General features: G+C 39.6%; 2 long non-coding RNA genes across 4 annotated transcripts; one reads left to right on the top strand and one right to left on the bottom strand.

The window, feature by feature from the left end:
- Positions 1-38,517: 38,517 nt before the first annotated feature.
- On the top strand, positions 38,518-133,465 carry LOC130077493 (uncharacterized). Its single transcript, XR_008805775.1, has 3 exons — positions 38,518-38,622; positions 133,001-133,198; positions 133,284-133,465. It is a non-coding gene; the product is annotated as an uncharacterized LOC130077493 (long non-coding RNA).
- On the bottom strand, positions 66,267-90,343 carry LOC130077492 (uncharacterized). 3 transcript variants are annotated; one of them, XR_008805773.1, is made up of 3 exons: positions 90,059-90,343; positions 89,475-89,800; positions 66,267-66,883 (listed from the first exon to the last, which is right to left on the bottom strand). It is a non-coding gene; the product is annotated as an uncharacterized LOC130077492 (long non-coding RNA). The 3 variants fall into 3 exon arrangements; XR_008805774.1 differs by lacking the exon at positions 90,059-90,343 and having other exon boundaries at positions 89,475-89,534; positions 89,718-89,975; XR_008805772.1 differs by lacking the exon at positions 90,059-90,343 and having other exon boundaries at positions 89,475-89,975.
- Positions 133,466-144,179: the final 10,714 nt, after the last annotated feature.

Here is a 144,179-nt window from a genome sequence, read left to right as displayed (position 1 = left end):
TTAGTACACCTTAGTTAAATTACAGGCAAAATATGTATTTTAACCCTATAACTAGAAAAAGGTAAGGGATTTAATTGGACATAGACCTGAAAATTTTTTTTTTATTGTGCCATTGTTTTTCTCAAAAACTGCAAACGTGCAACAGGGGGTAGGCCTGAATTCACTTGCTATCTCTTTCCACTTTTTATTTTGCGAGGGTCAAAATAATTCCTTTGTTAATTTCGTAAGATGAGTAACACTGGAGTTTGGTTTATTGAATACGTTATATTCCATTTATAGAACTTCCATACCTCTTATATAATAATTATATATTACTATGTATCAATTTACTAATGCTTGAACACACTCGCTGTCGCTCGCGGAGTTCGCTTCGCTTTTGTCCAATCCGGCGCCTCATAGACAGACGCTGTGTGTGTGTGTGTGTGTGTGTGTGTGCGAGAGACGCGTTAGTGACAGAGACGGAGTGACAGAGAACTAATACACTGCGTGTTTTAAATAGCGTAAAAAAAAAAAATTTAATAACGAAACGCATTATGTGGCGGCCGGTGTGGCGCACCCGCCACGAATTAGTCTATGGCCGTTTCTCAATATGCATTCTTGTCTGTACTTGTGTTCTTGTGGACTTGTGAAACGTCATCAGTCACTGCCCAAGTACTGTTCCAATTCAAAGTTCACATCTAGCCAAGTCCAGTCCAAATCCCCGGATGTGTTCTTGATCCGCCCCGTTTTTCGAGGATGCATCGAGAGGTGACTTGGGCTGCGTTCCAGTCCACTTTTAGACACGCACTTGCAAACTTCCCTAAGCACTTCCCCTCGGGGGAATCCCTGCCGCCATTTTGAAGTGCGTTCCACTTCGTGAAGTGGACGAGGGAAGTTTATATGGACAGACACTTGTTCCCTTGATTTTGACAGAGGGAGCGAGTCTACTTCATATGTACACTTCAGGCAGCTCCATATACCACAATGCAACACAATTGTGTGACCGATCACGGAAACTAGGGACACAAGTCGGTTCTTCGGCATTTTGAGTTATTCATAGATTCTGAAAGTGTAGTCTCCAAGCTTTCCAACGATGTGTAACACGTGGAAATCTGATAATATTTGGAGAAGTTGTGGCCATTTGAAGGTAGGAACTCAAAAAAGCTAAAATGGGAGAAAACGGCCTCAAAAGATTGCGCATTCTCACCTCTCTCTCCTGCTGGGAGTGACAATAGGGCTCATTTACATCTCATTTAGATAAGCCATACCCCCTGTAAAGCTCCCCCTGTGCTTTACAGCTTTTTTTTCTTTCCTGAGCTAGCTAATAACAATAGGTAGGTATGGGAAGGTCTAAACAGACTAAACATGAGATAACATGTACGTGTTCTTAGAATTAAAACAAAACGACAAACTTTAATGTTTAATGCAAACTCACCCCCAGGACCGGCGAATGCACTTCTGCCGCTCTAGGCGAAAAACAATTGTACTGCCCCTCTATTTGCAACGTTTACCAGCAACAACACACAAAGACCAATATGCCATATACATATAACGCAAAACCAGCAACAACACACAAAGACCAATAAGCCATAGGCCTACATATAACGCAAATAGTGCGCAACGCGCGTGTGCCCAAAATGTCAACAATATTAAAGTTTATGCAGGAGGTAAATGCCTGCTGGCATTTTTCTTTAAGCAGTCATGACAGGAATTTTCCAAATAATCATATTTCCTCCTCAGATTACTGTTGCAAATCTCTTTACACCACTTTCTTATGTGCGTATACACACACAAATGAAATGTCCGCAAGCACATTATATCATCAGCAGGTTCAGCATCTTACATAATGACTAAGGAGCAAATAAAGCTTAACTTACGTTTCAGAAACGCACACGGCAGGCCTTCATCGCAGCAAAGGTCTTAACTGCATCCTCTATTTCGATTCTCTGTGCCAGTTCATGTTCTATGGAGATTGTTGCCAGTCCATTAAGTCTGTTCCCTGTTCACAAAACGTTCCCCATTCAAAGCAATCGGGACGTCACATATGAAACAGTTAGCCACCACTGTCAGCGAGCCGAGCCGCCGTATTCAAGCACCGAGGGCGCGCACGCCGCGCCCATACCTCCGGTTCAGTTTCCCGAGCCCACAAAGTGCGGCGAAAACATTTTCGGTGTAACTGCCACGGTTCAGCTCGTCTGCGACAATCTTTGCGGCATCGATCTTCATTGAATTTTGATATCAGATAGAGCTGGCCAGAGCGCTGCATAATAAGTAGCCACGCTGTTGGGGGGCGGGGGCAAAAGCGCCGGCGGCTATTCAGTATGGAAATACACACAGACAATGACACGCCCCTACTGCATGCTAGAATCTCCGAAAAACAAGCCGATTTCAACCTCAAAATGTACGCTTTTAAATATACCAATACTGTTATCTCAAACATGGAGAGGCTTCTTCATGATCTCAACTAACAGATTCTCCAAAAAAGCGGAAATCACCAATTTTGGAAAAAAACGCTTCTTTCTCATTTTGCTCGCAAGTTGTGCTGCCGACTTGTGTCCCTGGTTTCCGTGACGGGTCACAATTGTGACGTCACCGCAGATCTCGTCTAATCACCACCACCACAAACAACTCTGATATATTAATTATATATATTTTTAATTTAAAACAACCCAAACACACCTATATACATTTGGATGCTGCATTAAACAAATTCTTAAAAAAATAAAAAAATAAAAAAAAATCAACTCCATGGCTGTTTCCAAGTGATCAAGGGCTTAGGACGTTCCAATTTAGCCAATTGCAGTTTCCGCCAGTAGTGGGCACTCGTGCAACGTAAGCAATGACGTACATCCGAGTGAACAAGACGGAGGGAAGTTAGCGAGTGAAGGGCATGACAATTTTGGACTGGAACGCAGCCTTGTGCGGACTTGAGACAGCCAGGTATCCCAGAATGCATCTCGCACCAACCAGCATGCGTCAATAGCAGAGGAGAAAACCTGCGTAATATCAAAATACTACTGTTATTGTGTCATGAAATGTAATTTTAAGAGTGTTTCAGGCGAGAATGTAATTGTTTAAAGCACAAATCTGTGGTTTATTTATAAAGATAGCGCCTATTTGAAAAATGTATCTGACGTTTTCGGAGTTGTGAGATCCAGGCGGTCACCGGGTGTTCAACGCTCATTAAACCCGACTGGAACAGCTTTTCCTCAGCAAGTGCTTCTGACGTTTGCCGCTGGCTCTGATGTCTCTAGTCTAGTGGATAAACATGACGTATAATTCGTCTTGTGTATAAGTCGATCTTTGGTCTCATTAAACTATTTTCATTTCATTCATTTCATTTATTATTTCACCCACACATAAAATCAAGACAAAATGGCACAGGCTAAATGGCACATATGGTCATGTGTGAATCAGGTCTCCCAGAGAAGCTATCCAAAGCTTATAATAGGGAGCCTGGGACATAATATAATAATACATTACGAACAGATACTTAAACTAAACACCAGTCACACAACAATAATATCATACGAAAATATACAATGAACATAAGACACACAAAAAATAAATCAGGACAATGCTTTTATGATCAACTGCAGTCTAGGTAAGCTACTGGAAAGGTTATAGATATAAACGTAAAAGTTCCTTTTTTAGTGTTTTCTTAAAGATGGATACAGATTTCAACACCTTCAGCCTGCCATCAAGCTCATTCCAAATCTTTGGGCCTCTACTTGTAATGCTCAAATTTGCACATTTAAGTCTTCTAGTTTTACCAGTGATCAGATGTTTGTTCCTGGTGGCATGAGCATGAAGCGGACTACTAATTGGAATGAGCTGTGATAGCCTACTGTTTGTAACATTAACCACTTGGTGCATAATGCACGCATTGTGGTATATGTTCAACTCAGTAAGCCGGAGGAGACCTAAGCGGTGAAAGAGGGGTCTTGTAGGGGTGTTGTACCAAGACCACTATATAGCTCGTATTATCTTCTTTTGTAGACTTATTAATTTATTTAAGTGACTCGGGTAGGTATTACACCAAATTACGTTACAATAACTAATGTGAGGCTCGAACAAGGTTTTGTACAGGGTAAGAAGAGCAGGTAATGTGAGATAATGCCGTATTCTGAAGAACAGACCAACATATTTTGAAAGCTTCTGTGTCAAGTGATCAATGTGGCATTTAAAGTTTAGACATTTATCAATGTAGACCCCCAAGAACTTTGTAGAAGTGGTTGGTAGTATCTCCTCATCATCTACATTGAGGCAAAACTGTTTTGTAGCTGATGCCCTTATATTTGATTGAAACACTATATAGTTTGTTTTTTTAATGTTGAGGGATAATTTATTGCACTTGAACCAGATAACAATTTTTTCTAGTTCTTCATTTAAAATAATTTGTAAATCACTAGAATTTTTATGTGACAAAAACAAATTGGTGTCATCTGCAAACATGACCTTTTGAAATACTTGAGAGGAATTCACAAAGTCATTTATATATATATTAAAAAGTAATGGACCCAATATCGAACCTTGAGGAACCCCATATTTAAGTTCTTTCATTTGAGATATATGGTTATTAATCATCACATATTGTTTCCGACCATGTAGGTAACTTTTAAACCAGTCAAGTGCTACTCCTCTAACACCATAATGATGTAATTTCCCTAGAAGAATATTAAAATCAATAGTGTCAAATGCCTTAGATAGATCAAGGAAAATACCAACACCACAATCACCCTGGTCTAGAGAATCATTGATTTTTTCAATAAGATCTAAAACAGCCATAAAGGTAGAGTTCTCTTTCCTGAAACCATACTGTGGTCTTACTAGAATATGAAGCTTATCCAAATAATGACTTAACCTAATATGTACCACTCTCTCCAATACCTTAGACAGAGATGGTAGAACAGAAATTGGACGATAATTGCCCATATTATTTTTGTCACCTGACTTGTAAATTGGAGTAATTCTGGCTATTTTTGTCATGCTTGGCACTATACCATACAGAAGAGATAGGTTAATGCAATGTGTAAGTGGCTGTGCTAATATATCTGCAACAGCTATCAGAATTTTACTACACATTCCATCAACCCCTCCCGTATGAGAACTCTTCAAATCTGTAATAATTTTATGAATTTCAATTTTGTCAGTAGGTTTCATAAAGAAAGATTGCATGTAATTTCCATAGAGATAATGTCTAAAGGAAGATTCATTAGAAGGTCTGATTTTTTTTGCAAGATCTTCACCTAATGAAACAAAGTAATCGTTAAAACTATCGGCTAATAAGGGTGAATTGTCATTTGGACATTCGGGTAACACAGCTGACTTCTGGCCCCTGTTTAGAACTTTATTCAAGACAGCCCAGGTCCTTTTGGAGTCACCTTGGGCTGCATTTATATGTTCAGTATAGTAAATTTGTTTACTCTTCCTCATAATATGAGTGAGTCTATTTCTAAACTTAAAATATTTGCTTTTGTTGTCATCATTGGGATTTTTCCTGTAGAGCTTATAAAGTTTATTTTTACGTTTGATAGAGTTGAGAATCCCTTTAGTAAGCCAAGGGTGATGATCATCATTTCTGCATATGACAGTCTTCACTGGAATAGTATTGTGGATGGACTCCATTAATTCTTGAGTTAGACTGTCATAGGCAGTCTCAGGATCACGAGTTTCATACACACTAGTCCAAACCTTACTCTCCAAGTTATCACGGAGCTGCTGTAATGTTCTCTCATTCAGGACACTGATCTTTATCTTACGGCGGTTAAATGAAGGTTTGGATGCCAGGTTTAAGGATAACACGATTGGGTAGTGATCAGTTATATCAGTCACAACCACACCTGACTCCAACCTCGAATTTTGAATGTTTGTGATAATATTATCAATAATGGACTTGGATGAGTGAGTTTCTCTAGTATATCTATTAATGGTTGGTATAAAGGAGGAGGAGTGAAGGATATTCATGAAATCATTTTTAATAGGACCATCCCTAGAGATGTCAATATTAAAATCTCCAAGGATTATACAGTTGTGATTTTTCCTATTGATATCGAAAAGAGTTTCCTCAAATTTACTAGTAAAAGTAATAGGGTTCACATCAGGGGGGCGATACACTATGCCAACAATGAGATTACTAGTTGCATTAATACTTATATCAACAAACAATGAATCTGTTTGTTCATCATCCAAGGCCAAATTATCACAAACATTGGCCTGGAATATTGATTTAACATAAAGACACACTCCTCCACCCATTCTACCTAATCTGTTCTTGTAATAAAGTTTATAGCCATTAAGGTTAAAAGAATCACAGTATGACCTATCATTTAACCAGGTTTCACTGCAAGCAATTACATCAAAACTACAACCTGATGCAGACAGCATTGACACTAATTGATCATAATGTTTTGCTAGGCTTCTGATATTAATATGGACCACCGAAAAGTTATTATTCATACTTAAGTATTTAAGATTTTCTAGGTCATATTTCTTACAAGTGATAGATGCACCAATGTCACTGCAGTGCCGAACCTCCCCATCAAGATCATCTAAATCATCCAAACCCATCCAAAAGCAATAGACCTAATCCTCCATCTAACATCCATGATAAAGCATATACACATAAAGCATTCAATCCTAAGTACAACAAAAAATCAAAAGAAATACATACACACTTGCCTAGGTGCACTCTCTTTTGCACCTTGCTCCATCTACACCCGCGCCCACACCCACACCCACTCACAACCACAATTAGATTTATGTAGGGCACAAACTGACACATTTGTACCATTTAATGGTAATCTCAACACCCACATTTATAAGTATAATTAATTAGTCAATCATTGGGTATGCATGAATAATTTTTGTTCATCAAGAAAAAAATATATATATATATAAATAAAAAAATCAAGAAGTTAGTCTCAATGAACATATAAAGTCTTTTCACCTATTTAAATAAAAAAAAAAAAAAAAAAAAAAAAAAATGCACAGGTACAAATTATAAGAATCAACCAGACCCACCGATTAAAGATCGAATCCCACAGTGAGAAATACCGTTAACAGTTCTCAAAGCCTATTCGAATAACCACACAGGTCACCAACCAGCCAGTTTAAGGCAATGTCTTGACATATTGCTTTGCTTCTAGAACCGAAGAAAAGTGCATCCTACCTCCCTCCTTAGGTTTAATGAAAAGTTTGGCAGGGAATAGAAGCGTTGGTCTGAGTCCGCGTTTGTACAGCTCCGACATCACCTCTCTATATTCCTTCCGTTGCGCCACAATTTCAGGTGGATAATCCTCGTAAACTGAGATAGGATGGGATTGGAACTTCAACTGGCCTCTTTTGGCCCGAGCTTCACGGATAATTTTCTCCTTTACGAGGTACTTGTGAAGCCGGATAATGACCGACCGCGGTCTCTGACCTAATTGTGGTTTGGTAGATGGAGTTCGATAAGCCCATTCGCACTCAGGCGGGGAATCCAGGATGTGTCCAAACACCTCAGTTAGCATTTTGGAGTAGAAGGCTGTCGGCTGTTGCTGTGTTTCAATGGATTCAGGTAGACCAACCACCCTAATATGATGTCGACGATGCCGGGATTCCAAGTCACTTACTTTCGCAAGTAGCTTGGTATTGCTGTCACTTAATTTGACACAGTTTGCTTCCAGTGTTGCCAAACGTGAATCTTGTTGAGTTGCATTTTTCTCGAGTTCGCCGATCGTCACTGAATGCACTGCAACAGTATCATGAATTCGATCCAGTTTATGCTCAAGCTTTGCAAGCGTTTCTTTAAAGTCATGTGTTAATGCTTCTCGGTTTTCTTCGAGTAGTTTGGCGATGGACGCCAGAGTGAGAGCCCCGCAATCTTCAACAGATGCTGGGTCAGGAACATCTGGTTTACTTTTAGAGGGTCTAGGCATGTTTGAGCGTTTGGTATAACGGTCTGGTAATTTAGGTCGTAGATAGTAATGTTCACATCAAATTATATGTTCGTACATGTTCTTAGAAGAAATTTGACTGCATAATTGCTGGTGGTATTGAGACACCAAGTATAGCGTGCAACTACACGTCGGCCATTTTGGCTATAGTTTGTTCCATGGCAAAAAATCGTTTTGGCTGAGGGCAAAGTGAAGTTTCATAACTTTATATATTTAGGCTATTTAACTTTAACTTTGTAGCCTATTAGAGAGCTTGCTTATGTTTGACTGAATTGTTTGCTTTATTTCTCATTGTAGCTTCTATACCTTTTAGGCTAGATATTATTGATCATTAAAACTGACATTTAACAAAAAGAGACAGGGTTGCGTAATTTTATTTTATATTCTTTAATATATATATATTTTTATATTTATTTTAACATTCTCTTCCCTATATGTACAATAAAATAAAATGACACAACCCTGTCTCTGTTTGTTAAATGTCAATAAAAATCAATAATGTTTCATATTTTTAAAATGAAAACAAAAAGATCATGTTCATGTTGTTATAAATATATGCAGTGAAGATAATCAATGTATGCGTTGCCTGAACCACATGGCCTGTTAGGCCATGTTTAAGATAATTTTTTTTAAATGAAAAGAGGCAGAGTGGTGTTTTATAACATATTTCGTTTTATTGTTGAGATAACCGGAGTAGCCAGAGTGTGCTGAGTGACGCGATCAAGAACGCGCTGTTCCATTTGCAGAATAACCGGACTAGCGTCCTCTCGTCCTCTGGAGTTCGTTCTCCTGAGTCGAACTTGGCAAGTTCGAACTACCAAGGACGCAAGTCCGAAGTCTGTGTACTTGGTATTGAGAAACGGCCTATGTGTGGGAAACACTGGACTGTTACCATGCTCTCTGTGTTTGATTATTAATGCATGTGCTTCACGCGAGTTGGACACAGAGGAAAAGGTTAAACGTTCAGTTCAGCCTCGATTTTGTATCGTCATTAGTAGGCCTAGTGTTAAAAGTTGTAAAGAGTACCAAATTTAACAAAACAATATAACTGAAAAATTAGAATTTATGAATATCTAACGGTATTCTCGGTATCGCAAAATCCATATCATGGTACAACATAATACCGGTAGTCACGTTGATACCGGTATAGCGCCCACCCCTACCTGAAAGCAGCCGACCGTTCAACGTATATTCTTAGCGCCCTGACCGGGCAAATAAGATTTACGTCGCTCTCACTATCAGATCCTGGGAGGGCTGACAGGGAAATGACTTGCGCTCTGAACGGAGTGGAGAGCACTTTGGGGACATAGTCGTGTCTTGGTTTGAGAATGACTTTAGAGTTGTTAGGCCCAAACTCAATACACGTAGCGCTCACAGAGAGCGCGTACAGGTCACCCACTCGCTTGACTGCAGTGAGAGCCATGAGGAAAGCGGTTTTGAACAAGAGACACCGCAGATCCACAGACTGTAGTGGTTCAAAGGGGTCGCCCTTCATAGCGTCCAGGACCGTGGAAAGGTCCCAGACCAAAACCAGAGGGGGTCGAGGAGGGTTTAGTCTCCTAGCCCCTCTAAGGAAGCGGATGATGAGATCGTTCCTTCCCAATGACTGGCCATGCAAGGGTTTTGTAAACGCTGCTATGGCTGCGATATACACTTTGAGCGTGGAGGGGAACCTGCCCTCGTCCAGAAGCTCTTGTAGGAAGGAGAGAATCTTCGTAACTCCACAGCGTTGTGGATCTAGGTTTTGAGCCGAGCACCAGCCGGAAAACACTGACCACTTAGAAGCGTAGAGCCGTCTAGTAGATGGCGCTCTAGCCTCTGTAATCGTATTCAGCACACCTACTGGGAAATCAGCGGGTACCCGTTGATGGCCCATACATGCAGGGCCCATAAGTCGGGGTGCGGGTGCCAAATTGCGCCCTTGGCCTGAGAAAGGAGATCCTTCCTCACTGGGATAGGCCACGAGGCCGTGCTCACTAACTGCATCAGCTCCGGGAACCAACCTTGGTTCCTCCAGTGCGGCGCCACGAGGAGCACAGATCATTTGTTCTCTCTGATTCGCTTGATCACCTGTGGTAATAGCGCGATCGGGGGAAACACATAGAGCGGGCGGCTGGGCCTGTTGTGGGCCAGCGTGTCCCTGTCCTTTGCGAAAAATACTGGGCAGTGCCCGTTCTCTGATGACGCGCAGAGATCGATTGCCGCTCTGCCGAAAGTGTCCTATAGTAACTGGACTACCTGAGGGTGCAGGGACCATTCCCCTGGGGGAACGTTGTCTTTGGACAGTATGACCGGACCCACGTTCGGCACGTGCGACGCAATTAGCGAGCACAGGTTGTGCTGAGACCACACAAGGAGGCGTTCTGCCAGTGCGTGGAGGCTCCGTGATCTGAGACCGCCCTGGCGGTTTATGTAGGACACCACCGCCATGTTGTCTGTGCAGACTAGGACATTGTGGACCTTTAAGAAGGGGAGAAAATGCCCCAAGGCGTTCTCGACCGCTTTCATCTCTAGACAGTTTATGTGTAAGCGCCCTTCCTGGGCTGCCCACAGGCCGAATACCGGCCTGCCCTCGTAGAGGGCGCACCAACCTGAGTTGAAGTCGTCTGTCGAGATTACTTTTCATTTCGAGATCGTTCCCAGATCCACGCCTAACTGGTACCAGTCTGACACCTTCCAGGGCTCCAGTGCTGTAACACAGTTCTGGGTCACCTTGAGGCGAACACGACCAGATGTTCATGCTCGAAGTGGGACCCGCATTTTCAGCCAGTGCTGGAGAGGGCGCATGGAAAGTAAGCCCAGCCGAAGCACTGCCGAGGCCGAAGCCATAAGGCCTAGCATCCTCTGAAAACTTTTGAGAGGGAGAATACTGCCGACCTTGAAAGACGCTGCAGAGCAAAGCCACGCTGTCATTGATACAGAGTCTAAGTCTGTTCCCAGAAAGGAAATTTACTGGCTGGGAGACAGCGAGCTCTTGGTCCAGTTGACTTGGAGACCAAAAACTTGCTAATGGCTGAGTAATAAAGCCCTGTGTGCTATCAGCTCTGTCTCTGACTGGGCTAGAATTAGCCAGTCATCCAAATAGTACAGTATTCGCATCCCCCGTAGTCTCAGGGGGGCAAGCGCCGTGTACATGCACTTCGTGAATGTACAGGTTGCTAAAGATAGACCGAACGGCAGGACGGTGTACTGATAGCTCTGGCCCTCGAAGGCGAATCGCAAGAAAGGCCTGTGATGGGGCGTTATTTGAATCTGAAAATAGGCATCCTTCAGATCCACTGAGATAAACCAGTCCTTCGGGCGAATTTGCGCGAGGATTTGTCTGGTCGTGAGCATTTTGAGCGATCTCTGCATGAGGGCTTTGTTCAAGCGTCTGAGATCTAGGATGGGTCTGAGACCGCCATCTTTTTTGGGGACAAGGAAATATCTGCTGTAGAAACCTGATTCGCTCTGCATCAGAGGGACGGTTTCTATAGCCCCTTTTTTCAGCAGTTTCGCCATCTCGGCACGAAGTAGATGTGCTACTTCGTCTTTCACCGTAGTTTCAACCCTGGCTCGAAAGCGCGGGGGTCTGCGGGCGAACTGCAGCGAATAGCCTCGCTATATAGTGTTCAGTACCCATTCTGACACGCCCGGGATCATTTCCCATGCTTTCATACTTAAAGCTAGAGGGAGAATTGTATCTGGCCGCTGCGTGTGTGTGACACACAGCATGCAGTGTTTTCTCTCTACACACAGAACACATTTCGTGTTTATTGATAAGAGCTCTGAGTGAGTGTGTGTCACAAGGCAATCCGTGTTTGTGAGTAGGGGTGAGCACTGCACAGTGGGCACATTTCCTACGTTTAGAACACACACGGCGTGAGCCGGTTTTATTGATGTGGGCCGTGAATGAGTGTGTGTCATTGAACGGGTCGTGCTTATGTGTAGGGGTGAACACTGGGAAGTGGGCACATTTCCTACATTTATAACACCTTCGGCGTGAGCCAGACAAATGCTCTTTTTGAGATTTATCTGGGTGGCCGTGAAAACGGCCTTTGGGTACAGGCGAGCGGGTCGTGTAACGGGCTCGTTGGCTCTAAAATACAGCCGCCTCTGTTGAGGGAACTGAGAGAGCGAAGCGTGCTGTCTTTGATGGCGGTCCGGCCGCGGCGGGACTCAACCATCTTTGTCTTCTCTGGCTGGTCAGGAAGACTTTGAGGGCTCAGGCCTCAGTGATATCTTGGGCCTCGGTCCCCGGGGGGAGGCGGCCTATGGCGGCTCGAATAGCGTGAGTGCTGCTGAGGACCCCCGGATGACGGCACTATGAAGCTGGCGGCGGAGACTGTGTTCCGGTTAGGCGGCTGCTGTTTCGAGCGACCTGTCGCGGAACTGGAGCGCCTGGGGATGAAATGTCGCATGGCTTGCGACGTTTTCTGCACTTCCGAGTAGCGCTCAGTGAAGCCTTTAACCACCGGGCCGAAGAGACCGGATGGAGACACAGGCGCGTCGAGGAAAGTGGCTCTATCGGACTCTTTCATGTCGGACAAGGTTAGCCAAAAGTGTCTCTCGGTGACAGTGTCTCGGTTTCTCCCGATAGCCTGTGCAGCGGACTTGGTGGCTCGTAGAGCTAAGTCTGTGGCGCCTCTGAGGTCCGTGAAATTCTCAGGATTCGGGCCCACCTCGTCCATAGTGCGGAGAAGGTTGGCCTGATAAATTTGAAGCACAGCCATAGAGTGAAGCGCTGAAGCGGCCTGACCGGCGGCGGCATATGCGCGACCGATGAGAGCCGAAGTAGTCCTGCAGGCTTTCGAGGGTAGAGCGGTCTTGGACTGCCATCCAGTGGGGGGCGGGCATAGGTGTGTGGCTACCGCTAGCACTTGTCTTTCGCGCCGTCAACAACAGAGAGTGTCGAAGAGACAGTAGTCCACAGCCTGGCAGAAAATGCCGCCTTCCAGCTCTTAGATAGCTCCTCATGTAGTTCCGGCAGGAAGGGAGCGTGCCTCGTGTGAGGCGTCGAGCGTCGTCCGGGCAGGAAACAGCCGTCAAGCCTGCTGGGCGCGGGTTCCTCGGGCAGCGACCAATCGAGGCCGAGGTCCTCCACGGCCTTAGTGATGAGGTGGAGAAGTTTGGCGTCGAAGCTAGCCCGCACACCGCTTGACTCTTGCAGGGAAGGGGCGGGGTCCGGAATGGAGCCCGACCATCCTCCACTCTCTGAGGCGATAAGAGAACAGCTGTCCTCTTCCGCATTGTCCCCGTTGAACTCGTGATGCACGGCGGGAGTGGTAGGGCGCTGGCCGGCCGTGATCGAGGTGGGGGACTCAGAAAGCGATGCACACGGGGAGTTAGCCGGCGTGCATTTGCTCACAGGGATGACCTCCGGAGCTCTCTGTGAACGGCGCTTCTTACCCAGACGAGAGAAGCGGAGGGGCGGGGTCCACGTAGAAGGTGGCTAGTCAAGCCCGCAGGGTCGACACAGCCATGGCGTCGCATTCCAGGCAGCCGCCCTTGGAAAGCGCGTGGTCTGCGTGGTTCTGTCCCAGGCAGAAAACACACAGGATGTGGCGGTCCCCATCGCTGAGGGTGGCTCGGCAAGAGCCACACTTAGAAAATCGAGGCATTTGAAACAACACCTCAGCTCTTTTAGGAGAAGTGTGTCGCGGGGCGAACACACAATGCAAAGAGGAAAAGGATATGGGCGCCGGATAGCGCAGCAGGAACGGCGGTTGAAGTGGCGAGGAGATGGCCGGCTTCTGGTCTGTGAAGCAGATGGCTCGTCCCGCTGTAGAGCTCGTCGACGGCGCAGGCTTCTCCGGAGAACCAGCGATGTGTATACTTCGCTGAAGAGGTGAAAAATCAAGGAACACCCTATCTTGAATCAGCTTATATAGACATAAGCCACGCCCATTCTGGCGGGACATGACGTGCCCTCATTGATGCTTACGTCACGAACAGTCCCTCGATAGGTTGCAGCAGTTGCTGCAGAGCAACCAATAGGCGCGCGAGCCGCCTTGCCTAGGTCTGCTCTGTGCAGCAATGCGTTTTAAATTAATGCAAAATTAAGGATAATTTTTTGGCTTCAATATTCTCGAGAAAAGGGATTTTCCCGTAGCGTAAGCTAGCTTACGCAACACGAGAGTACTCTCGTAAGAGAACTTCAGGATGTGTTACAGCACTAAATAACCTGTAGATTGACCATTACTGTGTGACACATGAAACAAAAAACACAACTTGTAATAAAAAAAAAGTACTGTCTGCTTCAGTAATTTACTTATCGTACTCGAAAACCGCCTTCCGGACCTAACCGCGGGAAACGATGATGAAATCACGTGATATTTGGCAGCTCCGTCAAGGGTGGCGTACTGAACGTGCTGTCATAGCTTGAAATGCTAATATAGTCAGGGCTCTGAGAAAATCGCTTTGTTACTTTCGTCCTGCGTTACTTTCGCCCTGGTTCTCCCCTAGAATAGCTATTATTGACTGCTGTCAGTGCACGGATCTTATAGGCCGACTGTTCACTTAAGACAAAACCGACTGTGTTTACGGGGATATTTAGACATAATTGTGTGTATTTGTCTGTGCACTATACGAGGCTCTTTGCACGCTTTGGGTGTGTGCGCAGCTCAGAAAACAGCGCACATGCAGAAGTGTTCTCTTAAAATAAAATAATGGCACTGACATATTTTAGGAAATGTCAGTGCAAGTTGCTTTCAGTTAAAATAGCTAAAAAACGCATTTTAGTCTGCGACTAGACTTAAGCCTTGTCTGTGAAACCGGGCCTTAAAGTTTAAAAATCTAATTTAAGACTTTTTAAGGATCCGCGGGAACCCTGCGAGAGAAGCGTCTTTCATGTGTGTCAGTGATAAGGTTTCAGGTAGTAGTGTGTCATTTGAATTTTCTTACCTACAGCTTCATCCTTCAAGCCAGGAAGTAAACTATGACAGGCACTGGAACACAGAAACAGATGAGACCGTAATAAGCATCAATTGTTAGGTTGTGTTCTCTAAACAATTTCCCCATGAACTATGCATACACAGAACAACAGCCTCAACCTCTCCATCTCCTATATAATAAAATAAAACAAACACAACAAAAACTACCCCGAATGGGAAAAACTGAACCGAACAGACTTGACTGGAAGCAGGGAAACCATGAAGGGACGCACAAGTCAACGATTTGGCGACATACAAAGACATACCATGACCAACAATGACGATCCAGCACAGGACAGAAAACACAAGGAGAAGAAATAGGGATGCAGCATGGCAGGTAACAAGGGAGAGCAGTTGGGACAAAGGATTAAATCAGAAGCAAACGAGGGAGAGCAGGTGGGAAAAACTACCCAATAACCAGATAACAAGATGGGTGGGGCTACACAATAGACAGCCGAGCACATGGTACAGGGAAACATGCAGGAAGCCACGTGCTTGCACCAAACAGACAAAACACACCTAAACAGAAGGGCACATGGTTGCGCTCACAACAAGACAAGACACAAGCAGTGTCAGAGCTCTGTCACCAAACCAAGAATAAACAGACCGAAGTGACAGAACCCTGACAGAGATTCCATGTCCAGTGGAATAACTAATGGAATATTGTTAAATTCGCTGATAATCGGGTGACCACGTCTCAAACCAGAATACAAAGCCAACAAAGCTTAAATTTATGGGCTCACGCACGACTCTCTCATTCGCCATGAATCCAAATAATGGCTGCGATGCAACATTTAATTGCTAACCTTTTTTTTTTTTTTTTTTAAAGATTTGTGCTTCACTCCTGTCATAATATTCATATAAAACAGCATTCACATACAAAAAAAGTGTTTTGGTACACATACAAAAAACCCTGCGGTTGTCAAGTTTACCAGCACAGCCCGTTTATACCGTGATATATCATCATACCGGTATACCTTTACAACCCTAACCGTGTCAGGGCATTATAACATGCAGGTGATTTATAGCTTGTGAAGGATGTCTGGATTGGAAAAGGATGAGAGACATTAAAGGGGATCCATTGTCCAGCTGAAGCAAGATGGATGCTGCCTCACCACTAGAAAATAAACCCTAACCTGCATTTGAGTCCTTGCTCCTACCACCGTATCGTGACAATCTCTTGTTTCTTTTCCCAAATCTTCACTCAAGTCTCTTTCACAGGGGATTATAAACGTTTCTTCCTTTGGTTCGCTTTTAATTAGGCCAATTATATTCACATTCTTTACTGTGGTAAAGTAGAAAAACGCTGTAGGAAAGATAGCCTACCTTTTTACTTGCACGTCAAATTCTTTTACAGTAAAGCGCGTTTCACACACGCGGGTGATCTTAGTTTCGCTTTCTCTGGCAGCGCAAAATCAAACATAGCTTAAATGTCTTGCCCTTGTGGAAGATAAAATTCGCTCTTCAAACCTTTTACAGCACGTAGACACGAAAACATTAAGATATTAGAAAAGAGATGGGCCCGTATGTATAAAACTTCTAAGAAATGATCTTAAGAATAGTCTTAAGCTTTGACTTAAGTGTAAAAAAATACTTAGTAAAGAGTAGGACTTTTCTAAGAGTAGGAGACATTTATAAAGCAGCTAAAAGCAACTTTCAGTAAAGTATAAGACTGATTTTTAAGTGCTGACTGAAGTGGGACTTAAGTGCTGCAAACTAAGGACTACAATGATGTGAACCCAAAATGGCCGCCCTCACCCTCTGAATCAGCCAATAGTGAGCCTGCAAGGGTGAGGTCACAGCAGCATGACACCAATTATTTAATGTAATTATAATAAAATAATTTAATTAAGACACTGAAACTTTAATATTTAAATGTATTTTTTTTAAATGGCTTTGCATTGTGCAAAATTATCACAAATTAGTATTGAAGGAAAATTGTCAGATTCACCCTTTATTCAAATAGTATTAAAAATGTGTTCAATATTTTGTAAGCGTATTGTGTAGTTGTGCCTGGAGTCAATTGTTTATTTGTGATAACACAATGAAACATTTCAAATTGACATAATTTTTAGCCAAGCTGTCATACAAATAAGTTATGAACAGGTGAAAAAACAAGAGAGGAAAATCAAATATTAATAAATGATTATGTTGCAGACAATATATGATTTTTTTTTCTCCTGTGAGCTTTTTAATTGTAATATCTTTATTGTCCACCAAGGTGGAAAATTGTCTTTGGCTCACCAGCCATTAAAATAAATATACAGACCATAATAGAAGACAAAGACATAAAACAGACAGATCACAATTCATAAAAAATAAATACATAATAATCACATTTCATACTATAGTCATTTGGATTATCATTTGCTTGCCGAGTTGAGAATTTTAACAGCATTTGGAATAAAAGACCTCTTAAACACATTTTTATTTTGTTAGAGGGGTTCTGTAGCGTCTTCCCGATTTCATGGGCTCAAATTGACTGAAGAGAGGATGAGAACTATCTGCAAGAATAGTCCTTGCCTTCTTCGCCCTTTCAGCATAGAGCTGTACTAGTAGCCTCTGTTGTCTGCCAACTATTCTGCTTGCAATTGTCACAATTCTGGCAAGTTTGTTCTTAGATCTGCAATTTAAATGATCATACCAGGCTGTGAGATGAAAAGTTATTACACTCTCCACCATGGATTTGTACACAAGTTCTAAAATATGCTGACTAACTCCAAGGCCACTAAGTTGTCTAAGAAGAAATAAACGTTGCGAACACTTTTTAAAAAGGTAGTCTGAATTGTCAGCAAAATTCATGTGTGAATCAAGAATTGAACTAAACTTCTTCACAATTTCAACTTGTTGACCCACAAGTGAAATTGGCTGGATTGACATATCTGCTTTTGGGCAGATAACCAATTATTTTGTCTTTGCCACGTTAATTTCTAGTTGGCTAAAATGACACCACTTCTCCACGGCCTTAATTGTAACGTAAGAACTACGGAAGCAATTGCAAGTAACAATATTTATTGGAAAACTCAGAACACAGTCCACAGACAGGCAAGGTTGAAAACTCAGTACACGATCCACAGACAGGCAGGTAAGTGGCACAGGGACTCGATGGTCAGATGGATACAGTGCAGGTGAAGTGAGGTGACGATCAACAAGACGAATCCAGAACATCCACAGGGAACAGACAGGAACAACGAAGGATACTGGAACGTAGAGGGATCAAACACCGGACATCACAAACAACGATCTGACAATGGAGATGAGAAATGGGTGAGATTAAATAGACCGGGATGATAGACTGCAGCTGGTGATGAGTGATTACTGAATGAGCTCTGATGAGCAGCCACGCCCCTCTAATCAGCACACACACACATGTAACAACAGAAACACGAGACATGAATGAGACATAGGATTTACCCACCGTGACAGTACCCCCTTCCCTAGGAACGCCTCCTGGCGTTCCCAGACTCCCTTACCTGTCGATTGTAATCATCGATAAGGGAGTGATCCAGAATGTCTCTAGCTGGCACCCAACTTCTCTCCTCCGGACCGTAACCTTCCCAGTCCACCAAGTACTGTAATCCGCGTCCCCTCCGTCTCGAGTCCAGAATACGATTAACCGAATATGTGGATTCCCCATCTACGAGGCGCGGCGGGAACCGGGACTGGCGGATTAATGCGAGCATAAAAGACAGGCTTAATTTTGGAAACATGAAAGACGGGATGGATTCTCCTGTACACTGGAGAAAGATTCAGGCGGACTGTCACCGGGCTAATGATTTTGGTGACAGCAAACGGGCCAATGAATTTAGGTGCAAGTTTATTCGAAACGGAACGGAGAGGAATATCCTTGGTAGAAAGCCACACTTTAGAACCGACGACGTATACGGGAGGCTTCCGCCGGTGGCGATCGGCTTTGGCCTTGGTGCGCGCCCCCACTTGGAGTAGAGTCTCACGGGCTCTCGTCCAAGTGCGATGACACCTCTGGACGAAGGCGTGGGCGGAGGGGACCGCGACTTCGGATTCCAGACTAGGAAAAATTGGTGGCTGGTAACCTACACTACACTCAAATGGTGATAGGCCCGTGGATGACACTGGCAACGTATTGTGGGCGTACTCCACCATAGAAAGTTGCTGACTCCACGAGGAAGGATTCTTGGACACTAAACATCGCAACGTTCGTTCCAAATCCTGGTTGGCTCGCTCAGTTTGACCATTGCTCTGGGGATGGAACCCAGAGGACAGACTCACAGTCGCCCCCAGAAGTTTACAAAACTCTCTCCAAAATTTGGATACAAATTGGGGTCCTCTGTCAGAAACCACGTCTGTCGGGAGGCCATGAATCCGAAAGACGTGGTCAACGACAATGACCGCTGTCTCCTTGGCTGAGGGTAATTTGGGCAAGGGAATGAAATGGGCCACCTTCGAGAACCGGTCCACCACGGTCAAAACTACCGTGTGACCCTGGGAGGGTGGGAATAAAATCTAGTGCGATATGGGACCAGGGTCTCGAAGGCACCGGCAGCGGTTGGAGTAACCCGTCCGGAGATCGATTGGAAGTTTTACCTGTGGCACAAACTGAGCAAGCCAATACAAAACTGCGAACATCACAAGCCATGAGAGGCCACCAGAATCGTTGCTTGACTAAAAACATAGTACGATTGACTCCTGGGTGACAAGCCACATTGGAACAGTGACCCCACTGAATAACGCTGGACCGTAAACTCTCCGGCACAAACAACCGGTTCGGTGGGCAACGAGTCGGAGGCGTTACCCCTTCTAAGGCCTTCTTGACCTTCGATTCGACCTCCCATGTGAGTGTAGAGATGAATAGATTCTCAGGTAAAATGCACTCGGGAGTAGACGGGCGATCGGAACGGTCAAAAATGCGCGATAAAGAATCGGGTTTGATGTTTTTGGAACCCGGGCGGTACGAGAGAGTAAAGTCAAAACGTCCGAAAAAAAGAGCCCACCGAGCCTGCCTGGAATTGAGTCTTTTAGCCGTACGAATGTATTCCAAATTCTTGTGATCGGTCCAGACGATAAAAGGTACCCCCGACCCTTCTAACCAGTGGCGCCACTCTTCCAATGCTAACTTGACTGCCAACAACTCTCTGTTGCCAATGTCATAATTGCTTTCGGCAGGGGACAAACGATGGGAAAAAAACGCGCAAGGGTGCATCTTGTCGTCTGAAGGAGAGCGCTGGGATAACACTGCACCTACCCCCACCTCTGACGCATCGACCTCCACCACGAACTGACGTGATGGATCAGGGGTTATCAGGATGGGAGCTGAAACGAAGCAGCTCTTCAGTTTGGCAAACGCAGCTTCTGCTGCGTCTGACCACCTGAACGTCGTTCTGGGGGAGGTCAAGGCAGTCAGAGGCGCGGCTAGTCGGCTGAAATTGCGAATAAAACGCCGGTAAAAATTGGCGAACCCCAGAAACCTCAGTAGGGCCTTACGGGAATCAGGACTTGGCCAATTTACCACAGCCTTAACCTTGTCAGGATCCATGCGCATTCCCTCAACCGAGATGATGTGACCTAGGAAAGGAACAGACTGTGCATGAAACACGCATTTCTCCGCCTTGACAAAAAGCCCATTCTCTAACAACCTCTGAAGCACCTGTCGTACGTGTTGCACGTGTTCCTGGAGAGACGATGAAAAAATCAATATATCATCCAGGTAGACATATATGAATTGATCGATCATGTCTCGCAACACGTCATTGACAAGTGCTTGGAAGACCGCTGGGCTATTGGACAAGCCGAAAGGCATGACCAAATATTCAAAGTGCCCCCTAGGGGTGTTAAATGCGGTCTTCCATTCATCCCCCTCCCTAATGCGGACCAAATGATAAGCATTTCTTAAATCCAATTTCGTGAAGACGGATGCTCCTTGCAACCTCTCGAAAGCTGAAGACATCAATGGCAAAGGATATGTATTCTTTACCGTGATGTTGTTCAGCCCCCGGTAATCAATACAAGGTCGCAACGATCCATCCTTCTTCCCCACAAAAAAGAACCCCGCCCCCGCAGGAGAAGAGGAAGGGAGGATGAACCCTGTTGCTAGAGAATCAGAAATGTATTTCTCCATGACCTCTCTCTCTGGGACAGAGAGAGAATATAATTTGCCCTTAGGCGGAGACGTACCTGGCAATAATTCTATAGCACAGTCATAGGGACGATGTGGAGGGAGAGAATCAGCCCGAGACTTACTGAACACCTCCTTCAGATCCCGATACTCCGTGGGCACGTTAGATAAATCCACTGTCTCCTCCTGTAACACATGAACAGAAAGAGACGGACAAGCAGAGACAAGACAGGACTTATGACAAAAGCTACTCCAAGCCGCTACGGATTTGAGTTGCCAGTCTATTTTGGGATTGTGACGAGTGAGCCATGGGTGACCAAGAACTATGGGTGCAAGCTGAGTGTCCAGGATGTAGAATGAGATGGTTTCTGAGTGATTGCCTGATGTGGTGAGGATGATATCTTCAGTAACCAGAGATATGGTGGGGAGTTTCTGACCGTTGAGGGCGTGCACTGCAATCTGATGGGTGAGTGGTTTGAGGGGAACTTGGTGCTTGAGTGCAAAGTTGTGATCCATGAAGTTACCTTCGGCGCCCGAGTCCAGAAGTGCATGACAATCGTGACGGTGGTTGGACCATTGGAGTCTAACCGGAAGGAGAGTCGATGTCGATGAGGTCTTCTCGGCGGAGATCCCACCCGATAGTAGCCTCATACTTACTACCGGGCTGGGCCTTTTAACGGGCAGTTGTAGGCAAAGTGTCCCGCTCCTCCACAGTACAAGCAAAGGCCCTGGGATCTCCGCCTTTCCCTCTCCTCCCGGGAAAGCCGGGCTCGACCTACCTGCATGGGCTCGGGATCGTAGACGGGGCTGACCGCGTCCCCACCTCCAGCACGGTGACCCTCCGATTCCACCGAAGAACGGTAGTTGGGTCCTCTTCGCTCGACACGAGACAGTCTGGCGTCCACTCTCAGTGCTAGCGCGATTAAATCGTTGAGTTTCGGTGGTAAGTCCATGGCATAAATCTCCTTTTGGACGCGGTCAGCCAACCCATGCAGGAACATATCCCACTGCGCCTCCTCGTTCCATTGGCTCTCCGCCGCCAGGGTCCGAAACTCGATCGAGTAGTCCGACACGGATCGATGTCCTTGACGTAACTCGGCCAGCAATCTGGCCGCTTCTCTGCCTCCCAAGGCACGGTCGAAGACCCGTTTCATTTCGTCGGAGAGCGCTTGGAACGAGGTGCAGCAGTCTTCCTGGTTTTCCCACACCGCCGTTCCCCATAGTGCCGCTCTCCCAGTCAGCAGCGTTAGCACGAAAGCCACTTTAGTTCTTTCCTCCCGGAAGGTTCTGGGCTGGAGAGAGAAATGCATGGAGCATCTAGTTAGGAAAGCTCGACAAAAATTGGGTTCACCTGAGTATGTCTCTGGGGCTGGTAATCGTGGTTCCGACTGGGAGGGGTCCACTGGTGGTATTTGGGGAATCGGCGGTGGGACCGGCGCAGCGGGAATACGCAGCTGTTGGACTTCCTGGGTGAGCCCGGACACCTGCGCCACTAACGCCTGAACAGCACGAGCGGTGTCGTTGATATTTCTCTCTTGATTCTCCATCCGCCGTCTGCTGTTATTGACGAAATCCTCCAACATCTCAGGATTGTCACTCGCTGCTTCCATTTCTGGTCAGATCGTTCTGTAACGTAAGAACTACGGAAGCAATTGCAAGTAACAATATTTATTGGAAAACTCAGAACACAGTCCACAGACAGGCAAGGTTGAAAACTCAGTACACGATCCACAGACAGGCAGGTAAGTGGCACAGGGACTCGATGGTCAGATGGATACAGTGCAGGTGAAGTGAGGTGACGATCAACAAGACGAATCCAGAACATCCACAGGGAACAGACAGGAACAACGAAGGATACTGGAACGTAGAGGGATCAAACACCGGACATCACAAACAACGATCTGACAATGGAGATGAGAAATGGGTGAGATTAAATAGACCGGGATGATAGACTGCAGCTGGTGATGAGTGATTACTGAATGAGCTCTGATGAGCAGCCACGCCCCTCTAATCAGCACACACACACATGTAACAACAGAAACACGAGACATGAATGAGACATAGGATTTACCCACCGTGACATTAATGTGAGCCAGATAGCCAGCGTCATATAACAGATTAGTTTTGTCCAATAGGCCCACTAAGGCCATATCATCAGCGTATTTGAACAATCTAAAATGTTCTTCTTTAATCGTAAACTTATTAGTAAAAAGAGAGAAGAACACAGGGGAAAGGACACAGCCTTGTGGGCAACCTGTACTTAAAGTTAGCATATCAGACACAGTCCCTCGAACACAGACCCTCTGTGTACGACAAGAAAGACAATTTCTAATCCAGCGGACTAAACCTGTATTCACATCTTGTTAAGAGAATATGAATCTTCATTGAATTAAAAGCCGAGCTAAAATCCACGAATAAAACCCTGACATATGCTTTGGGATGCATGAGATGTTTTGTAACTGTATTAAGCAGTGTCAGTACAGCATCATGTACCTCTGTTACTCTTATATGCAAACTAAAGTGAATCTAACCTAGAGGCGACAGTCGAAGTTAGATGATTAGCTAAAACTCGTTTCATAGTTTTACACAATATAGAAGTTATTGCAATGGGCCAGAAGTCATTTGGCATGCTCGCCCTTGGCTTTTTTGCCACAGGCCTAATTATTGAGTACTTCCATAATTTTGGCACTTTACCTGTGTCCAAAAGTAATTGGAACAACCTTGCAAAGACTCCTTTTAGTTGAGGAGCACACTCTTTAAGAAGGCATGCTTTTAAACCATCTGGGCCAGTGGTCTTATTAGGCCTTAGTTTACAAAGGCTTGCCATGACACCAGCCTCATTGATAACTATTGATGATTCTGCAGGGAGATTATTACATATCTCATCACATTCAGTCTTGCCTTCCACAGTGTCAAATCTACCATAAAAGTTATTTAAATCATTAATAAAACTTTTACTTACACAGTTATCATCCTTTTTATTTGGCCTACCCATTAATCTATTTAATCCCTCCCAAGCCTGTTAAGATATAAGTATCACCAGTTAAGAATTTTCCCTCTATCTTTTTGTTTTGTTTTTCTAAAACCTGTAGCTGTAGTTTGCCCTCATTTGTCACTTAATATTAAAAAATAATATTGATCTGCCTGCATTGATACCATTATATGAGAACTGAACTGAACTGGACGATGACATCACTGTTTTCACCAGAGTGGCTGTATAGATAAATTAACTAAATAGATAACTAATGATTTTTTACAATGGAAATAAAAGCTTTTGCTTAATTTCTGCCAGGAAGACTAAATTGTCACGTCACTTATTACCTTCTCATCTATCCAATCCTGGGGGTCCTTCATCTGTCCATACCTCATACCTCCCGGGGGTCGCTGCACCCCTGCCTTCGTCTTTAAATGCGAGCTACGGACGGGACCTACGCAACAGAACTTTATAACACAATACTTGCTTGCTGGGCTGTTAATAAATGTATTTGTCACGTCATTTTGCCATATTTTCCTCATAATTTGATGGTTTAAGCAAACTTGTAGGGTCATTTTTTTTTTTTTTAAACTCCGCACATCACTTTTGGCCACCACTGTATATTTGGTGTGGTCAGTGTCACAATAGTGCTATTCAAGAGCTTATAACTGTGGACTGAAGGGCCCGAGTCATCACAGGTGCACTGCTGCATTTCTCCAGTCGCCAAAAATATAATTATTACTTTAATTTCATTGCTATTAAACTTTTTAAAGGTAAGTTACAAAAAGAATACCTTGATGATTAAACTTTTTTTTTATTGTTTGATCAACTCATTTAACTACAATATATCATATTTTCGTTGAAAAGTGCATGGCCTAACCTCTCTGCTGCCATCTTGTTACTCCTAACTAGGTTAGGAGACCTCTCCAGCTCTCTTAAATAATTTAGGAGCTGAGACCAAGCCTTAGCACTTAGGAACTTTTATGAATCACACTTATTCTTAAGTTTAGGAATAAGAGTAAAATTATGTAATTCTTAGAATTTTGACAGACTTGAGACTAAAATTTTACTCTGAGTGGCTTTATACATACGGGCCCAGGTCTCTTTCCTGCTCGTGTCCCACATCCCTCTCAAAGCGTAGAGCGTTAGGCTTAGGCTATATCACGCGTCTTTGTGTGGAAATATAAAACAAATGTTTTTTAAATATTTAACTTTATTATATTAAAGGTGCAGTCCGCATTTTTTCCTCTTTGTTGCCATCTCTGTTCGAAATCTGCAATTGTAGTTATTCACGGAATTATCAACTTTACGTGAGTTGTACCTCGACACGGCACAGCGTGGATTTTCTTTGTTCTCAAATTGTTAATGCTAACAACATCAGCATTGCGTGATTACATTTCCGATATTATCCTTGTTTTCGCATGGGTCCGGTTGCAGTCTCTTTTTATATAGCCATAAAATATAGTACGATCGAAGTTTGCATTTTATAACAGGTGAATCTCCAGTTGTCACTGGTGATTGTCGTTTGAACCTTTCTGGATCCGCCATCAAATAAGTTTAATAATATCAAGTGCTGTGAGAAAAGGCTATAAATCTCCACCTCCAACATCCTCACACACAATATAGCCTACTAGCCGAGACTCCTTCTTTATGTGTACAGATGTGACGTAATGACGCAAAGACATTTCCCACGGAAATCCACCAGTACCACTGGAATTGAAAACATTATTACAAGCTTACCGTTTTGAATCGAGCTACGGCAAGCAGATAGTTTTGAACACTGGCTGGTTATGTATTTTCTCAAAAATTTATTTAGGATAATTTTTAACCCAAAAAAGCTACGGACTGCAGCTTTAAGAAAATAATAAGCAAACTGGTAAATAATTATATTTTACCAGAACTATATACTTCTTTTGATTGTATTTTAATTTTATACTTGGTCATGTTCTACTTGAAATTGTCCACTCCCCCAAAATCAGTTACACAACAATGTAATCTAACTAGTTACCACATCTAGAAAAAAAACTTTTTTTGCTCTGCTGCTATCATCTATTTTCAATGTAAGTCTATGGGGTGGTTGCTAGGGTGTTGTATCTGGTTGATAAGGTGTTCAAAATGGTTGCTAAGGCATTGTGAGGTGGTTGCTAGTGCATTCTGGGTGGTTGCAGGTTACTATGGTGTTATGGCTGGTCGCTATGGTGTTGCTAGGTGGTTGTTGTCAGATGGTTACTGTGGAGTTTTATAGAGTTTTTAACATGTTCTTAGCATGATTTAGCACGTAACTAATCACAATTAGCATGTAGCCCAGCAGCGCTTTCATCTGAAGCTGTCATAGTTTCACTTGAGTGACTAGAGTCTTCTGTCGGGTCTTGTACTGTTGCTATTGCGCTTTCTATAACTTAGTGTTATTTTACGCCCAACCCCCATTACCCAACCTGGAGGACGGGGTGTTGTTCTTCGTCTGGCCCTAAGACCTATTCGGCATGGTTAGACCTATCAGGGACCGACATAGCTACTCAGGGTCATAAAGGCATGCCACAGTCAGGTATTTCTTGCCAACAATTTTATCTGATTATCTTACCATGTCTAGAAGTGGAGTGCCTTATAAGTTCCATGGTGTGATCGACTGGAGGAGTTTGATCGCTCCCTTATTGGGGTGGTATTACAAAACATTCAGTGGCACGTGCCACTCAAATACAGATGTGACACAAATAACATGTTTGAAAAAAATATTACTGACTTTAATGCGTTTAATTGATATTTAACATATCCCTAAATTAGGCTATTTATTTAGGATTTTGTGTCACAATTATGGGACAGATTATATCTACAAGTACACTGAAAAACGTAATTTATTGGATTATTGGCAGACACCAGTACAGTAGCTTGATGACACCCAAAGAGCGTAGAAGGCAGTACAACAATGCCTGGGCTAGAGTGTAAAGGGCACAAAAGAAGGCAGCCAACAAAGAAACTTCAGTTCAGTTGAGATGGCCAGCATTCCTGAAACTGACAGTCTTAGTCACAACCAACTCTTTGAGGAGGAACATCTTTTGTTTTCAGATCCAGCCCCGTCAAGTACTGAGAGCGAACAAGACAGTACACCCATGCTCAGAGAACAACTTTCAGAATGGGCATGCTTCAAATTAAACATAATGCTGTGGATGCTCTCTTAAACATCCTTAAAAAACATGGACATGAAGAACTTCCCCATACTGCAAGGACACTCTTTGGAAACGAGAACCACTATGAACTTTCTACCAAAGATGGTGTCGAGAGTGTAAAGTTTATTGTGGCAGATCAGCTCTTAAAACATCTGAGCAGATATTCTGCAGCTCTGAAAGACTAATCCAGGATGGTCTGACCTGAGGAGGCAGATGGTTAAACATCTAAGTAAGATGAATTATTATTTTATTTTTTTTACCTGCGATGCTCCAGCAAAAGCTATGGTCAAGTGTGTAAAGCAGTTTTCTGGATATGGGTGCGATAGATGCAACCAGAGGGGATCCTGGGATGGTCGGAAGATATATCCTGAAACAAATAACCTGATCATGAGGACAGATGAATCATTCAAGGAGTGCTGGCAACCTGAACACCATCAAGAAGAGCAGATCTCACCCTTCTCTGTCCTCCGGATTGACATGATCAAATCCTTCCCCATAGATTGCATGCACCAGAGCTGTCTTAGGGTATGCAAAAGTTGCTGCTTTTGTGAAGCTGAAAATAAGCATCAAATTGGAGAAGAAATGTTATTTAACTGATTCTGAACGTGGCATGGTTGTTGGTGCCAGACGGGCTGGTATGAGTATTTCAGAAACTGCTGATCTATTGGGATTTTCACACACAACCATCTCTAGGGTTTACAGAGAATGGTCCAAAAAAAGAGGTCCAAAAAACATCCTGTTTCAGAAGAGAATGGGCAGACTGGTTCCAGCTGATTACAACCGAGGTCTGCAGAAGAGCATCTCTGAACACACAGCACATCAAACCTTGAAGCAGATGGGCTACAGCAGAACCTCACCAGAACAGGCTCACCAAAATTGGACAATAGAAGATTGGAAAAATGTTAGTTGGTCTGAGTGTCAATTTCTGCTGCGACATTCAGATAGTAGCAGGGGCGTAGAATTTAGTAGGGACGCTAGGGACGTGTCCCTACCAATATCCAGTGACACTGATATATCCCTAGCAATAATTTCGATCAAACCTTAAAATATATTTATATATTGATGTCCCCGTCCCGCACCAATTTCAAAATCAAACCTACGCCACTGGATAGTAGGGTCAGAATTTGGCCTGAACAACATGAAAACATGGATCCTGCCTTGCATCAATGGTTCAGGCTGCTGGTGGTGTAATGGTGTGAGGATATTTTCTTGGCACACTTTGGGCCTCTTAGGACCACACTGAGCATCATTTAAACGCCACAGCCAGTATTGAACTGAGTATTGTTACATTTACATTTACATTTAGTCATTTAGCAGACGCTTTTATCCAAAGCGACTTACATCTGAGGACTAACCAAACGAGTCATCGTGAAGAGACAATAGCAACCCAAGAAGTGCTCAAAATACAAAGTTCAAACATTGCTCAGAGTAGCATAAACCAGACAAGTGAGGATTTAAAGGTTTTTTTTTTTTTTTTTTTTTTTTTAGTTTAAGTTCACTTTAAGTTAAGTGCTCACGGAAGAGATGAGTTTTCAGTTGTCTTTTAAATGCTGTCAGGGATTCTGCATTACGGACGAGGGTGGGGAGATCATTCCACCAGCATGGAACCGTGAATGAGAATGTTCTGGAGAGTGATTTTGTGGCTCTTTGTGAAGGTACCACGAGCCGTCGCTCATTGATTGATCGTAGGCTTCTGGTAGGGATGTAGACTCGTAGGAGCGAGTGAAAGTAGGAGGGAGCTGAGCCTGTGGTCAATCTGTAAGCAAGTGTCAATGCCTTGAACTTGATGCGAGCAGCGAGTGGTAGCCAGTGTTTTGGGAGATGAACAGAGGAGTGACGTGGGCCCTTTTGGGCTCGTTGAAGACCAGACGAGCAGCAGCGTTCTGGATCATTTGTAGAGGTTAAGTTGCACATGATGGAAGTCCAGCCAGAAGAGCATTGCAGTAATCAAGCCTAGAGATAACCAGGGCCTGGACAAGAAGTTGTGTTGCATGCTCAGTTAGGAAAGGCCTGATCTTCCTGATGTTGTGCAGTGCAAACCTGCATGATCGAGCTGTCTTTGTAATGTGGTCTGTGAAGGTCAGCTGGTCATCAAAGATTACACCAAGATTTCTGACCGACTTTGATGGGGTGATTGAGGAAGAATCTAGCTGGATAGTGAAGTCGTGCTGTGGAGACAGATTAGCAGGGAGGATGAGAAGCTCAGTTTTTGTCAGGTTGAGCTGCAGGTGATGTTCCTTCATCCATGCCGAGATGTCCGCCAGACAGCTTGAGATTCGAGCAGCTACTGTGGGATCATCTGGTTGAAATGAGAGGTAGAGCTGGGTGTCATCAGCATAGCAATGGTAAGAGAAACCATGTGCCTGTATGATGGGTCCCAGTGATGTGGTGTAAATGGAGAAGAGGAGCGGTCCAAGCACTGAACCCTGGGGAACCCCTGTGGTCAGTTGATGTGCTTTGGATACCTCGCCTCTCCATGCGACCCTGAAGGACCTACCTGTGAGATAGGACTCAAACCAGTGGAGGGCAGTTCCAGTGATGCCCAGTGATGAGTTGCTGTCCATCACTGGGCATCGATTGTTGCGATTGTTGCTGTCCATGTCCATCCCTTTATGACCACAGTGTACACATCTTCTGATGGCTGCTTCCAGCAGGATACCACACCGTCATAAAGCTCAAATCATCTCAAACTGGTTTCTTAAAACTGGTTACCCAAATGGCCTCCACAGTCTCCAGATCTCAATCCAATAGAGCACCTTTGGGATGTGGTGGAACCATGGTGGAACGGGAGATTTGCATCATGGATGTGCAGCCAACAAATCTGCAGCAACTGTTTGATGCTATCATGTCAATATGGACCAAAATATTATGCCACGAATAATTAAGGCAGTTCTAAAGGCAAAAGGGGGTCCAATCCGGTAGGGCTAGGTGTACCTAATGAAGTGGCCAGTTTATTTGTTAAGTGTTTTTTTTTTTTTTTATGAATTCAAGACTGTCATAAAAAAAGAGAGACACTACCTTACCTTATACCTTTTTTTTTGTTGGTGAGCAAAGTGCAAGTTTAAGATCATTCTTATTGTGGACATATGAATAGCCTCCTTTGCGATTGTTGAAGTGACAGACTGATGTTGTCATGTATAGCCTACAGGCTGAAATAGAAGGCAGCAAATAGCAGAATCATAATTTTTAATTTTTAATCGATTTTTAAACACCCAATTAATCAGGAGGACAGTTCGGAGAACCTGACAGAATAGACAACAAAATCAAAATATATTTGATAACCCATGCAGCATGATAAAAACATAGATAATAAATTAATTTCGGATAAATGTAAATAAAAACAATAATGAGATGACCTAGCTCCGTCAGTTAAAGAAGCTTTAGGAAATTTGTGATTTTTATGTACCGATTATAATTTTTTTGACATTGGTTTTTCACCGTTTTGTCGTATTAACTGGTAAATTTGCCATTTTGGCGGAAACTTTTAGCGCGTTAAGTCTCCATTTTATGACATCATCGTCAATCAATCCGCGCGCCAGCTCGGTTGCTCGACTCAAGCAACCCATATCACCAAACAAACGGTAAGATTTATTGTAAAACATCTATTAAACTTTCTCATTTAGTGCACGCAACGAAACTTTTGCTAATGAACATACTCTACTGCCCTCATGGAGCGTTTTGTTTCTTTTTGTGGAGATTATCAGTTTGTCTCATTTTGTGAAAGATGTGTTGACATTTGCAGGATTAAATAAGGCCGAGCTCATGTATAGGCAGCTGAATTTAACTGTAAGACCTCGTTTAAATGTAACTATGAAATGTTAAAGCCTGTTTTTAGATGAGTGAGACGAGTTTTAGATGAGTGAGATTGCGCTTCACCTATTCACCACTAGAGGGTGTTATAAGCACGGGATTGTCGGTTGGCTAGTGCTGGTAGCCTATTTGATGTAACGACATGTGTTCTTCTGGAATAGCCGAAGTGTTTTACAGTTTTTCTGAATTGCTAAAACACTAAATCCCATTCTGTGAACCAAATTCCCAATAGCTTAAACCAGTTTGTCGATTAAATCACTCTTTCTGTAAAACATTAAACAAGTTCAGGTAGTTAAAACACTTTGCAAATCACATGCACTCTTTTTGCAAAACTCTTAACACATTATCACTTACTTAAAAAAACATTTCACACTGTGATGCACTAGTGTTTCAAAACGCTTAACACAGGCAGGCAAAAATTAAACACAACTACAACACAGTTGTCATCGTTTACACACAACGACTCAAAATTGTTCACATTATTTCTTATGATGTGACCAAACCAAATGTACATAATACAAATCAGTTCAGAGTGCCAAAATGGACTCATAATGTTGCACTTAATGTTGATACCAACAATGGATGGAAACAATGTAAGAGGGAGAGGAGGAAGAGTATGTGTATAAGAGGTGGCGAACAAGAAGGATGAGGACGAGAAAGAGCAAGGTGTGGAGAATGTTGTCAAGGCTGGATCTGCTTGGATCTGCTGGGTTTTTCACTTTGCCTGCAGTGATGACATAGTCTGAGATGTGGAGAAACTCCTCCGGCCGGACCAACATTAAGACATGATGCTGAAGCAGAATCAATCTCTCTCACTGACCTTGATTCTGCAGTTGCACAACTCTTCTGGGTGTACTTTACAGTAACATGCTTTCATTTAGAGTTTTTTATTGTAACCTTGGCTTTTGCAGTTGGGTCACTGTATTTTCACAGTATGCAAGTGGTGAATATAGCGACATTCGATAGGCCTACTATTGAATATTCAGTACAATACTACACAGTATATAATTTATTCACCTTACTACTGTAAGTTGTCATTACTATACTTTTTTACGTAATTGCAAAATGTTTACTTTGTTACAATATACTTTTTTTCTGTAACTGCATGCTTTGGATTCTGCGTTCTCCATTTTTTGATGTAGTGTCTAATGAATGATCTGTAGTGTTTATAATACTGACTCGCTGTGTGTATGATCTAAAAGCACTGTTGATTTTGAGCACAGATCAAATGGTTTTGAGGCAATTGTTTGATTTTGCCAGAAGAGTCAGAGAGGGTCTCTAAATGTAGTTTGAAGATTTGGTTTTGTGGGTGATGGTTTTGAGAAATGTATTATAGCAATTCAGAAAAACTGTAATTAATGTGTATTACTATTTTTTACAGTCTATGGTATTACTTGTATAAATATTTAAAGCAACACTATGGAACTTTTCAACCTTCATAAGATATTTCCAAGACCCTTGTGATGGTACATCGACTTACAATATGTTAAATGACACGTCTGCCATAGCCTGACGTGGTCTGTATCGCTTTTACTCGCACTATGTAACTTCGGGTTTCGGGTAGTAACCGGAGCACAAAAAGAACTACAAAACTCGACTGCTTTACGGCATACGTCACTTCCCCCACCACTTCCTCAAATTGTCTATGGCCATTGCAGACATCCAAGTCTATAGCGTCTCCCTGATGCCCGCAAATTAGTTAAAATCTGCCGGAATCTAGAGCGCGCATGCGAGACAGAACAAACTGTGCGCATAACATACATAGCGCGAGCACGGCAGAGAGGGAGAGAGCGAGAGACCTTGCGAGTGTGCCTCACGAAAGCTAGTCAACCCGCCACCCCCCCCCCCCCCCCCCCCGTCAACAATCCAGTCACCAAGATACACCTCCCTGGGATGTCTGCCATTGTTGATTCCAAAGCCGGTGCTGGATAAACAGCGAGCGTGCGCGTGCGACAGTAGGCTGCGGTAGGCTAAATTATTTACGACAGCGGTAATGGACAATTCCGCTTCCAACCTGTAGGGCGACCGCTGAGGAAAAGTTCCTTGGTGTTGCTTTAATATGTTTTTGGATTCTGGAATAAAGAGCCAGGAATTAATTTGGGAGCATATAATTAGAACTGGTCTAATGGCCTTGATTGTTACTTTGTGTGCTCAATATGTTATTAAGGACAGTAAGAAGGGCTTGCTATCTAATATTTATTCATTTATTTGTTTGTTTGTTTTCTTGTACAAGACAGTTTAAACTGACACAAACTGTCCGATCTGGATTTTCCCGCTTGTCTTTGTGAGCAATTGGTCTAAGTTTGCTGAATGAATGAATGAATGACAGCTTTGTTTTTTTCAGCAGCAGTGTGCTTTTTCTGCCTGTGACCTGTGACCCTGTTGTGTAGTATTTTCTAGTCACCACTAGAGGGCAGACTCCGTTTCCCTATAACGCTACTGGATGGAAGTTAAGCACAGAACACCATAATGACTTCTGTGTATTTTCTGTTAAAACTGTTCCCTTTAGCGAGTCAGAAAGCCATCTTTGAAGTGCACGTACTGTTGAGTAGAAGGAGTAGTGTTGTGGACTTGATCTGTGTAAAAAGAAAGTGGCTGCATTACTAACTAGAAGTCGAAATGTACCCAGGTCATTGTGACAAACTAATAGACGATTGAGGGGCTGTCAATCATGCGAATAAACTCCTGCTTAACACCAACTGAATGCCAAAGTGCAGTTGCACAGACTCTCAGAGCGTTTCAAACAGCATGAATGATACATTCGCAGTGGATTTTCACCTGCTGGAAAGTATGGGCTCAGCTTCTGTGACGTTTAATTGATTTAATTATTGATTATAGACTGCTCATTTGTTTACATATAGGCTACTAACTATCGACCTATAAGATGTATTATAATTAGTTATTACTTATGTTAATATATATGTGCGTATGTGTGTGTATATATATATATATATATATATATAAAACAAGAATTCATTACTAATTATAATACACCTATTTAAGAATACACACACACATACCAAAAAAAAGTCGCTGTTTGGATTTAAATAGGCAAGTACTTAAGAGTCTGTGATTAGATCATCATTGCAGTGATTATTATGTTTCTGGCATGGGATATATACACACACACATATGTGTGTGTATGTATGTATGAATGATACATTTATGGCCTTTTCTGTGATCGGCCAGTTTGTTGTGATTGTTGAAGTTATTTACTGAATTGAATAATTACTTTAATATGTAAAGGTGTTAATTGTAATCTTACACTGCAAAATAATAATTTACAAAGGATTAAATTCATCACAATTATTTAATGAATGAAGCACACAAAAATGTATGACAAAGCCCTAAAACTGACAATTAATCTGCATAATCACAATTATTTTTCAGACAATTAATCGTCATTTCATGATCGTGACAGCCCAACCTGTGTGCCATATTCGAGTCTGTGAGGTGCTAATAAAAATATTACTGTTACTGTATATATGGTAATATATCACATTGGAGTTGTGATTGGGGTATGACATCGTATATAGGCTACTATGACACATCACATGTTTTTGTGTTCAGATTGTATTGCCTGTGCTCAACTCGGCTGTTGTATTTGGCTGTCTGTCGCTTTCTCATTTACAGACTATATGCGGGACGGGTGTGCTAGAAGCATACATTGTCCTCTCCCAGGCCAGACCCTATGCAGACAGGCCGTTAAAAGCACACATTGATCCAGAGCTCTGCTGCAGTATAGGCCACATATTCAGATTGAGAGAACTGTGTTTGCCTTTACATCAGAATTTATGTCCTAGCCTCTAGAAGTGTATGTTGACCAGTGTATGTGTGAGTGTGTCTTTGCATGGATACATTTGATTGTTTCTCTTTGAAGCATGTGTTACCCTTGTTTATGTAAAGTGTGTTAGTGACTTGTGAGCTAATTTGTCTTGTCCCGCTGTCGCTCTCTCTCTCTCTGTCTTTTTCGGTCTCTCTTTCCTGAAGGAAGGAGGTTATCCTTAAACTTATTAGTGCAGGTGCAGTGCATTGAAAATCCATTCAGTGCTGCTGTCACAGCAATTCTGTTCCATTGAATTAAGTGGGGTCAATCCAGCAAATCAAAAAGATTACACTGGGCTCTATAAAGAGCAGGATGACACAAACATACTCAAACATGCAAACACTAAACACTCTCAAATACACTGACAGACGAAAGTGAATAATGCATTTGGTGGCTATGCATTGCATTGCCAGTAGTATACCAGTTGTGAATTTGTGTGGATGTAGTGAAACAGTAACACCGTTGTTTAATACAATGACCCTGAACATAAATGCTCAGCTGTCTAAAAAGAAGCAGAATGATTAGACAAAAGCTTTTGCATTTTGGATAGTCCACCAAAAAACTGAAAGTTCTGTCATTATATACTCATTATCCTCATGGTGTTTTTTTTTTATCCTCATGCCATTATTCACTGATAATCTTGGTCACAATCCCTGCATGGGAAGCTTACATTTTGATGTCTATAAAAAAAGAAATGCAATGCATGAACGTTAAATAATAATTATCAGTAATGATAATCATAATTTAACAACTTTTTTTAAATGAGCGGTTTGTGTGAGAAAACGAACAGTATTTATATCGTTTTTACCTCTTGTAACCACAGCCACGTCCAAGTGATCTGAGGGCGCGGGCGCTTCGGTCTGCACAAGCGCCGGAAGTGATCTCTTGCGCGTGTACGTCACTCATTGTTTACACAGAGATTTCGGAAGTGTTACCTTTCACTGTGAAGATCTAAACATATTTAGATATACAGGAGATCGCAATGGAAGACGATTTCGATATATCAACAGACAACGTAGAATTTTTTCAGAGAGATCACTTCCGGCGCTTTCCAGCGCTTGCGCAGACCGAAGCGCCCGCGCCCTCAGATCACTTGGACGTGGCTGTGGTTACAAGAGGTAAAAACGATATAAATACTGTTCGTTTTCTCACACAAACCGCTCATTTCGTGTCTTAGGCCATCAATGTGTACTTACATTTACGAGTCATTAAATCATGTTTAACTTGGACTTCTCTGTGCATGCTCTTTGAGGAAGTTACCATAGACCTGCATTATATGACTGACAGACAAGAACGGTTTGACCTAAAAATATCAAAATTGAAACTACTGCGGAAACAAAGACACCTACATCTTGGATGCCCTTGAGGTAAGCTAAAACATACCAAAAATTAATTTCAAAGTGAACTATCCCTTTAACTGTATTTTCCTTTTTAAGTGATTTCGGTCAAATTTAAAGAAATTCAAATCTATCATGGCGAACAGCGCACATCTGAAGTGTCTCAGCTGTAGGAAATAATCAATTATTTATCAGCTTATTAATAATATATCGACCAAATTTTCGTATCGGTCGATAGCGATGACATTAAAAATTCAAATTAACATATATCGGCCAATACCGATATGATGGCTGATATATTGTGCATCCCCAGTGCTTGCAGATTGTAGCATCTTGGAACATTAATCTAGAATTCATATGCAGCCATATCCAAATCACAGGTGTGTCTGTGGCTAAACATGAACATGGCTCAAACACCTTAAGTTGATACTATTCTTTTTATAAATTAACCAAGGTATTTGACTGTTGTATTTGACACTAACAGCATGTTGATTAGTCTGAGTGTGTGAGTACACTGTGACCTTTAGGACAGCGCCGTCAGCACTAACATCCACCTGTCTGATTATTGCTCCTGTCATTTCCTTAAACTAATGTTTTACACCCCGAGTCCTGTTTGAAGGACGCTGTGTAGCATGTGTGTGTCTTGTAATTCTATAACTGTCCGTGTATTTGGTGTGTGTGTGTGTGTGAATGTTGGCTGAGCTGGTTTAGTTAATTCAATGTCCTGGCTCATTGATCTTGTGCTAATTCAAGTCTGTGCTCACATATTTATGTGCCTGCCGATAGTACAAATGAAACAATTATTACTAAATGATTTTATTACAGATTCTACTTTCTGTGCGTTTTGTTGTGTGTAAGCTGAAATATGACATAAATATTTAGTCATTTATATTTATATATATATATATAGAGAGAGAGGATATATATATATTATTGCACATAGCTCATGAATATTAATAAGATTATCCTGAAATATGATCTTGGTAACACTTTACAACGAGGTCTCATTTGTTAACATTGGTTATGGTTAATGTATATTGACTAACATGAACTAACAGTGAGCATTGATAAATATTTTAAACATTTATTAGTCTTTGTTAATGTTACTTAATAAAAATACAGTTCTTCATGTTACATGTCAAAATACATGAATACTTCATGTCATCTTCAAGATTGTTCATGTCCGTTCATGCAACTTTTGATTTTAAAAATGTATTGTAAATGTTGAAATTAACACTAACTAAAATAACTACGTTGTTCATTCTTAATTAACTTAGTCAGAACTTAGTCCTTTTTTTTGTGTAACTTTTGTATATAATATGAACTGTTCGGTTCCACCACAACCACCTCAAAAGGAAAGTAAACAAAGTGTTTTTTTTCTTCACATTTCTGTTATTAAACCTCTAATATTGGCGTACACATTTTCATAGTTAACATTTTTAATGGGTTTTAAAGTTTGAAATTATATTCTGTGTGCTTTAAATTGTATTTAGCACTGTATAATTCTTTCATTGTTTCTGAGAAAGAGAGAGAAAAATAGTCAAAGAATGGAGGAGAGGAATAGAACACTTTGTCGTCTCGTTGGCAGAGTTGTTGTGACTTTGGATCAGTGCCTAGTGACTTTACCATCAAGTGTTTCTAAAATTAGCCTCTCTTGCAGAATTTTCCATAATCCAGTTGACTCTTTTTTCCCCCTTCCCCTTTATTTAACCTCTTTTCTTTCTGTCTTTGACGTTCAGTCGGGTAAATCACTAAGAATGAATTGTGCCCACTGAGCGTTGTTTATTTGTGATGTCCCTGTTGGTTCAGCACCTGAATCTCTAATTATGTAAACTGAATTCAGATTGCACTGCACAATATATCTTGTAAGCCTCTTGTGGAGGATGCAGTGTACCATGAAGATGTACTGTGCTTGTGCTGAATTATCACACACGAGAGTAACACAACACTGGTCAAGACAGTATTGTCATTTCTCTTTCTCTTCCGGTATTTCACAAAATACTGACAATGTTCTGAAATGGTGGTTTTGTTCTGTTTAGAGAAGTGTACTGTACCTGCTGCAGAAGAAGCTCACACTGCTTTCTCTACTCTGCTTCCAATCCCACAGTCTCCTTCTTTAGGCCTTACTGTATGCCTAGCTCCCATAGAGAAGGAATTGGGAAACCCTGCTCACTTCGTTCCAGTGGGCACATTATTTTAAGAAGTAGTTTGGATTCCCCAGTGGAGCAGTCCTTTTGAAATGGCACGATTGATGTGACATTCCTCTCAACATCAATAGAAAGCTTCACAAAAATGGTTGGTCCTGTTCCTGAGATTTTATAGCAAAACACAAATAGAGCATAATTGCTCTGTGGTATTCATATCATATTTTGTTAAATAAACATGAATATATTGGCATATTTGCAACTGTATTTATAATGTGTTTGCAGGAGTTGCAAATTAAATACTAACTCTTTTTCTTTTCTTTTTTGTTTTGTTGTTCTTGTCCTCAGGCTGAACTAATAGGCAGATGGCCACAATCTCTCCACGATCAGACTCCCGTATGGATGAGTGGAAGTGGCTGCTCTCAAACACGGCATAGAGGGAGAATGGGGTAAGATGTGCCGCTTTTACTAAATTCCCATCAGTGCGATCAGTCTTGGCTGGTCCCTGGAGCGTACGATCGGTGTGATTGGAACGTTCAGTGCATCACGTGATCAACTGCTGAATTCAAATGTGCTTTCGCGCTTTGGCTGGTGCTGAGCCAGAGCCTGACGCACTCAACTCTTGTCATATATGATAACTATTCAGTTTTCAACCACATCATCTTTGTTTTAGGTTTCAGGCATTTGAATACACATACAGTTGTGGTCAGAATGAATGGCACCCCTGGTAAATATGATCAAAAATATCTGTAATAAATAAATCTGCATTGGTTATCCTTTTGATCTTTCATTAAAAAAAATTAGCAGAAATCTAACCTTTCATTGAAGTAAAATAATTGAAAGTGGGGGGAAAATCACATTGTGAAATAAATGTTTTTTGGAGTTTAAATATGAGGAAACACAAAGGCCAAATTCCCTTAATCATCCATCACAATGAGTAAAACCAAAGGATATAGTTCTGATGTGCATCAAAAGATTGTTGAGCTTCACAAAATAGAAAGTGGCTGTAAGAAAATAGCAAAAGAATTGGAAATCCCCATTTTGACCATCAGGGCAATAATTAAGAAGTTCCGATCAACTAAAGATGTTACGAATCTGCCTGGAAGAGGACGTGTGTCTATATTGCCTTAATGCACGGCGAGGAGAGCTTGATTGGCCAAAGACTCTCCAAGGGTCACAAATGGAGAATTGCAGAGATTACTTGAGTCTTGGGGTCAGAAGCATTCCAAAAAAAATAATAATAATCAAACAACCCCTACATCCCCACATGTTGTTTGGGAGGGTTTCAAGAAAAATCCTCCTCGCTCATCCAAAAACAAACTCCAGCAAATTCAGTGTTCAGACACGACTGGAACTTCAAACGGCACAGGCTTCTGATGAAACTTAAAAAATAGCTTTTTGGCAGCAAACATGCTAGATAGGTTTGATGCACACAAGGATAAAAAGTACCCCATGTTTACAATTTAATATACTGTTGGATCTTTAATGTTGTAATATATTCTATCAAATATCAACTGATAAAAAATCTAAACCTGACACCTTCTGCTAGAAATCTTATAATGGGCCGTGGTTGGATCTTCCATCAGGACAACGATCCAAAACGTATTTGCCAGAAAATAAGTCGCATGCAGCCTACCTCCGCGTAAGTCATCGTCGTAAAAAACGCATTTTATTACTAGCCTATTCAGCAATAGTGTAAAAGGCCGGTAAATAAAATAAAACATTAACATTATAAACACTATTAACATGTAGGCTATGTGTATTTTACTTACCCTTACTGCATGAAAAATCCTTAAATGGATGCCGAAAACAACAAGAATGAAAAATAAGTAGCCATGTATAATAAAAAAATATATACATAGTAGCCTAGCCTATAAAAATAGCCTATTGTGCCTTTTATTACAAACAACATTTAGCCTATTTTAAACGCCAAGCCTAAACAAATTTATTTTAATGGAAACTGAAACCGACGGTGAGTTCGCGCATCTCTCATGCGGTCCAAAGTTTCCATATTCGCAATGTAACATTTGGATTCTGTCTGTCTGTCTGTCGAATATCTCTCGAACCGTTAGTCCGATGGATTTCAAACTTGACAGGTGTCTTGCTATGGGCACGAGTAAGTGCAGTGCAGAGTTTTCCATTGTTTGGATTAGAAATGCAAAAGATATCGTTAAATATATCTGTAAAAGCAGCACACATTGAAGTTGTGGTTTAAAAATAAACATTCTGTCAGCTAGTCACCTACACTGTTTACTTCTGAAGTAAAAAAAAAGTAGCGATTCTTTTTGAGAAATGTAGCGATTCTTTTCAAGGTTGTTATTATACGTTTATTACAATGTAATTATACATTGTTTACAGTTTTATTATACATTTATTACAATGTAATTATACATTTATTACAGTATTATTATACATTTATTACAGTGTTATTATACATTTATTACAATGTAATTATAAGTTTATTAAAATGTAATTATACATTTGTTACAGTCTTATTATACATTTATTACAATGTAATTATACGTTTATTGCAATGTAATTATATATTAGTGTTATTATACGTTTATTACTGTAACTGCCCCCGGTGGTGTTAAGCAAAATGGAGAGAGTCTCGACTGATGTCTTTACAGTTTCTTTATTTACTTTTCTGATATCCGTAATGCACCGTGAAAACTATAAAAATATACAAATCGATACAAACATAAGTACTTTTATACACATTTCCTTAGCTAAATCAAACATACTCAAACAACAAACCTAATTAAATACACCACTAAAACAATCATCACTTTCTACTAAGATCTATATACACTACACCATAACCTTTAAATCACACACGAATTAACATATCAAAGCAAAATGGCTCTTTGTCAATACATAGCTTAAACAACTTACAACAATAAACATGAATACTTCACTCCCGCAGCACCCACATATAAACAACTACACGTACCTCGTTCCACTTCCCAAGGGCGTTAAACCAAAACCCGGCAATCTCCTTTATTCCTTATCGTCCTAAGTTTGGCGTCTTTACTGTGTGTTCCAGTCAGTTCGCTCTTACTTTATGAGTTTGCGATAGCTGTACTCGTAAGCACGGGGTTTATCTAGGGTTTACAGGGGTTAGTTTAGCTTAGTGGCAGAAACTATACTGCCCACTGGTGGAAGTCACTGGTGCCTGCGCAGAGTGATGTGCTCATATCTACACCACAATCCCAATAAAACGTCTTTTATAAATACACAAATATACATTTACACTCATTAAATCAAGACCTTTTAAATGACTCCAAGCGGACAGTTACAATTACAATGTAAATATAAATTTATTACAGTGTTATTATACATTTGTTACATTATTATTATTATACATTTGTTACATTATTATTTTGTTACATTCTTTTAAAAAAAAGTAGTGATTCTTTTTAAAAAGTAGCGATTCTTTTCTTAAAAAATAGCAATTCATTTAAAAAATAGCGATTCTCTTTCGAAAAAGTAGAGATTCTTTTTGAAAAAAGTAGTGTAAAAAATGTAATTATACATTTGTTACAGTCTTATTATACATTTATTACAAAAAGTAGTTATTTAACTGAATCTGTAAGTCAGCTACACTGTTTAATTTTGAATATTATATTTTATGCTGGTGCGTTTTACTCTTGTGTAATAGTAGCCTAGGCTACTCAGCAACTCAAACATACCAAACCAACAATTACTAAAAACACACAACTGATTTTGCACGGGCATTGTACTAGTTAATATAAAGAAGGCTTCATACTTCAGTCGAGTCCCAATATACACGTATAGGCTAAATCAGCATCTTCACAGCAAGGGAAATGTTTGGAATAACACCAAGTAGGTGATGACTGTGTGGCACAGCCTTTATATTGTACAACAGACCAATTCAATTAAGCAGAATAACTTTTTATATGTTTGGTTGACTGTTTTATTTTGATAATGAACAGGCTGCGATGTCAAGTTAGCAAAGCCAGAAGTGAACTGATACTATGTTGCGTGAGCGCGCGATGCGGCGCCATCACTTGGATTTGTTCCACAGCACGGGAAATAACTTAAATCATTCGGAAAGTGTGAAAGTGTCAATCACACTTGAAAGTCCTTGAAAAAAGTGCTTGAATTTCACTCTCAAAAGGTTGTACGAACCCTGAAATGAATTTCCCATTGCTACATTAAATCCAAGGTGAATGTTGGTGATTTGTGGACTGAAAAGCCTTCTATGAACTTGTTAGTTCATGGCACAATGTTTCTCCTAGTTTCCAAGTCTGCACCGTTTGATCTGAATTCTGCATTTTTTAATATTGCTCACTAGATCTTGCAGCGATGTTATTGATAATGCAGCAAATTCAAACGCTTTCTCACCGGATCTCTCAGCACTGTGTAGTAACGGTGTTGCGTGCTCAAGATCGGCCCGCAAGTAAACCTGTTCTGAGCTGGCGCTGCGCTGTTTAATATTGGTCCGAGCTGATAAACTGTCCGTGCTACGCAGCTCAAACAAGAAGTGCAGTTTCATTCCGCTTTCGTTTCATTTGCCGTTTGATGTTTTTCATATGTGAAATTGCAGCTCTTATAAGTTGGGCAACATGGTGTTCGCACCAGTGCGACCTCTAACAAATTTAGTTGCACCGGCAAGAAAAAAGGTAGCAAAATGCAGTCGCAGTCTGCAGTCGCAGCAGGGTTTCATAACACCCGGGTAATAGCGGTGCTAACCCCACTTCTAAATAAGTGTGAAACGTTCCTTTACCCCGAGGTTAAAAGTGAGTTTTAGAACAACGAAAACCTGGGGTTAAACACTGTGCGCTGCAACGATAACATGGTGTTAAAGCCCTTAACTTGTGCATCAGCCATCAGCACATAATAGAAGCCTCGTCAATTCAAACACTGATGACTTCCTCCCTTCATATTGTTTGTGTACTCGCTAAATTTGAGAATAATGCATCAGTATCATTAGGTCCATGTTAATGTGAAGTTGGAGTCTCTGCATTATCGAACTCACATAATGTATTAAATTTGATGCTGGAGATCTATCCAGATTGAAATTGATGAGCTTCAGAATTGTTCTGGCTGACGGATGGAGTCAAACTGCTGTGGGTGAGCGTGCGGACAAGCTGCAGTCATAAATCTCAGTATGAACCATAGGGCTGGGGTAAACGATTATTAATTAAACGATTAGTCTGTCGATTATTTTATCGATTAGTCGACTAATCTAACGACTAATTGAACAATTGTTTTTTTGTAACATGGAAATTGCAGGAGTGCACATTCAATGCACAACAATTTTGATCTGGTTCTTACAGAGTATCTACACTGTAAAATGTTTGGTAGGTTACTCAAATGAGCCCTATCACACTTGGATGTGGTGCTCATTTTAATGTTTTCAGTGCTCATAAAAAACATCCGGACTGATTTTTCGGTTTTGTTGACGGGGGTGGGGTTTACATGCGCTTCATAAGGCACACACGCACACTTGCACACACACGCAAGGTCTCTCGCTCTCTCCCTCGCTGCCGCGCGCTACACGGTTTGGAGCTCGCGAGCTCTAGATTCCGGGAGATTTTAACAAATTTGCGGGCATCAGGGAGCCGCTATTAATATGCGGGAGACTTGGGATGTCAACTCCATTTGACAAAGAGCGCAAATAACGACACCTTTACGTTTGGGACTAAATTTGAAGTATTCCCATACCTTCGATGATTTAGTACGAGCTGGGTTTTTTTAGGACTTTTTCTTTTGTTGGGACATTTGCATGGCTTTGTTGTGAATTCTGTGAAGAAGAGGTTGCTGTTTCGTTCTCGATTCTGCAATGTTTCCCACGTGTGTGTGGCGAGCTGTACCGCCGGGAACGGTGCAAACAAATAAATACATAAATAACTAAAGAAGCGTCGACAAAAAAATATGACGTCGACGAAATTTTGACGTCGAAGCGTTGACGTCATCGACGCGCCGCTACAGGCCTAATGAACCACATCATTGTGGCTTTACGACGGATTCAAACTCAATTGATGTCTGTTGGAGAGAGAAAGAGAGAACTATGATAAAAGTAAATCATGACGTTTTGTCACACAAACATAAAAAAACTAAAAACAATCACAGTACAAGAAAAGAGACAACATATCAGTGCAAACTGCCTGTTTGTGTGTACCACCTGTCAGTGAGTGTGTGTTTGTGTGTGTCTGAAGAGGATGAGCTGCGACCAGAGCAGCGGCAGCTGCTGTATCTGTGATGCGGTGTGTGGAATGGGAAACAGGGAGAGTAATGGGAAGAATTTCTCCAATTTGGTTCCCTATTGATTTCTTCTTCTCTCCTTTCCCTGTCCTCTCAAAGTCGCATGGCAAGAAAACCACTAACATACAAGACGTTTTCTGGTTATGGGTGTGTTGACAAGAGCGGAAGGGAAAAGACAATGAGGCTGTAAGGAAGTTGTAAAACAGGCTGACTTGAGCATTAAGTTAATTTATCGTGTTAATCGTCTCAAAAATAAAAGGTCCAGTCATATCTTCTCACACAACAGCTGTGAGGTAACTCAGGCCTGTTGTCTGACGGAAGAAAGTGGAGCCTGTTAAAGCTCCCGTTCTGCACTCTTGTAGTAAAACTGCTAAAATAGTGGGTCAGTTTAAAATCTTGATTAATTTATCAATAGATTAGGGAGTGTGATGCGCATGGGTGACAAAGTTTAAACGTGCACTGTGACCCGCTGTGGGGTTGAATCCCTGCCCAGGTCTGGAGAAACTCAATTGGTAATTTTCAGAGTGGGTGAGCCGATCACGGCTAATAAAATCAGCAGTTCTCAAAGTCATTACGCCGAGGAATCTGAAGGAAAAAGTGCAGACCTCTTGATCCTGATGTTTTCTTGAAGGTAATGATTTATTAGGAAAGAAGGTATATGGCTACTAGGCTTGCTGCGATAGTCAGTGTTACCGGTGTTACACAGTGTTCAGCCCCGATTACATTACTTGCCTACCACGACACCGCCCCCCACCGTGATTTAGGTTTTTTTATACTAATAAAAATCATTTCAGTTGGAGAACAGACACTACAATCAAAAACTGAACGCTTCCGCTCAATTCAGTGTGAGCCGAACGAGAGTCGCAGCACAGATCAGCAGCAGGAGTCAGATTTCATTTATCAGCATGGTGTATGCCGTGCTTATTCGCAATTTAAGTGAGTTTGTCACTGTACTGTTTTGTTGTTGTTTTTCATCAAGTGTAATAATGAACCCACCATTCAAGCAAATGCAGCCCCAGAATTGCCGCTAATTTGTTAAGTAAAATGCACACGGCCGCACAGGCATTCATAAGCCATTTAAAAGCGAGGTGGAAAAGAGGGAAAAACTCCAACGTCCCAAACCCTTCCCCCCAGTGATACCGGTATTACTGGAAAATGTCCTCACCGTCACATCCCTAATGGCTGACTTCATCAGTTTTGTTTTGAGTTTGCACTTGTAAGTCTGTGATCGCCAAGTCTGCTGTCACTGGTGCGTCTAGTAGTAAATGGGTAATAATTAGAAGTTGCTCAGGGAAATTGGAAGTAAAGAATGAACTGTCAGTTTAAATTTCTTTTATAGCCTTGGGTTGGGATCTATGAGGGGATTAAACAGGTTGGCTTTACTTGGCTTGAACCTTGATCCTTATCTCAAACTCGAAATCCCGGAGTTCCTCCTCACTCCTGGTCTTGGAGAGCCATTTTCCTGCAGAGTTTTGCTGCGTCGTAATTACCATAAATTCAAGATGACAACGTGATGTTCTACTCTGAGCTGAATTATGCATTTCTTTAGCAACTATTAACACCTAAATTAATCTGCAGCGGTCAGGTAGTACAAGTAGGAGCTCTCAAAAAATTAGCAGCTTACAAGTTGTAATCACGAGCTCTACGAGAGAACATATACGCACCTTTTAACTCTAACTCTAATTAAAAGCATCTGAATCAACTAATCAAGTTCTTTATGTTTACTTGGAAAATTAAATCCAGGAATGAGTAAAGCCTGGTTCTGTCATGAATGCCTGTCATGAATGCCAGCTGGAAGTGCCCGCGTGAGCCTCTGGAGGGCACTCTCTTCCTGTGCTCCACCATGGACTTATTATGTTTTATTTTGTGCACCTGTGTTTGATTATCTTGTTTAGCACACCTGTCTTAAGCCCGAGTGGCCCTTTGTACCTTTGAGTAGTTTTGTAAGTGTCATACTGCATGCTGAGCGTTTTCCTAGTTCCTAGTTTCTAGTTTCTTAGTGTTTTCTAGTTTCACAGTTCCTGGACTCCCTGCCTGTATCTGGTTTTCCTGTTTGCCTTATCCCTGCATTGTATGATTGCTGATTTGGACTGCTTACCTGGTTTTGACTTCTGCCTGTTCTCTCGTACCTGTTTCTGGATCTTCCTCTCAATAAAGCCTGCATTTGGATCACCACTGTCTGTTTCCACCGAGCAGTTCATGACAGGTTCACACGGCAGGATAATTAGGCCGATTTTAGCCCCGATTTACCCCTTCCGACAATCTTAAGGATGCTCCGATTATCGTAAAATAATCTGATCAGATATTCCTGCCAGGTGTGGTGTGTTAAGACGGCTCTTGTCTGCTCGGAAGGACGTCGGGACCGCTCAGGTCTCAAATCGGGGATATCCAACATGTTGGATTTTTTTGGCCCGATTTCTCCTCGTGTGTGGTGTCCCCCGGGGACAAACGAGCACGCAGCCTGTGGACTGTGGCGTGTAGCCAATCAGAAAGCGAGGTAATGAGGCGCAGAGGAAGCACCGGGAAACAAAACAGCCGGAGGACGTCGGAGATTCTTTGACCATCGCCTTTTCTTTTGATAACGTTTTTTTGTTCAGTTAAAAACAAACTACAAACTATCGCCACTGCATCCTCTTCGTCCGCCATGATGGTTTATCTCGAGGGATTTTGCGAGATTTTCGAGATGGTCCTCACTGCAGAACACGAAATCCAGGGGGAGGAGTTCTATCCAGATCCAACTCCTCCCACCTCACATATACCTAAACCTACCGATCTCCGCCCCCTGATCCCTAATCCTACCCATCTCCACCCCCTGATCCCTAACCCCACCCCTAATCCTACCCATCTCCACCCCTTAGATCTGGATCCAACTCCGCCCCCTGGATCTCGTGTACTGCAATGAGGCGCTACTGAGATTTTCCGTCTGACCTGGGAATGTTCGGGAGTCAAATCGGTTCGTGTGTGATGTGTTGATTTTGCCATGTGGCAGCGCACCACACACTGTACGACCAAAACTGTTAGACCCGTGATTTTTTATCGCCGTGTGTGGGGTCTCTCACGTTTGGAAAATCGGCCGACAATTTTAAAATCATCCCATGTGAACCAGGCTTAACCCTGTTTGTCATGTTTATGGACTTTCAGTTTGTTGTCATCAGTTTTCTTTGTTCTTAGTTTGTCTGTCTTGACCTAGTTTCTCAGTTCATTTGATTAGTCATTTCTGTTGTCAGTTGATTAGCTAATTTCCCTGGTGTATAAATACTTTGGTTCAGTTTAGTGTCGGTCATCGTCAATGTTAGTTGTGTTTATTTTACCTGCTACCTTCCTGAGTATTCGAGTTTCCTATTAAAGGACTATTTTGTGAGATTTTCTGTTTCAAGTCTCTTTGAATTCTAAAACTTTTGACACTGCTATAGTAACAGGGCTCCAGACTAACTTTTTGCCTTGGTCGTACTGGTGCGCCTAACTTTTTTATTTAGGTGCACCAGCACAAAAATTAGGTGCACTCAAATTTTTCCTCGTCTCGCGTCGCCTTTAACGCCACAATTTCAAAGTCACCTTTTTATCACGCTCCATATATTCATATATATTATGTAAATGCTTTTAAACAAGAATAAGGTGTATTTGTTTATTTTTTATTTGAAGCACAATTATACTGTATATATAAAATATAAATCCAAAAAAAAAAATTAAAGTGCTGTTTTTACATTGTTCAAGTTAGAGCAGGGTATTGACACAAATTTCACAATTCGATTCAATATTGATTATTTTGGATATCAGGTACAATACATGGCAAATTTTCTCAAGAAAAACATATCTCAACTAATGCTGTAAACTAGGATCAGTTGTAGCCTATGGGCTTCATTAGCCTACTATAATATTGAAGGTAAAAATTACCTGATTTGTACACAAACACTTAAATTACACTTTTATTTTTTTTTATAATAATAAAGTTATATGAAATATAAACATTGAAATGGTGGCTGCATAAAAACTTGCAAGATGTTTTTCAAACAACATGCATTAAATATTGAAAAACATTAAAAATTATAATGAATATGTAATATGGTGCATAATAGGCACAATGCTCCTCTAGAGTTAATTTTTCTAGCTAGCTAACGAGTTTATGGGCACTGGATATGTTTTTTCTGAGGTAAATGTGACGTTACATTAAATTGTTTACAAGCGTTTCACTGACGTCTTTCCACGGTTGAAACACTGATTGAGCGATTCCATGTGAATGATACGGATTTCGATAAGTTGTACTCTATCTTTTAACACACTTTCAGATGCTCGTTCATGTTTATTTCGCGCTGTAACTGGTATTATTAAGGCGGAAGAGAAGATCATGTGCGCTCCGCGCTGCTGCTTCTCTTGGGCTGAGCTGAGCCAGAGCGATCTCACGCCACAGCGTCAATACACTATTTGTTTTTGAATTTCATAAGAAAATGGACCTAATTTGAAATCTGAGACTTTGTTTCATATCAATAGTAACAAAGCACAAAGATTATTGCAATTTATTGGATGGGATGCTGATGCTCGCTACAATGTTCCATTCATTCATCAACTGAAAACAGCATAGCCCAACGGTTCGTAAAAATCAATGAGAATCGATTAAAATCGAGAAATCAATATTTTTTACCTAGTTCAAGTAGGTGCGACCTAGGAAAAATTCTTGTCGCACCCTTACAAATTTTGGTCGCACTCTAGAGCCCTGAGTAAAGTACTTGTTAAATTTTATTTTACAATACTAGACGGCAATCATCAAATCTGCTTTGTCAACCCTTTTAAATATTCTCTCAACTTTGTCCCAGTATCACACTTTATCACTCTGTGAAAAAAAAAATGCTTCTCTCTTGACGTAGTAGTTATTTTAAAGGCTTTTTGTTGGGAAAATGCTGTTTATGTCTCTTGTTTCTGTTATAAAATTTTACAATATTACAGAAATAAAGTTTTTGAAAAACAAATGCTGAAAACATTAACATCATATTATGTTCAGTTTTTTCCCAAATAACTATATTATGTTCAGTTTTTTTCCCAAATAATTAAAAGTGCATGTTAAAGTCTATTAAAGAAAGCAACAGAATTTGACTTACTATCTTCTATATCCTTTGTTACAAAATACATAAAACATGTTATTGATTGTAATAATATTTCACAATATTACCGTATTTTACTGAATTTCGGATCAAATAATTGCAGAATTCTTTCAAAAACATTATATAATCTTACTTTTGAATGGTAGTGTATATAAAAATAGCATCTTGTTTGCAATATGTGCGAATAGTGATAAATGCTATTCACACAAAGTGTAAATAGAAGTAATATCTGAGCAGTTGTGGGCGGAGTTAGTGAAAAGTACCTTTGCCAACATGATTGGCTATTTGCACACTATTGTAACACTGCCTATAAGAAAACCGCAATATAGTTTAAACCAGAACAGAAAAAAATGCCATTTACTTACTATTATGACTTTCAAAACAAGACTTCAGAATTGTTTATAAACGCATATCTCCATCTGTCTTTTTTTGTCTTCCACATTTTCTCTCTCACAGAGTGTGTTGTTATTGGTGACGATGTTCCTTTCATAATTCACCTCTGCAGGTGTAAAGGAGGCTGCTACCTTCTGCACAACTGATATTTCTTTACAGACGAGAAAATGTGTTTCTTTACACATTTTTGTCTGATGAGATAGTCAAGGTGTTTATTTGTGCGTGTGAACTGCTGTCTGTGTTTGGTCTCTGTGGCCCTCAGTGTTGTCCTTTATTTCACTGTGCTTTCTAAATGGGCCTTAGATTGTATGTGTAAGGTTTGTTTCATCCTGAAAGCATAAACAGCACATATGAGAAGCAGCTCTATCCTCTATACACACATTCTCTTTCAATGGCTGTTATGCACACATACTTGTCATGTACCTGTAGTACCTAGTCTATTACGATTTAATATCAGATTTAAGAAGTGTGTGTGTGTTTGCTTCTGTCAGTGGCAGAGAGCAGCTGGTGTGTGAAGGAGGACGGAGACAGGATAGGCAGCATTAGAGGAGTGGAGCGGCAGAATTTAGTGCTTGGTTACTTCACTAGCTCTCTCTCTCTCTCTGCTGCTCGTTCCTTTAGGGTCCTGTTCTCTCCCTCAAAGAGGGAGTGAGAGTGAGAGCAGTGCCGATCCAGTTTTTTTTTTTTACAGTGCCCAACCTCCATAATGCAGCGCTGTGTAACTGCAGTTTATAGAGCTTAACCATGCAACTCCAAAACCTTCAGGAGATTTACCATACAAAGGCCAATCAGAAACAAGGTTACGTTGTTACAGAAGTCAATCTGTTGTTACTTTATTTAGTTTAATGTGTGTGTGTGTGTGTGTGTGTGTGTGTGTGTGTGTGTGTGTGTGTGTGCGCTCCTGAAGTGTAAAACTAATGTAAGCCTTTCACATTCCAATTAGAAATATACTGAATTGTGTGGACGTCATTTTTGCCCAAGCTTGCACTCATTATTCCAAGGCTATAATTCAGTTAGGGCTGTCTCTAACAAATATTTTGGTATTTGAGTAATCGGTTGATTATTTTGCAATTAATCGAGTAACCGAATATATTTTTTTTGTGGTAATAAAAATAGACCCATAAACAATGACCATCAACATGACTTAAAATACATAATAACAATGAGGCAATAATAATTGGTTCAAATAAAGTATCAAAAGCAAGTAATCATATGGTTTTATTGAACTACACTGTTAAAATACATAATGTAAAATACTTAATATAAACATAATCAACTTATGTACATATTTTTACAACTGCCTGTAGAGGGCGCCGATGGCCTTTTGATTGTTGTTGTTACACATGGCATGATCCTTACACATACACTGAGGATATTTTGAAGAATGTCGATAACCGAACAGTTGATGGGAAAGATACTATGGAAGTCAATGGGGTACATCAGTTGTTTGGTTACCGACATTCTTCAAAATATCTTCTTTTGTGTTCAGCAGAAGAAAGAAATTCATACAGGTTTGGAACAACTTGAGAGTGAGTAAATGATGACAACATTGTCATTTTTGGGTGAACTGTCCCTTTAAGTGGACACCTCAGTCCCCTGACCTTAAAGCCATTGAAAACCTTTGGGAAATTATAAACCTCAGTTGTGATATGTCATGCCGGTGTTCCAATGAAGCAAAACTTTGGGAAGAAGTTGAGCAATACACATATACACATAGGCCTAACTAACAGTTTAGTTCAATGCCCAGGACAATGGCTGCTGTAATCAAAAACAAGGGAGAACCAACGCAACAACATATTAATAACACATTACATTGTAGTCAATGCTTTATCATAGTACATTTTTAATATGCCTTTTTTTTATAATACAATAAACCCCATATTTTATTATATCATGGGGTTTGCCTTTCTTGCCAAATAATTTTGTTATTTTAATACCTTAACCAAGTTTGGTGTATTCTTCTTCCCAATATAACATACTACTCATATTTTGATTTGTTTAAAAGAACCTGGAGTGTAAAAGCAAATATTGTGCAAATAGCCCCTCTGGACATCACTTTTAGACACTACTGTACACCTTTGCATGCATACACACATGGCCCCAAATAGTATTTGAACAGTTTATTCACACTTAGGTGTCAAAATTAGTCATTTAATCAGAAAAAAAAGTATCAAAGTAAGTGGCAAGTGGTGTAGTTGTTGATACTAGATCATTTGGTTTGATATTAGTCAATACATTGCAGATATGCTAACTAAATATAAACCTAACAGATCACTCAGATCATTAGAATCACATCAGCTAGAAATACAAAGGGTTCACTCTAAGCAGCTACTATGCCAGCCACAGCTGGAACCAGCTTCCAGAGGAGATCAGGTGTGCTCCTACAGTAGTCACATTCAAATCCAGACTTTGGGGTGCGGACTGATGAGGCAGTGAACCCGAGGATACCCCGTGAGTCAGTCCTAGAGCTCCTCCTGTCCGATTTTAGGGAAAAATCGGGTCCATCAGAGACGTCCAATAGATTTCTTAGGCGCGCCGAAAGAACACCACAGACACACTAATCACCATGGGAAAATCTCAGAGTAAAACTGGGAGTTGTGAAAAATATGATACACCGGTGTTTTGCCAGATATGCATCATCTTTTTACTCTTTTAATTAATTTTATAAATATACCATATATCTCTTTTAATTTCTTTTATAACTGTTTTAATTTTCCTTGCTTTTATTTTGTGATTATTTTCATTCCTTTCTGTAAAGCACTTTGAATTGCCATAGTGTACGAAATGTGCTATATAAATAAACTTGCCTTGCCTTGCCATTGGCAACCAGAAAGTGTCCAGAAACTTTATTTTTTTTAAACAGTTTATCTTTCTTCCTCCTTTTTTTATTTTTTACATTTGTTAATTGTTATTCTTACTAATGTAATTTTTGTGAAATATTTTGATTGAAAAGTATGCTAGTGCTATCTTAGATTTTACATTCAACCTCAAAACGAATTTCCTGCAAAAATCTTTTGGATTTATCTTCCTCAGTCTCTATCACTCTGTTCTCTCATTCTCTGTATCTTTTTCTCAGTATTGTCGCTTGGCTGCAGCGTATTCACCCGGTGTCCTTGCCAATGTCACTGTTCAGTTCTTTAGCGTTCTCTCTCTTTCTCTCTCTCTCTGTCCCACTCGGTCTCATGGGATGCTTTGTCGGTGGCGGTCAGCTGAAGGACGTAACGTGGTGCTCTGCTCTCTCTCTCCTGGAGTCTGGAGGAGCTGTGTGTGTGTGTGTGTGTGTGTGTGTGAGAGAGAGAGAGAGAGACACACGATTCTCTGCTCTGTCAGGACCAGCTGTAGATGTACAACTCCATGATTGCATTAGACATAGTCAAGAGGGTTTGTTTTCAGCTGTGGTGTAGTTGTGATGTGACAGGCAGTAAACACAGGCTCAGGAGCAAGTTTGTGTGTGTGTGTGTGTGCGCATGTTATAGAGATGTCTGCATTTGAAGAGCCTTATGTTGTCAGGTGCTGGATGTTGTCTCAAAGTTGCACGGAAGTGTGGTGTTGACCTCAGTAGGTGGTTGAAGTTTTATTAGGGATAAAAAAGTTATTTTTGTTGTAACAAGGGACAGAAACACAAGAGGGTGGGGGAAGAGAGAACTTCCGGTAAATAGGAGGAAATGATCTTCTTTATTAAAGTATGTTTGTATGTGCATTTCGATAGTGGCTATAATCACATCTACTGTAATTGAGCCAGGTGGAAATATATACACATTCAAAAGTTTGGGATCGGTTAGATTTTTAATGTTTTTAAAAGAAGTCCCTTATGCTCACCAAGGCTGGATTTACTTCATTAAATATAAAAACAATTTAAATTAACTGTTTTCTATTTGAATACATTTTTAAATGTAATTTATTCCTATAGATGGACAGCTGAATTTTCAGCATCATTACTCCAATCTTCAGTTCCACATGATCCTTCAGAAATCATTCTAATATGCTAATTCTATGCTCAAAAAACATGAATTATTATTATTGAAAACTATGTTATTATGTTGAAAACTGTTGTGGACATTTTTCTTGATGAATAGGAAGTTCTATTTCATTTATTTGAAATAGAATCTTTTGTAACATTATAAATGTCTTTACTGTAACTTTTGATCAATTTAATGTATCCTAGCTGAATTTAAGTTTTGATTTCTTTTATCCCGGTAGTGTATAATGTTACAAAAGCTTTCTATTTCAGACAGATGCTGTTCTTTTGAACGTTCTATTCATCAAGGAATCCTGAAAAAAAGTATGGCTGTTTTCAACATTGATAATAATAAACGTTTCTTGACCATTTCTGGAGTAATGCTGCTGAAAATTCAGCTTTTACCATCACAGGAATAAGTTACATTTTAAAATATATTCAAATAGAAAAGTTTTTTTAAATTGTAATAAAATTTCACAATATTACTGGGGTTGTTTTGTATTTTTAATCAAATAAATCCAACCATGCTGCAGCATAAGAGACTTCTTTTAAAAACATAAAAAATCTTACCGATCCCAAACTTTTGAATGGCTGTGTATATATTTAAAATAACTGTTTTCTATTACTGTGAGGCTTTATAGCTGTCATTACTCTACTTTTTTTTTTTTTTGTGCCATGATCCTTCAGAAATCATTAAAATATGCTGATTTGGTGCTCAAGAAACAATTGAAAACGGTTGGTGTGTTTAATATCTTTGTGAAAATCATGATGTTTTTCCCCCAGGATTGTTTTAAAGGGGTGGATGATTTCACTTGTCTAACTACTAGTTAGTGTGTAATGTTGCTGTTTGAGCATAAACAACATCTGCAAAGTTACAATGCTCAAAGTTCAAAGCAAAGGAATATATTTGCTTTTAAAGAAATCGGCTGGTAGGGACTACACGACATTCCTCCCGGGTTAGTGACATCACAAACCCTAGAATTTACATAAACCTCACCCCCGGGAACGCGCAGTCCATGTTGAGAAGAGGAAGAGTTGTTGTAGTCGAGCACATTTGTGAGTCTGCTCAAGCTGTCGCATCCGTCTTTTCACATGCAATACACGTACGCAACACAAATGCAATGGCATGCCACTCTGTAGGCATCTTACAACAGTTCCCACACGAGCGATTTTATAGATTATCATAACAGAATATGCTAATCAAAGACTTGAAGATTGATAACTCCACATCAGCATTATAAATTCATCAACTAACCATTCAGAAACGTCCTGTTGCATTCTACATGTTGTCACTTCTTCTTGAGTCTCTACATCTTTGCCCGACTCCAATTTACACATAAAAGGCAGAACAGTTTCTGACATTTTAGTGCTTGTCTGATTGAGGTAATAGGCAATATGCACTGGCGAGCATGACGTATTTCCGGTTAAATCTCAGGATGGTTGTAAAAACATCCGGTTATTGTAGAGTGAAGTGCTACGCTACCATTGAATGCTTGTCGTCAAAACACCCAAAACTGTTCATTTTCATCGTTGTTGTGTTGTTTATGTTAATATTTTTACTTGTACTTCGTCTTGACTGATAACGCGATGACATGTAAACGTACAAAATTGTCCTTTCAAAGGTGGGAAGACAGCTCTTCTAGCCACCACTGCTGTGTTCCGCAATGCACAGTGTCTGCAACATGCAATTCTTCAGTTAGTTTTTTTACTAACACTCCCGTTTTTCCCAAGTTTCTCCCGTATTTAGGTGGTGGATAGGATACATAACTGGCATGCGTATCTGTTTAGGTAAGGTAAAAGGAACGACCGAAATGCAGTGTTGCAAAGAGTATATGAAACATGTTAAATATGCCACCCCCCACCCATCCCCCATATTTTGCTCCTAATTTCTCTTGAAGAGTAGAAACATCACGTACAAAAGCAAGGAAGTTGGGCCTTATGTTTATAAAGAATGAAGTAAAGATGACAGGACAGTTTTGAGTAGAACAACAGCTGTTTGAAGAATAGCTGAGTGGAATATTTTACTGTCTTTGCAGTCATCAAGTCAGGTAAAAGTAGTAATCTCATTATTGTTTACATTTTAAACCGAACTCCACTTTGTTTAACAGACCCAACAATAAAGCATGGCAATTCCCACTCAGCTACCCTGTTTTGTATTAGGCTACCACTGTTCAGCTTTCGTGAACACCACAAAGGTGCTCTCTTAGAAATGGTAATCAAAGCTGAAATGTGGTAGTAAAACTTTTGATGAACGGAACCTTAAACAAGTTCAACAGAACTTTTTAACGTGTCACTTAAAGGGTCACTTCACCCATTTGCATTAAGGTTTGTATTGTTAGAAACCCAGTCATATATTATAATGATGGTGGAATTTAGCTTGTTTTTTTTCTGAGATGGGAGAAAAAGGATTTAAGTGTTTTACTTCCGTCCTATCGTGACGTAAATATCGTCATTTTGCGTCACGATAGGACGGAAGATAAATATCATTGCATATTAAGAAAACTACAGCCTTTAGCTCATTATTATTCAAGGGCGTGGGACCCACTCACCCCACCGGCCTATTACAGATCAGTGGGTGGGACTAAACCTGAAGAAACTAAACTATTCATCCGCCATCTTGCTTGGAAGACACCAAGCTAAGCTAACAAGCGCTCAAGGAGTTAGATTTACCATAATGCCTGAATTCACGACACACGATATGGAAGACGAGGATTTTGAAAATCTTTTGCTCGAAACTGATGTCCGTGGCTATTTATACGAGCCACAATATAGCGAAGAGCAGCTGAGGCTGATGGAGGAACAAGAGGCGGCGGCGTCGGGTTCGTTGTTGTGGGAAGAATGAGACGGGAATCGGCGAACATTTAAACATTTTAATAGTAAAATAAACAAATACAAAACAAAAGTATAAGCCAGCAGCCCCGCACTGCTGGCCACACACAACAGAAACAAAACACACCATAAAATCAGGCCTGTTCCTCTCTCGATCTGCCCTGTCGCTCCTCGTTTTATGCGTCCGCTCCTCGGTGAGAGACGCGAGAGAGACCGGTGCGTCTCACAGGTGTTGTTCATTATCACTCACGCCACCGGCCTCGCGCCGCTCTCATGTCCCTCGTCCTGCTCGCCACAGCCAACTAACTATACATTTTGTGTGAAATGAATTTTTAACTCTGTTGGCAGCTAACGTTAGCCCTGTAGAGTAGACGGAAGAGTGATTTCTCTGATGTTTGCGACTTTGCGCTGTTCTGGATTAGTGGGAGTGGCTTGCGGAGCTGTGCAACGTGGTGCATTCTGGGAGTTGTGGTCTTACACACAAATGCGCCCTAAAGTTATTTTCTGTCTTTTCTCGGTCAAGAGGGCACCAAATTCAAAATTTCTTTTACATTTCGACTACATATATGACCCACTTTCAATAAAGATTAATGTTGAAATGGGTGAAGTGCTCCTTTAATCTAGTCCTACTTTCAGCTGGTGTGGTGGCTTTAGCTTCTTCATTGAGCGGTAGCAGCGGGCTCTAACAGATATCTCATTTGTTGCCCTAGTTTTACCTGATACTTTAATAAAAGTACAAACACATGAAGTAAGAGGTATATACACATAATTAAACTTTATTTAAAGCATGATTAACCTGAAGCAGGACGGAGTCATGACAAGAAAACACTAACTTACGCTAAAACGCTAGCTAGCGTTAGCAAATTACCTTCAAAGTTGCAAAGAAATGAAAAAACGTAAAATTTAAAGCCTTTATCTAATTTGCTACGTGGTGACGTACTGGATGCCCGGACGATCCTCCGGATATCGTTAACAGACACTTTCGGCAACTCCAGCAAACACCTTGTGAACTTCGTCTCTGCCATCGTAAATGTCGACTGTCACTGTTTAATGTTTTCTTCCGTTAACCGGAAATGTCCAAACATCCTTACGCCAATGCGGAAGTGATGCGTGCATAGAGCCTATTAGAGCTGCTAACACACACGAGCTCTTGAAGCTCCGCCCTCTGTTCCTGGAGCAGCAGCTCATTTGCATTTAAAGGGACACACAAAACAACGCGTTTTTACTGACCCTCAAAAAGGGACAATTTTAACATGCTGTAAAAAATGATCTGTGGGGTGTTTTGAACTAAAACTTCACATACACACTCTGGGGCAGTGTTGTGCCTGAACGCGTTCAATGAACGATAGTTCATGAACTTGTTCATATTTTGGGGCGAACGTGAACTGAACGTACTGTACTGCCTGATGAACGTTACTGTGAACTCGTTCATTCTGGTGTCTGTGAACGCACGCTCTCTCAGTTTAACTTCGTTCAATAGGGTGCCAGATTTCTATATACGTAGCCTTCCAGGCGAAAAATAGGCCTTAATATGTAGCGAAAAAAACATCCAATCTGGCAACACCAGCCACTAGTGTCGCACCGCCGCATGCGTCATCAAAACAAAAAGCAGCATGTAGTCGACAAAGCAGCGAGCGAGGAGGCATCGTATGATTATTTAAACGAGTTTTATGACAAGGTCGGTGAGGATGGGAAAAATCGTACATTTATGTGCAAACTTTGCCCATCGATAAAATAATTGCTGTCTGTGGTTGTATATGGGCTGTGGCAATAATAAAAAAAAAAGAAAAAAAAAGAAAAGCTCGCTGCAACATATGGAAAAAAGAACTATGAACTAGTTCATTTTTTGAAGTATGAACTATGAACTGAACTAGTTCATTTTAAAATTTGTGAACTGAACTTTGAACTAGTTCATGTAGAAAATGAACTTTCCCAACACTGCTCTGAGGACAACAGAGACTTTGACATATTGTAAAAAGGGGCATTATACCACCCCTTTAATAGAAAGTTCAAAAGAGAACAGCATTTATTTGAAATGGAAATCTTTTGTAACATGAATGTATGTCACTTTTGATCAATTTATTGCATCCTTGTTAAATAAAATTATTTTTTTATTTCAAAAAACAAAAATCTTACTGACCACAAATGTTTTTGATACTGAAATTAAAAGTACTATATAGTTGTTTGTTTTGTTTTTTTGCGTTGTGCTTTTATTCGGAGTTAGAGAAGCTGTATCCAGTCTCCCCTAAATCTCCTTTATTTTCACATTAAGCTAATGCCTAATTAATTAATATGGACTCCAATTACTATTCAATTACTCTAGCATGAAAAAAAACTACGTTGTGGTACTAAATTACACTGCAGCATTATGCAGACCACACTGAGAGGCTACCTGAGGTTAATCACAGTAATAGACTGAGGGAAACGTTAATGATAGTAATTAAAGCAGGCAAAGAGAAAGTCATTTTTGTGTTTACTTCTGTTTCAAACACACTTTTGCAAGATTTACATACTAGTAGTCTTTTTGTTTTACCTGGTATTAACATGAGACCACAGGAGACTGTTTAGAAAAACAGCACCATGTTCTTGAAGTCCGGGCACTGGGACAGTTAACAGTCTCATGGATACAATACTTAACCCCAAAGGACTGCAGGGTAAAGTAAGACTCTATAAACCCCTATAACACTTGTAAATGTTTGTTTTTAGCTTTCAGATGTCTTCAGAATCAGCATGAAGCTGTCATGAAATTAATTAACATGTAACTTTAAAGGCCAAGAACAATAACTACAAAGATAACTAATACGATAACTATACTAATGTCTACACCAACGCACAATAACACTCTATTTATTATAATCGTGTGCTGCAGGTTTTGTCGTCATGCTTTTGGACCCCCTTTAAAGTGCCCCTATTATGGTTTTTCAAATATTCCCTTTCATGCAGTGTGTAATATAGCTGTTTGAGAATGTAAACGTTCTACAAAGTTTTAAGTCGAAAGTGCACGATAAATAAAGTTATTGTCTCCCAAAAGAAAGAATCGACACTGAACCGCCTTTATGAGTCGTTTGTCAAATCCTACTGTTTTACGGTTCTACGTCACTAGAAAATATATTTGCATAATGCCTGCCTATGTTGCACGCGTCAAAACGCTCTTGCTCTTGAAAGATGGGTCAGTAGAATCACAACCTGTAAGTATGAATAATTATCAATCTATAAATTTTCTACCGGGTGTTGGAAATACGTAGTTTTGGGTTTTATATTGTGTAAGCTTCCGGCTAACCGGCTTACTGATGTTATTACTGCCTTACTGAAATACTTCTGCTAATTAGCTGTGGGCCACTATTAGCTTAAACTGTGTCTATTAATTCAGATTGTCATCGTTACGGTCTTTACAGTGTGCTCATTCGCTGAATGGAGCAATACGTTTAGCTTCCGACATGCGCTGTACGCAGTAGACCAATCACAACAGACTGGGCCATTTGGCCAATCAGAGCAGAGCAGGCTCACAGAAAGGAGGGATTTAGAGAGACTGATTTATCCGACAAGTCGTTTGAGAATCATTGAAAAATGTGGTGATGTGCAATGTATATTATGAGAAAATTAAACAGTTTTTTTACCTTTGATGCATGTAAGCCTGTTCTAGGAGACCTCCAAATCAAAATTAGTAACCTTTAAAATGGCATAATAGGGGCACTTTAAGAACTACTGAGTTGTACGCAGATTTATTATTTCAATAAACCATCTCCTACATGACTCCATGTATCTACTGTAATGCTGTAAATTTTCTGCTGAATAGCAAAAAAGTGAACATAGGGAAGTTTCCCTGTCCTGAAGTGACATAGAGTTATGAAACCACTATGTTCCTACCTTAAAATATCAGAGGACCCCAATGCAATTCAAACTGCCCATGCTGTTCCGATGATGACTGGAGCATTTGACCATTGCCACATCAGCAACTTTGCCCTATTTCATTGACCGAACTCAAAGTTATTTCCCTTCATGTTTCCCAGTAGACCCAGTGATGTGATGGCGAATCGGAAAAATTATTTTGATAGAATGGGAAATGCAGCTCAAGATATTTGATCCCTGAGCTAAATGCGAACACTTGCCTGCACCGTCCAATGTTTTGAGAGACCCAAAAGCATACATTTTGATAAAAAAAATAAATAAATTGCATGGTGGGCACAGTAAACATTATCCAATGCAGTATATCCAGATCTATCTGTATGATGTGCTCCTATCTTTTTAGATTTACCAAAATGCTTTGTGGTTTGATTTTCTTTATTTCTTTATTTATCTTTATGCAGAGTTGTGCTTACAGAGCATTAGGGATGCACCGAATTTTTTAGAAAATGGCATTTTCGTTTTTTGTCTGAAAATCTATGCCCCGCCGCCTAAATCTAATTTAAAATAAATAAAAAAAATACGTTTTTAAAACTATTTTTCGGTTTCGTTTTTCAGCCGAGTGCATCCTGAGGTTTCGGTTTCGGCCCAGAATTCGGCCCATAGAGACATGTGTGTGAGAGAGTGTGAGTGTGTGAGAAAGAGCGCATATAGGGGGTGACACGGACAGAAGATATTCTGACAACGTTGACTTATGACTTTAGATGTGGGGAAGAGAGAGACTTCTAGATAATTGAGTTCTTACATTAGATCCTGCTGACAGTTACAATTCTCCATGAAGATGCGCTCCTGCCATCTTATTTTGACAGACACATGGTAAAGAAATTATTGGGGAGGTAATGGAAGACAGACCAGAGTCAAACCTGCATCAAAGTTAAGCTCAATCAATAGCATTTGTAGCATAACAATGTTGATTTACCAAATAAAAAAAGTAAGAAAGATATTAGGTTAAGTTAAGGAACTTACAATGGCACTTAAATGTGGCCATTTTTGTGGGATTTAAAAGCAGAAATGTGAAGCTCAATTTTATGAAAACACATTAATTCGTCTTTTGCAATTCAGTCATTTTAAGGTTTATTGCATTGCATTAAAAAGGCAATAAAGTTGTAAAAATGGATAAAACTATACACAGAAAAGCTTTAACCCTTGTGTTGTGTTCAAAACCCTATAACACTTGTGATGTTCCCGGTCAAAAATTACCGGCCTACAAAAAATAGCTTATAAATCACTTGTTATGCTTTATTATCACCCAATATTGGATTCAAACTTTTTGTCAACTTGTTCTCTTTCAATTAGGACTGGTTTTATATTTCTATTTGCATCTGATTAATCGTAGGCCTCATTTATCTGAGAGTAGGCATCTCATTTTTTGACTACTTTAATGTTTCACCAGGAAGTTTGTTTCGAAAAACTTTTATTTTGTAAAAGTGGGGGTACAAAAAAACAAACAAAAGTTTGTTGATTGTGGCCTGTGTAATGTTGGTCCACTCCTCTTCAATGGCTGTGCGAAGTTGCTGGATATTGGCAGGAACTGGAACACGCTGTCGTATACACCGATCCAGAGCATCCCAAACATGCTCAATGGGTGACATGTCCGGTGAGTATGCTGGCCATGCGAGAACTGGGATGTTTTCAGTTTCCAGGAATTGTGTACAGATCCTTGCAACATGGGGCCGTGCATTATCATGCTGCAACATGAGGTGATGGTATTGGATGCATGGCACAACAATGGGCCTCAAGATCTTGTCACGGTATCTCTGTGCATTCAAAATGCCATCAATAAAATGCACCTGTGTTCGTTGTCCATAACATACGGCTGCCCATACCATAACCCCACCACCACCATGGGCCACTCAATCCACAACGTTGACATCAGCAAACTGCACACCCACACGATGCCATACACGCTGTCTGCCATCTGCCCTGTACAGTGAAAACTGGGATTCATCCGTGAAGAGAACACATTTCCAAAGTGTCAGACGCCATTGAATGTGAGCTTTTGCCGGCTCAAGTCGGTTACGATGACGAACTGCAGTCAGGTCGAGACCCCGATGAGGACGACGAGCATGCAGATGAGCTTCCCTGAGACGGTTTCTGACAGTTTGTGCAGACATTTTTTGGTTATGCAAACCGATTGTTGCAGCAGCTGTCCGGGTGCCTGGTCTCAGACGATCTTGGAGGTGAAGATGCTGGATGTGGAGGTCATGGGCTGGTGTGGTTACACGTGGTCTGCGGTTGTGAGGCCGGTTGGATGTAGAGCCCGAAGCCATTTGTTTTGAGAATAATGGCTGGCTGATGAAGTTATTGGCTGGCTAGCCGGCTCAGCCAAAATCTAAATGGCTGCTGCAGCCGCCAAACTTTTCATAGCTGCAAAGGGCTGATGTCAGTCTTTTTACTTTCACGATTGGTTGCTGATAAAAAGGAAATGACCATATTTGGATCCAACAGGATTGTACCGAAGAGAGAGAGCTTCCTAACGGTGCATGTGATGAGAGGGTGACGGCAGAGATCGCGGAGAAGTATGTTGATTAAGAACGCAAACTTTTGTTGAATTTATGAGAAATCTACAGACGCAAATAGACGAAGTGTAGTAAAATAAAGACCTAAATGTGTATTTCAGACTTTTTTTCACCACAAAGCTGAAAGAAGACATGTTATTGAAGACAAATATCCAAAAATCTCAAAATTGACCAGTAAAAAAAAAACGATTTTTTTTGCCTGCCGTGTCTCGCCTTAATATAAACACACACTGTTATCAGTATTATTTTGGACAAAGTTTTGCACATTTCACTTCAATGTACACTGAAGCATGCGTCGTGAATTAGCAATGTGGAAACGGTGGTTTGTTACTGCAGTGATATCACGTTCAGTGCTATAAATCTCTCCGTTCCAGAATATTTGATTCAGGTGTTTGTGCAACCGTGCCTTGAAGATTTAACAAAAGTCTGGGTAGGCCTAAGTTAAAAAAAAAAGTAAGTAGGAATTAGTAAAGTATGTGAGAAGTGAGATCAAAATGACCTTGCTTGCTTCTTTCCGCCATTTCACCTCAGTGCGGGAAAAAAAATGCATCGCTTCTTCTGTACGGAAAACAAGCAATTTTAATTGGTCGTCAATTCACTGTGAGTCTGTGTATCGTAGCAACGAGCACAAGACTGTCCTGTTATGAATCCAGTGGGAAAATAGATCTCGTGTATTGTTTATATATTTCGTGTGTGTATGTCTCTGTGATAGAATTATTATTTGATGCAAATAATTCTAGCCGGCTCAGCCAAACTTTATCAGATGGCGGCTCAATTTGATATTCTGAAATTCTAAATGGCGCAAATGGCGGTGGCGGCTTCGGGGACTAGTTGGATTTACTGCGAAATTTTCTGAAACGCCTTTGGAGACGGCTTATGGTAGAGAAATGAACATTCAATTCACGGGCAACAGCTCTGGTGGGTTTTTGGGATGCTCTGGATCGGCGTGTTCCAGGTCCTGCCAATATCCAGCAAATTCGCACAGCCATTGAAGAGGAGTGGACCAACATTCCACAGGCCACAATCAACAACCTTTTTTTTTTTTCTTCAACCTTTTTCCCAGTACAGTAAAACTGCACATTTTAGAGTGGCCTTTTATTGTGGCCAGCCTAAGGCGTGTGCCTATAGTCATGCTGTCTAATCAGCATCTTGATATGCCACACCTGTGAGGTGGATGGATTATCTCGGCAAAGGAGAAGTGCTCACTAACACAGATTTAGACAGATTTGTGAACAATATTTGAGAGAAATAGGCCTTTTATGTACATAGAAAAAAGTTTTAGATCTTTGAGTTCAGCAAAAATGGGGGCAAAAACAAAAGTGTTGCGTTTAATTTTGTTCAGTGTAATTCATAAATAATGCTTTTTTTTACTCAAAAAATGAGATGCCTACTCTCAGAAAAATGAGGCCTATGATTAATCAGATGCAAATAGAAATATAAAACCAGTCCTAATTGAAAGAAAACAAGTTGACAAAAAGATTGAATCCAATATTGGGTGATAATATAGTATTGTGGTGAGCAGGACGAGGCCGAGGGACGTGAGAGAACGGCGAGACCGGTGCGTCTCTCAGGTGTCATTCATTATCACTCACGCCACCGGCCTCGCGCCGTTCTCACGTCCCTCAGCCTCGTCCTGCTCGCCACAAGTATAATGAGAGATTTATAAGCTATTTTTTGAAAAGAAAAACATTTGAGAAGTAGTTATACCCTTTGTGAACAAAGTCACTAAGTTTCAGTCCAATGCGATAACATTAACTAGTATCTTCGGGAAAAAGAAAATCTTCTCCGGGTCAAAATGACCCGAACACAACATGAGGGTTAAGTCATTTTTTGGATTCAAAATCATGGTTTACGATTTGGCCCCAGTCTCTGCCATTGCAAGTAAAAGTTGAAGTTGAAGTTCTTTTTTGTAGTAATTAACATTATGCCACAAATGCTGTCGATTGAGCATAACTTGTACTGAACCCAGAATATTCATTTATGAGCATGAAACATTTATGTTTTTACCCAACCAGTCATGAAATAGAGAATATGCGAGTTGGAGAAATTCTGAGACCACAGAGGGACAGTAAAAGTGTATGTGTGCACGTTTGCTCCCGTAGTTCACTGGTCCGTGCTGTAATGCAGGTGATGAATGTGTTCAAACATCTATACGGTGTGAGTAACGAGGCTGGACTCTTCAGTCTGCCATGTTGACGTTTTTGTTTTTCTCCGCCATGTCCCGTTCCACCCTATCCTCCCTCTCAATCTCAATATTAAAATGTCTGCTATTGTTTTATGTTGCTTGGCACAGAACTCCCGGCTTCTTCAATGTCACCTGCGACATAAATCCATGTTCTGCAGAGCAGCCTTATCATATTATACAGTATTTTGGCTGAGTTGCTGTGGTTGTGAGTGCGTGTAAGTGTGGTGTCTGGTTGCATGCTGAGGTTAAAGAGAGCTATTCTGATCTTTATGGCTACAGAATCAGAATCGGCCATGAACAATCATAATCAGTGCATCCCTAGTTAGTAAGATTTTTCTTTATTAAAATAAATTTATTCATGGTGTATTTGTATTTGTTTTTGATTGCACACATAGTTATTCTTAAATGGCTTATTTTTATAATGCCATAAAGAAATATTTTAAATATCTCATCCATCAAGGGATCTCTTCCAGTCTTTGACAGGCTATGATTGTTCACCTTACAGCCCATGATACTATGGTGATTTGTACGCCTGTTTGGATCACATGGTTTCAGTTGTGTTTATTCTATATATTGACGGCAGAAAGGAGAGTTTGTTTGTAAAATTTGATATGGAATTTAAAAAAAAAAATCAGCAAAAATACATATTACACATGCCAACATTTAAAATAATGAAGATGGTATCTTAACATTGATGAAAAATATGCATTTCACCCTTTAAAGGAAAAAAAAACAGTACTATCACCATAGAATCTAATTGCAATCTGTTAATAATTAAATTTTACGTCTCTGAAAAGACTTTTCTGCAGTTTTTTTTTTTTGACTATGTGAGTAGAGAAAAATAATACTAACCAATAATATCGTAGTGTTGTGCATTTCAGTCCAATCAAATCCCTATGGATAAAATCACGTCCCCCGCCCTACATTATTTCCCGCTGAATAGTCTGTTTCACTTAAAAAGCAAATACCACTTCAGCAGTTTATGAACTTCAGGATGAGCTTTTATTGATCAACCATGTGCATTAAGAATCACGACAAGTGTAGAAGGAAAAGAGAGAGGGAGAGAAAAGGAACGACTGTTTTACTTATTCAACAGCTTGACACACCCCCCCTCCCCGTTCCCTGCATCCTTCCACCCCACGCCTTCACTCTTTCAGCGGAGAGACAAGAAATCAATGGGCGACCATAAAGAGCCCAGAGCCCTCTTTCCAATGATAGTGATTTGGCTTGCTTGAATACATAATCAACAATTATAGCTCATAAATAATAAATGACATGACATATATAATACTCGCCTGGGTTTTAAGAGGACAAAGAGTGTTTAATCATGATATTAGTGCTTAAAGGAACATTCATTCAACAGCCGGTCCTGCACTGGTAACTTAGATCCACACAGAGCAATTATTGTACGTTGTGCTTTTGAACACCTCTCTTTCTTCATCACAGCTCTACGGGGTGATCAATGCACAGCTACAGCTGGTTGAAGGGGACCAAATCCATAAAACAGTTGATTTGGTTCCATTTTACCAGCTTTAGCAAAGCATTTTAGGGCAAGACCAGAATCTCAAACAGGACCGGGGAAGGACACCACAGAACCTGTAGAAGAAGAACAGAAAAGTTGAGTGGTGGGTTTTTTCTCTTTTAAAGTCAATCACAACTTCTTTAATGTTTACAAGAAGCAGCAACACAGATTTGTACTCCATCACATAGAAACAGCATAGAGCAATGGTAGAGCAAACACATATGCAGGCCTTTTTTGTCCTCAAGTTATCCCACTGGATATATTGGACACCTCCGTCCAATACGTCCAGCGGGATAATTTGAGGACAAAAAACCCCCAAATTAAATTAGGTTATTAGAGTGATTCATGTATTTAGTATAGCTACAGCAAGATAAATTAACTTTAATTTATGTCTCCGTCTTAAAGCTGTATGTGTTTTGGTGCAGAATTTGGCACTTGGGCACATGCACAAATTTGCACTTTACAGCTAAAACTGAATCTATGGGTGACACTGCTGTCCCAGAGCAATGTAGTTCATTCCCCCCAGAGTTGCCCACAACTGGGGTGCAAAAAAATGTCTCTGTTAGTTTAGTTAACGTCTCTGTTAAAACGTTTAGCTTTTGTTCATTGAAATAAAGCTGAAATAAAATATAAATATTAGATGAAAAAATTTAACTTTAAAAACAAAATTTGGAAATGTTGCCCTGGTAACTAACTGAAATAAAGTTGAAGTACTACAATTACTAAACCTAAAAATGTAATAAAAATCAATTCAAGCTAAATGGAAATATATATAAAAAACAAAAACTAAAATGACAAAAACACATAAAATTACTGGACTAAACCTAAACTAAAATCAAAATGAAAACTTAAAATAGAAAAAAGAATCTAAGTAGATATAATAGAAATTCTATAAAATAATATAAAATAACACTGTACACTAATACTGATTTAATGCTGTAGGTGTAGAAACTTTTTCTATCTTTTTTATAGCTAATTTTGTGTTTGGATTTGGATAGCTAGTTATTCAGCCGAAAACTTTTTTTTTCTTGTCAATATAAGTTGACAAATTTTCTTTCTCTCTCTCTCTCTCTCTCTCTCTCTCTCTCTCTCTCTCTCTCTCTCTCTCTCTCTCTCTCTCTCTCTCTCTCTCTCTCTCTCTCTCTCTCTCTCTCTCTCTCTCTCTCTCTCTCTCTCTCTCTCTCTCTTTCTCTCTCTCTCTCTTGTATATACAGTCAAATAATATTTATTTTGGTGAGTGATAGTAGTATCTTCAGTCTGTTCCCTTTTGTTTTTCTCCAATATTGTTAAAGCAGCATGAAGTGATTCTGAACTTTGCAATGCACTTTAAAATGTTTATCTTTTAAGTTATGGCATCATGTGAGAATGTTTCTAAAGTAGAAAAACACAAAAGATCTGACTTTATTTTTAAATGACTTTCTGACTTTACTATCCATGCACTGTCCGAGTCTGCCAGTTGTGAAGGCGTTTTAGTCCAATCCGACCCAGAACCTAGAATGAAGTTGACACCTCTGTTTTAGAGACTCAATTACAGCTTGTATCAGGTTAGACAACGCACACAAACAAGAATTAATGCAGTCAGGATCAACATAACGGTGGTGTACGAATGTTGAATGGAGGTGGATGCATCATTGTTCATAGAGAAAGGGCAGGAAATGAATTAAAGAGGTTATAGAGGAAAATAGGAGTGACCACTGATGACAGAGGAATCAGTGTAAATGATGGCTGCGGACAATCTTGTGAAAATGAATTCATCACATGCCTGTCGATATGGTTAATGAAGCCAGAAGACAACACACAGCTAGAATTAACAACCATTTACCCCCCTCACTTTCCACTCTTCCTTTGTCTTTTTTATATCTCATTCTCCCTCGTTGCCTTTTAAGCTCTCTCTGTCTGTTTTCTCATTCTGTCTGAAGTCTGTGCTTTTACAAGGCGGCTCTTTGCAGTTTAGGCCGACTCATTGTGTTCGGTTCTTTATGTTTGTCCTTCAGGCTCCTTTCCTGGATCTTTAAATTAGCATGAGCTAATAATTTTGCCATTAGGGAAGCTGCCTGCCATTCTCCCTAGACAGCCTGAAGAGAAAAGCATGTATTCATAGTGTAAGTGTGTGTTTGATCTGGCTCAAGGAAACAGTGGCATTATATTTTTTTATGATAGGCTATTTGTTCAATCTTTCCCGCATCCACTTCAGTTTTGCAGTATACCTCAGAGCAACCCACATACCCAGTGCACTAATCCCCCCCCTCCATTCGCTCTTCCTCCACTTTCCTGCAATTCATATTTGAGGACAAGTGACGCATGGTCAGGATGGTCACAATATCACAAAACGTTTTTTCTCTAACTAGGGCTGCACAGATTATTTCCCCACAATAAAATGCATGTTTTGTGCAATACTTAGAATTAAAAAAGTTACTTTACTTAGTAAACACAAAAACACATAGAAAACAACTACTAATACTCTAATGTCAACTTACTGTCATTAGAGTATTAGTAGACTGTCTGCTTAATATCTGCTTAAACTTTATTTTGATGCTCCCCAACAGACATTATGACTATAAGTAACTTTGCAACTACATATCAACTTATTCTACTAACATGAACCCTAACCTTAACCTAACAGTCTACTACAATGTACTAATACAATGAGAGTTAGTTGACATGTAGTTGACAAGTTTTTGCTATAGTTAGTAAAATGTCTAATGTGGACCTTTGAAGTAAAGTGTAACCATTACTTAACACTTTCTGTTGTGTACACCATTTGGATTCTAACACTGTCCCCTAACCATTTGACAAGATTTTTGCTTTCAGTGTGGAGAAAGGGGAAAAAAGTTCTCCTCATCCCTAGTTGGGACACAGTGTAGGATAAAAGAGGAGGACAAGAAAACAGGAAGTAGAACAAGGCAGGGCAGAGCGAATACATCACCCCATTGCAGAATTACTGCAGAATTGTTTTCTTGAACTTCCTTTTTGTGTGTGTGTGTGTGTGTGTGTAATAATAAATACACAACCTTTCATTTCAGTCTAATTACTAATATTAGCATCTAAATACCAACAATAATACTTCATATGTATAACGGTAAATGTCCTTTATGTCCACTGTGTTCATTGCAGCTTTGTCTGTGGATCAGCGCACACATACTGTAGAGGACAAAGTGAAAGGATATACAGTAAAGAGACGGTGCTGAATCAAGACATGTTTCATCACAGATTTTAATACCAATCCATACTCTCAGCCGCTTACAGGCACAATGTGTTTTTTCCCAGAATAGTTTTTATCCAATCAGATTTTTGAAAGACAAAAAGAAAGAGAACGTTTTTATGACTTTTTCTCTCTTTCCCCTTTCTCCCTCCTCTTTTCTCTCTCTTTCTGTCTCCATAGTTGGATAAAAGGGGTTCTTAGTTGCCCACATGAGTGACCTTCGCTTCCCAAACAGAAACCAAGAGGTTAAAGTGATGAAAATTGTCTAATCCATTTACCCTCATGTCATTCCAAACCTGTTTGACTTTCTTTTGTAGAACACAAAAGGTTTTGATTACATTAATGCCATTGATTACCAAAAATGTCATACAGGTTTGGAATGAAATGAGGGTGAATAAATGATTAACACTTTAAAATGTGACTGCAGCACCTGTACCATTGCATCACTACCAGCCACTTTTATTTAACAGATGCTACGGAAGAAATTCCAAACTGCTGGACACATAGAAAACAACAAAAAAGAGGGGAAAAGAGTTTACTGCACTGTACACCTTCCACCCTGTGTGAGTCTGTGCTCCTAAAAGCCAGCAGCTGAGGATTGTTTAGCAGACCTGACCCCAGCGGATACACACGCTGTGGAAACCACAGCAGAGCCTCTGTGGACATTTTAATTAGCTGGCCTGCTAACTGAGTTAATTCACTTTGCAGCTGTACATTGAACTGACCAGTGTGTTTTGCTATGAACTTTAGAAAGGCCTTTAGTAGTTTGTAAATAGTTTTTTCCTTCTCAATACATCCAATCTCAAAAAAGAGATGAATTGTTGTAGCGCAACTAGCGACCCCAACACTGGTGATTTGGGCCTGACTTTGCGCAAAAGCCTGGGGCTAGAGTTTTGGAGGTGCCCTCAGATAGAGCAGAGGATGTGGGAAGAGGTGCTGAGCGTGCTGCAGTGTGCTTGCAGAGCTGGCTTCTTTCCTTTCCTCTGCATTCGGACGTGAGCACTTGCGTAGGCCCTTACTCAGCATTATTTCTGGCCCTGATTGGCTGATCCATGCATAAGACCGCTACAAATACAGTAGACAGTAGTCAGCTTTTTGACCCTCCTTTGTCGGAACAAAGTGTCAGAATTTTGGTTGATTCGCCGATCATTGAACTTGGTTTTTGGTTTTGAAGCTGCATTTTGTTGTATGTTGTGTGCTGTGGGCCTAAATCACAAAGGATCCTTATTCACACATCGGTTTATATATTTTTCCGTTGGGCCATTTATAACAACAGAGACAGCAAATGATAGGAAGATTGGTGTTCCTGTCAAAAAGCCCCACTGTGCAACTTCCGAGCACATGCACCAGTTCACAACGACGTTCTATAAATATTCCTTTTAGGTTTTATTTTTTAAATGACAATAACAGTATCAGAATGTTCTGGGTACCAACAATTCTTAGCTTTTTATTTTTTGTATTATTAATAGAATTAGAAGGATTAAAACCTGTCCACATAAGAGCACCACAGCTCAATATGCTCCGACAGTTTAATTTAATTAAACATCTTTTTATCCTGTTTTGGTTACTCTGAGATTACTGGCATCTTTGTTTTGCAGATCTTTGATTTAATTTCAGAATGATGTAATCCCCAAAGCGGTTTTATTTCTTAACCTGTAATCTAAGGGGAACACCTTTTAAGGAAATCAATAGCAATTTAGTTTTTTTTTGTTTTAATCCCTTTTTACTTGTGCTTCTCTCTCTGCAGATGTTGGATCAGTGGGAATCATATAGAGCATTTGCTCCTCTGTTACTGTAGGGGGTCTAAAATTCTTATTGCCTTTGGGCCACTGTAATCTGGTTTAATGGAGGCTTCTACTCCGGGGTGTAACATTTTCATCTAATTGCAGCATCTAAATTGTGGTTGCGTTGAAGTTCTTATCCACTCTAATTTGCAGCACTGTTATTTCTGCTCTCTCTCTCTCTCTTTTATCACATTGTCTGTCCACCAAGAGATATGTGGAATGGAGCAGCTTTAAAATCTGCTGGAGGAGAAGTGGCTGCTAAAGCAAGTTCACATGCTGTTTTTGAGAGGTCTCCAACACACTGAAGGCCTCTGTACACCCACAGGTACTGATGGCGTTTCTCATGTCCTAATATATCTTGGAGGTCTGACTCAAGAGTCAAATTAAACAGAAAATGATTTGAGAATAATCAACAGAAAATGTTCTTTGCTATCAAGTATTTATGATGTCACTGAGATTACTGTTGTTATTGTTAACTAAAACGAGAACAATTTTTTTTCGGTAATTAAAATAAAATACTTTTGACGTTTGGGCAAAAACGTTTGATTTGCAACTAACTGAAATAAGTTTAAATATTAAAATTAGTAAAACAAAAACTAAAATAAAAATAAATGAAATCTAAATAGAAACAAAAACGGGTAAAATGAATGACAAAAAAAGCACATAATAAAATTATTAAAACTTAAATTAAAATGAGAACTGAAATATAATAATAAAAGCTTATTCAAAATATGAATAAATACTATGAAAAAATAATAATAAAAGCTTATTCAAAATATTAATAAACACTATAATAGTATATAAATAATACTAAAAGAACACTGATCAAGATGCACCATAGAATAATATGATAAAAGTTCAGTTAAAACACTGTATTATGTCGAATAAGTATTATGTCCTAATACCCAAACTATGAAGCCATGGGAGAGTCATTGTCATATTCATAAATAGCAGGGGTTGTTCAATCCTGCTCCTGGAGGGTCATTATTCTGCAGAGTTTTGCTTCAACCCTAATTAAGGACACCTAAAGCAGCTAAACAAGGTGTGTTTGCACAGGTTGTAAAACTCTGCAGGACATTGGTCCTCCAAGACCAGGATTGTACACTTCTTATGTATGGCATGGAAAACTGATACAGTGGATGTTATAGGTCACATGACATATGGACACATGACAAGCGGATGTAGTATGTCTGGATTGTATTCTTACAACACACATATATGCGTAGTACTTAATACAATTCAGTAATCTGATACTGTAATTTTCAGAAATGTGCTTTCCCACTTCCTTCTCGTTTTTGCTCTTTCTCTCTCACCTTCCACTCTCCTTAAAGAGCCCATGCAATGTTTGTGGCTTTTAGTCCAAGAGTGTTATATCCATGTTTAAATTAGTATTTTTAGGAAAACTAAAATATTGATGACTCGTCCTGCACAAGACATATTTTTGTCCAATCAAATACTTTGTAAAATAAGAGTCCTAACTACCTGCAACCAACTAGTAAATGATGCCTAAAAGCTAAAAACTAACTTATAGCTACAAGCTATTTTAAAGTGTGTCCCACATCAAGTCTCTGTTTGAATAGATACACCACCGTTTGCAACATTTAAAAAAAAAATACTTTTAGAAGAACTCGTATGATCCTTCAGAAATCATTCAAATGTGCTGATTTGCTTCTCAAAGAAAACGGCAAACCCTTAAACAGTAGTGTATGTCAAATATCAGGCCGTTTCATTGCATCTCTAACTCTCCTTGCTTCTTTATCTGTACACCTCTTCATTAGTAGCTACTTATACAAACACAACTTACAGGCATTTGTGAAAACAGTACTAGAGCTTTAGATTCACACACTTACTCACAATAAAAGTCCACCAGTGAAGGACAGAATAATAAAAAGTGAAGAAAACAAATGGAGAGTAACTGAAGTGGAAAAGTGATCTGACTGAAACGATTTGTACTGTAGCCCAGCTGTGTCCCCCTCCTCCCTCTGTGTTCAAAGAGAAAAACCTGGTGTTACAGAGACTGTTTAAACGTGTGTCCACCTGAAACAATGACCCGAGAGAATGGGGCGAGGGGCCGGTGGAAGGGTTGTGTGTGTGTGCCTGCCTAGTGAAGGGATGAGGGCTAAGCTCGGCTGTAAGTTTAAACACACACTCAGAGCTGAGGTCATATGTTGTGAGAGTCTCTGAACGTGTGCTGTCTGAAGTCACATAGAAGCATGTGCTGTAAATGTATTCTGCTCATGCACTATAAAGTACATTTGAAAACATGAGTATAATTGCTGCCTTAAATGAAATGAAATCAAAGTAGTGACAAATGTATACAGTGTATTATCTCTCTCTCTCTCTCTATGTACTTGTTTATTTTCTTTATTATCAGCATAACAGTGTGAGTAAAAAGTTAAATAGAGAAATGATAAAAAAAAAATGTAATTCTGCAAGTTTGTACAAAGTTCATATCATTGTTGCTGTTTCTCAGTGAGAGGCATGCTGATTTATATTTTTAACCTTCCATTTATATTGAGAATAATTTCTACTGTATGTTAATTCAAACACAGGGTCTTGTTATTGTCATGGCTCTATTTTCAGCTCTATTGCAAATGCAATGAGGTCTGTGTGATGTCACAGCAGCAGACGGTGAAACTCTGCAATGGAAATGATGAATACACAGATCAGCACAGAGAACTCTTTTGAGGTCTCTTCATACTGAAACTTCTTCACAATCATCTTACCCTTCTTTCCCCAATGTCCTTCCTTATTACCCTGAATTCTATCACTCAATCTCCTCATTTCTCTCTCTCTTTCAGTAATGTTCTCAGCACTTGGCTAACACCCTGTGCGGCGATGCTGGAATGTTAACTAGGTTCTTCCTGACGCTGCGCCTCTGAAATATATGTTCACTTAAAGGGCTGTGTGATCACGAATGCTCCTTATATATGCGAGGACTGTCTGCTCACCTGTGCTTAAACTTCCATTCTGCACCAGTTACCCACTACTAGACTTGAACACATTTACCATGGTGACCATAGATTTGCACAACATAGCAGTTACTGGAGTAATTGTTCATTTTTTAAAACTTAATTTCTGGCATGCATCACTGTCATCAAAATGCCCGAAACAAACATTTGACGTTATACTTTTATATTTGAAATCTAGTATGAATATTAATTTATTGTGGTTATACAAGCATAGTTGCTTAAGCATAAGCGTTCACTGTGGCAAGCACTGTCGTGTTTTGACAGATGCATGTGCTGTTTAATGCCTTTGAGACGTGTTTTCCTCAGTGTAAAACTTTACGGTTATATCCTTACCTGTACATTTTAGAAAGTCCCACGAGTATATCCATTGTGCATATTCTTACAAGCGAGTCTCGTTAAACTCCACAGACTTCAATAACTGAGCTTCAGCCCGTGCTGAATGTGCGGAAATATTTTTTGTTAAATATTAAGTGTGGGTTTAAAATTCTACATGTGACAAAAATAATCAGATTTATTAGAGCAGTATCAGTAAAGGGAATATTAATGTCATCTAATTACTATTTCAGATGAGTGAATGTGTGTGTTCCTCACCTCGTACTAGTTAATCAAGTTAGTCATTTTAACGTCTGTTTAAAAAATGCTAAGCAATCAGTTGTTTTTTGTTTTAGAATGTAGTTTTTAACCCTTTTTTGCACACAATGTGTAGCATAGCCTACATAGATAGATACATTCACTATATGTGTTTTCATAGCCTTTATATAGTACACATTGTTTAGAGGATTTCTTTGGATTAAGGATTAAGTGTAATACATTTTTGAATTAAAAAATATAAATGTTTTAAAATATAAATACAAAATAAACAGTTTCATCTAATTAATTGACCAATCGAAGAAATTATCGACAGATTAATCCATTATCAAAATAATTGTTAGTTGCAGCCCTAGTTGTTGGTTAAAAGTAAAACACCATACAGTTTGTTTAAAAAAGTATTTTGGACTATTTATATACAGTATAAATATATATTCAGATGACTTTTGCTTTAAACAAATAGTAATTGTAATGAAGGTGTAAACTATTAATATTAATAATTGAATAGATAATTATATTTTAATGTTGAGATTATATTTTAATTATTTGAGATGGAGTGGGTTAACATTAATGTAGGGGGAAAAAAATACAGTTGTCCCTAGTCTCCTTTGAGTTTACAAATGTTCATATACTTTTTTATTCCACACATGATTTTAGTTTTTATCACATTATGTTTACTGAACTTTTTATTCAGATATTTCCTCTGTCCCTGCTAGTAGTAAGAAAAGTACAGAATGTGTTTTTTATGGCGGCCAGTATTGCTGAATGCGCGTTGGACTCTCAGGTAGTGAATTTGACTCTGCCGGAGCGGGGTGTCCTGGGAGAGGAAAGATAGGCCACTGCAGGAGTTTTTATCATTCTCACACACACCCACCACTCTCAGATACTACAGTGTTCAGGGTGCTTTCTGACATTAATATGCCAATTACATAGTTATTATTACCATGTAGTAGCAGTGTAGTTAGTGTTTGTAATAAATTTGCCGTTAATATGATCTTATTTCAATTAAGAAGATGCCTCGAGCTGAGCGTGAGCCACAATGCTGCATGCAGTCTGCAGCAGTGAACAACTCCCATTTCATATCAGAATGGAAAGAGAAAGAGAGAAAGTATAGGAATGAATGTTTTCCTCGTCGCTGATGGAATATGAAGCTTTGCGTCGAAGCGCCCTTGTTCTTTTAATTACTTCCTCCTGGTTTACAGCTCCAGTGAATTTTAATTATCCAACATGCAAATTTTTGGGAAGAACATCCATTTGCTTTCGGGCCGTTTTGGGAGAGTTGGACGTAACTGCACTTGGAAGAAAACAACCGCACGCTCATCTCTGGGTGATTTTGCTGGTGTTTGGAAATGTTGAGCTCTTCCAACAACTCTCGTGTGATGGGGAGAATGTAATTATGATGTCATACGGCAAACTTCCTACTGAGAAAATTCCTTCAGCTCAGCTAAAAGAAAAATTACAGCCTATAATAATACGTCCATCTGTGATACACAGCTATACTGTTATATGCTATAATTATATTCGCAGGACATTACAGCATGTCTTTCATGTCTTTCTGTTTCCTTCTCTCTGTTTTTCTGCAGTGGGAGCATGTTTTAGATAAGGCTGACTGTTATTGGGATTTAAATGCTTGCAGATGTCGCTTTAATTGATTGAAACAAATTACCAACGCATTGATCCTCGGTTCGAGAGTGTTTCGTATGAGTGGCACTGAAGCGAGGTGTGTGTGCCGCAAAGGAATTGTTCCGGTTCATGGAGGCGCAGCGCTCTGCTGACGCAGGGCAAAGGCATGTGAAAAACATTTCAAAGCTTGATTTTATTCTCTAGGTTTATTCAAACTTTTCTTCATTTATAGTCAGTTGCAGCTGAATAATGTCCTTCATAATTGGTTATATAGTTTTACATTTTTTACTGAGACCCTGTCACTGCTCACCTGGTTTTTAAAAATGTTATGAGCTGCCTCTGTAGGCTGCATTTTAAGGATAAAATAAGGGTGCATCATTTAATTTTCATATTAAATTATTTATATTTATTTCAATACTGAAAAGTACTGAAAAAGGCCCAATTTACCCTAATTTTGTGACTGTATCATTTAAATGTTTGGGATCTGTAAGATTTCTTTTAGTGTTCTTAAAAGAAGCATCTTATGCTCACCAAGGCTGCATTTATTTGATCCAAAATACTGTAAAAACTGTAATATTAAGAAATACTATTGCAATTTTAAAGTATAGTAAAGTTTGCAATTTACAAAAGTTTTCTATTTGAATATATTTTAAAATGTATTTTATTCCTGTGATGGCAAAGCTGAATTGTCTTCAGTGTCACATGATCCTTCCGAAATCATTCTAATATGCTGATTTGGTGCTCAAGAAACATTTCTTATTCATTTCAACGTTGAAAATATTTTTGTGGAAACAGTGATACATTTCTTTTTTCAAAGTTATAAGATTGAAAGAACAGCATTTACTTGAAATAGAAATCGTTTGTAAAATTTTAAATACCTTTACTGTCACTTTTGATACATTTAATCCATTCTTGCTAATGAACTAATTTCTTTAAAAAAATCTTACTGACCAAACTTTTGAACTGTAGTGTAAATGTACGATATTAGTGTTTAGCATCATCGCCTCATGTCACTTTACACAGTAGTGTACTGAAATCAAGTTGAGGAGTTTCCTATGTGTTTTAGGTGTGAAGCACTACTTCGTATGATGAGGTTTCTGTTTACATCGAGTACTCAAAATCAGTCACCCACAAGGTTCTGTTCCAGTCAGGATGCTGCTTCACTAGGCAGGGAGGAAGCTTACTAGGTTTTCAAACAGAGGACATTGACACACTGACACACACCGCTTGATTGACAGCTTGATGAGCCCCCAGTGGTAGTTAAGGACATGGAGGTTGGCTAAAGGGACTGAAGATTTGGATCAAACACTGATCTCATTCTGCCACGCTCTCCTGAGACAAGACTTTTGTCCCCAGCTCCACCTCTCAGAATACCTAATGCTGCTGATTTACAGACCAAAAAATGCTCTTTAAAGTGTCAACACACTCTCTCACTTTAAAATGTAAATTGCTGTACAGTTTAATTTTTTTCCAAAATAAGCATTGATAAATTAAGTGAGATTAAAGAGCACAGATTTATTTGCTCTTCATAACTTCATAAATTATCAACACGCACCCGAACAGGGATGGATGGACTGGGAATAAAATTTCCACCATCATTAGGCCGCCTATTTAAGCCTGCAGAGTTTCTTCACCTACTACAGGACGGACATGGTTGGGGATGAATGTCGTTTAAAAATGTATGTTATAGGTCAAGTTAATTAAGTCAGTTAAATCATAAAACAAATGCAATTAAAGCCAGCCTGAAAGTTTATGGGTTTCCATTTTCTCATTGTAAATATTTTATCTTTCGACCACCTAATTATGGACTGATTTAACGTTATTCACTGTGCAACTTAATACTGTTGCCTTTTCAATGTAAAACAAAAAAAAGAAGTTGTTTGGGGTCAATTAATTTTATTATCAGTCAAATAATAATTATTCAATTAATTCAAATAAATGAAGTCTCTTTGAGCATGACTTTCAAAAACTTAAAACCTTTTACAATGCATTGTTATAGTCTCATGATTAATTGTAACCACAGTTATAATACATAACACTTGTCTATTCATTGTTACACCTTCAGAAAGTATAATGCATTAAAACAATTACAAGCAACCAATTTCAGATGTAACAAGGAATCTGCAAATATTAAAAGGCATTTTAACTTTAGTTACGTTAATTTATGGAAAGACATAGTACATTATGAATAGCTTTATAATGCATTATACTTAAAGGCTTTAAGTAAAGTGTTACCAAAAATCTTACCGACCCCAAACTTTTGAACAGTAGTATAGATAGTTTACTGTATACGCTACATATAATATAAAGCAGTGTGAAATTATACTGTATGCATAGTGCATACATAACAGTATAATGGTCAAATGTGATTTGGATATTTGTTTTTAATGATCCTACAAGTTCGATTAAACCATCGAAAAACCAAATGCTTTTTTTTTTTTTTAAATATGAGGGAAGTACAAAAGACTGGGAGAAAAAGGCAAACTATTGCTACAGATTTTGTTCCTATTATGCAAAAAAAAAAAACATATAAAAACAAAAAGCTCACAGGATAAAAGCATACATTGCATTGACTACAACATAATCATCAGTTATTCATTTAATTGGTTTTCTCTTGTTTTTGCATGTTCATAATTTCTTTGTACGGCAGCTTGGGCAAAAATGATGTCTGGCATGTTTCATTGCTTTATCACAAATAAAAGAATTGACTCAAAGCACAACTATGCAATACGCTTACAAAACGTGTTATAATATTTGTGTAAGGGGGGAAGATAGCAATTTTCCTACGCCGGACATTACTTTTGGCCACTACTGTATGTGATATGTGAGCGTTATTTGCATATCATATGCATATATATATATAGTCAGGGATTATATGCTCTGGGTTGTGATGGTCCTGTCCCAGTACACCCCAACACTCAGTGTCCATCAGAAATGCTGTCTATATGCTGCTGTATTAAATTCACAAAAGCGTCACATCCTGTGCAATGGTTTCCTTTCATTGTGTGTCAGTAGCCCAACCCTTCAGTACACTTGTGTTAGGAAGACTAATAATGTTATGCTCTGTAACCTGCCTCCTTATTGCCCACCTTGATAAACTGTGCTTGATTTATCTGCCCGCACCCGCATCACTCCCAGGCTGCACTGCACTTAATCACTGCTCTCGACCTGACACCATCAGCCAACGTATTTTTCATAATCTCACAAATCAGTCACCGATTTATGATTGAACAAATCCCAAATCCTCCCTGGAAATATTTCTTTTTATCTCCTCCATTATTGCTTCTCTGCTTGGCACACGTGACGAGTGATTAATTCTCTGTAATTATTTCATCACATGGTGCGATTACCCGTTTACAGGACATATGATTTACCACACATTACACTCAAGCCAATTTGTGAATGTTTTTCTAATGGGATATATTACTGCTTGTGGATAAATTGTGATACCATTATACACAACCCTTTATATTTAATGACTTGATTTCATTTGACATCTCTGAGGTATTTTAGCTTGGGTCTGTGGCTTAATGGTTAGCATGCTCTAAAATAATTTAAAATAGAAATAAGTTTTGATTTGTTCCTGTGACGGAAAAGCTGAATTTGCAGCAGCCATTACTCCAGTCTTCAGTGCTCCAGCTTTCCACAAAAATGATGATATATATAAATTAGTAAACCCTATCCGGTAATTGTTATGCCTTCGGTCCATCATTTCCAGTCCTCTCTTCCTTTTTAAACTGAAGTGTCAAAATTAGCCATTTAAAACATTAAACTAATATCTCCCCTAATAACTTATTAGCTGGTCTAAATATGCTTTTTACTTTGAGAATTATGTATGTCCTTACTATTGGGATATCCTCCACTACGTCATGGCCTAGAATGTCGACAGTATGTGATGCGTTTATTTGTAAATCCTAAAAAGGATAGCCTAGTTCACCCAAAAATGTTAACCTCAAGTTGTTCCAAATCTGTACACAAAAGAAGATATTTTCAAGAATGTCAGTAACCAGACAGTTGATGGCAACCGTTGACTTCTATAGTAGGAAAACAATACAATGGAAGTCAATGGCTACCTTGGACTGTTTGGTTACCGACATTCTTCAAAATATCTTCTTTTGTGTTCAGCAGAAGGTTTGGAGCAACATGAGAGTGGGGAAACGATTGGGTGAACTATCCCTCTGAAGTTTCTGCAATGCAATGAGTGATCAGACATTTTGTCATTCACTTGCTTTCTTTTTTTCTTTTTTTACAGTGTCGTGTAGGGCTGTGTTCAATACAATGATACGGCGATTACTAGTCGATATGAGTATTGATACAGCTGCTTCTGTATCGATTCCGCAGCACGCGCGCAGCAGTGGACCATGCTTAATTTGAATACAAGAACAACGTTTAAAATGAAGTGGAAATGTGCTGAAATTAATTAATAGATTATAATTCATAGGCTAGAACAAGGTTTAATCTGTTCCGCAGAGGAACATAACTGGGGTTGCCTGATATCAAGAGATGTAATTCCCCAATCAGAGCGTCACACTTGCGCAATACGAAAATATCTGCAAAGTGTTTTACTTATTTTTTCTCAACCTGGCAACACACCAGTAAGCTTGCAGTTTAGCGATCTCCAGGTTGATATTAATCACAGAAAAGTGAAATACATTATTATCTATATCATTGATGTGCTTAAAAAACCAGAAGAAAACGATCACAATATGTACCTGGTGGGGAGTGCCCAATGTTAACACGAAACCTATGCCATTGCCTATATTGTGCAGTGTTACAGACGCCCTTCATAATGCAGAGGGACACTGCCTGCTCTGCCTATAGTTAGCAATGGCCCTATATAGGATGCAGTGTTTAATAAACAGCTGTTATACTAAATTCTACTGAGATTACATTTAGTGCAGACCTGCTGTATCGTGAACTATATCATATCGTGGCCTCTGTATCACAATACTGTGACTTTTGTGCAGATTCACAGCCCTAGTGTCGTGCTGGATGCTCCTATAACTCATCGGCCCCAAATCACACCCTTCATAACTGTACAGTAAACCTCAAATATCTTTGGCTGAGATTGTGTCACAGACAAATAGCTTGTTGAAAACCTAGTTTGGATGGTGGGCTGGATTTGTCCTGTATTTAAGCTGGGGTTAGTAAGTGTGTGGGGATTCTAGTGGGCCCCTTGGCCCCTACAGTCCCCTCAGTGCTGGGCTTTGACTGTCTCAGCTCACTGGCTCAGTCAGCATTGTTGCATATTTAATGTCCTGATGAATGCTTCCACCTGCTGACACAGGAAAAGTGACAGAACAATACACCTCCCAGCCCCCTCCATCCCGCCGTCCAGCAGCTCCACAGCCCGTCTGCCGGGAACACCGCCATCATCAATCCAGCCTCTCTCTTTCTCTTTCTCTCATACATGCTATTTCACATTCACACACTTCACAGCCTGACCTATCTTCTGTCTATCCCATGATTTTCCATATCGTCCATTCGTTCTCTCTCTCCAGTCGTCCCATGGGAGGCTTATCCCACTTTCATTCGCTTCTTCCTTTGACCATTCTTTCTGATTTGTAATGTCTCGCTTAACTTTCTCCTAACCCACCGAAGGCCTTAAACAACTAATGCATAGCGACCGTTATAACTTTTTTTTATAGATGTCCTGCCTACTTTTTTTTAGACACAATCTTCAACATCTCTTTTTCAAATCATTCCTAAACTCTAATCCACACACATACAGACTCATCAGATCAAGTCAGGCACTGCTTAGCTGGGTATTGGTGTAGCCAGTGCATCCTCTGATGGGATTGTTGGTCTCAGTGGACGTGCTTTATCGGGTTCTGACCATCACACAGCTTCCCGTAACACAGTCCACAGACATCAAGACTCTACACTGCCCTGCTGCTAAAGGCTGAGAGAATATTCCCCAGCAGTGCTGACACACAAAAGCGGGACAGCTGGGCCTGTCTATCCAAAAGTTCATCTATGTACTTAGTCCCTCTGTGAGTACAGAGACTCTGTGGAGATAAAACATATACATTTATTAATGAAGCGTCAAGACTGCCAGAAGCTAAGAGGACAAAATTGTGCCTGTGAAGTGAAGGTGCCTGTGTAACCTTCTCAGATGATGTCCATGTTGCTTTATGATTTTATATATATAACAAAGCAAAATAATAGTGTGTATATATATATATATTAGTATAATATACTTTATTCTATAATAAAATATAGATTAATGTGAACATCACATAAATATATTTTTTACTTTTATATTTTATTGGTAAAATCATAAAGATTTAGTTTATTTTATAAAATAATCATTATTGGATTGAGTTTAACTCCAAATTAAGGCTTTAGAAAAATATACAAAAATAATTATATATATTTGTATGTATTTTATAAAAATATTATTTAATACTTGATACATTTTTTATATATTTTATATATTTTTTTATTTAATATATATAACATTGAAAATATATTTTAATTATACATATATATATATTTATATATAATGTGTATTTACTTTTAATGTTTCTTTTTTACTTTTTATATCAAAAACATTTAGTTTGTTATTGTATAAAATATATTATACATATTATAAAATCATTATGTATTAGTTATTGTACCAATTTAAAGCAATTTTTCTGCGTAAACCAAATTTTTCCCCCCAAATAGTTCTGTAAATATACGTTTTTAAAAGATACCAAAAACAAAAAATACACCACAATTCTTTATTACCAGATTTCAATCACACAGTTTTTGCTTTGCAGCATTTACTCAGATGCGTATTAAGGTTACGGGTGGTTATTTAAAAAAAAATGTTGTAGCGTAACATCACGTCTCCTGTAGAAACAATATGAAACTTGTGAATATCCTTTCCAGCTAACTAAGATGGCTAACTAGACTATGACTCCATTGGCCAATCTGTTCCCAGTGAAGAGGAGAGGTCATCATAACCAGTTGTGTCAAAACTGGGACGATCAAGTTCAGCAGGACACCACAGACGTAAATGTTCAACATTCAAAGCAACTGGACTTTGTCATAATTTCCCAGTGACTTCATAAGTATCACTCTGATGCTATGTGAAATCTCTCTCTCTCTCTCTCTCTCTCTCTCTCTCTTCCTCCCTGATTTTATTCATTAGTAAGCATTTGTTCACTGCACCATCTGAACTGCTGTCTGTGTGTTTTCGACATGAGGCGACCAGTTTGATTACTCCATAGAAACCCAAGCGTTTTTGCGATTCTGCATCACATCATCCGGTGCATCATTAGTTAATAGCCAATTTAACAGTAACATGGTCACTATCAGGCCAGGAATAGTCTTTTATGGCTGCATATAATACAAATTTAAATCTTCATTTTACATCCGTGCTTAAACACACCTACGCTATTCACACAACAAATGTACCATTCAAACCTATTGAAAAAACACTTGTCCTTATAGATATTCAGTAATTGCTTAAGAACGTGTATGTGTGTTCCTCAGCCCCGTTTTTTCCCTCACCTGGGATACATACTTCTTTACATTCCATAGCTGCTCTTGTTCATATGGGCATATAAAGAAGTATGTCTACCAAGCAGGATATGTGGGCACATGGAAGAATGGACATCTTTCAGCCCTAATATTCCACAAATATTAAGGGCCAAACCACAGAGGTAATGAACATTAATTACTCTTTTACTAAATAAACGCAGTCCTACAGCACACATATACACACACGCCAATGTCCTTTGTACTTTTAAAACTTTACGTCCAATTTGCGCACAAAATGTCACAGGACGGCACAGTTCATTTTGTGCCACACCAGCGGTCTTTTTTCGTTTGTCTTTTTTTGCCAATTATATCCCGGAAATTGCATGGTCCTGTGACTTTACAGGTCAGGTCACTAACGTTGAGGGCTTTTACACATCATTTCACTTCATTAAGCCAGCTGAAGTCCATAAAAATAACATCAGGAGGAGCTCTCTCCGTTTTGACACTCCAGAAAATGCGTTTACACTTCCTTTTAATAGATTCAGACAATTTTTCTTCTGTCCTCTTCATCCTGCAAAAACTGCATTGCTGTACACACACCCACACCAGGCAGCATGTGCTAGTTTTACTGGAAGAGCAGTTTTTCACTTAGTCTACGCAGAGCGCAGCCAAACACGATTCACCTTGACTGTCAGCCTGAGAGGTACAGCTGCAGCGATAGGAGAGAAAGAGAGAGAGAAGGATAGAGAGAGATTTGGTTCTTACCTAGTGGGTAGCTGTCAGGTAGATTCCCCCAGCTTCAGATGGGCCAATGCACCACAAGGAGGAATAAAACAATAAAGGGCAAACAGGAAGAAGTGCTCTAGCTTTTCCTCTCTCAGTGTCCCAGGTGCTGCCTCTGCAGTCTCTCTCTCTCTGTTCTGCTATCTGAGTCTATTTCTCTCTACCTCACATTCACTCATTCTATCTCACACTCTTTCTGCCCCCCCACCCCCCCCCTCTCTGCCCCCCCTCTCTCTCTCTCTCTCTCTCTCTCTCTCTCTCACTCACACACACAGATGCGTGTAGTGAGAAAGTTTGTCTTGCGGAGGACTGCTGTGTACCCTGATCTTCTGATGTCTGCAAATGAATGGGGAATAAATGTGCCTGACCTGCCCTCTCTACATTTCTCCTGTCCTGCTCTTTCTCTCATCATCCATAATGCACAGCTTATAGAGCCAGTACACTCCTCCTCCTCCTAATTCACTCTACCTTTACCCATCCCCTCTCTCTCTCTTCCTGACCCCTGACACATGCAAGCATTCACCATGTCTCTTACTCTTACACTGTCTCTCTCCATTCACTTTTAGTTTAAAGTGCTTTATTGGCATGGCAAATTTATATACCATTGTATTGCTTAAGTAATTTCAATTTAGATTGGTGTGTTGTAAAAAATGTGCGGAACAATGTACACTAAAATAAATGTGCAAAAATCGTCAACACCTGGTGTAGCCTTTTGACGGAAAAAATGTTTGCGCTATATCTACTCCTAAAGGATATGTATTACACCTTAAGGTAATTGCAAATTCAAGAACATTTTTAGGGATATGGTTATGGGTGGTTATTATCATAATTAGTTTTATGAATTTACTTTATGAATTAAACAGTAGATGTATCCTCATTCATGTAGCTAGGAACACAATTGTCTCCAGAAGTGAACTAAGCTTTATGCACAAACAGAAGAACTCTAGAAAAAGACTCAATTTTAAAGAACCCTTTGTGCCAAAAAGGTTCTATATAAATAGAAATGTCTTAACCCGCTGGTTCTGTTCGGTCATTTTTTTTTACCTTAAAATTTTGTTTAGATTTTTTAAGTAATTTTTACTGCATCGGAAGGGTTCAAAACTTGGTAAAATTTTGGCACTTGCTATGTAAACATTAAAAAAAAAAATGGTAAGCAAATTTCATCTAGTGGAAATGTTAGGTACTGCGCCCAAACCAAATCTTGCTGAAAGCTTATTTTTTTTGAGATGTCAACCTTTAAATTTGGAACACAACTTGTTTAGAATTATGGCTTTGTTTTTCTCACAATTTTAGAGTAGAACGTGTTTTGGAAAATATATATTTCATATAAAATTTATTGTAATGTATCTTTCACCTTTTTAAACATTTTCACTTCAGCAATAATCTGCCAAGTGTCTTCTTTAAAAAGAGACCAAACTTTAGTCTGTGAAAGCATTGAAGATTTACGACAGTTTAAGTTGAACATTTCATTTTCAGGGGTTATACTCAAAAGGTGATTAACAGGTAATAAATGGATCAAAACTATTCTATATTCTATAAAGACTGTGTATATGGTTTTACACAGTTTAGGGAGAAATTTGTCCCTAGAAGTAAACTAAATCTGGGGATATTTCATATAAAAATGATTCACATATGACTTTTTTTAATTTCAGAACTTCACTACTTAATACATTCACAAGTGTAGTTTTAATTTTTTTTAAGGTTAGTTTGTAGCAATTGTCTTTTAGTTTTATATAAAACAATAGAAGTCTATGGCATGTCCAGGGAAATATGTATGTGTGTGTGTGTGTGTTGGGCAAGCATCTTTCACCTGAAAACCCCCTTTGCTCTCCATCCTACTCTGATCAATACCAATTTATACGCAAATGCGGCTCAGCTGACTCTCCCGTTTAATGAATTAGACCGTCGCTGATGTCACTCCACTAATGAAGCCCTTCTCAGGAGTGTTAAGCAAATCTGCAGAGGGTTAGTTTGCATATGCCTGTGTGTGATAGAGTATTTAAGAGGAAAAGGGTTTTACCAGTCCATCCTGTGTATAAAAAAAAGATAACTATGAGGAAAAGAGTGAGACTCTAAGAATATATGATGGCCGCAGTTGTACTCAGTGAGCGTGCGTGTGTGTGAGAGCAAGAGAGAGAGATGGTGTGAATGATATGTGATTGATAATTACAGCAGAGGGCAGTCAGAGGAGGAACAGACAATGTCTGTGATCCAATGCCACCCTATGGTTTTTAACACCATGCGGCTGAATGTTTTCTGAAACAAGCGTTAATTACTTTTGATCATTGATGAGCAAAAGTGAATAAATATGAATAGTTACAATAAAAAAGCAAGAAAGATTGTGGGTGAGTGATCTGATGCTATCTTAAACACACTAGCCTACATGCTGCGTGCGCTGTAGATGAGAATTCAAAGACGCACTGCGAGTCATAGCGCGCATACAGAGCAGGACATATTTATGCATGTGATCAGAGAAGCCTCTCCCATCACACTCCACATGTCCCACAATCCAACACTGTCTGTTATGCGCCTCAATGTGAACACTATATGCTGCTTGAGCACTGACAGTACATTTGTTTAGTCATTGGACTGAGAGCCTTTTCGAACTAAAATGTTTAGTCCAGTTTAGAGTGTTGACAATACCCTTATTTTAATAGGAGCAACTAAACAAATCATCATCAAGATGATTTAGAGCATTTGTTCTTATCCATTACGTATAATTCAGTTCAGTGCGGTTTATTTTGATTCAATTTACACTGTTAAAAGCATCAATCATTCTAATGCACTTTGACTATTATAATTTAGTGAAGAGAACTCAATTTTATTTCATTTAAGAGCATACATATAATTCAGTTCAGTTTGTACTGAGGTAGTTCATTTTTATTTCAGTTTGGTTTAAACTAGGCTACTAAAAAGACTTTGACTTTAATAGGATGAAGCTTTTGTTTTTGTTTCATTTAAGTTAAAATCAGTTCATTTAATTTACACCAAATTTGAATTAATTAGAGCATTTGCTCTTATATTTTAGGCACAATCCAAATAACATTCCATTGAGTTTCATTTTAGACTGTTAATCAGTTGTGAAAAAATTGATTAATAGAAGAGAATAAACCATTTTTAATGCAATTAAAATGTAGCAATTTATTTTGTTTTACAATTCATTAATTCAATTCTATTTAGACTTAGAAAGAGTGTGACTTCAAAATTGGACAACATAATAAGTAACAAAGTCTCGGTAATGCACTTAGACAATTACAGTTGAGTAAACAGTTTGTTTAGAAATTCATTTTCTCTCTGGGTGCATTAACAGCTCTTTGCCAGAGGCAGCCATCGGTTGCTAACGGCTAATAGCTAAGTAAATCGTGGCGGCTCTTCTTTCTGCATCAGCACTACCCTCTGAGTAATTAAACTAAAAGTACTCGTCATAAATCAAACCCACTCCTGTTTTCAACCACCTCTGTCATTGTCCCTTCCTTATAGGACAGACTGTGGTTTTTGTAAATGGACCCCTGTGACCCCACACCAACACACAGAGTCATGACCTGCTCCTCATACAAGTCGCTGCCCCGGCAGCTCAACGCCATAGATAGCAGCATTACCAGGAAATAGGCTCGCATCAACACACATACACAGAAGCAGGTGTACCATTCCTGAGTCTAACTGAACATCCAGAGCTTCACAAGCAACAGCTGCTGCCATCCTGATGTCACCTGATCCATCCCAGCTCCTGTCCGCTCCACATTTAAACATGACTGACAGCCCAGGGGCTAATGCCTGTCCTCGAGCCATCAAAGTAAAATTAGAAAAAGAAAAGTAAGCATCTCCCTGGACCACCACACGGCTAAATATCAATGTCAGGGGCCAACAGTGGTGGATGCGCTACGGTGTACTTTTAAAAGTCTTTTCAAGAAAGAAATGAACAAAAAAAAGATTTCAGATTTTTCAGATTTCAGTTTAAGTCATTAAATGAAGAACAAATCTGCTAAGGTCGCAGCTCTCTGCGTGATGCAGTAAGGAGTTGCTAGCTTTGCATGCTAACACTACTGCTGAAACTACTTTGACAGGAGCCGGATGGCTGCACATGCCGCCTATGATTGTTCCCCTTTCATCCTCATGCACGCGCCGATACATCAACAGAAATGCAGAGACGCAGACAGGCTGAAACGTGGTGAAACACACTTACAGTACGTGCGTGCGTGTGTACACGCATCATATTTACTCACAAACACACACACATACTCACCAGGGAGAGGCAGCTTGTGTGTGGAGCCAAGAGGCAGGGAGAGCGTCCATTCCCAAGCAGCTGATTCAGCGTTTGAGAATTTGAGGATGAGAGGAAAGAGAGAGAGAGAGAGAGAGAGAGAGAGAGAGGGGGTGGAGGGGTGGACAGATGAGAAAGAGATGAGGATGAAAAGAAATGCAGAGGGTTGCCATCAATACTGGAGTGTTCTTGGCTCTTCACGGCACAAAAAAAGGAGTGAATTACCAAAATATCGGACAAAAGTGACCGAGTCGGATAAAATGGCCCAAAAGACCTACGTTTATCTCAGTAACACCTCCCCACCTGTCCTGAGAGAGAAAGAGAGCTACGTATAGAACTACGCCCCAATACCGGCTGAAACAGGAGTAGGAGAATGTATGGACAGTATGCTGACAGTTTTAAATGAGAGACAGGCGGCCAGAGAGAGAGAGAGAGAGAGAGACAGAAAAGGGAGGAAGTCAATGTGAAGTAAAGAGCGAAAGATCAGAGTGTTTGTTAAACAGAAGTAAAAAAAAAAAAATATGAGCCACCCGTGACCACCATCTCATTTTCTTGTTTGCCCTTACTGTATATTCCATCCTGCCAGACAATTCTGTCCATACTTTGTCCAATAAACGTCCTTGTCCTTTCACATGAGAGAAAGCAGCCATTAAGGGCAAAAATTACGTCACCGATACACGTCCACATCACCGAAAACGACAAATGTTAGCTTAAAGAAATTGTTAAACGTCATAAAGTTGACTTCGAACATATTTTATGCCGAACATGCGAACGGGACAGACGGGAAGTGTGCTGAGGGGCTGTCGGAAGAGCCTCCCACTGCTCCAAAGCTTTTATACCCCAAGGGTCAAGGCAAAGAGGAGCCCCCCTGGCCCTGCACCCACTCCCCTACTCTGCCTGGCCTTATTTAGTGAAGCAGGGTAAAAAATAGCCCCTCAAGTGCTGCTGGCTTGCTCTGATCTGGAGGGGGCGGGGCCTGTACTTGGGTTAATTTTCACATGAGAATTGCGTATCTTCTTCTGTCACTCGGACACCTTCTTACCTTGTATTCTTTTCTCCCTGTCCTCAAAAAAAAAAACATCTGCTAATATAATTCATTCCCCACCCTGTCCTTCCGTCAGCACACCCTAAATCCCTCATGCCATCTGCCCTCACCTCCAGGCTTTCAGCTCAGCCTCTGGAGGTATTTTTAGGCAGGCCAAATAAAGAGGTACGTTCAGTTCCTGCCTTGCCCTACCCTGCACCACCCAGTAGTTCGGCAACTCTGTGCACTCTGCTATCTATGGTCAGAGCCACTGAGATTGAACACAGAGCCGCAGACGTAAAGAGTGACTGCATTGCTTTTGTGCATCGGATTGATGGAATGGAATTGAATTTTTGTTATCTTAGTTTGATGGGTTACAGAAAGTGAGTCAAATTGAGTCGCATAATAAAGCAAGTCGTTTCCCCCACTGAATCTTGTTTGTTTGTTTATTAATTTAGTCATTGAATAATTGATTGGTGCAGTGTTTAATTGTTTGCACAGTGATGTTTGTAGTCTGTACTAGTGTGTCATTTGCTGTAACAGAGAAGTGTAGATGTGCATGTATGTTTGTAGAGATTTGGTTCCTTCCAGGGGTTTTTTCCCCTCAACTTTTCCTTATCGTCTTAAACTCAGTTCTCACTGTGTGATATTTCTGTCCCTATGAAACCTTGTTGCTTGTCAGATTGTACAACATGACCCCAGAGACACCCTGCACGACATAAACTGTCTTTTATATAAGTCTGAAGACACACTTGAACTAGCTCATCAAGGTCATCAGGATAGCAAGCTGCATCTGAAATCGCATACATAGTGGCTACTACATTTGATGATGAACAAACTTCTCGACTGTGAAAAAGTATGCTCTGTGTAGAATGAATGTGTGTAGTATGAATGAAATCCAGATGCACTGCATCCGCCATGTTGGCATTGTCATCTGACCTACCAGCATCGGTTACTTCAATTCACTGTCATTCACAAATCCTCTCCACTGGCCACATGGGATAGTAAAACATCAGATGCGCTTTTCGGAATCTCTGCGGAAGTAGTAAGTCATCTGGGTACTTTTCACCTCCTGTACTATAGGGAAGTAGGCATGTGTATTGTCTTAGAACTGTACATTTCTGACATATGGACATTATTTTGACAGTCACCTCTGATAACAGATTACTCTAAATGGAAATGTAGAAACATGCATTTTCTGTAAAGCTGCTTTGAAACAGTGTGAAAGGCATTTGTATTGAAAGGCACTATACAAATACATGTGAATTGAATGTGAAGTGAATATCTAATTATAAGAAATGAATTAATACTAAAAAAATATCTGAAATCTTTTGTGGCAGGACCAATGTGGGAATTTGTGAGCTGCTCATTTTCAACAGCAAACTTGTGGTAAATTCAGTAGTACGATTACAACATGAAGAACATGCTGAATAATAACAAGATGTTTGTTGCGTATCATATTGACAAGCTAGTATCGACATTCTGGTCCCTTTTTCTCTTTTACATGTCATTATGCTGGCATATATAGGAGCAGTTACACTGCAGGACAGCAATATTTCTGACACTTGCTAAGCATGTCACTCTAAAGGCTTTGACACACCAAGCCGATAGTCGGCCATTGACCATTGACGGTCTATTGTTGGGCGTCTGTCGGCCTAGTATTTTTGTGGTGTGTTGGCACTGGTCGGACCCTCTGTCAATTGCTTTTTGGCCGGATTGAACATATTGAATTGGTGGTGGAGCCATCTTTGACGACTTTTCGTCACTGTTATTTTTTTTATCTCGGTTTGGTGTGCACAAACTACAATTCCTGAAAGCTGTCTAAGCCCAGGTTCACGCTTTCAGTTTTTGGGATTGACAAATATATTTACTTACAGGTGTGAGTCTCTCTCTTATCCAGGTGGAGAGCGGAGCATTTGAGCTGGACATAGAACACAAAACTGTTGGACAAAAGTGACTGGATCTATAACGTTGAGATGTTCATTTCACACATGAAAACCCTCAACACACAGTAGACCCACTTTTGTGCAGTACAGAGCGGCTCTCTCGCACTGTATGATGTGACGGACAACTAGTTGTCCAGTCCAGTTCTGTTCACACTGTGCAGGATTTTCCAAGAATGTGGTTGTGAGTCCTGAAAATGTACGTGTGTGAGTTTGGTTATATGTGGTTGTCACTCCCGTAAATAACTGAATTGTGTGTTAATGTAACTGTATCAAGGACTGACAACTGTATTCTGCTGCTGAGTGAATGAATGTGTGAAATCATACAGTGTGCACTGGGCTTTTAGGGAGTTAACCATTGTAAGGCACTATACTTTGGAACAATTTGTACTGTAAAAAAAAAAACATACATCATTTAAACTTGAATTTAATTGTTTCTACAGTGTTATGAGAAGAGATGACTGACAACTAAGAGAGAAATGGTGAAAGAGAATGGGAAAGATGAAAGGAGAACGGATTCTCTTACAACTGAGGGGGCAGCAGGAGCAGGTAAAGAAAAGAAAATTATTGATTTCCACCTTAAAAAGGCAATCTCCACACACAAGTGCTCTGGGGGAAACAGACAGTGTGTGAGCTACTATCTGCATGTCTTAGTGTGTGTGAAGATATTTGAGTGTGTTATGAAAGAGTTAGTGAAAACCTGCTGCCTTAGTGTTCCCAAGGACAATGTTCTATTGGTCGTTCTGTCATTCTATTTATTGTTCGTTCTTTCTTTTGTTCGTTCGTTCTTTCTTTCTTTTTTCTCTCTTTCTTTCTGTCTTTTTCTTTCTTTCTTTCAATTGTTCTAAGTATATCTCTCTGTCTGCCGTCTGTTGCTCTAATGCTTTATCTATCACTGTCATTTTATCTATCGTTTATCAACCTGACTCTATCTGTTGATTGTTTGATTGTACATTTCATTCGTATCTTCATTTGCTCGTCCGTTCTTTCTATCTTACGTTCAATCGTTTTTTTGTCTTTCTGTCTAATAAGAGAAGGCAGCTGATTTTCTATCTTTTATCAGCTAGCTTTTTCTGTTTTCATTCTACAATTTATTAGAATGTTTTTTTTATATATATATATCTTTATCGTTCGCTCGTTCTGTCTGTAGCATGACTCAGACCTAGAGTAACATCTAATAATACCGTACACGCACTAACTGAGAGAAAGAGTGACAGAGAAAGAGAGATGGAGGGGTATCAATGCCTGTATCTATTCTTACTCTTGTTATTACACAGCATGCCTCTTCTGTTCCCGGCCGCTGTAGTCACCAGTCTTAAATTACAACACCAAGTGTCATTAAAGGTGTACAGTACACAAGTTTATTTCCTTGATTTTATTCTTCTGTGAGCACTTAAGCTCAGTGTCTTAGATAGGGATAGACTAGTGGTTAAAGCTCTGGGCTAGAAATGCAAATATCGTAAGTTCGATCCCAAGTGGGAGTGACTCATGAATTGGAGAGTTACCAAAGGATTGTTGTCGCGGTTGTGCCCTTGAGCGAGGCTTTCAATCCTGGTTTGCTCTGGGGTGACTGTCTATGTAATTAGTGTCCTGTTAGTCGGATTGAATAAAAGGCTGGGCTAAAGGAGTAACCAAATCAGCAGCTCAGAAATTTGTATATTTTCTGTGCATGGCATTTTTCACACCGTGCATTTCCATAATAATAAAGTTAATCAAAGTTTTGCTCACGGTTCTCAGTATTTGTTCCTTGTGCTCTGTGGAAAAGAGATTATTGAAATGCACTGCAGCAGTTAACATTCAAATGCTACTCTTTGAGAGAACTTGTCCGTGGCATAAGGTTAACGATGAGAAAAGAAATTAGGCAAATTAGAAATTGCGATGGCATTTTCAGTTTTTGTCTGAAAGAGGAAAATGGCAGAAAATATATGCCACCCCGCCCCTCAGTGTTAAAAAAAAGTGTACAGTTAATCAGAAAGTTTTTTTGTTGTTGTAAATGATGAAATCTCTTGAGCATTTCTTTGGCTTTGGTGCACATATTCTACTGGATTTGTTGTTAATTGAAATGCCAAGTAAAGTTGATCAGTGAATGATGTCATCTTGAAATATTGTACAACCACAATTGACCCTTTATTAAGCCCTGCTTCCCACGTTATGGTTACTACCTCCTTTACAGGATGTTTGATATCAATGAACTGAATATTTTTTAATAATTACGTTGTCATTTTCAGTAAAACGTGGCCATAAAGTATTTTTACTTTTATTTTTGTTCTCATTAACATTTTACTATATTTTTGGATAATTTATACAAAATTAAACTAAACTGTTAAACTACTCAAAGTAAACACACAGAACCTCCATAGACTTACATTAGCAAAGTAAATGTCAAGCTACAGTTGGTCAGTAAAGTTTTTAACAAATAAAGTAGAACACATTTATTCAGCGAGTCAAAATGGTGATTGTCTCAAATGCATTTTAGCAGTCAAGCACACATACACATACACATACACATACACTGACTATGACCACCAATGGTTTACTTGCATCTCGAGCTGCGGTGTAAAGGAATGGAATGTCCCTTATTTTCTCTCTATGACGCTGTGCCATGCTTGTATTTTATCTTGTTGCATGTGAATACAAGCTCCAGTTGACTCTTGTGTATGCGTGATTGCACGTGTGTACGCATGTCTTCTAAACAGGTGACTCTGAAGGAGAGTGTGAAGGTGAGATATGCTAAAAGCTTTCGAGCTGCTGCCTCTCGGAGCGAGAGAAGCAAACTACAGAGACTGAAGCATACACAAAGTGTTTTTCAACATGCTTGAGTGTGTGTGTAGTACGGTATAGCGTGTTTCTGCACAGGGTGCAGTTAACTTTCCCAGGGGAATGTTGCTTTAGTGACTGTGTGTAATGGTCTAAGAGATGAATGCTCTCTCTGCATTACAGTGCGGATACACACATTCACTCTTTCTCAAACACACACACACACACACCTCTGGGCTAATCTGAGAGAGAGGGTTTGTGTGTTTCTGCGGCAGAGATTTCATACACAAGTTGTCACTTTCATTACTGGTCGGTGCCAAAAAGATCTGAACTAAACTCTCTGTGTCAGTTTCCAGTCTTCTAGCTTTTCCGAAATTAAATAATTAAATGAAGTTGAACAATGACGAGGTTCAGGTGACTTAAAACAGCTGGAGTGGATTTGCGTTGCATCGTTTCCACAGATGGACAAGCAGTTATTGAAATGGGTCACATGCACGTCACAATTGATTTTAGTTTCGTACAGCATTTAATGAAATGAGATGTGAACATTTTACATGCATTTATTCTTTTATATATACATAACTGATCAAAAGTTTGAGGTCAGTACGTTTTAAAAATAAATGTTTTTAAAAGAGTTCACCAAGACTTCATTTATTTGATCAAATATACAGGATAAACAGCAATAGTTTGAAATGCTATTCATTTTGAATAATTTTGGTGCTCAAGAAACATTTCTTATCAATGTTGAAAACAGTTCAAGACTCGACGCTTCATCGTCATTGACAAGTTTTTCCGGCTTTCCATGTTTTCACTGTTATATAATAGGGGGCGCTAATAAAGTAACACTATGTAGTTTTTCAACCTTCATAATATATTTCCAAGACCCTTGTGATGGTACATCGACTTACAATATGTTAAATGACACGTCTGCCATAGCCTGACGTGGTCTGTATCGCTTTTACTCGCACTATGTAACTTCGGGTTTCGGGTAGTAACCCGAGCACAAAAAGAACTACAAAACTCGACTGCTTTACGGCATACGTCACTTCCCCCACCACTTCCTCAAATTGTCTGTGGCCCGGGAGTCTCCTGCATAATGATAGCGTCTCCCTGATGCCCGCAAATTAGTTAAAATCTGCCGGAATCTAGAGCAGATATTTGTAGCACAAGATATTCTGTTCAGTCAGTATGTACTGTTGTATGTGCTTTGAATGTTTATTTTACAAAGAAGGATCGACATTTTCACTAGAAAAATATAACTCATGCTACACTACACAGATTTTTGCCCAATCAAAAGCTCTATTGAATGAGGATGCTCCTCGCCCAAAATCTATGAATCATGGCTGTTACTAAAAACCTATTGTCTTTGAAAATTAAATAAATAAATAACATAAGCCAAAATTCCAGCCAAACGTCCTGTTTCAATATAACAAAGGTCATTTGATTTTAGTGGGGTCTATGATGACTGATTTCACATGACAGAAACTGGTCCGGTAGGAGAATATGCTGTAATTTGTCCAGCAGGCAAGGGGTGGGTCTTTTTCTTCTAGTAAAACTTTAATTAAAGAATCCACCAGACTCCTGTCAGAGCATGTGATCCTGAGGAAACAGCTGGTGTGTCAAGTAGGAGTGTCTGTGTACAGTAGAGGTTAAATGGCCTCCGGCTGCTCTGTGAGTCTCACCACCCTTTAGTGAGGTTTGGGCAGGTGCCTTTCCAAACTGGGCATGATCCAGAACCGGAGGACACAGTCGAGCAAGGAATTACCACTGAGAACAACACCGCACAAGACTGCTGTGATATGGGCTGATGTGTCTGTGACTGACTGTAAGAGAATCTCAGAAAACCAGACTGATTGAACATAATTTTATCTGTAGGGTTATTCCTAAAGTCATTTTGCCCTCATGTTGTTCCAAATATTTTTCTATATATTTCTTCTGCTGAACACAAAAGAAGATATCGTCTGTGTTATTTGTCCATACAATGAGAGTCATTGGGGGGGGGGGGGGGGGGTTCAGTGTTGATTTGGCTTTTATTGTATGGACCATAAAAAAAGCATGAGACAATATCTTATTTTGTGTTCATTAGAATAAACCAAGTCATACAGGTTGAGTGAGGAACAAATGAAAGAATTTAAATTTTTGAGTGAAATATCCAGTTGCCCTTGATAAAGCAACATTTCAACAAAGTGTTTGTGTAATTTTCTTAGAGACCATATATATATATTTTTTTTTTTGTAAGTGGCACCATTTTAATGCGTGTTGCTTGAGCTCTCACATTGGCTGTTGCTGTGCTACATTTGACAGCAAGAAACACAATGAAGAATGTTTGTTGTTGTTGTGGTTACTAACTCAAACAACCTTCATACAATACATCATCTCTTAGGAATGAACTAGCGATTTCCGTAAACAATCTTTGGTTCAAGATTTTTTACTTAAACTTAACTTTTTACTTTGAATATCTTTCGATTATTTGGATAAAACCATCCACACATATCCTTCATAATCTTACTGTACACTATTGTACACTAAAGTCTCTTATGCTCACCAAGTCTGCATTTATTTGATCAAAGATACAGTAAATTAATATTAATATTGTGAAATATTATTACAAATCGTAATTTATTCCTGTCATGCAGTGCTGAATTAATTTCAGCATCATTACTCCAGTCTTCAGTGTCACATGATCCTTACGAAATCATTTTAATATGCTGATTTGCTGCTCAACAAACAGCATAACTGTTTTAAACTGTTTTTAATTAATGCTAAAAACAGTTGTTTGTGGAAATCGTAATTTTTTTTTTTCATGATTCTTTGATGAATAGAAACAGCATAAGAAATATTTTGTGTCATTATAAATGTCTTTGACCAGTACCAGTATGACCAGTGTGAAACATGAAGCAAGATAACCCAGGACCCAAGTGTGAAAGCCCTAATATAGCTTAATATCAGCTGTGCAGAGGACCGCACTGATCGGCTGTAAAAATGTCAGTTTCAAGAACGTATGCTATGTTTGCTCCTGTGATAATATTTACCATTCCTTTGTTGATCAAGCAGTAAATTGCCGTAGTGTGATGGACGGCCCAAACAGCCATATATTCACAAATTCCTGTCACAAACTGCTTTCTGATCAGCTCCATAAATCTCAGCTACACTAGCACAGCTCAAAGCTTTTCAGTGGGAAAAAATGTCACCTTGACACATGGAGGGAGGCGATAACCATATGAAATAGTGAAGGAGAGACCGATAGGAAAAAGTACATTTCTCTTACCGCAATCTCTTTGCGATTGCAAATCGAATCAATAACGCTATGCCGTTTTGTAACCATTTTTCTCTTTCTCTTTTTTTTGTGTAAGTAGTGTCTGGACTCTTGCAGTGTATTTGAGATATGGAGAATAGCACAGTGTAATGTGTCAGACCTGAATCAATAAAGACAGCTAAATATAGTCCTGCCTTTTGTAACAGAGCAAAGAAATAGATTTTTCTATGAATGTCCATTCAAAGTACACAACAGGAATCGTGAGGTACTGCAAACTGTTTGTGGTGAAAAATGTGTGTCATCTGATATTTTGTCGTATATGTCTCAGATGTGACAGTTTGTGAGTGTATAAATCAAAGTGCAGTAAATGACAGTAACAGCAGTGTGTGTGTGAGAGGGAAACAGCTGCTGTAATGCAGTGCACTGCATCTCTCAGGCTCAATCACTGGGGCTCTCTGGTTTCTCTGGGGCAGCACATGTATGTATCACCCAAATCCCCTTGTACGTCCAGTTCACCTCGATTCATCCCACCAAATCATAATCTACCAGGCCTCCCTTTAACTCCTCTCTGAGTCCATATCCACTCTACATCAGTTGTTCTTAGTTAAATCAAGATATCTCATACAGTAGGACATAAAATGGCAACCCAACACATTTAAAACTGTACAAAATGTTACAAAAAATAAAAAACATGAATTGTATACTGCATAAGCTCAACAATATGCAAAATTATTAACATGACATGCTGAATATGAAACCTGACAACTTTGTTTCTTGATTTTCAATGTGCTTTCAGAACACAAAACTTTTTGTTGTCAGTATATCTGTTTTTTGTTGTCAGTATAACTGTTTATTTTTTTCTGCAAGGGAACCTGTATACAACACATGCAACTATTTTACATTGATGAATTGGTAGCGATTTTGTAGGAATCTCATTTGTATGTTTTGTATGATCTGATTATGCAACACTGAAGGTTAGTTTTAGGGGTGGTCCTCCGTGCTAAGTTTATTTTCTTCAAAAATTCGCATGTTTTTGCACAAATCAAATCGTAGTAATTCACATGAAATTGCAAACTTGTAAAATAGTTCTGGTATTTAATGTAGTCTGGATTGTATGTACTTTACATTGTGTGTTTTGTTCATGTTTGTTGTGTCTAAAACAGTTGTGTTAAGTAGACTGTCCATGTTAGTGTTTGCCTTACTGCTTGCTAGCTGATTCCATGTGATAGATTGATTACATGCTTGGCCTTTGACATCAACAACAAAGTTTGTTAACCCTCTGGGGTCTAAGGTGTTTTTGGGGTTGCCGTTCATTCATTCATTCACACACAGATACGCGATACATATTTGAACAGTCTTTTTGCGGTTTACAGACACTATTCCATATCGCGATTAGAACGAAGCACTTAAGAGTAAATAACTTAGCTTTCACATCAGCTTGATCCGTTGCTCCTCGAAATGAAACTACCAGCACTTCTGAGGTAAATTTTCCAGGATTATTAGATAGTATTATTCCTCACAGCGTAGCAAGACGACGTAAAGTACATGATTCTTATTAAACTTGATGTGTTTTATCCAGCTGATGTGGGCGTTGGCATGTTTGCATGGCTTGCCTCAGATCATTTGCGTTTGAATAGCGCGTGCTCTCCGTGGGCGTGTTCACATTAGCACTTAATGAGCTATAATGAGCTGAAAAGAAAATGACTGACATCTCTCTCTTTTCATACAGATTACATACTGAGAATATTGTTTTTTATATAAATTACTTCACTTAAAAGAAGAGAATCTCAGCTTCATAATGAAAAATCTTTCGTGCCTGTGTGACAAGTATTTACTGAGTTACAGTTCATTTTCGGACGCGTTTCAGAATGAACTTCACTGACAGAGAGAAGGCAAAATTCGCATCATGTTTATTTTTCTTTATTTGACAAAAAGCAGAACACTTTGTTTTTATTGTGAGTATCCACAAAAAAAAAATAGACACTTAACAGGATCTAATGATGTACAACACTTATATGTAAGATCAAAATCAACAGAGTAATTTGAGTCTCTTTTGCACTGATAAGGAAAAAAGTGAGCTCGTTGCGCCGGCGCGATAGCCGACCCCAAAGGGTTAAAGTAAGTGGGCGACTTCAAAGGGCGTTCATGTGCAATTTGGCGTTCATGTGCAGTTTTTAACTAGGTAACTTATATTTCCTTATATAGGAACTTATATAAACTTATATATTAAGGCAATTTGGAAGGACTCACAACATATGACGTGTGATACTTTGTCTGGATCTGAAGTTTGCGCACAAAGCATTCGTATTGACCCATTTTTCAGAATCAGCCTTTTTGAAAATCCAGCGTTGAAAAGCTCCTCGTTTGTGAAGCAGTTCGGCGTAAAATAATTGGCGCAAGCGTACAAGACTTTAGCGATTTTCTTCAGTACATTTCTTTCGAAAATAAAATTGAACCACAATGTCCTCAGTGACTCAGATGGTGGAAGTTTATGGAGACATCCCATAACGCAACATCTGTAATATCTCTTTGGCGCAGGCATTGTACAATTCCAGCTGCTACAGTGAGTATACAGAAATGGCGGACTCAGGGCTGTGTCTATGCTAATAGGGCCTGATTGTCACTGGCTGTGGGCGGGGCTTCTCCCTACGATGACGTCATTGTTGGGGGAATCTGAATCAGCTCGTTTGAAGGGACTGCTTTTCATTTATGGGAAATATTTTTAAAAAATGAGTGGATTTTTAGTACCATTATAGGCTGGTTGTTCTCACACACTGCGGTCACACATCGGTGTTCAAACACCTTATAAAAGTGACTTTTGCATAGTATGGTCCCCTTTAACATTAAAAGGGATTTGTTTGATTGTCTTTAACAAGCTGTTAATACAATAGTCAAATGTTTATGAATAATGTATAAAACACATGCCAATAATTTGGCACATGATATTAATAAGTATAATCTTTTTTTTTTATACACATGACAAGGACATAGTCAGCTTTGTTGGTCATATAGTGGGGACAATATAGTTTTGTTTTGCATCAGTCATGCCAGACTGATTTGTTATTGTTCTCACTTTCCTTGATATGGTCATTTTCCCACTCCCATGGCCAATTTTCTGATTTTTCTATGGTGGAAAAAGCTTCCAGACCGAGCATCGGCTCTAGCACCAGAACTCTTGTACACACCACCACATTTACTGTGAAAGGAGTACATGTACTGGCCTTTTTTTTTTTTTTTTTTTTTTGCACATGCGTGAGAGTTTGTGTTCGGGGATTTTGGGTCTATTTGTTTTGATCAGACCATAATTCAGTGTGACAGCCAGGGCTTCTCCTTTCCCGAAGGTTTCAGCAGACTTCTGTTCCCTCTGGTAACTCAACGCATGCAGCAATTCTCTCTTACTGCTGGTTTTGACAAGGAGGTGTTGTCTTCCTCTCACATTTATTGTCTCCCTTACATTTCTTGTGGACTATTTCTGCCTGAAAGAGTAGATTAGACTAGACCTGAACGTTTTATAAAGAAAGCGTCACTGTGCTCGTTTATATAAACTCACCATCAGAGTTGTATGGTGTTGCTATGAGGTAGCAAATGGCTTCTGAGTAGGGATGTCCCGATCAGGTTTTTTTGCCTCCGAGTCATTTGATTTTGAGTATCTACCGATACCGAGTGTTACGAAGCGTGGAAGCAAAGGCTGAAGTCGGATCTAAACGCAGCAGTAGACTTTAATACAGATTCAGAACAGACACTCGTGGGACGCACATTCAAACACACATTCAATAACTGACCATGAACAAAAGAGCAGTCAGGATTTAAATACACAGATGGGATGAGGGAACAAGACACAGCTGGGGCAAATCAGAACAACGAGCGGGACCATACAACCTAACAAGACAACACACCTGAAACAAGGGACCTAATAATGACATGACTAGGATAACAGACTACAATTAACAAGGCACAAACTGAATAAAAGACCAAAGACAGAGAAACCACAAACCAGAAACATGACAAAATGAATAACACCGTAACATTATCCCCCCCTTCCATAAGGCGCGACCCCGCTCCTCGGGAGGAACCTCCAGGTGGTAAATGGGTTCCGGGCAGGCCTCCCGGAGCTTGAAGGGCGCAGGCTGGACGAGGCGCAGAGGCGGGACCGGCAGGGCGAGGCGCAGAGGCGGGACCGGCAGGGCGAGGCGCAGAGGCGGGGCCGGCAGGGCGAGGCGCAGAGGCGGGGCCGGCAGGGCGAGGCGCAGAGGCGGGGCCGGCAGGGCGAGGTGCAGAGGCGGGGCCGGCAGGGCGAGGAGTCTGGGAACGCCCTCCGTAGCCTGGCGAAGCAAACGAGTCCTCCTCCTCCTTCTGCGACGGCGCTTCACTGGGCTTGATTCACTACTGGACGTACTTGACTCGGTAGACTCACTTGACTCGGTAGACTCACTTGACTCGGTAGACTCACTTGACTCAGTAGACTGGGTAAACTCACTTGACTCGGTAGACTCACTTGACTCACTTGACTCAGTAGACTCGGTAAACTCACTAGACTCGGAACTTGATTCACTTGACTCGGAACTTGATTCACTTGACTCGGAACTTAATTCACTTGACTCGGAACTTGATTCACTTGACTCGGAACTTGATTCACTTGACTCGGAACTTGATTCACTTGACTCGGAACTTGATTCACTTGACTCGGAACTTGATTCACTTGACTCGGAACTTGATTCACTTGACTCGGAAACTTGATTCACTTGACTCGGAACTTGATTCACTTGACTCGGAACTTGATTCACTTGACTCGGAACTTGATTCACTTGACTCGGAACTTGATTCACTTGACCCGGCGGCGCTTGACTCGCTTGACTCGGCGGCACTTGACTCGCTTGACTCGGCGGCAATTGACTCGCTTGACTCGGGAAGCGCGGTCTCACTTGACTCGGCGGCACTTGACTCACTTGACTCGGGTTCGTCGAGGCTGAAGCGACGTGCGGGTTCGGAAGACAGAAGCTCAGCCTCAGGCATGTCGATCTCGGCAGGAAGAAGCTCAGGCATGTCGTGGAAAGCGGGCTCGACTCGGTTCACGTGAAGCGCAGGCTTGTGGAGCGTGGTCTCGGCTGAGCAGCTGAAGTGAAGCGCGGGCGCGACCGGGCTGACGTTAAGCGCAGGCTCTCGCAGCTTCTCCTCCACGCCCACAGTAAACGGGGAACCGCTCCACAACAGGGCCAGGTCAACGTACCATTCTAAAGATCCGTGAGGACCAGGTTCGGGCATCAGAGACCGGAGTGGTTCCGATAATCCTCCGCGGAAGAAGATCTTCAGGCCGTGGGTGTTCATTTGCGCGAGAAATGCCAGCTCGAGGAATTCTGCGACATAATCCTCGATGGCGCGATTCTCCTGGCGAAGACGGAGGATCTGGACATCAGGACTCCAGGTAGGCATGGCTGCTAGATCCTAGTGGGTCAGTTATTCTGTTACGAAGCGTGGAAGCAAAGGCTGAAGTCGGATCTAAACGCAGCAGTAGACTTTAATACAGATTCAGAACAGACACTCGTGGGACGCACATTCAAACATACATTCAATAACTGACCATGAACAAAAGAGCAGACAGGATTTAAATACACAGATGGGATGAGGGAACAAGACACAGCTGGGGCAAATCAGAACAACGAGCGGGACCATACAACCTAACAAGACAACACACATGAAACAAGGGACCTAATAATGACATGACTAGGATAACAGACTACAATTAACAAGGCACAAACTGAATAAAAGACCAAAGACAGAGAAACCACAAACCAGAAACATGACAAAATGAATAACACCGTAACACCGAGTCCCGATCCGATACTTATATAATACATAAAAAAAGAATAAAGAAGAGAGAAAAAACAGATCCAGGATGTTCCTTATTTTTTATTTAATTCAACTTATTTTAACATTCAACAACTCTGTTAACAAACAGAGCATTTCTGTGAGGTAGCTTGAACAATCAAGTAATAAATAACATAAAATCTTCACTTTTGGACTTTAGTGCAACAGTAAATATAGAAAAAGTCTAATATAAAAACAAATAGCACCTCAACTTAAAATACCCGGCAGGCATGTAAACAAAAAATAAAAATGTTTTAAAAGTGTATAAAAAATAATGAGAATATATATATACATTAGGGGTGTAACAGTTCACAAAATTTGCGGTTCGGTTCGATACGATACAGCAAAAAGAAAGAAATGCCAGAGAAATTTCCTATTTATTAAAAGAAAAACTATTTTTAAATAAGTTTGAGTTTTCCTACATCTTGAAACTTTCAGGTTTATAAATGGGGGTAATCTTTGAAGGATGAACAAATAATGTTTTGGTAATCACATTAAAAATAACATTTAAATATATATTTATATAATATTTGAGTTTTGAAGTGCAACATTAAATCCATGTTCATTCACGGCACAATGTTTCGCCTGGTGTCCACGTCAGCGCTGTTTGATCTAATAGAGATCTACGGTTAATAACGGAGAAATTTGAACGCTTCTCACTAGATCTCGCAGCAATGTTATTACTTCAGTGGCGAATTCAAATGGACTTCACTGGATCTCTTCGGACAGTGTCGCTTGATCTCGCGCTGCACAGATGTTGCTGGTCCGAACTGATAAATGGTCCGTTAAGCACAATATAATGAGTAGCGCAGTTTCGTTTCGCTTTCATTACGTTTGCCATTTGATGTTCCGCAACGTTGTGGTGATCTCGCCAGCGCGGATTTTGTCTGCAGGAAAAATGGTCCTAGGAATCGTTCGGTTTGTATGCGTACCGAACCGGAAGCCTCGTACCGAAACGGTTCAATAATTACGAATACTTGTACCGTTACACCCCTAATTTACATATATCCGAGTCCTGATCAGGAGATAACGTCCGATTCCGATCGAGTCTGAAACCACGTGATCGGGCCCGATTTCCGATCGCGTGATCGGATCGGGACTACTTCTGAGTGTTTTTAGCATTGTGCTGTGTGGTTGGGTAGTGGTGGGTATGCTACAATGATCTGGGTGGTTGAATGTGGTAGATGAGGGAGGTGAACATCAGTCTTGCAGTTAATCACCTTTTTGAGATGCTGTTCGTATCTTATCTGCAAATATAGTGAAGAAGAATGTCAAAAGAAAGAGGAACAGGATGTACAAGGAGTATTATAGTGTGATATAGTAAATGGAAATAAAGTAGGATAAAAGAAATGTGGAGAAGCAAGAAAGGTCTATTAGTGTGTGGTGTGTGCGTGCATGTGATGAAACAAATAAAAAGGCTGCAGTGTGTTCACACAGAGCACTTAATATCCTTCTGTCTGGTGTAGTATTCTCAGTCTCTTTCTCACACATACATTATAAAAAAGGGCAGTAAACTGCAGTGGCCTATATTATATCAATAAAAAAATGTAATAGACCAGTGATTAAAAAATGATTAACTGATCACACTGTCAATTTGATAATGCCTGTCTATCATATTTATAACAGCTGCACAAATTGGCTTGATTGTGACTTGTCAAACTGGTGAAAATTCTTACAATGTAAAAACTTGGACATAATAACTTTTGGTCATCTGAATTAAAATGAACTTGGGGAACACTTTATTCTACAGTGAACTTGTTACACGTTACATGTAGTTATACTGTAGTAATAACTATAAATTATACATAATTACATGCAGGTAACCCTAAAGTAAATAACCCTATAGTAAGTAGATGTAGTTAATTATTATTACTCAGTACTTAAATGTATAGTTACACTGTAACAAGGACACCATAAAATAAAGTGAAATCTAATATTGAAATGCAAAATGAGCCGGGTTTTGGTGAATAAATTAAAGCTGGACATTCGCACTTGCCGCCTTCAATTGATTAATAATAATCATATATATGTATTTATATATATATATATATATATATATAAACTGTCTTACTGTCAGTTTTTTTTAAGAATGATTGAGGCTATTTTAAGATTTCTTACAATCATATCAAACTAATGCAAGGGTGCTCAATCCTGTTCCTACCTTTCTGCAAAGTTAAGTACAGTATTATACTAAGTAGGGCTGGACGATTTTGGCTAAAATCATAATCGCGATTAATCGAACAAGTTACCTCGATTACGATTATTGAACGATTATTTTAAAAAATTTTCTTTCTCACATGTCACTGGCAAGGCTTATACTATAAATATGTTCACGGTTATATTTTCTAATGAAAGAGTGCATAATCCTATCTTTGTGATTCTAAAATAAGGAAATACACAGATAGCTTTTAATGCTTATTTATTAAATATTTCAAACAATTGAATCAAACAAAGCATACAATGCTTAAAATAAAAACGTCTTTTAAAAAAGTCATTAAGTTTTAATGTAAAAAGAAAGTTTCCTAAAAATGTAGAAAATAGTTATTTTTGTAAACAAAATAAATTATTGTAAATATTGCCGTCTTAAAAGTAAAATATAACTTGTATAAAACTAAAAAAACTAATCCTTTTCATATTGTGTAGCATTTGTAAATGCTTGTGTTATCGAAACCTGCTTTGTGGAGTGGAGGCACTTGTTTCTGGGCAATTGTCAGTCTCTCTCTCTTTTTTCGCGTGTTTCTTTGGTACAAGCGGCTCCTGTTGCTGAGTTGACTCAGTGTTTGAGTTCCCTTTCACACAGAGATTCTGGAAAATACACGGATAAAGTGACTCGGGATTTGACCCGGGTTCGTTTGACTTTGGTTCATTCACACTGCCAGTGATTTTCCGGAATCAGAGAGTGCATTCACACACAACCCGCAAAGACACGTGACGTCTCAGCGGCGTCTATAGTTTGTTTATGAGCTGCGATTTCTCTCTCTCGAGAAACCACGCTTGTACATTTTTTTTCTCTGTTTCGATCATAAACTAGCGCATTACGTACCGTTTCACGCTGGCGAACGATCCCGGCTTAAGCGCCATCATTGCGACACGGCATTGATTACGGCTTTTGTTCACACAGTGTCAATCCGGGACTGAACACGGCAATGTTACTAATGTCCCCAGCCTGTCGCGTGAGGATAAATCAGGAAGCGTGGATGCAATTGCAGATGAAAGGTGAATTTAATGAAACAACAAACAAACACAAGTTACAAATCAAAACTCCCTCAAGGGGGAAAACGGGAATAATACAGACCATGAACATAAACGCTAGGAACCGGGTACTTGGACAAACGAACCAACACTGAACTGCAAACACAACAGAGACTAAATAGAGAACTAACACAGAAGGCTAATGACACGACAGGTGAGGAAGGTTAACCACTAAACAGATAACGAGATAGGCGGGGCTGACAATTAGACAGAAGAGCACATGGCCAGGAATACACAGAAGCCATGTGCTCACATGAAACTAGACATAACATAAACACGAGACAGACAGGAAATGCCATAGCTCTGTCACCACACAAAACTAGTAACAAAAGCAGAAGTGACAGAGCTATGACACAGCCTGGCATCAATCCCGGGTCGTGTTTGCGTTCACACAGAAGGTGTTTGTTCTGGCGATTTCCCGGGATCAACGCGCTGTGTGAAAGGGGCTCATGTTGCTTCAATGTCGCAGACTGGACGGGGCGGAGTTACGTGACTACACACGCGGTAATATGTTTTAAGGGGAAAGCACATTAACACACAGTGGGCGGAAATATTAATAGGATTAAAAAAACGAAATAACCGACATTTCGGTTTCGATTATTTTTCGATTAATCATCCAGCCCTAATACTAAGTAGCCTATAATGCTACTGTATACTGGTATTATTGCAATAGTATAGTGGTCGGCCGATATTTGGTATTTTTAAAATATCGGCTTCGGCTGATTAGTTTTTCTGATTGGCCGATGTGTTGGAAGCGGGAGTTTTATTTTGACGGCGCTCCGGACTTTTATTTTTACGGGCGGCGCTGAGAACACCCGCGCCTGAGAAGAGAACGGCAGCGCCTGATCACACAGCGCTCACTCACATTCTCCGTCTTCATTAGTTTACGATCTCTGTCAGTCATATCTAATACTTAGACAGAACTCTAAACAAAGAAAGTAAATGGTATGTGTAAAAAGTAAAGCGTTTGCTTTTATATTATTTGTAACAGAAAAGGCAAACAATCAGGCTAAAATACTTTCTCATTTACCGTCAACATTCAGCAAATGCGCATCTACATCATTTAAACAAATATCTGAATCTAATAAACATTTAATTTCACAAACCTTGCAGATTTAATCAAATCCAGCTGTGATATCTTGTGAAGTGTGCATTTGTAGCCTGCATAAACTTGTTACTGCGAGTGACGGTCGGTCCGTGCGAAGCGAGTGAATGTAAACAGAAGATCAGCTTCACAGGAGACGCGATCGAAAAACTTTAAATCCTTCATTTTAAAATATGCTGTGCTATATCCAGTTGCCCACTGTGTCATATTCATATCGTTTTCACTGTGTACTGTATGTAAAATTAGCGTTACCTTGTCTTTATTTGAAAAAAAAAAAAATCCATAAATCCATAAGATCTTACCTTCATGCTGTGGAAATACAAACTGGAAAACAGAACGCAACGAGCGCAGCGCTGAAAAGGGGCCGGGCTACATAAGGTTTATAGTCATGCTGAATGGGCAAAAAACGTGTTGCTTTTCATTAGGAAATGAAACAAACATTATGTCTTGCCATATAATAAAACAGGACATGTAAAAGTGGCTTTGGAGTGGAGTGATTCCAACACTTTGAACATGAAAGGGAAATCTCTGTCGCTCCAATCCTGGAAACTAATAGTACAGTGACTGTGTGACCTCCAGTTATTTCATCGCTGTCATTCTGAACGCACAATTACAGTTGAACAGCAGCGAGCAGCTTAGAGTCTGTCTGTGTGTACTGTACAGCATGTGTGTGTCTCATCTGTGTGTTTTCTGTACTGTTGGAGCAGAGAGATTGAGAGAGGAGGAGGGAGGGTGATAAAAGAAAAATGAATAAAAGTGGAGCGCTAATCCTATGATGAATCTGTGTGTGTTTTTGCCGTGGCAGCTTTGATTTATCACTAACATTTTATTCAAGGTCCTGAAATTAGTGAGATGCAGCTCAAGATAGAAACTACAGACAGAGTAGAGGGAAAATAGCACAAAAAAGAGAGAGAGAAACGGAAAAAGAGGCTGCAGGAGTTACTGATATTGAGCAAACGTAATGTGTATTTCATTATTTTTTTATATATATTTCCATTTTATTTCTGTTCTTTAATCTCAGGTGTCTGGATCTACCAATATGATTAATGATCCAGGGTAGTGGTGAGAGCTCTGCTGTGGAGAGGGAACGGCCCAGGAGAGGACTGCTAAAATGATGCTCTCTATGACACTTCCCGGAGATCACAGCCCCTGTAGGTCTGAGAAAATAAGCACACAGTGTCTCAGAGATTGGGATGAGGGTACAGACAGCTAAAGAAAGATGGAAGTATGAGAACAAGCTTATAATGTCCAATGATGTCTGTATCAGGAGAGTTTATACTGTAGTCTGTGCATGTCAGAGACCGTGTACAGTGTTACATATAGAGGAATGACTCAAGTGGGACTCGCTGGAGAGAGTGTGTGTGTGTGTGTGTGTGTGTGTGTGTGTGTGTGTGTGTTTCGGCCTCTGGCTCTTTCCTGGAGCTACAGAACAAAGAATGGTTAGATTTCCCCGGTGACGTGTTTTTTCGCAGGATCTTACAGAAATTCTCTCTACTTCTTTATGATTTATCTTCTTTAACCAGCTTTTCACAGTTTTACTAGGCCTGTAGCGGCGCGTCGATGACGTCGACGCTTCGACGTCAAAAATTCGGCAACGTCATATTTTTTTGTCGACGCTTCTTTATTTATTTATGTATTTATTTTTTTGCACCGTTCCCGGCGGTACAGCTCGCCACACACACGTGGGAGACCGAAACATTGCAGAATCGAGGACGAAACAGCAACCTCTTCACAGAATTCACAACAAAGCCATGCAAAAGTCCCAACAAAAGAAAAAGTCCTAAAAAAAACCAGCTCACACTAAATCATCGAAGGTATGGGAATACTTCAAATTTAGTCCCAAACGTAAAGGTGTCGTTATTTGCGCTCTTTGTCAAATGGAGTTGACATCCCAAGTCTCCCGCATAGTGATAGCGGCTCCCTGATGACCGCAAATTAGTTAAAATCTCCCGGAATCTAGAGCTCGCGAGCTCCAAACCGTGTAGCGCGCGCAGCGAGGGAGAGAGCGAGAGACCTTGCGCGTGTGTGTGCAAATGTGCGTGTGTGCCTTATGAAGCGCATGTAAACCCCACCCCCGTCAACAAAACCGAAAAATCAGTCCGGATGTTTTTTATGAGCACTGAAAACATTCAAATGAGCACCACATCCAAGTGTGATAGGGCTCATTTGAGTAGCCTACCAAACATTTTACAGTGTAGATACTCTGTAAGAACCAGATCAAAATTGTTGTGCATTGAATGTGCACTCCTGCAATTTCCATGTTACAAAAAAGAATCGTTCAATTAGTCGTTAGATTAGTCGACTAATCGATAAAATAATCGACAGACTAATCGTTTAATTAATAATCGTTTACCCCAGCCCTAAGTTTTACACTTTTGATTCAAAGATTTGAGTTCTATTTGTGAGTTCTATTGTGAATATGTCGGGTACTGTGTTAAATACAAAATATGTTTCGAAACCTCAGAAACACCTCAGTTTGCACCAAACATGCAGAAGGAACATACATTCAAAACAATGGAAGAAGTCTCTTATGCTCTCCAAGGCTGCATTTATTTGAAACGGTAATATTGTGAAATATCATTACAATTGAACTGTTTTCTATTTGAATATTTTAAAATGTAATTTCTTCCTGTGATACAGCTGAATTTTCAGCATCACTACTCCAGTCTTCAGTGTCACATGGTCCTTCAGAAATCATTGTAATATGTTGCTCCAGATTTGCTGCTCTAGAAACATTTTGGTTACTCTTAGTAATTAAGGACACCTAAACATTATGTACAGTACTAACATAAAACAATTAAGTACTTATTATCTTCATATTGTATTGCAAAACACTTTTACTGCTATTGAGGTGGGATACAGGAAAGGTTAGGGACAGGTTTAGTGATAAGGTTTAAGGGTCGGTTAATGAGTAAGGCAAGGTGCAACAGTGTAATTATAGATGTCATTACAGAAATTATTTTTTTAAATATGCCTAGTTCTGTCATGAAACTCTAGATGGCGCAGGCTGATGGGTCCTTAACGCAAGCTGATGATATTTACAGCGTTAACTACTTGGCACAAGCTGATTGGTTAATGTTGCCTCTGCAGCCAATGAGCTTGCTGCTCAACATTTAAATGGCTGGTTAACATTCACTATAGCAGTTTGCTGCATGCTTTCAGAGTTCCTCTAAAAAAAACCACCTTCCCCAGCTCCACCTGTATAGATCTGCTATGGGTAATTGATGTATGCTATTTGTGCAGCAGCAGCATGTCTTACATACTCACAGCAGTGTTGCCACATATCTATTGGCAGTAGCAAGTTCCTGTACTTGTTTTGCAGCAGCAATAATCTACAACAGCAAAAATGAACAGCAGCAGCGTAGCAGATCTATTCCGCCAACACCAAATACATGATCACTGTCATATCCATTACCATGTTAAAAATCTTTAGAGAGTTGTCATGATATAAATTGTAAAACACATGCATGTTCACAATAAGTGCATTGTATCAACTGATTCATTTAAATGTTAGTACATAAAGACACCGAATATACTGTAAAGTGGGACCATAATTCCTTATTATCAATGTTGAAAACAGTCATTTTGTGAAAACCAATAAAAAAATTTCAGGATTCATTAGTGAGTAGAAAGTTAATGGCCGTATGGCCGTGTAATACTGTATATACAAATGTCCATTTTATGAACATTTAGCAAATTAGAAAAAAAATGATTGTGTGCTCAGCTCGTTATGTTGTAGCAGATGTAGATTAAACAGTTCATTTACTTTGCTGTAATATGCTTTAAAATATGTGTTTCCGATTAGCCGAACTCGCAGTTAGTTCAGAAATGCTGTTTATTTCCCATAAAAGCAACCAAACCCTGCGTTACCTTGTAAATGTGTGACTGCGCATGAATTAAACGGAAGGCTCCAGATCACTTAATGTGACCTTAGTTATATTCTTGCTGTACAAGACTACATAGTGGTATTATGGCTTCGACATGGCTTATCCAATCAGAATGTAGCAACACAACTCTGTTTTATCATTTTGATTTAATTATGATGGTCAGTTTATAGTATTGGCTACTGCACTTTCTGAATCTTAATGATTGAACAAATATACACTCTTTGCAGTTACACACTCTCCACACTTATACTGAAACTGAGATTTTTTTTCATTTTACAATTATTTATTTGTTTAATTCTAAAAAATGTAACGATTTAATTATTAACTTTTTATCAACCGGCGCACAGTTGCCTCGCCAACCCCGGTTTGGGAAACCCTGTTTTAAATTATTAATGTTATATGCTCAGATGTAGTTACAAAAATGCACGCACACGTTCACAAATGCATAACAAGCAGAATATGTTATTTGAGAGATAGAGGAAGAGCATATTGCCCCGGCACTACAGTTATTAACCTAACATAATGTTCAACTAACAACCCAAAGCAGAGGAGCAGCCTGTAATCTCCATCATGCATTAAACATCAGCCAATGCACCGAAACACATTACAGCCTGAGCAGTGTGTAATCACTCTCACAGAATAAGGCCTGACTAAAGGAAATATAAACAAGCTCACTGCACTCACATCTGGGAAACAGGATGCTAATCACTCTTCTTTTTTGATTTATTTATTGATTTCTTCTGTAACCATTCTTAAGACCTGCTTCCCATTCCGAAGTCCAGACTGGCACTTTTGTACTTGGTGAACTGTAGAATGGAAAAACAGAAATAGTCTGTAAATGGAAAAAGTTAGCATGGACATTCTTTGAAATTGCTCCTTTTTATGTTCCAGGAAAAAAAAAAAAATGTACATGGGTTTGGAACAAAGTAAATAATGATGTGCAAATTTATATTTTTATAATAATATTTAATTATAATTAATATTTAAATGTATTTTTTTCACACAATCGGTACAGAAAACGTGTGTATTATTTCCATGTGAGCTTAGAAATGTTTATAATGCTTCCTAAAAGCTGAAAAAAATGAATGCTTCTGGAGAGAAAGAGTGATTGTTTTCCCTGGAGGAGAAGATACAAGATGGACTCGATTTTTTTTTTCTGCTTCACTTGTTACACTTTGTTCATCTGAAGTAGCTGACTACACATTTAGCAATTTCATCCATGCTGCATGCAGGAAAGACGTGGACATAAAGAAGAGACTTGTCAATAAATGCAATTATGCAGCTACTGCCATCTAGATAATCGTATTTGGACGCCTCTAATCCTCTTGCTCTGCCCTCAGTCTTTCTTTCTTTCTCTCCACTTTCCTCCTCCTGCCCTTAGACTGGTCATGGATGTTTCTTCAAATATTAACACTTTTGTCTCAGGGCTTGTGAGTAGAATATTTATCTGCATGCTTTCCAATTAAACTCTCATTTTGAGAAATTATGCAAATATTGATCATATTAATTGAGTGGGATCAGTAAAGTTCTAGCTATGAAAATAGCCTTGGTAAGGGGAAAAAAAAGTTTCAAATGTAATTTTCATGTAAGTTTCAAACAAAACACATGAGATGTGATGGGAATGACACTGGGGTGGAAATGATCAATACTTTCAGAAAAACAAAATAATAAAGACAGAATTACATTTTACATGTTCACTGAGGGACATTGTTAATAGACAAATTAAATAAACTAACTAAAGTGTGAAAGTCTACAGGTTAAGAAGTGGCCAAGAAACACCCATATTAATCTTCATTTTAACTGTATTTTGTGCACACATGCACACTCTTCTCTGCCTGTTCCCCTTCTCATCACACACACATACAGAGAAACTGAGAGCTGTCAGAAGTGTAACTGTAGCTCTGTCACCCTGTGCTTGTTGCGGCCGTATGGCAACTATTTTCTGCATGGCCTCTAACAGTTGAGCCTGTCACATTTCATTGCCGGCACTCTATGCTGATCCTCTTGAACACACACACACACTCCCTGTTTCCTTTACTCTGTCTTTCTGGTCAACCTACCATTGCTCCTGTAGTGTTTGCAAACTGAGCTCAGTTACAAGGTCACTCTTAGATCTCTGATGCTTCTGAACACTTTACTGTCTTCCCCTTTCTTTCTTTTTTTCTGTCTCTCTCTTAATCATCTGACTGATACATTCCCAAAGTGTCAATGTAATGCTCTTTTCTTCATACACTACCATTCAAAATCTTTGACACAACATTGAATTGGTTATTATTACTATTTTACACATTTTAATAATAACAAAGTCATCAAAATGAAGAATGGGAGTCATGTTCAGAGTTATGTTCAAGATCTATAAATCTTATGTGTGTCTAATCTTATCTTATTTCCACCTGTTACATTATGAATAAGTATAAATGCACCTGCCCATAACCTGCTCTTCTTAAACAAAGAATCCAGTTTACATAGCAGAGAATGACCATAAAATATTATGCCAGTATAAAAAAGTGAGAGAGGACGATAATTCTGAAGGTATGCATTAAATATTATAGTTTGAACACTTCAGTTAGGGTTTCCTAACACAACCAGCAACATTAAACCTTACTCACAGTGACATATCTAGTGTTTCTGGAAAAGTACCACATAAAATACACACTTCATTCTTAATGAACCAATATGATCAATAAAAATCACCATTTGTTTTTTTTTTAAAGGCCTCTGGACAACGTATTAGATTCAGTTCTGTTTTCACAAGAGCAACTGTTTAGTATAATTCTTTTACTCCACACCATTAAACACATTCCTCTTTCAGTGCGAGACATTTATACTCTCTAATATTACACATTTAATTACAGTTAATCCCTTTTTACTTGACTGAGAAAGAAAAGGATTCCAATTCATTACGCAGGATTAGACGTGTCTAAGAGACGGGAGGGTTTCTGTAGAGCGTGGTCAATGAGTGTGTGTGTGTAGTAGGAGGAGAGAGTCTGGGCTAGTGGTGCATTTACAGTTATTATGTGATTCCACTGTTTAAAACAGAAATGTCTCCTTTTCATATTTCATGCTCATTGGTCTGTCTTTGATTGACTTTTATTCCTGTGTGAAATAGCAATGATACCTCTAAACTCTTCCCTGGAATTGGAATACCAGAGTCTGTAGAGGACGATCATTTATTTTATGAAGACGTTTTTTAGACGTTAGTGACACATTAAGAGTGAGATTGTGTATTTAGAAATATCTCACTCAGTGTTTCACTGTGAACAGATGTCATTGAAATATATTATTTATTTGAGAATCCTCCTAGTATCCAAAGGCATTTGAATTCACATTATAACTGGTATGTCTTCGAATACTCCTCAAATATAGAATGGGCTCTAAAAGTCTTAAAGGTATAGCCACCCTCATGTCGTTCCAAACTTGTATGACTTGCTTTCTTCTGTGGAACAAGAAAGAAGATATTTTGAAAAATGTATTTTTTTCTCTCTCCATACAATAGAAGTTAATGATTTATTGCAACTGTGCACAGAAATTAAAGGGGAAAACGTGAACACTGTTGGTTATGTCACAATGTGCATGATATGTTTTTTGTTTTGTTTTTGGATCTATAAAAAACTGCAAAATTATGTCAGGTCAAGTCACCTTTGTACAGCGCTTTATACTGTACAATACAGATTGTTTCAAAGCATCTTTACAGTGATAACAGGGAAATTATGCATTTCGACTGTTGTTCAGCTGAAGTCAGTTCAGTGTTGATTCAGTTTTGTTGTAATAATTATGAATTATAAAATTAGTTCACTTTATCTATCAAGCAGTTCTGCAGAAAATCATGTCATCGTTTTATGTCAAAGTATTGAAAAGAGTCACACAGGTTTAGGACGACATAAGGGGGAGAGTGTTTTTTTTTTAAATATATATTTTTACAGTAGAAAGTGTCTCACCATTAAAAACCATGTCCCAAGCACACAATTATAATGTTCTCATTATAATCTATGTAGCGTATATGACAGCTCATGTTGCACTTAACTGTATTTTCCTTTTTTGAAGTGATTCCAATCACATTTCAAGCAATTCAAAACTTCCATTGTGAAGAGTGCGTATCTGAAGTGTCTCAGCTGAAGGAAATAATCCATTATTTATCAACTTTAATATATCGGCCAAGTTCGGGTCAATAACGATAACATTAAAAACGGATCGGCCAATACTGATATGGTGGCCGATATAATGTGTATCCTTATACAAAACTATACATAAGTTCATTAAGTTTCTGATTAATTTTTTAATCAGATTGTTATCTGATAATAAAATTTGTCATTTGAATTTTCATAGGTGATCTTATTTGGACCCTAGCCGTCTCCTTCGTTCCTATCAATTTCTATAGTGAGCTGCTGATAGTCAAATGTGTGAAATATTGGCTTGTTGCTTATAAACCATGGGCAGCTATAAACAAATTAAGAATATTTTCTTATTGCATGAGATTTTAACTGCAACACAGATACCAACTGGAAGTGCACAACTTTATGAGATCTGAGCAGGAACAGCAAAAGGATGTTACACTATAACAATATATTATGTACAAACCCTTCAATTTCTCCCTTTCAAAATCCCCTTTTGAACTGTGATTTATGGAACGTCTGTTCTTCATTTTTATCTTTTTCATTAGTTAACCTTTGCTCCAAAAGAGAAAGAGTGAGGGTGGGAAATATGAGAGGGGGAAGGGAATTACAGTCTAGGGGGTGCAATGAGAAAGAGATCCAAGTGGATCGATCGCTTATGAATATTCTGATCAGTGTCCTGAGCTGAAGAAAACTGCCAATGTTAGATGATAGCAGTGCACAGAAGAGGACAAATCTCGCAAAACTCTAGAGGACTGTAAAAATGGTAAATCTCTATAAGAAGGAAGGATTGTTACGTTTGAATTTACTCCCCACTCAAAGACTACCCAGGTGTGGAAAATGTGAAAGAATAGATGTCGTATCAGTATTAGTGCTCTTCCTCTGAGAAGGACTATAGGGCAGGGGAGGCGTTTTATAGACGATGATTGGGGAAGGGATTACACAGAAACACAATCCAATATCAGCCACTCTCCCTATCTGTCGTCACCATAACCGGATCAGACCTACTGGGCCCTTCCTCTTGCCAGAGAAAGAGAAAGCATACATAATGTTGCAGAGGGTGGATGGAGGCAGGCCAAAAGAAGAAAATGGACTTCTTTGAAATCTTTTAAAACCATTCCAAGGGTTGAATGAATCTTTTAAAAGAATTGTTCTAGTATAAAAATGTTAAAATTGGTACTAAAGGCTAAATGATTCAGTGGCTTAGTAAATATCACTAGCCTGGCTAACGTCAGACCACGTCTCATTGACATTGAGACGTGGTCTGGGAACCACATGTTCATTTTCTCGTATTTGAGGCGTGGTTGTGAATGCCCAGAGCCATTTATTGGGTGCTACGAATGTCTTATCAAATGCTCATAGCCAATCGTTTCAATTATACCAGATGACGTATGTAGAGCGAAAGAAATTAGACGAGGAAGAAGACGATGGGTCAGAGATTTATTTGCGTTCTAAACTACTTAGAACAATATCTAAGGCTGCATCGAAAGGTAACTTCGCGTCTGCTGCCATGTTGGATCCATAGGTATAAACAAACTGCTTCGGTGTGTCGCATAGACGTCGTCATCGTCTTGCTGCTCCCTCCCCATTCTGTGATTGGTCCCCTCGCTGAGGCGAAAATTTGGTCCATTGTATCCAGACTGCCTAGCAGCGTGAATAAAATCGCGCTGCGCAAAGGCAGTATGGGGAAACCCAGGCTAAATTTCACAGCAATAATTAACTTTATTAATTTAATAAAATCTCTGAATATCATTTACTTGATGGTTTGAGTTGCACATACCAAAATAATTGACTAAAAATCCAACAGTTAATGTTGTCTAAAATTTACAGTTATATTTAAGGTTTTATTTTTCACTAAAAGCATTTAGTATTTTACTAACCAATTATTTATTTAAAATACACTTAATATATTTGTGGAATTTCTATAAAAATATTTGAGAATGGAGAATTAAACTGATCTGTTTCAAGAACCACTACTAATACTAATATAATATTATTCATGTATTTAACACACTCTTAAGAAATTGAGTAAGTTTACTCAATTAAAACAATGCACCCCTCCCCCACCCTCTGACCTAGGACAACTCATCGGTTGTTTGAACTCTCTCTAGAACAGTTCTCTCTTCTCTGCGTCGCAGAATTGCTGCATTTCCTCTGTGAAATTCAGGTGTGTGTATGTTTCATTTTATCTATAAAATCATTACTGTGCTTTAAATCATTTTATTTAATGCAAAACAACATACAGAGGCGCTATGTGACAGCTAAACTAGTGTCGCTCCTGTCTTTCCGCGTGATTGAAATACCTTGCATAAAACAGGACTTTCCACAATATAGTGAATGTAGTCACAACTAAACTAGAACTATCCATTTTATAATAAAGAATCTGTTGAAAAACACAAAATCAAGAAAGAGTTGTGTGACAGTAATGTTCTTAACAACCAATATACCCACCAGTGGTTCTCAAACAAGGGCCCAGGACCCACTAGACTAGAGGGATTCAGCAAACCTCCAAGGGGGCCACAGGATGACTTAAAAGTATTTAAATGAATAATTTAGTATTAATGTGTTAAAATAATCAAATTTTAATCTACTGCAAATTAAAATGCTAAAAAAAGTATTTTTATTGAAGACCACGCTGAGTTCTTTAAACCTGTATTGGGGAAAGTTACTTTTAAAAGTAATGTTACAATATTGTTACTCCTTAAAAAGTAACTAGTTGCATTAATAACTTTTGCATTACTTTTTCTCACCTGAGCTAGGCTTTGTTGTTTGTTTTTTAATAATAAATATTAATATGAAATGTTTTTTATGTTAAATTATCATTGATTTAAAGGTACATTTGAAACACTATACATTGTGTTAAATAGCCCCAGCATTAAAAAAAGAACAGTTCAGTTCTGGTAGTGACTTTAACATATTTCTCTCTACCGACTGCTGTAATCCATCTCTCAATATTTTTCCTGCTATAGTTCACTTCCGCGTTCCAAACCCAGAAATGTAAAAAAGTGTCTTTGGTGACACAAGTGTTACAGAAATATCACACTTCAGCTTTCAGTGGTTTATTGCAAATGGACACCGATGTTAAAGACGGAAATGTGGACACTGGACATGTCACAATAATGTGCATTGCATGCGTATAGACGTGACGTAATAGCAGGCACAAAACCCATGGTCACATGTGAAGGACAGGCCACCTCCATCTTATTAGTAATGGCATGAGCTCCCTCCGTTTAAGCACTTTCTCTCTTTCTCCGCAGCACCAACCCTCATCCCCGTCTTCTTATCGCTACAAAAACGGATATAAAAATGGAGAGAATCATCTATCAGAAAGCACCTATTCCTCCTCCTATTTGTTCTCGCCGCCTCTCTATCGCTCTGCCCTTGCTACCACCTCTTTATATCTTCTCTTGCTCTGCCCTGACTTCCCATTTTATCGTTTACTGCATATTTGGAGGAGAGAAAGTGTTCACTCTCTCGGTTTCTGTTGGAAAGCTCCAGAGACCTGCATTTCACACTCATGGGGCCAGCTGTGGTTTGATCTATCCTTTTGCCCTTTGCTCAATACAGTGAGACTTTTCTAAATCTCTCTCTTGATCTGTCAAAGGGATCTCCTTGACTTTTGTGTGCGCCAGTGGAACCCTCCTAGCTCAGAGCTGAGCTTAGTCAGCGATACTATGTGTCCCTCTATCTTTCTCTGTCTCTGTTGGGCCGCTCACAACATTTTCCCATGATGTGGTGGGACAGGACAGGCAGTCAGCACACATCTACCTCTCTATCACATGATCTCCACTACTTTACCAGATGAATAAGTGTGAGAACAGAGAACATCCTGACCTCTAACCTCACTCTCCTCACTAACCATTTTTGCATACTAGCATATTAATGGTTCCACTTAATTTCAGAGCCCTTTCCAAACATACCGGTAGATGATCGTAGTAAGTCAGCCATCAATTCTCTTAAAGGGGTCATGACATGAGAAACCAAATTTGCCTTGGTCTTTTGGTATATAAGAGGTCTTTGTACCCTTAAAACTTCCTGCAAGTTTCAAAGCTTAAGACGTCCTCCCCATTATAAACGAACAATTTATTTAATCAAGCTCTAAATCCAATTCGTTGTTCATCCATGGTACGAAGTGACGTACCATTCGTTTGCATATGACCGCCTCCAGCGCAAGACAACTACGCCTCATTTCGCATCATCGCATCGTTGTCACGCGCACAGGTGTTCAGTCGACGTGCAGCGAGTGGGTCTGTTTACAAGAAGATTGCGATGCCACGCAGATGTGCTGTTCCTGGCTGTGGACAAACAACATGTTTGAATATGCTGCCGAAAGATCCAGACGTCAGGGGAAAATGGATGCATTTTATTATTTGCGGACGTCCCAGTCCAGTGTTAATTTAAGCGTGTGTTCTCGGCATTTCAAGGATGACTGTTTTGAGAACAAATCACAGTATGTGATTTTGCTCAAAGATCAGGGCGTGCTGACTATTCTGGGCCCAACAACGACGCCGCAAACTGTAAGTAATGTAGAATCTTAAAACTACTTTTTAAACCGTTAATTGCAGTTTCATTCATTGTGAATAATCACAGTGTTTTTACTTAGTTTACTTGCATATTGTCTGTCATGTTCAGGCCCCGTATTAAAATATGTAGGCTGTCAAACTGACCGACCCACTCAGACATCTGTGGGCACACAGCTGTCGTTTCAAACCATGAGACCTAAGTACCATAGCAAAGGTATTATTTATATAATCATAACTTGTGTCATCATAATTCTATTCATAAGAATCTTAAAAGCTTTATTGCCTAAAAAATGAAGTATTTATAGTCCATTATTTTTGTAGTACTGCAATTACAATTGATAGAATAAGGGTGTATTCACACCAGGAAAGTCCGATAGTTCACTTGCTTTGGACCGGACCAAATAATTTTTTTTTTTTTTTTTTGGTACAGTTCGCTTTCACACTGCTCTTTTTGCAAGTGAACCAAAATTTGTCAACAAAACCACACGTGTGCTAAGGTCGTCCATTCATTGGACAAGGATTCTCAAGTAGGGAAATCAGGAAGTGCAAAAAAGGTTCAGCATGGAGATATTTCGTACTGCAATATTTGTTATTTTACTAATTTTGGGTTATTCTGTATACAATAACAATATACAAACGCAATATGAAGAAACTGCGCAGAAGACGGATAAGGTATAAAGTTTTGATTCATAGAGAGGGGCTATGTTCACACATTCAAATAATGAGATTCTTATTGGCTACTGCTAACAAGTGCTGTCAATGTTAATGCTTGCGATTTAAGTTTGTCCAGTTTAATGCAGCGTCATCCTTGTATTGTAACTATCGTTACATTATATGAACTGCAAAAGCTTTTTTTTTTGCATCTATGCGCGATTAGACTGAAGAGAACGCGCTGTATGTGAATGTCCTGATGCACACACTCATTCATTCATTCCATTCCAATGACGCACACACGGCGCGCAGAAAGACGCGCAACAGTATCGTGTGGCCAGACAGCGCGCCGGAATGGAATTCTCTTTCGCACTTGAACAACAATAACACAAACCATTATGCCAAAATCTCCGACTACGGAAGCCTTTTAACTCAAAGGCGCAGTGCTTTCTTGCAATTGGGTCGGTTCATGTTCACACCGTAAACGAACCGTACCAGAGTTCGTTTGGAACCGTACCGAGACCACCTCTTCAGCTGGGTCTCGGTTCGGTTGTTTGGTCCGCACCCGAGTTCGATTGCTGTATTCACACCTGCCCAAAAGGTCCGCACCAAGGGGGGAAACGAACTAGAGTTCGATTCAATCGAACCAAACAAGGCAGGTGTGAAAACACCCTAAAACTTTACATTGTATTTTCTAACTTTATAGAAACACAAACAGCAGTCATCAAATCTTTCAAGTGTTGATGTCGCCATACCCTGGACTACTTCACAGCCTTTTACTTCAACACCTTTAAAAGATGCATCTTCAAATATGGCCTGTGCATGCATTTTGTCCGTGGTACACCCTCGCCTCGCACACAGCAATCGGCAGCACCCGCTATTGTAAACAGTTCCACAGAATCCGCACATGTTCTGACTAGGGCACGTTAATAATTTATGCATAAGCACTGACGTTAGCCAATCATAACAGTGGGCGTTAACACTGAACTCTTAAAGGGGAAACACCCCCAAAACAGACTGTTTGAATCAGAGGATGAGAAACAGGGTGGGAAAAGGTCATAAATCACTACATTTTAAAGGTTTTGTCCAAAAAACTATAGTAATACTATAATTGCACCTAAGGGAACATAATAATACTTTTTTTTTTTTTTTTACATGTCATGACCCCTTTAAAAATTGTGTTTTTTGACCAGTCCTGTTTCATAACTTATTTACAAATTTTCTCGAATCTATTGTGAATAAATCTTTGAATGCAGCTCTCATCTCACCTCTAGATTGGCATTGGATAAGTCCACTTCATGAAAAGAAATTAAGCTCTCCTATATAAATTTCAAAACCCATTAGGATATGATCCCCTGCATAAGCATTTTTTTTTTTAAATCTGTTAATATAGAATGTTATTGTGCCCGTATAGCGGTGGAACAGTGTTGTTCTTGTTTTGATTATTTCTCTAATGTGTATTGACAGTGAGAAAAAATTGAGTTTATGTGGATTTTCTGTCCCGCACACTTTCCTTTCCTCCAACCGCACGACACGGAGAGAGACGCTCCATTAGAGGAAGTGACAGGATGTCACTGTCTATCTCTTCTTATTTTCACCCACTCTTACATTATCTCCATCATTTTTAAACCCCTCCCTCAAGTCACCAACACTTTAAGGGTAACAAATGGACTTCAGATGCATTTGACCCTGTGGGGACACGGTTGGGGAAATGATCTGTTGATCGGTCTATTGTGACCTTGATATTTTATCCAAGAGGTGTAATTGCCAAACTCCATTCTGCGTCCATAATGCCAGTCAATCCTGAAGGCTTAGATCAGTGTTTTTCACAGTGATTATAACTGTGTTGCTAGGTTAATCTCAACCAAATTTAACTGGTCGCAAAAGCTGCAATTTAATTAAATGTATGCAGTGTGTGTTTCAGAGTAAAGCACAGCACTGTGTTCATTACATGAGCAGCTCATGATCCGGTGTTTTCGGCATCTCAGAGTGGCTCGGTTTGTAGTAAATGCTGCTATACAAGTGCATTTGGGAGTGAGAATGAGAAGAACTTCTAAACCGGCTGTTCACAACAAAAGAGAAGCTTTAAGGGCTCATTGCGGTTTTCCGCCAAAATAAAAGCTTTAACGTTTAAGAAATTTAGACAGCCATAAATATTAGCAATGTAATTTTACAGTTGTACTGTGAAATAATATATTATTTTTCTTACATAACATGTTTTAATTAGTAGTGAAATACTACAATAGTAATATTCCTTTTTTGTTTAATATTTTTGTTATTATAATTCTTTTATAGTCATATTGATATATAAATGATTGCCTAAATGTGCTACCTTGCAGTCAACCACTGCAAACTTTAAGTTTTTTTTTTTTTTAATCATAATTACAATTTTTTTCAGAAAAATCACAATTAGATTTTTTTTCCCACACATTGTGCAGCCCTGCCAAGAATTTTAAGACCTGGATGCCATCTATCATCCACATTTCATGTAATGTGACTGGTCTCTATGGAGCTGCAGTGTATTCAGGTTTCAGGCAATGCCCCTACATTATGGGGACATGCCGATGTCCTTGAAATTAAAACCGCTAAATAAACATACTAAACTATTTTTTTATTAAAAAGCTAAAAATGCAGAAAGTTGTCTGTGATGGGTAGGTTTATGGTTAGGGTTAGGGTTAGGGGCTAGAAAATGTCATTAGCTCAGTATAAAAACCATTAAGCTTATGGAATGTCCTCATAATGATAGGAGTACTAATGTGTGTGTCTCTGTGTGTGCACTTCTGTAACTTCTCAATCACCTGTTCCTGTCTATTTGAAATGCACCTAGACCTTTACACACACTCACATACTTACATTCAGTGCTATGCAAATGTCAAAGCTTCCTTTGCACATAAAACAGAGCTGCCCGTCCCAGGGCACTTTAATTTTGTTCTTTAAAAAGTGGTTTAACTCATCTCTCCCGCAGACCAGGTGGGCTTGAAATGCTTCTTAATCATCATAACATGCCCAGAGTATTACAGTCAAATCTATACGGGTACCTGCACTATAATGCATATCAAGATGATAACAATTATAAATACTGCCTATATAACTGTTTATCTCCACTGCCAGCAGCAGGAACATCAAGGAAAATACAAATCATTGCTTCTCTCTGTTTGAGACTATACTGGGAACCCAGAGATCATTTGTGAGTGTGTGTGTGTGTAAAGTTTTATATTCATCTCAGTGTCTGAGTCATGGTGTAAACTTTACAGTCTCCTTTCCTGTCGGTCTTGTTTATTTAATTGCAATGCGTTTTTGTTTGTTAATAGTTTAAGTTAATAATTTAAATATTTTATAAAAATGCCATTAATATAAAATATAATACTGCATACTTCATGGCACAAGTCATGCTGGTCTCTGCTGATCCTGCACCCAATGAGATCACTTGCTCAACATTTAAATATTCGGGGTTTGCTGTAAGCTAGTCCTGCAGTGTGCTAGTTCCTCTGATACTCTCCACCTCCCCCAGCTCCACCTGCCTAGATCTGATACTAGATCTGCCTGGATTTATGTATGTCTATTTATGCAGCAGCAGCATATCTTACATGCTCACAGCATCATTTCTGTGTATTAATTAGCAGTAGCAAGTTTTATTATAATTTGCTTTTTATTTTTAAGTCGAGACCTTTAGGTGTGTGTCTATTAGTGCTGCCACTAACGACTAATTTTCTAACGACTAATCGTTCGACTAATTTTTCGATTAGTCGACTAATCTAAACGACTAATTAAAAAAAAAATCAAGTGTTTATTTCGTTGTCTCCATTTTATTTTGAACTCAACTGAAGGGCCAAAACATAAAATGTCACCTGTTCAAAAACATTATGTATTAACAATCTAAGCATTAAGTATCTGCATTTCCATTAGGCTATGCCATATTAGTCAGAGTCCTAATCTAATCCTCTAATAACAAACATGTATGTATTACTTAAATTAGCTCTTTGTTCTGCCTTAAAAAATGTACAGTAAGCTAATAATGATTAATTTTTGTACATTTCTGAAAAGCATAACTGATAACATCACTCTGAATAGTAAAGTAGATCCAATGCATTTTCTGTGAAAAGCGCTATACAAATAAATTGGAATTGAATTGAAAGAGTCTAGCCCACTATGAGTCGCGCTGAAAGCAGGCAGGCACGCAGTTATGTAGCTCGCGTTTACACTTGCGTGCATGGCGGGCCCGTGCCGCGGTTCGCGTGAATGTGAAAGCAACACGGACTCGGGAGCGCTTGTTCAGGAAGTTAAGTAACCTGCCCATGCGTTTTAGCTGATTATGATGCATTTAGTTAAATAAAACACATGTAAGGGATGATAGTGTTGATGATTTACCTTGGATACGCGAGAGTTGAGTCTGCAGTGCATTCGCGCATTGCGCGTGCAATCAGGGCAACACATTTGGAAATCCACTGTCTCCACAAAAGAGTCCGTTTGAAAAACACAATATATTGACCCGCGTTCTGTTTTCTATCATGCGCTGTGCACGTTTGCGATGGCATAAGATGCACGCAAACTCAACAGGGTTCGATAGAATTGAGTGTGAAACCAGACCAACGCTGCGGAGGGCGCCGGGAACAATCGCGCTCGCGCTCGGACTCGGACCGCAGCAAACGAGCCCACTGTGAAAGCTCCGTCACCTGCCTCCGCAATTTTTCATATCAAAGCAGTGAAGGTGGGCGGGAACGTGAAGGAAAATGATAGCAGATAAACCAGCAGGGCGCGCACGGCGCACAGACTGGTGTGTGGAGGTGAATTACAGTGAGCCGTTTGTGACGGGAGACCAAAAATAAATAGCGGTCAATAGTAAAACGACACGTCGACTAAAAAAATTGCCGTCGACTAATTTGCATGGTCGATTACGTCGACTAAGTCGACTAATCGCGGCAGCACTAGTGTCTATACAGCAATTGGCTTTCAAAAATGAACTAATACCCTCAGAAATATCAACTAGACTAAAAAGGGACAACTAGCCCCAGTTACCACTTTTAGGCACGTATGTGCACGCAGGTAAGCATGCACATATGAGCCTGTACCTGTCTATAGATATAGCAAATGGTTGTATCTATGTGCGTAGCAATGGCTGCTGTTCTCTTCCCTTTTCTGGGCTGGTAACACAGGGGGCATCTATTAAAGGAAAGGTCCCTGTCAGCCTATGATTTAGCTCTCGCTCCTCACACTGCCACAGACCTACAGGATATGGGCCAGGGGGCCAGCTGGGTTTACTAAACTTCACGGGGGACCAAAATAGCCCCTATGTGTCAGCCTATAGAAATATGGGAGACTGGGGTTAGTCGTCATACTTTTACTCCAATATGTTAGCTTGTTTAGTTTGTGAATATTTCTGTATATGCACATCCCTTAAAGTCTTGGCTTTCAAAAAAAGCTGTTGAACATTTATGTTTTTATTGCCCAAGAAAAACAGTTAGGAGTTTAACAAACCCCTAACACTTAGTATAGTACTGGGGTAAGATGTCAAATTAAACAGGCTATTATAGAGTGTTCAGCTAAATTTAAACTAAAGTATAACTATTATGAAACCATTGATAAAACAGCAAATCTATCAAAGGCATCTCTATTCCACTGATATTGCAGTGAAGAAGGGGGACTTTCAAAGCAAAATAGAAACAGCTGAGATAACGTGTGAGGGAGAAAAGATGATAAAATCATTGCTGAGGTGGCAGGTTACAGACGGGCTGTGATCAAGGGGGATGATTGCTGTTAAATTGACTCTTCCTCTTCACCGGGCTGTCGCAGGAAAGTGTGTGGGTGTCCCTCCCTCTCTCTCGTGGGACCTCCTCTGCCACTGCCCGGTCATTCAGGCTTGAAAAGGGCAGCTTGACTGATACCAGACCTTCGTAGACTCTCCTGCACACTAGAATGTTAATGTCTTCAATCCTCAACTTCAGTGACTATACTGAACACCAACGTACACCCCTTTAGCAGTGCAAAAAAACTGTTGAGGTTTTGCGCAATCCAGACTGTATTTTGGCACCTCCTACTACATCTAAATATAAAATATATTTAGATCGTTATATTTAAAGACAAATATATGCTCAAATCATGTACAAAACCGTATGGATTTTAAGGCCTGCTCACACCAACATGAATGTTTGACATTGCCTTTAATTTGTCTGTTCAACTTCAGACCAATGCGACTGAACCAAGGGGCTGAATGAATACGCTGATTCACTCTCTGACTGTGGCACTTTCAGGAAAGCAGAAATACCTTGGTTACTCTGGGACACAAACCATTTAGTCAATTTTCGTTTTTTACACCCGCTTGGTTGAATGGTATTTGCATGTTTTCAAACAGCCGTTCAGATTTTTGTATTCACTATGGTTTGTATCAAAGAACACTAAATACAAGAGTACAGAGACAAAAGAGCTGGTTCCAGATTCTTCCACTGCTATTCACTGTCAGTTAGCAAAATAGTCGTTTGTGAGTACCAAGTCATGGTTTTATGTAACAGCAGCGGCTCTGGGCATGCAACCAAAAGAGCAAATCTGATCAGTTAGCCAGATTTATTTGAGTGCGATGGAAAAGAAAAAAGCATTGAAAGCATGCAAATGCTCGTTTCAATCTGATCTGAAAATGTTTATTGTACAACATTTTCACACCCAATTGTTTGTCTTGGTGTAAGCAGGCCTTGGTCCCCATCTTGGTTAGGGTTAGGGTTAGGGTATGGAGCTGAACCTTATGGTTAGGTTTAGGTTCGGTTTGTAGGTTTGCCATACAATTTTGTCATCTCAATTTAATTTTAATGTGGAGCATTTTCAAAGTTGGAGGGGCTATCCGGTGCAACTTAACAGTAATAGAAATCAAGCAATTGACAAGAAGATGGTACAAAAAGATAGAACAAATGCCCCAAAGTAACTCCAAAATGTACTTCAGTTTTAATGCAGCTGGCCAGTTTCACCACCTTTTAGACGAACATATTTGTGCAAAAAAAGGCACATGTGCAAACTGAGCATACAGCTTACGTGCGGTTAGAAAAATCAGATTGTATGCGTGTATTATGCTGATGATGAAATTCACGCCATGTGCACTATGACCATATTCTAGCATACACAAAAACAGAAGTGTACTTTGATCTTTAAGTGGATGAGGTCAATTTTATACCTTGCTGCACATTGCCTAGTACTAATAATAAGTACTAATATTGCCTGCACAATATAACACCTTGCCGTGGTACTTGCTCGTTCACCCTCTACCTCCAAAGCATTTCCTCTATAGAGTCTTCGCATCCTCTTCGGCAGCACCACAGCTAACATCTCTCACCATTCCAGCAGCAGTCCCGAGTCCCCACCCTAACACTGGCATGCAGTACTGCACCACAGCATTCTCTCCTGTTCAACACGCTTAATGTCTCTCAATTTATTACATTCTTTTTATTAGTGGTGCTTGCTAAGGGAAGCCTGACTACAGTATTATTATTGTGCATTGTGTGAGTTAGGGATTTAATTACTTAAATGTATTAAAATTTGGCAAGTTAGTCCTCTAACGGCATTTCTGCTGCAGACATCAATGATACAAATCATGTGGCTTATTGACTAAAGTTGTTACTTTTCTAAGAGATCTTAGAGACTTTCTAAGAGACTTGCCATGTTTAATTTGGTGGATGATAACAGATGTTAAAAGCACATAGACGTATCCATAACTAGGTACTGTTATGCAAAAACCGAACAACCACACAGAACACCTTAGTATCCACCTAACAACACCCTTGCAACCACCCATGGTGCATTTAACTATCATAGTATGATGTATCATTGGAGAAATCAACTAGCCTGTCACAACTATTTCCAGAAACAGCAGTAACTTTGTTGCACATTCATCATTTTAACACTAGTATAGAACTGTTGTTAATGACGTCACGCAGGTGGTGGAGTAATAACGTCTGCTAATGAATTGGTTTGATATCAAATTAATTATCAGATTATACTGCAGTAGTTCCAACCACACAAGTTTGCGATGCTATTTGTGAATGTACTTTAGAGCTATGGTTTCAGAAAACACCATGTTGGTAATGCTGTAGAGAGTGGCACAGAGAGAGTGACAAACAGGAAGGGAGAGAAAGAAAGGCAAGGAATGAGGACAAATTAGCGTTTCAGTGTTGTCACTTCTGTTCAAGCCTCTCTAAAGTCATTTATCAATGAACAGAGTCTGTAAATAACAGTGGAGATAACAAGCAATGATGTTTCTCACGCACCAGTAGGAACTGACACAAAGGTCTCAGTGAAATTCCCTGGTGCGCTTTCCACTGAATACAGTCAAAGAGCAACTCCTGCATTGCAGTAAACAGACAGTGGAGAAGATACAGACAGGAGTGGTCACACCCACCCACAAACACACATATACGCTGTGCCATGTTAAATATATAGAGCTCTTTCAGTTCTACAATAGCCGCTTTTGTAGTGCTGTACTCTGTTTGTTAGCATAATGAGCTGCTTCATAGGCATACTGTAGGCAGTAACTCCCCACGCCAGACGCCACACAAATAGCATTCCACACATCAGACTCAACTTATTTTAATAGCATTTAACATTAGCATGTTGCTATCTTTAACCAAAACATTATCTTTTACTAAAACTATACTGCACGAGGTTAGTGCAGTAATTTCTCCCTTCCACCAACCTGTCACTCGCATGAGGTCCCTGCAATTAACCCTCTGGGGTCCAAGGTGTTTTTGGGGTCCTTGAGATGTTTTGACATACTCTGACATTTGTGCTTTTTTCAGTTGCTTATAAACATATTACTGGCAAAGGTGTAATTACACTCTATTTAGCACACACAGGGCTACCATAATGTGTTATCAACATGTATGTACATTTTTGTATTTTTGAGAGAATATTGTTTATGCGTGGTTATTGAAAAAACTAAAACTTAAAGTTTCTGAAATAAGGCCACAAAACACATACTAAATATCTGTCCACAAGACTTTTGACTAATGGGTGTTGTGGCCTAGAGTTTTTTCTTCAAAATGATCTGAAAATCATCCTGCCTTATCATTTAAATTAAACAATAGATTGGTTTAAATTTAAAAATGACACTTTTTGTTTGGAAAGGCAATATGCGCAGGGGTGTGACCTGCTGTGATTCACACCTGAGAAGACAATGGGCCCGCATAATGAGCGCATAATGGGGCTGCATACTAATGACCCTTTCATTCAGGTGTGTCACTGAGCCACAAGAATGCAATGCAATGACAATATATATATATATATATATATATATATATATATATGCCTATATAATACAAAATTGGTTCACAGTTCCAATTATTTATTTATTTTTCAAATTGTGCTTGCAAATTGTATAATATCAAATGTAAAAATTTATAGTAATTGTGCAGTTAATTATCATACTGTTTTTACAGAAAGTTTGGGAATGTATCCCAAATGTGTCACTAATAAAACACAATACAAATAATTTAAAGAGGAGGCTTATATTGAGCTTTTAAGATTTACCTAAGATTTATTTATATGTAGCCTACATATATTTTTGCTATTTTAATAAAAAGGTTACAATTACAACAACAATTAAAATGTAACTATTTCAAATGTAATCTTTCTTTGTATTATATACTAAAGTATACATTTTATCATACATATTTCACAGTTGCGGATTAATTAGTTTGAATATAGCTTACAATCGAACAAACACTATAATAACATCTTAGCAAACAAGCTTATTTGATGTGGCATTATTTTACAGTAAAAACGACATCTTGTCTTTCATATGTAACACATCGTTTTTATGATTAGGACATATAAATGTTAATTTGCAGTTTAATACGTTGCTTATACAAAAAACATTTTATTTCAACATATTTCAGTCGATTTTTACTCATCTCAGCATTGGAATATAGTTAGGTAAAAGTTGTTCATTCATTCACACACAAAAACGCGATTCAAACAGTCTTTTTGTTTACAGACACTATTCCATATCGCGATTAGCACAAAGCACTTGAAAATAAAGAATGTACCTATTTCCTCGGCTGGATCCGTTGCTCCTCCAAATGAAACTACCTGTAGCCTACTTCTGAGGTAATTTTTTCCAGGATTATTATTAAGATAGTACTATTATTCCTCACAGCGTCGTAAATCTGAGTCTCTTTCGGTGGTTATCCAGCTGGTGTGGGCGTGGATCGCCTCAGAGCATTTGTGTTTGAATAGAGCGCGCGCTCCGTGGGCGTGGTCAAATTAACTTTAACTCTCTGGGGTCGGCGGTCTCGCCGGCGATACCAGCTCACTTTTTTCCTTATCAGTGCAAAAGAGACTCAAATTACTCTGTTAATTTTGATCTTACATATAAGTGTTGTACATCATTCGATCCTGTTAAGTTTGTATTTTTTTTGTGGAACCTCATAATAAAAACAAAGTGTTGTGCTTTTCGCCTAATAAAGAAAAATAAACATGATGCGCGTTCTGCGTTCTCTCTGTCAGTGAAGTACATTCTGAAACGCGTCCGAAAAATCATCTGTAACTCTGCAAATACTCAGTCAAACAGGTACACAGGCACACAGCCATGAAGCCTGAATTATCTTCTTTTAAATGAAGTAATTTATATAAAAAAATGTTTTTCTCATTGTATGTAATCTGTACGAAAAGAGAGAGATGATAGTCGTTCTCGTCTCAGCTCATTAAAAAAACGACTATGAACCAATCAAGTCCCGTCTTACATTTTTATCTCATTTGAGAAGCTGTTTTGCTCAGTAATATACCTCACAATTGGAAAGAAACAACGATCACAATTTCGGTTTCATGCCAACTTTAAGTTCTCCCAACAGTATTTTAACGTTTGAAAGTAAAGCAAGTAAAGTATTTATTGATATTTATATATAATAAATTATGAATAATTTTTTGTTATAATAATACCAATAATAGTTGATGCATTCCTTATTGAACAGCTCTCTATCTGTGCACGAGTGTGTGTGTGAATCAGCATTTACTGCAGTAATCTTAAGTATCAGCAACTGTGTGAGACTATTACTCATGGTAAAGGGGGCAGGGTGAGAAGTTTAGGGAAGCTGTCAGTAACTTCAACTGTTCTGAATTTGCTTCATTAATCCAAGTGGTTTTCATTCATCTCTACAGTCGCAGTGCATCTGCCCGAGGACGGGCCTCCACGTCTGCCACTGCACCACACCGGTTCAGCAAGCAGAGTCCAAATGATGACACAACTGTGCCAGAAGCAGTTTACTAAAGAAAACATGAATAATGACAAGAACCGTCGAGGAATCGTCCAGAGTGCATGAGGAACAAGAGCAAGCAGGACAAACTCAGCAGGAAAAGGTAGTGATAGAAGGAAGATAATTGGTGGAAGAGTGTAAGAAAAGCAGGAGTTGGTCACCTGACTTTTGGCTGACTTTGTAATTAGCAGGTTGTCCCTGAGGATTGGCCCTATTGACTACGCCAGGATCCCACAATCCTTTGGCTCTCCTCTGGCGGTGTCTTTCTTTAGCCCTGATTTTGGATGTTGGCAGGCAAGTTTCTTTTCGTTGGCATTGCGACGCTGCAGCAGCGTGCCAGCTGTTTACGCCTCTTTGTCTTTCAGTTATGCCGTGTTCCTCCTTTGCTTTCCTCCTCTAGACACTGATGATGAACTGCTACAACTACTTCCACTACACTAGCACCCTCCCCCTTCTCACAGTTTCTCCTCTTTTTCTCTTTGACACAAATTCCTGTGTGTGTTGAATCATTTTGCTGCATTTTCACTCGGATCTATCACTAGGTTTTTGGCAGCAGACACTTGCAGAAATCATAGTTAATGCTATTAACATCAGCCGATTATCTGACTATTAATTGAATTATTTGTCACTCTAAGAGCCCGAATGAGCCCTGAGGTTAATTATATTTTGGGTGCATTGGAATCTACTGCCCAGGACTTAATGTGAAAAAAGCCTCTAAAGATTTAGAGAGTCAGAAAACAAAAATCAATAGTGATTCTCAGCCGTGAAACTGCCAAAAAGGCAGGATTTGCAATTAATTCTGTTAAAAGTTGATCTGCTCAGAAATGTGGAACTTGAAAATAAAAGTTTGGTTTTGTGACACTGCACCTAACTCCAGTTTGTTGATTAAATCTGATCAGTAGGAATAAATCTGTAAGTCAATTTGTAAGTAATTATATCAGACACTAGTGGCAATAAAATTTGGCAAAAACTTGTATTCTTTTTTTACATTATTCTTTTTATGGGACAGGTTATTGATTAATAAGGACTTATTTTCGCGTGATCCCTTGCACAAAACTGTCATGACCTCAAAACACGTTTACCATAGTGCATGATTTGTAATTTGTAATTTTGACATTTGCTTCACATAATCATCATGGGCAGGTTGCATAAACTTCAAGGACTAGTTTCACAAGTTAGTCATCAAATTTTCTTAATTCTTTAAGATGTTCATAACTGTTGCAAGCAGTGCGGGGCCGAGAGCCGTTAGAACGGTGCAAGGCCGGTGGCGTGATTGATGAGTGTCATCTGCGCACCACACTGGCCTCGAATCTCTCACGGAGGAGCATAAAAAGAGGAGCGACAACAGTCTAGGACCAGGACCAGGGGCCTCATTTATAAAACTTTGCGTAGGATTTGCGTCAGAAGTGGCGTACGGATGAAACATAGGACGTGCGTACGCACAGAAATATTCAGATTTATAAAACCGTGCGCACGCACATCCTACGCATTTTCCCCTTAATAAATCACTATCAATTCTAAATGTAGCGCAGCTTTTGCGGCTTCATGTCACGCCCATAGTTGCCCATAAATAGTCCGTGAAACGCCCACAAGTTAATATTCATCGATTGCGAAATCATGGCAAACATAGAGAGGAAATCAAAAAAACGTATCTTCACTCAATGCGAAGTAGAAGTTATCGTTGGCGAGGTGGAAAAGAGGAGAAAAAATGTTGTTTGGAGGGCACAGTGTGGGCATTACTAATGCCAAAAAGGCACTTGAGTGGCAAAAGGTTGCAGACGCCGTAAATGCTGTAGCCTCACAACCTCGGACTGTGGCCGAAATAAAAAAGAAATGACAAGCTACAGATGTCAGTTATAATCTACTTGGAAATAAGAAATAGTTCAGCGCAAATGTAATTTCTTGCAGCTTTCTGATTGGTTGAGACATACGTCATACGTTATTTTATCAAAAATAAAACAAACTAAAGGCATATGCATGAAATACCTGCATGAATACCATGATTACGTAGCTGATGAAGACATTTTTACTATGAAAACAACTTTCCCCAGTGGAAAAATAATACATCTATCAATTTATATCTATCTCTCCCTAATTATCTATCTATCTGACTATCTGCTCCGCCAGACGGACACATTGGCGAGAATATCAGTTTTGTACATTATTTCGTTCTGTTTACCATCTTATTTATGAGGATGAACATGCCAATATTATTGCAGAACATATTTCACTTTTCTTTTTGCAAATATGTGTTAATTTGCATTTCTGTTGCAGATCGATCAAACGGGTGTTCGTGTAGGCTGTTAATTGTAATACTTGCTTTGTGACGTCTTCGTGTTATTTAGGAGAGGAAGTATTGCCATTTATTTTACACAACGGTCTACAGTTTCACACACTTTCACGTGTTTCTTCCATCTGCCGACGGTGTCGCCATTTCTCATTTCACCCGTTTTTGTGCGTACGCCTGGGTCAGAGCTTGCGTGAAGGACCGCACATTTTACCGTCAAGTTTGCTTTTTATAAATACCAATTATTGCGTAGAGAGCGGCGTACGCCTTCTTTTGTGCGTACGCAACGTTTATAAATGAGGCCCCAGGCCTGGACATTTAAGTTATGTTTTGCTAATGTGTGTGCAGCAGTCGTCCGTGAGGGGCTGCCACCTTAATTTAGTTTTGGGTTTGTTTATTTTGATATTAAAGTGTTTGAACGTTCGCCGGTTCCCGCCTCCCTCTTCCCTGAATAACAGACCTTGCTACAATAACTTTAAGTCAGTCACATAAAAATGTACATTTGCCTAATTTGATACCGAAAAGTGAGACCCCTAATTAACTGCTAGTTGGCCATACTAGTTCTTAAGACAGTCTCATAACATAATGGCTATGTCAATGCAACTGGCCCGTGCACATGTATGGCTTTTTTCAATTTAACTTGCTCAGGAGCTCACCTGGTACAGCATTGCATTCGCAATGTGGAGCAATTGGGTCAAGATAAAAGAGCTCAAGATAAAATGGTATGGTTACCTCATCAAGTGCATTTTTATTCCAATTTTGTTAACACTATTGGTTAGGTTTAGAGTAGGGTTGTCACCAGACATTTAATTTCTGAACCTCTGTGAAACGTACAACAACCAACATAGTAAATTTTGCCAGATTCACGTTCATCTGTTTCGGATAAAACGCTTTTAGCATCACTTACTGGGCATTTTACTTCGAAAGTGTCGTGAAACATGCAAGAAGCAACGTAATATAATTTTGGAGAAATGTTACCACAGGCACATTTTTTTCTAATGAGCCTGCAATATTCAGTATATCTACATTGGTTGCTGTAATGACTAACGCCAAGCCAAGAGACGGGAATAGCTGGTGTGATGAAATGATGTAATGGAAATATAATTTTTTTTTGCTGTGGCTAATTTACTAACTAGTATTTTATGCATCCTACATACACACGGTTTTATTTTATTTTTATTTTTTTGCATAATTTGATAAAATTACAGCTGCACTTTGAATGCAATAAACATACTGTATTCTGTTCACAAGTGATATTTGTTTTGATTTTTGTTTGTTTTCTATATACAGATTTAATATTTTTTACAGATTTAATTTCACTGTTGCCTTCTTGTAAATAAGTACACTTTTTAAAGAAAAAAAACTTTGGTGGAAATAATGGCACAACTGTGGGAAAGTCTTTTTAAGTTTAAATGTATGTTTTACACAATAAATATTAAATTTCCTTACGTGTATTTTGCTATGTTTACGGCATCATACTTTCAAAGCATTTTTTTTTAAAGCTTAAGATTTAATGTATGGGTCTGAGACAAGTGTGAAGCAACCTGAATAAAACCTGCTTATACTGTGTCCAAAAATGCTCACTGGTTTGTTCATTTCACCGTTCAATATACAGTGAATTACACATGTGAGCAAATAAATGATTTGAAGACACGACAGCTCTTGTGAATTCCATTATATACCCATTTGCCCATTGCTTCCCCAACAATGAAAAAACGACTTGAAATTCGATTTGATATGAGTGTGTTTTGGATTGGGTTTGTAAAAATTGCATTTCATGGGCTTTATATACTATGTGATCTGGTGTATTTGTATTTTAGACAAATTTAAGAAAGGTCCATTGTCTGTTTTCTTGTCTCTCTCTTTTTGAGTAATTTTCTACCACCTCACCCTGCTGCCAGTGTTTGGTCCTGGAGCATGACATGACATGACATGAGATGTGCTGAAGAAAATGAGTTTGGTGTGAATTGCTGATGAGCAGCAGCTTTGCTTATGAGAGTGTGAGTGTGTGTTTTGCACGGGTAACCACAGCATCCCACTGGGAACAATGAAAATGTCATTTTATGTAAGTTTCTTGTTCAAGCAGGATGCGGAATACTGATAGATGTTTTTAATGTGGAAGCAGTTGTCCATGAGGAGACTGTGAGCTATATAATGAGGTGGGAATCTCTCTCCATGGGGGGAAATGGTTTAATAGAGCTCAGAGGCCTGTGACATCATCAGCTAGCAAATCTACAGTACTGTATTGTATATGAACGGGCCACTTCATTTGTCTGAAAATTACAGCAAAATTTTACTCACATAAAATGGGTCATGTCAAACAGAGGATGTTCCCAAGAGTATCATGACTTTGTATATTTCTTGAGATCAATCTATATCAAGTTTTCCCATTGAGGGTAATCACAATTTTTTGTACTATTCTTAATATACCTTTATAAGATATCATTCTACATATGTACAATACTTTTCAAAAGTTTGGAGTCTGTAAGATCTTTTAAATGTTTTTGAAAGAAGTCTCTTAAACTCAGAGCTGCCATTATTTGATCAAAAACACAGTAAATAGTTATATTATGAAATAACTGTTTTCTATCTGAATGCATTTTATTCCTGTGATGGCAAAGCTGATTTTTTACCATCATTACCCCAGTTTTCAGTGTCACATGATCCTTCAGAAATCATTCTAATATGCTGATTTGCTGCTCAAGAAACATTTCTTATTATATCAATGTTGAAAACAGTTGTGCTGCTTAACATTTTTGAAGAAACCATGATACATTGTTTCCAGATACTTTGATGAATAGAATAGCATTTAATTGAAATTGAAATCTTTTGTAACAATTAAAAAGTATTTACTGTCACATTTGATCAATTTAATAATGTATTGTTGCTAAATTTACTAAAGGGATAAGTTACCTCAAAATGAAAATTCTGTCATCATTAACTTACCCTCAAGTTGTTCCAAACCTGTATGCATGTCTCTCTTCTGCTGAACACAAATATCTTTAAGAATATGGGTAACCGAACTGTTGATGGACCCCTTTGATTTCCATAGGATAGGGAAGAAAATTATTTGGAAGTCAGTGGGGCCAATCAACAACCATCCCATGTTTGATATACAGCAGGTGAGGATGGAAATATAATAGACATTTTGTGGATGCTGCTTTAAAATCAGAGTTTGCCAAAATATAAGCTTTTCATAATTTTAAAGGAGTCATAACCTACTATTACCTTGGATACCCACGCTCTATTATAGTCTTTCAGGCCCTTCTAAAAAAGAAAAGTGGAAAAAAAATAAACACAGAGCTGCTCTGACCCTTATTTCTGAATGCATTATTGGCTCGCGAGATCTGATGCGATATTTTGGCTGTCATGAACGGTCATTTTAATAATGCAAATGAGGGGCGCGTTGATTGGTGGCAGGAAAATGACATCATGGCGCTACGGAATTCAACCATATATGTTTGAGCCAGACTCTGAACCAGAGCTGGAAACGGAAGATATAGAGTCAATGGAAGGACGTCTACACATCAACATATCTCTGAATGGTAAAGACCATCATTTTGACTGAGACATACATTAACATCAGTAACGAGCTAAAACGTTTGTTGCTATTTTCTCCCACATAAGTTTACCTTTTATTTAATGTAGATTACATTAACGGAGATGTAGTCTACTTTTTTTATCAGCTTACAGTGGCTTCCTGTGTAAAATGTTTAGCGCAGACACCTAACGTTGAGCCAGTTGATGGGGTTGTTGGAACAGCGTCATTAAAAATGAATTTCATCCACTGGTCCCTGGTAGTTTGGTCCGTTTTTGGTAGAGAAAACACATTTGAATGTTGATTCGGGCAGTCAACCACAGAGCAACTCACGTTTGCACTACATTTCTGCATTTTTCTTGACTGAATATGAGGGGGAGAGGGACAGGGCGGGCTTCCTGCAGCATATGTCTGCGGTGTCCATATCAAGGGGGTAATCCACCAGCCGGAATCTGAAGTCTCCTTGGGGGCCGCCATTGGCTAACAAGCCTTCACCTGCTGTTAGCATCCCATTGACTCCCATTAATTTTTGCGTCACTTTGACAGCGAATAACTTTACATCTGAGGCGTTTAAAGACTCCATTTGTCCATTGTTTATTTCTAAAGAAACACGACAATGTATAAAAGGCTCCATTACCTTGTATCTTACATTATGGCCACGTAGAAGCCGTTTTTGTAAAAATAGGCTAACGATTGCGTCATAACACGCGACTCTCTGTCGCACAGTAGAGAAATTACCGTATAGACAGAAGTAGAAGCTCGCGCGCAATCGGGGTGACGTGGAGGCATAAAGTCAAGGGAGAAGCCCATAGAGAGTCATAAAGTTGCTCCTGCTGCTAGCTCATGGACAGCTCTACTCACGAACTCCGGCTCTGCAAGATTCGGAAGGGAATGATTCAGATTCCTCTTGGCACAGCTACTAGAAGACGTACAAGTTGCTCACGTCACATCTACGTCGTCCTGCTCAGTTTGAGCCTGCGCAGTACGCTTGGCAATCAGGAAGTGAGTGCTTCTAATTGACTTCACTTTTCTCCGTTGAAGTCTATGGGGCCACTGTGTCCATTTCTTTTACTGTCTATGGTCCATATATGGTATATCCTGCCCCGTCTTGACGTCAAGTCGGGGGAGAAATTAAAATCTCGTATTTGAGTGCGCGTGCACGTGGGCTGGTTTACGAACCCTGGGGTAAACAAACGCTTCACTTTTGAATATCGGCTTCCCGGCCAATGTATAATCGTTAGGCAATCATAACATACATTGATTCTCGTGGAAAAGTGAAAATTACAGGTTATGACTCCTTTAAAAAGTAGTGAAAATGCTAACCTGTTATGAAAAAATACACTGTAGTTTGTAGTAATTGGCTACTAGAAGCATTTATATTTTTAGTAGCCACTCGCCAACACTGAGCTGCTTAACTTACCTGCTCCCTAGTGAATGTAGTCTATGTTGCCTATACACTAGCACTTAGTATACTGTACCTTAAAATACTCTGTTATTTTTTATATTTTCTTTGATATCTAAATTGGGTTTCAGGTGCTCCCTATCATTCCAGTCTTTCCCTGCTTCAACTTATAGTGGAGCAACACAGCTAAAGTTTCCTGTAGAGATACTGTATGTCTCTCGCTCTCATTTTCTTACATATTCCCAGTAGTTGGTTGTAAAAGACTCAACCATATTATTTTTTATTTTTTAAAAGATAAATGATGGCAGATACTCCAGTCATTAAAGCCTCTTCCTCATATTGTGCTCTTGTTGGGTTCAGCAATATCGATAACATGCTTGGCAAGTGAGTACAAAGAACGGATGGGAATTTTTTTTTTCCTTCGCTTAGAAATGTCATGTGGTCCAAATTTATGAGACTGGCATATCAACTCAGCTTTAAAGTTCACACACTGGTGTTTTATAGACGGCTTTTATGCATGTTCTTCTCTGCTTCAGATCTGCTCTCTGCCACTTTGGAACCTTAAAAAATTCAATAGAATTTGATGTAGCAGATTTATAATGCATTACCTGATTGTAACCCTGAACTGTGCAGTGATAACCCATCTGACTGGAGCTCGGATGTATTATGCTTCAGCACAATGGGGTTATGGGATTGTTCTAGAGTATGAGCTATTGTGTTTTTTCATGTAATAGTGGATCCAGTTTGTTGGACATGAAAATGTGAGTGTTTGCAGTGGTTTTAAAATTGCTGGCCTGGTCCTTTGGATTTGACTTGAAGAAATATTCCAAGTTATATACAGTGCTCTAGTCTTAAGGATGTATTTGTGACATTCTATTATTAAGCAACAAAAATAATTTAGAATTCTGCCTTATTTTGAAAAAAAAAAATGAAATAGTGTTTGCAATGGACGTTAACGATAAAGATATAGTTCTAAAAATCGTTCTTAATATTAAAGAATAGCAGAGTTCACACTACAGCTATAACGATAACGGCACAGAGAAACGATATCGTTGGAATCACTTTCAGAACGATTTTATCCAGCTGATGAACAACAAAAACATTGACAGCCAATCAGAATCAATCTGGCTGTAATGAGCTCGAGCATTTAAAGTGACAGACAAGCACGCTCTTAGAATAAACAGAGTGATACTGTATCATCCACTGGTGTGGACACTAATATAGTTATCTTTAAAGTCATCGTTCTTGGTGTGAACAAACCTTAACAGCGGAATCCTGAAATGCTGGTTTGAAAACCATGCTTCATCACCCTTCGTATTTAAGCCCTTCAGTTTCATCAGTTTATCGTCTGGTATTATTGTGTTCTACACGCTGTTTAGATTTTTTTCTATTGGATTATCTAAATTTTCTTGTTTTACTTTGTTTAATAAAAGGATTTCATCAACGGACTCAAAACATTACAGAATACCAGACCCAAATAAAAGATGGAGATCACCTCCATAAATATTGTCCCAATGGGAAATTTTCACAGGCCGTCAGGGGCTGTGAATTTTATTTTTCAAAGTGGCAGAGACCTGGAGGAATACATGGAGTTCGTCAGCGTCTGCCATCACACCACCTGCAGCGACCTGACTCCCATGGAGGGATTCTACAGTGGACTCCCTAACCCTTAGGGGGTATATCAGCTTCACCCTGTGGATTGAGCAATCCTCTTTTATGGTGGGTGACGTTGAAGAGGATTTCGATGCCAGTGTTCAGCCCCATGTAACATCAGTCACCACCCGAGACTGACACCCCACGCCCACTGTGGATAATGAGCCAGAGCCCACCGCAGACCTTGAGACTCAGCTTATGCCCGCCATGAAGCCTAAGCCAATGCCCGCCACGAAGCCAGAACCAGCAGCCTCGGAAGCCAGGTAGAGAAGCCTGAGGTCCCATCTGACCAGTTGTGTGAGCCGGCTGTCACATCCGTGCCAGTGAGAGTTTTGGTGGAGCTGGAAGAGGAGGAATGGCTGAGGTAATGCTTCCCATCCTGATTCCCACCCACAAACATCTTCTGCCGTTAGAAATCCCGTTCATCATAGAGTTGTCCTTGTCATCGCTGGAAGTTCCGTCCAGCATAGTGTTGTCTTTATCGCCACTGGTTCCGTCCAGCACAATGTTGTTTTTGTCGCCACCATCCCTTTCCATCACCAAGTCTGTCTCCGCACCCAACCTTCCTCTCTTGCTTGCTCCACTGAAGCCAGCTCCTCCCTGGTCTGTCATCACTCAACTATAGGCATAGACTTCCGACCTGTCGGCTGCGCCTCATTCCTCCACCCCTGCGGCTCTGTCGGGCTCCTCCTTCCCTCACGCTGCACCTCAGGCCTCACTCACGCTGTCGTCGCTGCAGTCCTCTGGCACCCTGGCTCCACCTCGGCCACTCGTCGCCGTGACTCCGCCTTGGTCACTCAGTCCGTTGACATCACCAGGTCTCTCGGTCCAGTATCCGCCTGGGTCTCCACACACGCGGTTGGCCTCAAGTGTCCACCTTAGCTCCTCCCTACATCACTTTCGCCATGGGTCACCTCCTTCCTGACCGTCTCCTTGGTCGCTCTGGACTCCTCCATGAATCCCTTCATCATCCACTCCTCCATGTAATGGGCTCTTCCACCGTCCACTCCTCCATGGGCTCTTCCACCGTCCACTCCTCCATGGCTTCTCCCAACGTCTGCTCCACCATTGAACCTTCCACCATCCACTCCTCCAGGGGTTCTTCCATCGTCAGCTTCATTTTACATTTAGACATTTAGCCATTTAGCAGACTCTTTTATCCAAAGCGACTTATAAATGAGGAGAGCAATAGAAGCAATTAAACTAAACCAGCTCCTCATTGGCTCCTCCCACCATCTACCCCACCCTGTTTTTTCCATCCAGCATCCCTGCCTGTTTTCAGCTCTTCACCAGCTGCTCATCCACCTCCAGAGCAATAAAAATAACGCTCAGAAATGATATCCAGGAAAGTCAAGACTTCGCACTGGTGTGATGCGTGGAAGTGGTTTATATGTGTGTGTGTGTGAATGAGATGCAGGTGTGTGTAATCAGCGCAGTGCAGGTGTATGGTGTTTGGTGTAATCAGTCCAGGGAGGTGCATGATGGGAAATGTAGTGCAAGTTAATCCAGGAAGCGCGTGGCTAATAGTGACAGGTGTAATGATAATACAAGAAGAACCTATGAAGCCTTTGTGCAGTTTCTTTTTTTTTCCTGCATTTATTTAAATGTTTTTTCCTTGAAAAAAATTATGCATGCCTAAAATAGCTTGAATGTAACTCTACACCCTTGCCTCATTAAGTTTATGTGGTTCTATGAATATGCAAATTAGCCCCGCTTCCACTCACTCACACCAGCTCAGAGATCCACTCGTTGACGATCACACGTTGTCGGTAGTTTGTGACGTCAGAAACACCAACGATTTCAAATCGGTTTTTTGAGACTGTCTTTGGTTCACTGCAGTTTTAAGGAGAAAATACTCAGCAATGGTGCTGACTTATGAATTTGCACATGGTTTGTCTAAAACCATAAAAACACCATGTAGACATATAAACAACATTAAAGGCTTGATTTTCACCACAGGGGGACTTTTAGTTTTGTACAAAGAGTTTTTGTAAAAAAAAAAAAATGCAGATGCAGTTTGTATTTTCATTTGTTTTTCAATAAAAAGTTTTTCTCCATTAGTCAGAAACTGACTTAAAACAAAGAATACACAGTTAATGTTTTTTGAGATTGTGGTGGTGCTGGTTGGAAACGGCTGTAAAAAAAAAAAAAAAAAAAAAAAACGACAACCACTGCTTTAAACTGTGTGTTAGCATATTATAAAA

The sequence above is a fragment of the Rhinichthys klamathensis genome, unplaced genomic scaffold (genome assembly GCF_029890125.1).
Source record: "Rhinichthys klamathensis goyatoka isolate OS25496 unplaced genomic scaffold, OSU_Roscu_1.1 h1tg000748l_1, whole genome shotgun sequence".
NCBI classification, from domain to species: domain Eukaryota; kingdom Metazoa; phylum Chordata; class Actinopteri; order Cypriniformes; family Leuciscidae; genus Rhinichthys; species Rhinichthys klamathensis.
This window is presented reverse-complemented; position numbering and strand designations above follow the sequence as displayed.